The sequence below is a fragment of the Musca domestica genome, unplaced genomic scaffold (genome assembly GCF_030504385.1).
Source record: "Musca domestica strain aabys unplaced genomic scaffold, Musca_domestica.polishedcontigs.V.1.1 1, whole genome shotgun sequence".
Lineage (NCBI taxonomy): Eukaryota > Metazoa > Arthropoda > Insecta > Diptera > Muscidae > Musca > Musca domestica.
In genome coordinates, this window is record NW_026712114.1 from 49,838,676 (window position 1) to 49,971,374 (window position 132,699).

A 132,699-nucleotide genomic window follows, 5' to 3' on the forward strand; every position below is an offset into this window, starting at 1 on the left:
TGTGTTAAAACTACAGAGTATGTGAGCGTATTATTTATGACTCTCTGTCGCACTTGGTTCATGCGATGGACTGACAAATATCGGACCAAAACAAATTCTCGGCTTTTATAACTGGACTATGTAGATGGGGTTTGGATTTGGGCTTGTGTTTGTGTCTTTGGAGCTAGCAAGTGTGTGAAAATTATGCCCATTGGAATGTACACATATGGGGGAACTGAATACAAATGGTGGTGGGTGCTGTCCCTTGGAGCTCCTCAATGTCCAACAAAGTACCGTAAACCAACAACTACTACTCATGTATGAAAGAGTAAATATTTGATCAACAACCACTGCATTCTGTAAGCATGTGTGTGTGTGTGAATTTCTTAGGCTGTCGTTAGCAGATTTACGACTTCGTTTGACTTGAGCGAGCAGTAAGCAGTAGTATTCGGCTTGGCAGCTGATTCGTCATATGCAGAGGGATCATGATGACTGGGTGCGATCATTGTCGTAGTATGTAGTTTGTTGTATTAACGAACTTGTTGTTCATCGGGTCGTGTGTTTTGTTGTTCGTGTGCGTGCGCCTGTTTTTGCCCGCAGGGGAGCAATGTTAATTTGTCATCAAGATCAGTGAAATTAGTTTCCATTGGGGTCTGTCGTGCGCGCAACATTTTTAAGCTCAACTAGCGGAGAGAGTGTGATTTAATGCAAATACCTACCGTTAAACGAGATTTTCATATCTTGCACAAAAAAAAAGTACTAAAAGTGAACTACCGACGGCTTGGAGAAAAAAAATTATAATTATTTTAAATCATATGAAACAAACTTTTCACAAAAAGTCAAAACATATCAAAAAATAAAAAAAATAATATCTGAAAAAAGTGTTGTGAGCTTTTGAACAAAAAATATTTTTTTTTAATGTTAATATAAATTTTGTGCATCTGTTTTATTTGGCTTCTTCTTTGTGGCATATTTTTTGCTGAATATCATGGCAACGGATACGAATTCCGTGGAAACAAATAAAAATCCTGTGGAACGTGTCAAACCTGTGGAAACATTGGTTTTGGCAAATATTGCCCTAAAAGCTGAACAGAAACGTTTAAGCGGTGAAAATGTGGTCGGTCGCAAGGAAGATGAACGAATCACCAGTGCCGTTATGAAAGTTTTAGAAGGATACGATTGGAATTTGGTTCAAGCATCGGCCAAGTAAGTCTTGTTTTTGTTGTTGATGTTTTCCTCTTCAATTTACTTCAGCCAAAACTAACCGTAATGGGTGGATGTTGTTTTTATTTTTCTTTTTGTTGTTTTTGCTCTTGTGAAAATGGACTCTTAAGTGTTCTTGGCCAAAAAAAAAAAAAAAAAAAAACAAAAAGTAAAAGAAAAATATGTCTGTGTCCTGGCACATTCAAAGAATGAAAGTGAAAAGAATAAAAACAAATAAATTGCATGCTTTTTGCAATTTGTTTTAATTTTTTCTTCCTTAAAGTACACAAATTATAATAATGGACTTTAAATTGAATACGTATGCCAAAGAGCCATTAATGATGATGTTTCGTATTATTTGAAAAAACCAGAAGATGTTTTTAAATTATTTAAAGCCGTTTAATTTTAGCCATTGATGGATTTACATATAAAATCGGGTGAAGCAAAATATCTTGGATTTTAAAGAAGTGATGGTTTATTTGTTCACTATGAAATAACTGAAATCGTTATTATAGTTATATTGGGCTATACCAGAACTCGAAGCCTTGTATTGCAGGCTAATCTTTGTGAAATGTGGTAAACACTTAAAGAAAACCTAAAAGTTGGTAGATATCTTTCTAAGTAAAAACGACGACAAGTTCGGCTGGGTTATTTGTTGTGACAAACACATACCCAAAAATAATGACAACTGAATATCCTATGCAATATTAGTAAGCAAAACATTATGAGTTATTCGTAAAGAGATCATAAGGCAAAATACATAACTAACTTATATCAAACCAAGTTATGAGTACCCGACGGCCCAGAATGAGCACGTCCAACTACAAAAAATATGGTCGCTGACTAGCGAATCTCCGCTCCAGCAAACATAAAAAATAACAAGACAATACGAGAAGTACGCCGACATACATTCAAGTTCTTAAACAATTAAAATTATTTGTAAAAGCGGCTGAGTGCATAGAACGCCCAACCAACAATCATAAGATTGCCATGTCATCGAAAAAAAAACAAAACAAAAATACAAGTTAAAAAGCAGTGAGTTCGTCCGGGCCGAACTTTGAATACCCTCGACCATTTGGAACGAATTTGGAAATTTTCAAAAAATAAAATCCGTTAAAAATTCTTTAGAATATAAAAAATACCGAATATAGCCGTTATATTGGAGTCTATACGACGTGGACCTACGTAGGCATTGTTTATTATAAGCCATTACCATATTCAAATTCAAAACTTGAAATAAACGGTGAATAATGTAGCTAAAATCATGAAAATACCGTATATAGGGAGGTACCGCTATATCGGACCTATAGGAAGACCTGGACCTGCAAAGACAATTTTCTGTCACAGACTGTAGTTCCCATTACGAACTCTTAATACGTAATTTGAAACTACTCTGGTGAATAATGACGCTAAAATCATCAAAATACCGAATATTGGGAGGTGCCATTATAGGGGGGCTATACGAAGACGTGGACCTGCGCAGACAATTTTCTGTCATAAGCTGTAGTATCCATTACGCTCTTCAAATGCCAAATTTGAAACAATTCCGGTGAATAATGTCGCTAAAATCATCAAAATACCGAATATCGGGAGGTACCGTGGGGGCTATATGAAAACGTGGACCTACATGACCCATTTACGAATTTAACCTGCCTACTGGTAAAATAAATATGTGTGCAAATTTATAGTCTTCTATCTCAATTCGTTCGAAAGATAGCGTGATTACAATCGGACATCGCTATATCGACTTAGAATTTTACGCTGATCAAGGAGTTACAAACGGAATGACAAAGTTAATATACCCTCCATAGTATGGTGGAGGGTATAAAATGAAGTGTGGCAAAGTTAAACGCAAATTAAATACGTTTGTTCTAAAGATGGAACTCATCGAAATAATCATTTAATACCTATTAAAGCATCCGATTTAGCCATGTCCCTCCATCGGTTGTAAACACTGAAGACTCAAAGCGACTAATGATAGGAAGCTAAAAAGCAGAAAAGTATCAAAGCTGGTTAAAGTTTTGGTATAGTCCCCACATATCGGTACCGCTTTTTTATAAAAATGTCGGAAGTAGCAATACATTTTAGAATAAGTTTAGATTTGTTCGAATTGGTCACCGAATGTTGCTCTGCGGTATTTTGGCCCATTTCCGTCGAAGCGAGTGCTTGAGGTGATCGACACTTTTTTAGTGCCAACCTTGCTTTCCAAAATACTCCAGACACAATAATCCAACCGATTGGTATTCGGTCATTGGTGGTCATTGTGCTCTGTAAATGAAGTGAAGGAACCTCATTTTTTAAGCTTTCTTGGGTGGCGCGTGTTGAGTGCGATGGTGCTGAGTCCTATTGGAGTGTCCAAGGTCTGCGGCCAAAATGTTTGTGTGCCCAAGACTTTAATACACCCTCCAGAATATTCTAGCGATAATATTCGGCATTTTTTCTGATGCCGCTGTCGATTAGTATGAGCGGAGAGCGACCATCGGCTGTTATGGCGGCCCACTCCAGCACCATGGCCGGCGCTTGAGTTCTGGTGGCCCATCGAATGTGCACATTTTCAGCTGACTTCTTTGGCAAGTAAACACGATCATTTTGTTTGTTTACAAACTGCTGGACAACGAATGTTTTCTCATCTGAGACGGAGAAAACCAAATTCGGCAGTTCACCACTTTCTGCTAAGCGTAGCAACTCTTTAGCTCTTTTGAGTCTATTTTCTTTCTGTTGCGATGTAAGTTCTTGCTCTTTTTGGAATTGCAATGGCTTTACCCCGAGCTTAGTTTTAATATTTGTCGAATGTAATATTGCGATATGTCCAGCTCACGAGTCATTTTTCGGCTACGTCGACGCGGATTTCCTTCAAGTCGCTTCTTTACTTTTCGAACCATTTCTGCTGACGTTGCTGTTTTCTTCCGTCTACTTCCTTGACGTCGGGCTTCGCTACCAGTATTACGGTAATAAGACACACAAGATTTATTCACATTTAAATTCACTGGAGCCACTTGTGGTTTTCCAGCCAAATATAAGGAAATCACACTATCATACTTGAATTCCATCACGAATAACTTTTTTTCTAGAAAATTCTCACCAAAATGCTTTTGTACACTTGTAAAGAATATAATGAGCTATCATTGAAATAATTTAAGCTGCTGTGGGACAAGTGGCTTAGAAATCACAGCAGTCTGAAGTTGGTTGCAGTTTTTTCATCTCACCCTGTATTATCCAATTTGGTCCAATACTTCGACCAATTGATACCTTTTCTCACACTTAAACCGACTTCGACTTGGAATTTCTCCTACAGATATTCATTAGAAGATCACAACGTATTAGTTGTTAATTATGCTATAAATTATTGAGAAAAGGGTATCGTATTACCCGCCTTAAATTCTGTTTCATATTCGAATAATTTCTCCGCATGAATTTCCTGTATAACACAACCAACACACCATTGCCAAACTACAATAATGTACTCAAATGTAAGATTGGGTTATATCCTACCTGACCAGCAAGTGTTGAAAATCCATCCACAAACAGTCACACTCACACACAAATATGCACTTGCCTACCTCAAATTCGGAATCGGTAGGAGCTGTGTAACCAGAGGATCTTTCACATTTGAATGGACGTGGAAGAGTACAGACAATTATATTTTTTGGTTAAGTTTGTTTTACTGTGTGCTCCTGCCACTGCAGGGGAATGTATGTAGCAAGGTATGCCATAAATTGAACCACAAGGAGGATTCGTAAAATAACAATGTACTGGCAACATACACCATTAAGCAGTGACGTTGTGACCAGGAAGACCATATTCGTTGTCAAATGTATGTTTTGTATTGGAATATATTCCTTGTTATTGGCAATGAAGCGAGTATTGGCATTTCAAATAAGTTTGGAAAGTGTTCCCAATAAAATTGGCTTCAATATGACCTTATATTTTCCGAATACACATGATTTTATTTTAGTACAGACATTAGAAAAAAGTGTTGTTAAATAAGAAAAATTAGTAAAATGGAAACGTCCATCATGTTTTTGTCTGTCCTATTAAATCAATATAGTTTTCTTTATCCGAATCCGACTGTTTTTTTTTTGGTATTGAAATGAGGTGGTTGTCTAGGGTTTGTATCTCATATCCTGTCGCAAAACATGTCACATTTATGCACGTATGAGACAAACGCCAAAGAATTTACATCTACCGGGGCCTATATTTCTGCACGTACGGCAATATCAATTTACACTTGTCCATGATACAATTTGGGAGGTTGTACGAGACAGTATAGTGAACATACAGAAAAAATCTAAATAACTTGATTTGGGGCAAAATGTACACAGGGAATGGATATTTACCCAGCATACAGACACAAATATGTTTCAAAATTTGGTTGTAAGAGGTGGAAGTCGACTATACCAAGATCCTATCCTTGTGTATGGGTTGCTGTCGCATGTTATGTTGATCGAGTGATTACAAGGAACTTTTATGGCAATTTCCTAGTTTCAATCACCTCTGTATAGGCAAACGCCTCAAAGTGAATGCTAATTTTACACTAAAGTAGACAAATAACTCCATTTTAATTTTTGTTCAAAAAATTCCGTAATAAAATAATGGGTATATTAAGTACATTTTGGTACCAGTAATAACCAATATAAAGCAATAACATATCAAAAAAAAAAAAAAAAAAACTGCCGTTAAATATTGAATTTATATTTACCTTATTATTTTTATACGCTCCACCAAAAAAAGTATGGAGGGTATATTAAGTTCGTCATTCCGTTTGTAACTCATCGAAATGATCATTTTAGACCGAACAAAGTATATATATTCTTGATCAGCGTAAAATTCTAAGACGATTTAGCCCTGTCCGTCCGTCTGTCCGTCTGTTGTAATCACGCTACAGTCTAAACGAATTAAGATAGGAAGCTAAAACTTTGCACAGATCTCTCTTTTGTTTGCAGGCAGGTCAAGTTCGAAGATGGACTATATCGGTCTACGATATCGTATAGCCGCCATATAACGGTACCCCCGATATTCGGTATTTTGATGATTTTAGCCACATTTTTCAATGGAATTGACTGAAAATCCACACAAGTAGTTCCTTATGGGTACTTTATACCTCGGCAGAGAATTATCAAAATAGGTCCACAATATCGTATAGCCCCCATATAACGGTACCCCCACGGTATTCGGTATTTTGATGATTTTAGCCACATTTTTCAATGGAATTGTCTGAAATTCCAGAAAAGGAGTCCCTTGTGGACATTTTACCCCCTCAAAAAGAATTGTCTATATAGGTCCACGATATCGTATATCCCCCATACAACGGTACCCCCACGTTATTCGGTATTTGTATGATTTTACCCACATTTTTCAATGGAATTGTCTGGAAATCCACACAAGGAGTTCCTTGTGGGTACTTTATACCTCGGCAGAGAATTATCTATATAAGTCCACCATATCGTATAGCGCCCATATAACGGTACCCCCGATATTTGGTATTTTGATGATTTTATCCACATTTTTCAATGGAATTGTCTGAAATTCCACAAAAGGAGTCCCTTGTGGGCATTTTACCCCTTCAAAAAGAATTGTCTATATATGTCCGCGATATCGTATATCCCCCATATAACTGTACCCCCGATATTCGGTATTTTGATGATGTTAGCCACACTTTTCAATGGAATTGTCTTAAACAAGTAGTTCCTTGTGAGTACTTCACCCCCTGAGAGAGAATTGTCTATACAGGTCCACGATATCGTATATCCCCTATATAACGGTACCCCCCGATATTCCGTATTTTTATGATTTTACCCACATTTTTCATCGGAATTGTCTGAAAATCCACACAAGGAGTTCATTCTGGGTTCTTTACACCTCGGCAGAGAATTATCTATATAGGTCCACGATATCGTATAGTCCTCATATAACGTTACACCCGATATTCGGTATTTTGATGTTTTTAGTCATATTTTTCAACGGACAGAGAATTCTCAATATATGTTCACGATAACGTATAGCTCCCATATAACGATACCCCGCGATATTCGGTATTTTGAAAATCCACACAAGGAGTTCCTTGTGAGTACTTTACACGCAGATTGTCTTTATAGGTCCACAATATCGTATCGGCACCTTCCTATATTAGATATTTTAAAGATTTTAAAAGAATTTTTAATGGGTTTTATGTTTTTTGAATTTTTTCTAATTCGTTCCAAATGGTGGAGGGTATTCAAAGTTCGGCCCGGCCGAACTTACTGCTTTTTTACTTGTTTTTATTTTTTATACCCTCCACCATAGTATAGGTATAGCCCCTATATAAGATATTTTTATGATTTTTGCTCCATTTTCCAACGAAAGATTATTCCAAATGATGAAGCGCATTTATAGTTTTGCCTGGCGGAGCTTAGCTGCGTTTTTATTTGTTTTTGTCTTTTCCTGATGGTACTCGTCCGCTAGGTACTCAGGTATTTCTACCAACATTAATTGTTATATGTAGTTCTTTACTTTCACTGGAGAACGAGCTTGCTCTTATTTGAGTTACATTAAAACATAGAATTCGCTCGTTAGAATATACTCCCAGGAGTGCTCCCAATTGAATTCGAATTCAGAGCACCTCTCTCTTCTTGAACAATGGTCCGATCTATATCATATCCAAGTCTGAATGGAATCGGATGTTAATTTCGCGTTTTATGAGCTTCATGGGTATTCAAAATTGTATTCTTTGTGGGGGAGGAACCAGATGGAGTGGACCGATCCATCTTCACAGAAGATCTTGTGTTAGTAGAAATAATGAGATGTGTGAAATATGAAGAGAACCGGATGCTTGTTTCGGATTTTAGTGTATCGATATTATTCGTTTTCTCACCTGACCTAGCAAAGATTTTGGTCTTTTGTGGGGGATGTAACAAAAGAAGTGGACGATATTGCCCATTTCCGAATTCGATATTAGGTTGATAAAAATATTAGGCTGTAATAAATTTGGACCAAAACGGATACTCCTTTCGCAAGTTATCGTGCGCACCAGCAAACCAGGCAGACAGACGAACGGATGGAAATCGCTAGATCGACTCCAAATGTCCTGAAACGGATTTGGTTTAAAGAGACCTAGGATTAAAAATGTTATTATTTGGATGAGGCACGTTTTGGCAGTATAAAATGATATATACCCTCTACAGCCATAAGGCTGAGGGTATAATTAGTAGGAGCTATATATTTTTCATACCCTCCACCATAGTATGAAGGGTATATTAAGTTTGTCATTTCGTTTGAAATATACATTTTAGACCGCACAAAGTATACATATTCTTGATCAGTTGATTTAGCGATGTCCGTCCGTCTGTGGAAATCACTCTAGCTTCCGAACGAAATGAAGTAGGTTGATAAAATGTTACTCAAAAGTATATTTTGTCTGCAGGACTTTTGGTATTGAAAATGGGCCATGTAGGCTCACGTTTTGGTATAGCCCCCATATAATGGTACCTCCCTATTTTCGTTATTTTGGTTATTAAAGCGACGTTATTCACCGGAAATGTTTAAGCGACATTATTAACCGGATTGTTTCAAATTTGGTATTTGAAGTTTGTAATGGATACAACAGCTTCTGACAGTACCCCCGATATTCGGTATTTTGATGACTTTAGCGAAATCATTTACCGGAATTGTTTCCAATTTTGTATTTGAAGTTCGTAATGGATACTAGAGTCTATGACAGGAAATTGTATGTACAGGTGCACGTTTTGGTATAGCCCCCATTTAATGGTCCTCCCTATATAATTTGTAATTTTCAAGTTGGCCAAAAGTTGTGGCAAAACGACTTTTTAGAAAATATATTCCAAAGACAAAAGCATTCCTCATTGAGTCATATTATCACTTACCGAAGAAATTAAAATCGGGATATTGCTGTTAAATTAACATAATTCTTAGTTCTACGGTTTTAGCATCAAAGAAAGTTCCCGTATCACTACTTTATATTTTCTGATTAATATTTTTTTTAGAAAGTTTAAAAAAAAATTATTATAGTGGTACTTTTAATAAAACAACGAGAGGGCAGTTGTAGAAATTGTTGCCAAAGGATGAAATGCCCTATAAAAACATTTTTCATTCGACTATAATCGTTTGCATTATAGTCTGCAAATCGGATAAAACATTTTCCTTTAAAGTATTAATCCATTCGCTCTCCTCTGTAAAAGTCACGAGCAGACCTTATTGATTTCCTTCTTCCGTACACGTCCCACTTAGATGCCGTTCACTAAAATATGCACAAAAGTTGCTAACCAACAAGTGTTGTTCCAGTCTAAACAAAATGTTTTAAACCATACGTGTTCCGTTTTATTGCCTAAACTCCAACATGGACCGGTCATGATGTTGCATGTTTATAAATATACACGCATACGTGACCAATGTAGTAGTGCAAGGAGTTGTAATACAATTTTGTCAGCATATTCATACGTTTTAGCATCAAGGGACATGTTTTGTGGCTGACTGTGGTAAACACACATGCCTCGACATACTCACACTGGCACAATCGATGTTGTTGAGTGTCCATTTTGTAAGGTCCTGCCACCTGAACCATATGTGATATGTGTTTCTGACATTCGTGCGGCTTGTGGTGTTTTTTCCTTGCAGGTATGTACATACGTATAAACATACATGCATGTGTGTGTATGAATGTGAATTTAAAAGCCACAGAAAAGAGTTTGCTGTAAAGTCATTTGGAAGATATGCTTGCAGTGTGTAGATTTCTCCCCTCTATAAGCGTATGTATGTATGTTCGCATTTATAAATGTTATTGTATGCGTGGTGGACCATGGAGCCATACCTAATATATATCGAATTGTTTTTCTCTCTCTCTGCAGGTGCATACGTTTTATGCTATGTACACACAATGTACATGGACTATTGCATTTGTATTTGTTATGTGGTATGGTGGCTTGAAGATTTCAAAAGTAATCACTTGTTTGAAATGGTATGGGTATGCCATGTGTACATCGGCATATACATATACATATATATTATGGTTTATATGAGCTATTTCAGACTCTAAGTAGTACAAGCTGTGTATATTTTTGAGGCCATCGGTCTTACAAATAATTGATGATGTAACAATCTTGTAAGTAAAGTGGAGGTAATTTGATTAAATATACGATTATACAGGGCGAGATAAAAAACCTGCCACCAACTTCAGACTGCTGCCACTCGTCTGACAGCCGTTAAAATTATTTCAGTATCAGCTCATTATATTGCTTACAAAAGCATTTTGGTGAGAATTTTGCAGAAAAAAAAAAAGTTATTCGTGATCGAATCTAAGCTTGATAGTATGATTTATTTATATTTGGCTGGAGAACCACAAGTGGTCATCGTTAGAGCGCTCCAGCATTTAAACGTTACCGTGATACTGGCAGCGTAGTCCGACGACAAAGAAGTGGACGGAAGAAAACATCAACATCAGCAGAAATGGTTCGAAAAGTAAAGAAGCGACTTGATCGAAAACCGCATGACAGTGGCCGAAAAACGGCTCGTGAGCTAAAGATATTCCATTCGGCAAATATTGAAATTCCAAAATGTGCAAGAACTCACACCGCAACGGAAAGAAAATAAACTCAAAAGAGTTAAAGAGTTGCTTCGCTTGACCGAAAGTGGTGAATTGCTGAATTTGTTTTTCTCCGATGAGAAAACATTCGTTGTCAAGCAGTTTGTAAACAAACCAAATGATCGTGTTAACTTGCCAAAAGGTCAGGTAAAAATGTGCATCTTCGGTTGGCCACCAGAACTCAATCGCCGGCCATGGTGATGGTGTGGGCCGCCATAACAGCCGATGATCGCTTTCCGCTCGTATTAGTATTAGTTCGTATCAGAATAAATGCCGAATATTATGGCGAAAATATTCTGGAGGATGTATTAAAGCCTTGGGCACACAAACATTTTGGCCGGAGACCTTGGACATTTTAACAGGACTCAGCACCATCGCACTCAGCACGCGCCACCCAAGATTGGTTATAAAAAGAGGTTCCTCGCTTCATTTCCAGCGCACAATGGCCATCATAATCTGCGGATACCAATCCGTTGGACTATTGTGTCTGGAATATTTTGGATAGAAAGTTTGGCACTAAAAAATACCAAAGTGTCGATTAACTCAAGCAAGCGCTTCGCCGGGAATGGGCAAAATACCGCACATGCGTAATATGCACTCCACAAAAATAATTTTTGGTACCGGACATCCGATGCAGCTCGAAAATACCTCTGCCAAATTTTATCGATATCGGTTCAAATTTTATATAGCTTCGATATACATCTTCATCCGATTTTACGGATATTTTCCACGTAATATCAGGCCAAATTGGATAAATTTTTTCATATTCAACCGATTTTTTATTTAGCGAAACTCGGTCCAGTATAGCTATTGGCCCAATTAAAATTTTTTAATATAATTCTTATTGAAGTCATATCATGCACTATACAGCAATTGGTACTAGAGCCACAAAAGCGTCCTTCAAATTTGTTGAAAATCGATGAAGAGTTGGCTATAGTTCCCAAATTATGACTACTCTAAAATCATGATACGCATTCAAATAAGGTTCATAGTTGGTATGATCTGTTTCACATAAATTCCCAATTAAAATTTATTTGTTACGATAGCTCTATTAAATACGCTTAGTGGTGTAGGGTTATAATACCTTAGTCAGCCTCACCCGACTATTGTTCTTTCCTCACTGGTTATTTGGCCAAACATATGTTAATTAAAATTTCATCATATTTTTTTTTTCTTAAAATTATGTACATTTTTATTCCCGACTTGCAGTTCAATTCTGTGTAGAATTCAATCAGACCAAATATGGGCACATATTGTAGTTACTCAAGCAACTAAAGACTTTTGCCTTCCTATTAAATTATACCTAACTTTGTCATGACTTTAAGACGACAAAACCATCGAAAGACAACCGGCAACCACGATACAGGCAACAAAAACAACAACAACAAGACAATCCCACGGCGGCCGGTTCTATGTACCGGATTGACTCGGAGGCACATCTCTCCGACCAGGGGCCGCCAACCCAGCAAATACATGTTCGTGTTCGTCCATTTTTCTGATGTGGGAGCAACATTACCCGGAATGTTTGCTCCGTATTCTCTTGGTCCGAGCCGGGATCGAGACCAACCCCGGACCATGGTTCTGCTCCGTTTGTCGTAATCGCATCCACCACAGATCGGTTTCGGTGAGATGCAACGGATGCATGGAGTGGGTGCATTTCCGGAATTGTTCCGGCCTAAACCGGATACAGGAGTATAGCGATAGGGACTACATTGCTTCCTGCTGCGTCAATGTAGACCCCAGTGAGTCTTCATCTTCGGCGTCCTCATCGTCGTCGCAATATGAGACTCCCCCGCAATCTCCTCAACAGCAATCTACGCAGCAGCTGACGCCACACATTGCTGTTCAAGTTCCGGACAATGCATCATTTCTCCAATTTAATTGTGATGGTCTCAGAGGTAAGATCAACGAAATTGTAAGCTTTATGAGTCGGAAGAACATCAAGGTCGCAGCGATCCAGGAGACGAAGCTGAGTACCACCTGCAGGCTTCAAAGTTGTGATGGATACAACGTACTGAGGAAGGATCGCTCCAGAGGTGGAGGTGGAGGATTAGCGTTCCTATTGCACCACTCTGTCCAGTACAGACCTATCTCGCCTGAGCTTGACTCTAGTGACCCGTACATGGAATGTATGGGGGTAGCGGTCAAGTGTGGAACCGCCGAGGTAGAGGTGCTCAACGTGTACATTCCGCCGTTAAATAGCTGTGCCCCACGTTATATGCCTAATATCAGTTCACTACTGGTAGGCAATAACCGTCTGGTGCTAGGGGATTTCAATGCCCATCATGAATTATGGCATTCCGTCCTAGGTAATGACCAGAGAGGCATGGCGCTGGCTGAGCAAATCGATAGCTCCACGTTTTGCACAGTGAATGAGGACGCGCCCACCAGAATAAGGGGAGACTGCCACAGTTCTCCGGACATATCCATCGTGTCCCCAGGTCTGACGAATGACGTAACTTGGCAATCAGTCATTTCTCTAGGCTCAGACCACCTCCCCATTATTATCGCCATCAATAGACCACCCGACTTCATCGACTCTGAACGCCGCACTTTCCTTAACCACGGGAAAGCTAATTGGCAAGAATTCAGAGAGTATACCAATCGCCGCTTCAGAGAACTGCCCAACCCATCTGATGTTCAGGTAGCAGATAGGTGTTTCCGGGACATCATCAAAGCTGCAGCCGCTCGCTATATACCTGCTGGTCGAATACCTGAAATAAGACCAAATTTCCCAGCAGAGGCAGCGGGATTAGCAAACGAGCGAGATGAGCTTCGCCGTACTAACCCTAATAACCCCAGAGTCAGGGAACTTACTCTGGAGGTAAACAGGTTAGTAGGCGAGCATAAGCGGAAAAAGTGGCTAGAACATCTGAAGCATTGCAACATCGGTACCGGAACGAGTAAATTGTGGGCAACGGTTAAGTCGCTTTCGAACCCTGGAAAAAAGGACGATCGGACATCTGTCTCATTTAACGGCGTAGAAGTGACAGATCCGAAGAGGTGCGCGTGTTATTTTAACCGGCAGTTTGTAGAGCACCCCGAGAGTGACAGGGCGAAGAGAAGGATACTACGCCGTGTACGATCCCTTCCAGCCGAGGAGGTACCACCACAATTTACGTTGGCAGATGTTGCACAGGTCATCAGAAGCGCAAAGTCATCCAAAGCGCTTGGTCCTGACGGAATCTCAATGGTGATGTTGAAGCAACTGGATGAACCAGGAGTTGAGTATCTGACAAAGCTTCTCAATCTGTCGTTAGCCACCCTAGTAGTTCCCGATGCCTGGAAAATGGGCAGGGTGGTCCCGCTACTGAAGCCAGGCAAGGATGCCAGCAAAAGTGATTCATACAGGCCGATATCACTTTTGTCACCAGTAGCAAAGACGCTTGAGGCTTTACTCCTCCCCAGCATAAGAGAGTGTTTCCCAGTAGCCGATCATCAACACGGATTCCGAAAATTGCATAGCACAACAACAGCTTTACACGCCATTTCCACACATGTCAGTAGAGGTCTCAACCAGAACAGGCCGTGCGATAGAACAGTTATGGTGGCACTTGATTTATCAAAAGCCTTTGATACAGTCAATCACGCCACACTGTTTGAGGACATTGAACGCACCACCCTCCGGCCAAGTTTGAAACGTTGGATAGTAAACTACATGTGTGGACGCCAGTCGTACGTGGAATTCAGAAACAAGAAGTCGAGCATCCGTAGAGTTAAACAGGGAGTTCCCCAAGGTGGGGTGATATCTCCGGAACTGTTTAACCTCTACCTTTCTGAAATTCCACGCCCTCCAGACGGCATAGAGATTATTACGTACGCAGATGATTGTACGCTCGTGGCGTCCGGACCCATTATTGATGACATTTGCGATCGGTTGAACGCTTACCTGGTTGATCTTACCGCCTTTTTCACTGCGAGGAATATGAAGATATCCGCCACTAAGTCGACGGCCACACTTTTCACCACATGGACTGCGGAGATGGGGCTATCCTTGAATGTGCAGGTCGATGGTGCTATTATTCCGACCACCAACTACCCCAAGGTATTAGGGGTCACATTCGATAGCCTCTTTAAGTCGTCCGCGCATACCACAGCTATCTGCGACAAGATTAGAAGTAGGAACAAGGTCCTCAAGTCTCTGGCCGGCAGTACTTGGGGAGCTGATAAGGAGACCTTGTTGACCTCTTACAACGCGATAGGCCGGTCTGTGGTAAACTATGCGGCTCCAGTGTGGTCCGCTAACGTCAGTGCTACGCAGTGGAAAAATGTTCAGTCCTGCCAGAATGCCGCCCTTAGAACCGCAACAGGGTGCCTTCTCATGACACCCGTCGATCACCTACATGAGGAGGCGAAGGTCTTACCGGTGCGACAGCATAACAAAATGCTGTCAATGCAATACCTGCTTGGGTGTTATAGACAAAGCCATCCAAATCACCATCTTGTGGATAGGCAACCTCCGCCCAGGCAGGTTAGGAAAGACCTTCATGATCTAGAGAGAGAGGTACAGAGGTATAAGAGAGAGCCTCTAGATCAACAGGCCTATCAAGCGGGACTGAATAGTATTCACTCTAATGCGGTCTCAGAAGCCATTGAAGGATATAGAGTGAATACTGTGCTAGGAGACCATCCCCCTCCCGTCGCAGCTGAAGAACGAGAGCTGCCCCGACAAACCCGAGTAGTCTTGGCTCAATTACGATCCGGATGGTGCAGCCGCCTAAATTCCTACTGGGCCCGGATCAACGGCGAAGTGCAGAACATCTGCCCAGCATGTGGCACAGGCCCACATGACACGCCGCATTTATTTCGCTGCCCAGCCAAGCCTACTCACCTAACTCCAGTCTCGTTATGGACTCAACCCATACAGGTTGCATCCTTTTTGAGACTGGACTTAGAGGCAGAACCGGATTGAACTGAGTCAGAAAATGGAAACCAAACGAACACATATGTATGAGCTGCTACAACAACAACAACAAGAACGGAATGATGTTAAATTCTTGAGTTCAGCTCTTAAGAGGGTAATTCTATTATCACTTAAATAGTTGTAGTGCACTTTGAACTCTGTTTGTACATCGGAAAGAAACCGCAGGATATAATGTAGCTGCAGATGCAGCTGCAATGCTCACTACCCATAACTGATAAGGATTATATTTGATTCAACATGTACTATAAAAGGAATGGAGGAGGGTGGTTGTGTAGTTCTCACTTTGTATGCTCTTAATGGAGGAATGTTGAGTTTATTAGATTGAAAATATTCCTCCAGCGTTTGGTGGGGGCGATGTGGGCAAGGAGGTTGAAGGTCGGTCGAAAACTACAACATCTAAACTTCTAAGTGCATTTGTACGACTTTAAAGGAATGCAGTTAAGAGAATAATTCTAAGAAACTTAGTAGCTCTTAAAATTCCAAAGATTGTATGTTATCTCTGAGCAGTTTGAAATTTTCAAAATCTGTGCCAGGGGGGATATGAAGTTAACTTGAGATTTGCAGATGTAGTTTTTGGTTCACTAATTGTTTTTTTGTTGAATTGAAAGAAGATTTAGTATTTTTGGAAGGTTTTTTGTTTAAATTATAACCACAAGTTTTTATTTGATGTGCCTTGGTACAAATGTGGTAGAGAGAAATATTGCAATGTACATAATATATATAGGCAATTTGGGGGTTTCTAACACAGTGTAACAAATTTGAGATCATTGTATGGGGTGGAAAGTTTAATTTTATTTATTTAAAACACAAAAGAAAAATGTCATCATATGTCAAGTTCCGTGTATGGTGTAGTGAATGTTTCGATTGTCACGGTGTTTGGGGTTTTTGTAGCTTATTTCCCAGGTAACGTTTTTACATTTTAGTTCTAAGAAACTTAGTAGTGAGGAATCTTTTTGAAAATTTTTTGAAAATTTTGGTACTTGTTTCCTAATCGCTGATTGATTTTGGTATCTCAATTTAGAGAGAGCTTTGAGAACCCACTAGAGAAAAGTATTTCTACATGTCTTGTTGGATTTTAAGTGCTGTCAATTGAGGCTTATAACAACATAACAACTATATAACTAAAAGTAACGGATTCCGAGGAGTCTTAAAGAGGAGAACTTTCCCCCTTTATTTAGGTCACTGTGCGATGTCAACTTTAAATTTACCGATACACGTGTTTTATGTGTTAAGCTTTACTTTCACAATCTGCTGGAGTTTACCTGTTATTATTAAAAAGAAGTAAGAAAAGGCTATAGTAATGCGGGGCCGACCATGTGATACCCTAGTACACTACAATATGTTAGAAGCCCCCTTGTGTCCAAATTCATTTTGGAAGATTTCGATTTTGAGATAATGTCATAGAGCCCTACCCAGATGTTACCCTTATTTACGCTCTCCGTCGTGTTGTTATACATTCGAAAAAAAAATCACAAAAGTCGTGGTCCATTCTACAGCTAAATATAATCCAACGGTCATCCGAAATGCTCGACTTCTTCCCTGTCCCCAAATCTCTCCTATGTAGAGCGACTGCAAAATCAGGAAAATGTTTTTTTGTCCATTTGAACCCCAGATTTACATCTCCATAAGAGTAGGCTTTAATTCAGACCATAGCGCTACCTCATGCAAAATAATTGCTACCGATAATTGCTACATGTATATATAGTGTTGGGGTGTAGAAAAACTTAAAAAAATGTACAATTTAAAATTGAAAGTCAAATTGAAAAAATCGAATGCGGTAAAAAATTTGACAAATTTTGAAAAAAATGTAACAAAAATATTGACTCTTTTAATGGCATATTTTTACCCGATATGAGATTGTAAAAAGAGGAGAGATAAAAAAGCTGCAACAAAGTCAAACGCCATATTTTTCACTTTTCTTTTAAATTTTATTGAATGAAAGCAAAAAATATCGGAAATAGCACCAAATTTTAGAGTAAGCTTAGACTTGTTCGAATTGGTCATCTTTGGCACGAATTATGGCCTTCAAACGGCCAATAAAACCGTCACACGCTGCCCGAATGTTGCTCTGCGGTATTTTGGCCCATTCCCGGCGAAGCGCTTGCTTGAGGTGATCGACACTTTGGTATTTTTTAGTGCCAACCTTGCATTCCAAAATACTTTAGACGCAATAGTCCAACGGTGGTATCCGGAGATTTTGGTGGTCATTGTGCGCTGGAAATGAAACGAGGAACTTCATTTTGTAACCATTTTGGGTGCAATGGTGATGAGTCCTGTTTGAATGTCCAAGGTCTGCTGCCAAAATGTTTGCGTGCCTAAGGCTTAAATACATCGTCTAGAATATTTTCGCTATAATATTCGGCATTTATTCCGATGCTACTGTTGATTAATACGAGCGGAGAGCGACCATCGGCTGTTATGGCGGCCCACATCATCAATATGGCCGGCGCTTGAGTTCTGGTGGCCTACCGAAGGTGCACATTTCCAGCTAACCTCTTTGGCAAGTAATCACGATCATTTTGTTTGTTTACAAACTGCTGGACAACGAATGTTTTCTCATCGGGGAAACCCAAATTCGGCAGTTCACCACTTTCGGCCAAGCGAAGCAACACTTTTGCTCTTTTGAGTCTATTTTCTTTCTGTTGCGGTGTTAGTTCTTGTACTTTTTGGAATTTCAATGGCTTTACCCTGAGCTCATTTTTCAATTTTTGCCAAATGGAATATTGCGATATATTCAGCTCACAAGCCATTTTTCGGCCACTGCGACGCGGGTTTCGATCAAGTCGCTTCCTTACTTTTCGAACCATTTTTGCTGATGTTGCTGTTTTCTTCCGTTCACTTCCTTGACGTATCACGGCAACAAGCGATTTACGAGACACAAAAAAATTATTCACAGTTAAATGCTGAAGTGCTCTAACGATAGCCACTTTTGGTTTTCAGCCAAATATAAAGAAATCACACTATCACCCTTTAATTCCATCACGAATACCTTTTTTTCTGGAAAATTCTCAGCAAAATGCTTTTGTACGCTTGTAAACAATATAATGAGCTGTCGATGGAATATTTTTAACAGCTGTCGGACAAGTGGCTAAGAAATGACAGCAGTCTGACCTTTAAACCCGTATTTTGCTATATATGCGATATCTTGGATATGAGCATCAATGTAACGGGCAGAAGTGACATTTTCGTGTATTTGTGATTTCATCAGGATTGAACAGACGGACGGACGGACATACATAGCTAGATCGACTCATCTCGGAGAGAAGACCCATACATAGTTTCCTATGTCGCGGACCAATATTTCAAGGTGTTACATAATTTTTGGCCCAATCAAACTTATAATACCCCCCAACACATGGTGTTGTAGGGTACAAAAATTGAATCGAAACCTCTAACCCAAAAAATATACGAAATATGTTGTGATAACAAATTGACTCTTCTATCGACCGCAATTCTGTTTTGTACATATTTATCTCGTTTTTTTACGAAATGCAGGTTTTTGTAGCATAAATCCCTTTGGCAAACTAAAAAATTTAAATATTTAATCCTATTAATTTAAACAACAACACACAAAGGGATAACCAAATACGCCATTAAAAAAAATACGCCATTAAAATTCTGCTATGTTTCGCAACAGATTTAAACAAGTTACCGAACAATTCATTCCAATCGTTAGCAATTGAATCGGAAAGCCATTCAATTCAGTCACAGGCAGGTAGCCATTAAACACTCCAGAGTAAGAGATGCACAAAAAACTCTCTCGCTCGACACACTCATGCACAATGCATGTACACATCAATTAATTACACATATTCACAAATGGATGACAACACGATGAAGAAGAAAACAAAAAAACGACGAAGCGAAACGAAACGAACTGTTGTCAATGCCAGGTTCACGGAAAACGACACTTTTGCAACAAATACTCACTCACACACAGCTGCACAACATGCCGTAAAAGCTATGGACACCATTTTCTATGACAAAAGAGGAAACGGAAATAAAATGCCAAAGGCAATCTACTACCATTCACTTAGGGAATCGGTTGAGCGAAATCGTGGTACCACGTCAATAATTCATACACAGACATGTTTTGAACAAAACTTTCACTGGTGAATGGGGGAAAATGAAGGCGTTGGGGTTGGGGTCTATGTGAACTTTACCCATATCGCAAGTTTCCAGTACATCGAACACAACAGCTATCAATCAATAAAGTTTCGCTACAACAGCCATTGTACCGGCGATAGATTCATGAGCATACAAAACAAATATTATGCCACCTAAGAATGGCAATGACAAGCGTCTAACAAGGATTCACTTGGGTATTAGTTCCACAACAGTTTCGTATTCTCATATGCAAATGCCACCCGGAGCAACTGTTCATGAAAAATAAAAGTTCATTTGTTATTTGTCGATTTTTATGGAAGAAAATAGCCAGGAGGAGTTATGAAACACAGTTTACTATTAAAGGGAAATTATAAAAAAGCAGGATATTGGTGGATGAATAGGTGGTAATCATGATAGGTAAAAAAAATTGTGACAACATAAAATGTGGGCTGAAAAAACCCGACCACAGGGAGGCGGTCTTTAAGGAAAAACCTTTAGACTGTTTAAAAAAGGTTACCACTATACGAGTGGAGCTGAAGGAGGTCCTTACCGACCTGAGCTGAAGTGAATCTTTCGAGAAGATCTGAAGGGAGTATTTTCTAAAGTACTGAGGAACGTCTTTAAAGATGAGCAAAGCGGAGTCGTTAAGTCGAACAAAAGTAAGTATTTATAGATGTAATGAGTTGGGTATTTATAGACAAATTGAACGGAATCTCTAAAGATGAACCAAAGTCAAGGCGTGTTCTATATCACTGACGTCAAAGGGTCTTCCTTAGAGAGAAGATGAAGTGAAATAAACTTACTTTACAGAACAGCAGAAATCAAGTAGACTTCTAGTCCAGCGAATGTTAAAGTCTTATTTATTGAGGACTAAAATTAGGGGAGCAAAAGTGTGGGTGTCATCTTCAAAGACAAAATAACGTAAGGGATTATTTTTTACAGATCTAAAGTTGGGAGTATTCTTAAGAGAGTATTCCTTATGGAAAAAACTGAAGTCAAAGAGTCTTCTCGGTAAAAGAGCTAATGTTAAGGCGCCGTCTTTATAAAAGAGTTAAAGTTTGAGGAAATTTCTTTATTGAGAATTCTTCTCTATTTGAGAGATAAAGTCTAATATTTTTCTCCAGTAGGACCTGAATTTCAAGTAGTCTTCGCTTTTGAGAAGCGGAATGCAAGGAGTATTTTCAATATAAAATCTGAGGTCAGAGAGCTTTCACCATAAAGAAGCCAAAGTAAGGCTTCTGCTTTATAGACGAGCAAAAGTCATAGCCAGGCTGACATCATAGAATCGTCTTTATAAACGAGCTGAAGTTCAGGGAGTCTTCTTAATAGACGACAGAAGACAGATACTCTTCTTCATAGACGATCAAAAGTCAGGGAGTCCCCACTATGGAATAAATAAAGTTCCAGGATCCTTCTCTATAGAAGATCAGAAGTTTATTTTTCAAGTCTTCTCTAGACGAGCTGAAACTAAGGACTGTTCACAGTTCGATTCGAGGTTCAGGGAGTATTCTTTACAGACAACTTGAATTTGAGGAAATCTTCCCATAGACGAGCTGAATTCTGGTAGTCTTTTTACAAGACGAGCTTCTTCATTGAGAAGCTAAAGTTAAGTAAGTCTTCCCTGTTATAGAGCTTTAGATCGGTAACAATTTATAAAGATGAGGTATAATTCAGGAAGTTTTATCTATAGAAAAGCTGTGGTTTTCTATAGAAGAGCAGGAGATCAGGAAGAGATCAATAGAAGAGCTAATGTTCATGAAGTCTTATCTATAGAAGAGCTGTGGTTTAGGAAGTCTTCTCTATAAAAGAGCTGACGTTACAGGATGTCTTCTTTATTGAGAAACTGATATTCAGGAACTCAGGACGAGCTTCTTCATTGAGAAGCTAAAGTTAAGTAAGTCTTCTCTGTTGGAGAGCTTTAGATCGGTAACAATTTATAAGAATGTCTTTTCTATAGTAACAGAGTGGCTTCCCTATTGAGAAGCTTAAATAGAGGAAGTCTTCTCTTTTGGAGAGCTGAAGATAAAAGAGTATTTCGGTGAGTCTTCTCTATAGTAAACATGTAGTTCTCTACAGAAGATCAGGAGATCAATAAGTCTTTCAATAGAAGAGCTAATGTTCATGAAGTCTTATCTATACAATACCTGTAATTTTGGAAGAGCTATGGAAGAGTTGAAGCTACAGCAGTCTTCCCTATTAATTAACTGGAATTTTGGGGGTTTTCTCTGAAAAAAATCTAATTTCCTTGTTTAGAATAATATATATAAGTCCTTATATATGATCTAGAGGCAGTACTTTAAGGAGAGTTTCAGGAAATCGTAATAAAGTTTTTAAGTCTTCATTATCGTCTCTAAGTGAAACTTTTTAGAGAAGCTGATGGCAGTAAAGACTATCCGAGGTTGTCTTCGTAGATATATAGTGATGGGCTGGGCTATGTATTGACGTTAGTTTTCATTTTTAATACTTTTCACATCCCGACTTCATCTCCTTCGAAGGGTTGATTGAAAGAAATTCTCATCTCTCTTCGAAACCAAGCAAAATCAACACACATTGTAAATTTTGTCAGAGAGGATAATAAACTGCTGTTTACAGTAATTTGTCATTTAGAACATTGCATCACATTGCTGACTTTATAGCAGATAATCACATCCTAAACATGTTATTAAGTCAACACTTCGCATAAAATAAAAGATGACAAAAAAAAAAAAACGCAGCAATCAGATGTCTTTTTTTAAGGAGCCGTTGTTGTTCTTGTTCTTTTTTCTTGCTGCTGTTATTTACAGGAAATTATATTATTGAGATATGTGTAGCATCTGGCACATTTGGTGTTTAATTTATTTTTGTTTAAATAACTGTGGGGTGTAGCAGCAGTAAATAAAGACCGCATGGGAAAAATGTTTAATCAAAGTTGTAATGTTGAAAGGCAACTGGTGTTTAATCAAAATTATAAATAAGGAATGTGTTTACCCAAGAATTTTAAAGATTTTATGTGCATGGATTATTTAGCGGGATGGTAACGAAACACGACAAAGCAATTAGGCAAAATTGGAAAGAGAACATTGTCTTGATTTGTAATTTGAAAACATAAATTATTTTATTATAGTTACTGCTGAAATTTTGAATAATATTTAAGATCACTGAAATGCGAGGTGGTTGGTATTAAGGATATATTCAAAATATTGGAACAATATGAAAGAAAACGATACCATGTTTAAACAAGTAAGCAAAGGCTATGGCGGACCATGTGATACCCTACAACACTACAATATATTGAAAAGCCCCTTTTTTCCAAATCTAATTTGGAAGATTTTGTTTTCGATATGATGTCATAGAGCGTTTCCAGAATATTTACGCACTCCGTCGTATTGTTAGGTATTCAAAACAATTTCATACGAAAGTTATGGTCCATTTGACAGCTAAATACAAACGCCATAATTTTTACGTTTTTTTTTTTTTTAATTTTATCGAATGAAAGCACAAAGTGTCGGAAATAGCATCAAATCTTAAAATAAGTTTAGATTTGTTCGAATTGGACACCTTTGGCACGAATTATGGCCTCCAAACGACCAATGAAACCGTCACAAGCTGCCTGAATGTTGCTCTGCGGTATTTTGGCGCATTCCCTCCGAAGCGCTTGCTTGAGGTGATCGACACTTCGGTATTTTTTAGAGCCAACCTTGCTTTCCAAAATACTCCAGACACAATAGTCCAACGGATTGGTATACGGAGATTTTGGTGGCAATTGTGTGCTGGAAATGAAGCGAGGAACCTCATGCTGAGTGCGATGGTGCTGAGTCCTGTTGGAATGTCTAAGATCTGTGGCCAAAATGTTTGCGTGCCCTAGGCTTCAATACACCCTCCAGAATATTTTCGCGATAATATTCGGCAGTTATTTTGATACCACGCTCGATTAATACGAGCGGAGAGCGACCATCGGCTGTTATGGCGGCCAACACCATCACCATGGCCGGCGCTTGAGTTCTGGCGGCCAACCGAAGATGCACATTTTCAGCTGACCTGATTGGCAAATAAACACGATCATTTTGTTTGTTTACAAACTGCTGGATAACGAATGTATTCTCATCGGAGAAAACCAAATTCGGCAGTTCATCACTTTCGGCCAAGCGAAGCAACACTTTTGGTCTTTTGACTCTATTTTCTTTCTGTTGCGGTGTAAGTTCTTGCACTTTTTGGAATTTCAATGGCTTTACCTCGAGCTCATTTTTCAATATTTGCCGAATGGAATATTGCGATATGTTCAGCTAACGAGCCATTTTTCGGCCATTGCGACGTGGGTTTCGATTTAGTCGCTTCTTTACTTTTCGAACCATTTCTGCTGATATTGCTGTTTTCTTCCGCCCACTTCCTTGAAGTCGGAGTTCTTGCACTCTTTGAAATTTCAATGGCTTTACCCCGAGCTCATTTGTCAATATTTTCCGAATGGAATATTGCGATATGTTCAGCTTACGAGCCATTTTTCGGCCACTGCGACGCGGGTTTCGAACCATTTCTATTGATGTGGCTGTTTTCTTCCGTCCACTTCCTTGACGGGCTACGCTTTCAGTATCACGGTATCGAGCGATGGCACGAGGCACAAAAAATTTATACACTTTTGGTTTTCCAGCCAAATATAAGGAAATCACACTGTCATGCTTGAATTACATCACGAATAACTTTTTTCCTGGAAAATTCTCACAAAATTTCTTTTGTACGCTTGTAAACAATATAATGAGCTGTCACTGAAATAATTTTAGCAGCTGTCGGACTAGTAGCTTAGAAATGACAGCAGTCTGAAGTTGGTTGCAGTTTTTTCATCTCACCCTATAAAGTTTTACAGTTGGAAATTTCGAATAATTGTAAGATCTCTCAATTACGAGAGTTGGGATTAAGGATATTTTCAAAATATTGGAACGATATGAAGGAAACAGGAGCATGTTTAAAATATTGGAAAAGAAATGTAACTCATTCTTTAAGGTTTCCCAAAACGTCATTTGGATATAGAATCATTTGAATGAATGACTCTACAGTAGGTCGAATCCTTTTGCAGATAAACATAACTTTGCTAAGTGGTTAACTTTTGTAGGCTTTGATTTTTTTTCACGGGCCAAGACCTGCAAAATTCTAACCGATCCACCATTATTATTCTTATAGTTAGAATTACGTGACGTTTATTATCACATTTTAATATTTTTTTTTCTATTCCACCACAGCTTTGTGCACAAAACTCCTGTCCCCAACAAAATGACGTTCTCTTATTTGAAATTTGAATACAAATTTCAATTTAAAATTCGTAGCATATAAATTCTGTTTAAACATTCAATTACGTTTTATGTTTTCCTCTCGTTCTTTTTTTCAATTATAACGGAAACTGGAAATCCCTCCTGAGGTTACTTCCACTTCCTTCCGCTTTAAACATTTCATAGTTATTTTCGACCCGATGAAGGTGTCGTTTTAATATCATTTTACTCTCTCTCTCTCTCTATCTATCTCCCCACGGATAAGCGTAATCCCATGATAGAGACACGACGATAAAAAAGAAAAGCAATGACACAACAAAAGCCAAACACTTCAATGGAAGAAAGAAAGAAATCTCGTAGCATTTCAAACATTTGCATTCATTCTCTGGTTCTTTATTTAACTTTTTGTTTGAGACGGCAGTGACATTCAACCTCCTTTTTTGGCCAACATTTCCGACTGTTTGCTTGGTTTAAATGAATACAAAACACAACTAAAACATCGTTGCTGGGTGGGATGGGGTGGAAAGCAATTGTTTGAGATTGCAAAGGTTTTGAGCTTGGTTTCGGTGTGTGTGTGTGAAAGAGCCATTTTGCTGACTGTCGTTCTTTTGGTTTTTTCTGCTGTGCTCTGCTCTGCCATCAAATGGTGTGAAGTGAAAAATATGTGCCGGCCTGGTATGCTGCTGGTACTTCTCGGCTGATGAGTGCCTGGCATGGCATTCTAGACAAACGAGCACAACGACAATCTTGACTCTTGTCAGCAAATAAGAATAGCAACAACTACCAAGTGTCATCCACAAAAGAGAAGAAAATGTAACTTTTATGGGCGTTTCAATGGCTCGCTTGTACGTGTGCGTGTCTGTATGAATGTGTTGGTGTGCAAATCCCTTCCTCTATGATTTTTGGACTATTACAACTATTTGCGCTTTTATTTAAGATTTTGCCTTGTTAGTATTTCAAATATTTAACATATTTATGCGAAAATAAAAAATCTCCCACAAATATTGAGCTTTTTTATATGGCTTTAAATGCTTGAATTGATACCAATAAGCTCCATTGGTAGCAAAAGATTCGTGGAGGAGTGGAACTGTGAAAAAAGTACACACAAACATATGGACAGACCACACAGACAATTGGTTATTGCCATGACGACTTTGTAACAGTTTTTAGGGATGGCCATAGCAGAATAATATTAAGAGAATCTCTTAAGATAAATTGAAGACTACAGCTTTAAAAAATAAGTTAAAGCCAGGGAGTTCAGAGAGCTTGAGGAAGGCTAATAGCCTTTCTTAAACAGGAAGTCTGTTTTTAGATGAACTGGAGGTGGAGAGTCTTTTTTTAGACGAGATGAAAACGAGTAGCAGAGAGCCTTTTTTCACAGGCAGGAAGTCATTTTTAACCGGGTTGAAGGTACGAAGTCTTGTTTAAGACGAGTTGAATATAGGGAGCACAGGGTGAGATGAAAAAAACTGCAACCAACTTCAGACTGCTGTCATTTCTGAGCCACTCGTCCGACAGCTGTTAAAAGTATTCCAGTGACAGTTGTTTATAAGCGTACAAAATCATTTTGGTGAGAATTTTCCAGAAAAAAAGTTATTTGTGATGGAATTTAAGCGTGATAGTGTGATTTCTTTATATTTGGCTGGAAAACCACAAGTGGCTATCGTTAGAGCACTCCAGCATTTAAATGTGAATAAATCTTTTGCGTCTCGTTACCGTGATACTGGTAACGTAGCCCGACGTCAAGGAAATTGATGGAAGAAACCAGCAACATCAGCGACTTGAAGCGACCGAAAAATGGCTCATGAGCTGAACATATCGCAACATTCCATTCGACAAATATTAAAAAATTAGCTCAGGATAAAGCCTTTGAAATTCCAAAAAGTGCAAGAATTTACACCGCAACAGAAAGAAAAATAGACTCAAAAGAGCTAAAGAGTTTCTTCCTTTGGCCGAAAGTGGTGAACTGCCGAATTTGGTTTTCTCCGATGAGAAAACATTCCTTGTCCAGGAGTTTGTAAACAAACAAAATTATCGTGTTTACCTGCCAAAGAGGTCAGCTGAAAATGTGCACCTTCAGTTGGCCAGAACTCATACTCAAATAATAATCGACCGTGGCATCAGAATAAATGCCGAATATTATCGCGAAAATATTCTGGAGGGTGTATTAAAGTTTTGAACACGCAAACATTTTTGCCGCAGACCTTGGACATTCCAACAGGACTCAGCACCATCGCACACAGCACGCGCCACAAAAGAATGGTTGCAAAAAGAGGTTCGTCGCTTCATTTCCAGCGCACAAGGGCCACCAGAATCTCCGGATACCAATCCGTTGGAATATTGTGTCTGCAGTATGTTGGAAAGCAAGGTTGGCACTAAAAATTACCAAAGTGTCGATCATCTCATGCAAGCACTTCGCCGGGAGTGGGCCAAAATACCGCAGAGCAAAATTCGGGCAGCGAGTGACGGTTTCATTGCCCGTTTGAAGACCATAATTGCCAAAGGTGACCAATTCGAACAAATATAAACTTATTCTAAAATTTGATGCTATTTCCGACATTTGTTGCTTTCATTGAATAAAATTAAAAAAAAAATAAAAATTATGGCGTTTGACTTTGTTGTTTGTTTTTTTATCTCACCTTGTTTTTGTTTACATGAGCTGAAATCGGAAACTCTTTTATAGACGACCTGAAGGCACAGACTCCTTTTTAGACGAGTTGAAAGCAGTGAGTATTTTAGACGAATGAATCTTTTTCTTGGACGTCTGTCTTCAGCACGAGCTAAAAATGAGATGATCTAAAGACGAGTTGATAGCGGGAAGTCTTTTTAGACAAACTAAAGGCAGGAATTATTTTGGGATAAGCTGAGTGGATGGAGTATTTTTTAGGTGAGTAGAAGATATGTAGATGAGTGTTGTTATATCAGGAAGTTTTCTAAGATTAGGAAGTCTTTATATTGATCAAGACGAAGTAGAGGAGATTTTCTAAACGAGCTGAAATCTCACTACATTTACTTCCTATATAAAAGTCACCGCCCTTTATTTGCGGCCCTCGGCTCATGTAGTAAAATTTCATATCGCTCTTCTATAAAAATCCCCTTCCGCTTGCCTATAGAGCAGCGGTGCTCAAGAAGAAATATCTCTTTTCAGTCAAATTTCTCTTTGCTTATTTAAATCAAGAAAAAAACAGTGTTAAGTCATTATTTATAAAAATATTTTTTATCCATTTGCTTTATAAATTATTTTGGCAAACATTCGTGTTTAAAAACAATTAAATGGAACCGTAAAATATAAAGAAAAACATAATTTTAATTTTCTCTTAAATTATCTCTTTTTTCTCTTCAACCGTGTTCTAGAACATGAACAGAAAAAAGAGATAATTTAAGAGAAAATTAAAATTCTGTTTTTCTTTATATTTTACAATTCAATTTAATTATTTTTAACATGAATGTTTGCCTAAATAATTTATAAAGCAAATGGATAAAAAATATTTGTATAAATAATGACCTAACCCTTTTTTGTTCTTGATTTAAATAAGCAAAGAGAAATTTGACTGAAAAGAGATATTTCTTTTTGAGCACCCCTGCTATAGAGACTCTCGCTAAGTGTCGTATATAGAGACTCTCTCTAAGGGTCGTCTATAAAGACTCTCCCTTTGGATCGTCTATAGGGACTCTCCCTTTGGATCGCCTATAAAGACTCTCCCTTTAGATCATCTATAAAAGCTCTCCCTTCGGATCTCTAGGACTATATTTGACTTGTCTGCAAAGAATCCCTTAGCTCCTACTTTGAAGACTCTCTTCGGCTCGTCTATACATATTTCATTCAGCTTGTCTGTAAATACTACCTTCATATCAAAGATAAATACTTTTCTGAGCTCATTAATCGACATTTTATTAAATTCCTAGAAGAATCTCAGATAATAATATTGGTCATTAAGAATTCTGTTTTTCCCTCTCGATCTGTCTTCATTTGACATCCCTGAAACAACCTCCCCCCACCATAAATTTTATACGTGAATGCTACATAGAATTTTCATTTCAATACTGAGAAATACAAGCAATGGCATTTCGAGAACTCTGGGCTTTATGCTATGCGACACTGTGGTTTTCCAACCAAAGACTGAGTTAATTGTGTGAATTATTTACGCACTGCAGTGAATACAAAATGAAATGATGGCAGACTGGCTGGCTTGTTAGTCGGTTGGTCGGATGGTGTTTTTGCTGACCCCAAAAACTCCCAGACTTGGGTCGTTCGATATTTGTTAGATTCAATATTTATACAAGAAAGACACATACACGCAAATACGATGGCAAACAACCAAAAATCACAAATTGTGCTAATTGGCGCTTACCACAACACATGGGCGTAAAATTGTGGGAGATGGTTGGAAAAATTCGTCAGTCAGGGAAGGATGAGAAATGGAAGCGGTTAAAGTGGTAAACATTAGTCATCAGGCTTTGATCTTCTAATTAGTATGGATTGCTAATTGCGTTACGATAGATGCCAAAGTAAAACTTTATTGGTGAAAAGCCACGTCAAATAATTGTAATTAGCACAATGGCTAACTGGCGAATCAACAAAAACAGTTGACAAAAGAATAGTACGTTTAAAAAAGCCACAACTTGGGTAAATATATTTTAAAACAAATTTTGGTAATGGTTACTTTTTCTCGAAAACGAAAAATCAAGAAATAAATGTTGTTTTAATTGTTTGTCAAAAAATTAACTTTATCATAGTTTGTTTTTCAACTAGACAAGACAAAAAACCTCGGCAGGATTTAGCAACTTTGTCAACCTTGGCTTAGGCCACAAATTTAAATTGAATTATCCGGCCACCCTGGAATGCGGTAAAGGAAATCTCTCAGTTTAGAAGTTATTCTTGCTTTGGGGTTGGCGTTTTTATTTGCCCAAGATTGTGCTAAACCACATAATTGCTAAAAGGATTTGCAAAAGGTCGTTATTACAAGGATTGAGTGTTGGGTAAGTGGCTTTCAGTGGCTCATAAAATGCATAAAGCAGAATATTTTGTGTGTTCTTTTGTCAAAAAAGAGTGAGGAGTTTAGACAATCATTTTCAAATCATAGGGGGTGAGAAAGGTTATGCCAATGGCTCTGTGGACTCTTCAAACTTTATAAAGATATTCACACTATGATTCTGTTATTTCTATTTCTAAAGCTTTTTTGGAAAAAAATTCATTGGAATTTTTGTTTTAATAAACATATAAAACTTTAAGTTTTGGAATATATTGCAAATCCTTTCAGCGTACAGTGTTTTAAATATTGACTACCATAACTAGATATAGATAGATATAGATAGATTCATGTAAGAATCCATAACTGTACTCACAGAGTCCTTTAAAAATATATGATTAATAGAAAAATAAATTTTAGAAAAAATATTATCACAAAAATCCACGTTTATAGATAAAACATTTTATAAATAATTATAAAATAATATTTTTTCGAAAATCCACGTTTATGGGTCTGTTGGTCTTACAAAAAATATTTTGTTGGCCTGTTGGTCTTAGAAAAAATATTTTTAAACCAATGATGAATGTCTTAAAGTGGGGCGGGGTCGTCTTTATGAAACCCTAGACCACTTTTCATATTTAGTAGAGCTTCACTTCACTAAAATTGCCAACGCATTTGTGTCTTACAACTCGGGCTTATATTAACAATTTGGTGCGCCATAACATGGAATCAGATAAAGATATGTATGTGAGCTATATCTAAATCTTAACCAATCTCGATAAAAGTTGGCAAAGGTTTTTCTGAACTGAATTTTATATATATTTTACTGAATATCTTTGTTACGGAGTGGATATTAAAGCTAGGTAGAGCAAATATAACAAATCGGATTAACAATATACAGGGTGAGATGAAAAAACTGCAACCAATTTCAGACTGCTGTCATATCGAAGTCACTCGTCCGACAGCTGTTAAAATTATCCCTGTCACAGCTCATTATATTGTTTACAAGCGTACGTAAAAAATTATTCGTGATGGAATTTAAGCGTGATTTCTTTATATTTGGCTGGATAACCACAAGTGGCTTTCGTTAGAGCACTCCAGCATTTAAATGCAAATAAATTTTTTGTGTCTCGTACCATCGCTCGTTACCGTGATACATACTCCGCAACAGAAAGAAATTAGACTCAAAAGAGCTAAAGAGTTGCTTCGCTTGGCCGAAAGTGGTGAACTGCCGAATTTGGTTTTCTCCGATGAGAAAACATTCGATGTCCAGCAGTTTGTAAACAAACAAAATAATCGTGTATACTTGCTAAAGAGGTCAGCTGCAAATGTGCACCTTCGGTTGGCCACCAGAACTCAAGCGCCGGCCATGGTGATGGTGTGGGCGCCATAAAAGCCGATGGTCGCTCTCCGCTCATAGTTATCGACCGTGGCATCAGAATGAATTACGAATATTATCGCGAAAATATTCTAGAGGGTGTATTAAAGCCTTGGGTACGCAAACATTTTGTCCGCAGAACTTGGACACTCCAACAGGACTCACCACTCAAGAATGGTCACAAAATGTGGTTCCTCGCTCATTTCCAGCGCACAATGGCCACCAAAATTTTCGGATACCAATCAGTTGGACTATTGTGTCTGGAGTATTTTGGATAGCAAGGTTGGCATTAAAAAATACCAATGTGACGAGCACCTCGAGCAAGAGCTTCGTCGAAATGGGCCAAAATATCGCAGAGCAACAATCGGGCAGCGTGTGACGGTTTCAGTGGCCGTTTGAAGGCCACAATTCGTGTCAAAGGTGACAAATTCAAATAAATCTAAACTTATTCTAAAATTTGATGCTATTTCCGACATTTTTTTTAATTCAATAACATTTAAGTCTTTGACTTCGTTGCAGTTTTTTCATCTTACCCTGTATATTTTACCTATTTAGTTATACATCCAATATATTAGCCTTCAATGCATTTGGGGTTCGGCCGGAAATATGGAAATTTTCGTATTTTTGATATAAAAGACATGGTTTATTTTACCCGCTAAATATTGTTCTATGTCCATTCATATTTGTAGGCTTCTGTCCATCCCTAAACTCAAACTCCATGCTAAATTCAGCATCAATTGGTTTATAATTGTGGCCTGTAGAGGAACAGCAAAATCAGGAAATTTTTCTATTTTTGGTCCATTTCAAGCCCTAAACATTTTGCAATCTTCTCCAAAAACAATAGGTTTCTATTCTGACCATAATCCCACCTCCATTTTCAATTTCGTGAGGTTTGGGCCTTAATTGCGACCTGTAGCGTGATTAAAAATTAACATGGACAGACGGATATACATAGCTAGATATAGTCAGCTCCGCGAGATAGGATGATCCATATATAGTTTTCTATATCTATATAATATTTCGAGGTGTTACATAATTTTTGGCCCAATCACACTTACAATACCCCCAACACAGTAAAGAAAGGACGAAAGTCATGCGGGACCGTCTAAATGATACTCTACACCACTATGCTTATCAAGTAGTATAATATGGGGAGTTTATGTGAAGTAGATCATACCGACTATGCTCGTTGTTGAATGTGTATTCTGGCTTTAAATTTAGGCTTATTATTACGACGGCCCTAGAAGAATTATGACTCAAAAACTATTTCTTAAACTTCTTGGTTATGTAAAAATATTTTCGAAAAATAAGTGTTTAAGCTTTTTACATTATTCTCCTATTTTTCACCTTTTAAAAAATATTTGTCTTCAACTTCAGTTACATATATGCACACATATCTACATCCTTTTGAAACTTAAACTTGCCAACAAACAGCCACTTCACATTACTGTCATTTAAGAGAAACTTTTTTTTTTTGAACAAATTTTCCTTCTTTACTCTTTCTCAGATTACAACATTACCAGTCGTACTGACTGTCCATAGAAAAACTTTAAAAAGTAAAACATCAAATAACAACAAATTATATTTGAAAAGTTTTATATTTTTTGTGTAGAAAATATTTTTGTCGTTCTACAAAAAAAATCGAAACCTATGTTGTCATAACGACACTATAATTACTTGGTTTGATAATGCCACAATTTTAATCCATGGTTTGGGAGACAAAAAGAGAAAAAGTTTACAAAACAAGATATTATTTATTTGTTGAGAATTTGTTGTAATTAAAAGTTTTTTTACAAAATGTCTGTTCATTTTCAAAAAAAATATAATTTTGTATTTATTGTTATTGCAACATTTACCGGGTGAGTTAAAAAATTTCAACAAAGTCAAAAGCCATTATTTTTAAATTTTTTTAATTTTATTTAATGAAAGTAAAAAAATTTGGAAATATCATCAAATTAAGAATAAGTTTAGATTTATTCGAATTGGTCACCTTTGGCACGAATAATGGCCTTTAAACGGCCAATGAAAGCGTCACACGCTGCCCGAATGTTGCTCTGCGATATTTTGGCCCATTCCCGGTGAAGCGCTTGCTTGAGGTGATCGACACTTTGGGATTTTTTAGTGCCAAACTTGCTTTCCAAAATACTCCAGAAACAATAGTTCAACGGATTGGTATCCGAAGAATTTGGTGGCCATTGTGCACTGAAATTGAAGCAAGGAACCTCATTTTGTAACTATTTTTGGGTATCGCGTGCTGAGTGCGATGGTGCTGAGTCTTGTTGGAATGTCCAATGTTTTCTCATCGGAGAAAACCAAATTCGACAGTTCACCACTTTCGGCCAAGCGAAGCAACTCTTAAGCTCTTTTTTTTTCAATATATGCCGAATGGAATATTGCGATATGTTCAGCTCACGAGCCACTGTGACGCGGGTTTCGATCAAGTCGCTTATTTACTTTTCGAACCATGTCTGCTGATGTTGCTGTTTTCTTCTACTTCCTTGACGTCGGGCTATGTTAACGAGCGATGGTACGAGACACAAAAGATTTATTCACATTTAAATGTTGGAGTGCTCTTACGATAGCTACTTGTAGGTTTCCAGCCAAAAATAAAGAAATCACACAATCACGCTTGAATTCCATCACGAATAACTTTATTTCTGGAAAATTATCACTAAAATGCTTTTGTACGCTTGTAAACAGCAGCTGTCGGACGAGTGGCGAGTGGCAGTCTGAAGTTGGTTGCAGTTTTTCATCTCACCCTGTATAATGAAAACAAGTAAAAAAACATTAATTTCGGCCGGGCCAAACTTTTAATACCCTCCACCTTAGGGTAAAGTAAACATTAGAGGAAATGTGGCAAAAACCATTAAAATACCCAATATCGGCAGGTACCGTTATATTGGGGATACACCAAATCGTGGACCTACACATACAATGTTTCGCCAAAGGAGCTAGAACCCATTATGACCTACAAATACCAATTTTCAGACAAATCCGTTAAAAAATGTGGCAAAAATCATCAAATTACCGAATATCGGGAGGTACCGTTATATGGGGGATATACCGAAACGTGGACCTATAATTACAATGACTCGCCACACGAACTAGGACACATTATGATGTACAACTACCAATTTTCAGAGAATGTTGGGAGGTACCGTTATATGGGGACTATATCAAAACGTGGACCTATACATGTAATGTTTCGCCACCGGAGCTGGAACCCATTATGACCAACGAATACCAATTTATAGACAAATCCGTGAAAAAATGTGGCAAAAAAAAAAAAAATAAAAATATCAGGAGGTACCTTTATATAGGGGGATTACCAAAACGTGAACCCATACATGCAATGTTTTGCCACACGCACAGGGACCCGTTATGACCTACAAATACCAATTTTCAGACAAATCTGTGAAAAAATGTGGTATAAATCGTCAAAATACCGAATATCGGGAGGTACCGTTATATGGGGACTGTACCAGAAACGTGGACCGATATATCTCATTTTCAATACCAACCATCCTAGACACAATACAAATTGCTCTGCTAAATTTTGGCGCTCTACGTCAAATAATGTGGGCTGTATCGTGATTTCAACAGACAGACAGACGGACATAGTTAAATCGAATTAGAATTTTATGCTGATTATGAATATATATACTTTATGGGGTCTATGACGAATATTCAAGGATGTTACAAACGTAATGACAAAGGTGAAGGTTATAATAACTTAGTATTTCAGGGCATGAAATTAACGTATTTGGAGTATTACATTTGTGGAGTCAAACATGTACAAATTAAACGGTCTAGTGGGGAAAGCGTAATTTGTCCACCTCCGAATTTACTGCCACGTTGACTTGTTCCCACATCAATTGCCACTACTCTAATTAAAAAAATTATAATTGCTTTAAAAATTCCCACATCGTTAAGTGGTTGCCACTAATAGAGTGTTGACTAAATAAATGGGTTTTTGATTATTTAATTTTCTAATTTAAACCATAATTGTATGACTTAATAAAAGTCAAATTGTAATACCTTTATACATATTTACAATATATTGTATAAATATGAAGCTTTTCATAGACAAATATTTATATTCACATGATAACACAATATTAGTATTATGTGTGTGTAATACCAAACAGTAGAAGAGGCAGCACAACTACCATCAGCCGTACTCGATACGTAATGGATCTATTAGTATATCTCGACTAATATCCAAGATAAATATGTACAATAGTCTATGTGAACATGTATGTATGTGTACTCCCCCCCACCCAGATGTCTGTGCACAAGCAAAGACAAGAAAAAGTGTCTCCTGTTGTTTGATCTCTAAAAGTTTCTATTGTTGTTGCATTTGACCTTTTGCCAGTTTTAAAATAGAAAAATGAACCTTAAGAGCTCAATGGACTATTATTAGATTTATTGAATTAACTAAATTGTAATTTATTTGACTTTATTGACTATATGGTGAACAGGGAAAAAAAGGAAAGAAAAAAGTTTGTAAGTATTTATATCGAAAGAATTTATTTATCTTGAATTTAAAAGTAATTCAATTTGAGTCTATGAAAAGGCTTAGAAAATGCTGTAAACATGGTCGATATGGGTTTTGTATTGTTGTGAAAAGTCGCAATGCAGTACAAAATTTAGATGGAGTTCAAGTGGAGTAAAAATAACAAGTAACAAAGCTGTAAGTTCGGCCGGGCCGAACTTTTAATACCCTCCACCATTTGGTACAAATTTGGCAATTTCCAAAAAAATAAAATCCGTTAAAAATTCTGTTAAAATATTAAAAATACCGAATGCCTATACGACGACGTGGACCTACATAGGCAACTTTTGTCATAAGTTATCACAAGTTATCAATGCGGAACTTGAAGAAAAATGTGTTTATAATGTAGCTAAAATCATCAAAATACCGAATATAGGGGGTACCGTTATATGGGGGCTATACGAAGACGTGGACCTGCACAGACAATTTTCTGGCATGGGCTGAAGTATCCATTACGAACTTCAAATGCGAAAATCATAAAAATACCGAATATCGGGAGGTACCGTTATATGGGCGCTATATGATAACTTGGACCTACATGGCCCATTTACGAACTTAACCTGCCTACTGGCAAAATATACATGTCTGCAAAAATTTAGCCTTCTATCTCAATTTAATCGAAAGATAGCGTGATTACAACAGACAGGCAGACAGTCGTGCAGATAGGTATTCAGAACAATTTCACACAAATTTTGTGATCCATTTTACCCGTTAAATATAATTCAAGGGTCGTCCGAAATGCTACACTTCTGCGCTTTCCTAAACCCTAACCTCATGCAAAATTCCGTGTCGATTGGTTTTTAATTGTGACCTGTAGAGCACTGCAATCAGGAAATCGGGAAAGTTTTAGTTTTTGATCCATTTGAACCCCTAAATATAGATCTAGAAAAACAATAGACTTTAATTCTGGCCCCATGCAAAATTACTTGAGAACAGGATGATAGTTGCGACTTGAATAAAATACTCCCAAAAAATAGTGTTGTAAGGTGAAAAAATATTACTAAACGTAAAATTTAATATTGTAAGTCTAATATAAAAAAAATTCCATGCGATAAAAAATATGACAAAAAATAAAAAAATATTAAAAAATATTCACTTTTTTATTTTACATTTTCAGGCGATTTTATCTATGAAACCAACGAAAAAACTAAAATCTTTGTTTGTCCTTGCAAAAATATTTCTTGGTATATTAACCTAAAAAATATTTTTAGAATTCACGATTGAGGTTATGTTGGCCCATGACTGTTTAAACTATATAAGCCGTAATCTTTTTTTTTCTTTTGCCATTCGTGTTTCAATCCCATGTCATTTCCTATACTTTGCCAAAAAAAATATCGGCTTTCGTGGTTTAAGATTATTGATGTTTTTATACCCTACACCACAAGGTGGTCAGGGTATTATGTCTTTGTGCATTTGTTTGTAACAGGCAAAAGGAAACGAGATAGACCCATAGTTCCTTTTGATGATCTGCATAGAATCACATTCTGAGTCGATTTATGCATGTCCGTCCGTTCGTCTGTCCGTCTGTCCATGTATTTTTGTAAACAAAGTACAGTTCGCATATAGTGCCCAATCCAGATGAAATTTTGCGCAAATCATTTGTTTGGCCCAAGGACGAACCCTATTGAAATTGGAGATAATCGGTCAAAATTTAGATATAGCTCCCATATATATCTTCGTCCGATTTGCCTTTTATTGTGCACCAAACGTGTAATATCAGCGCGAATTGTATGGAATTTAGCACTTACGACTGAATTGAGTCTAGAAGCTAGTATGTCAAATTTGGTGAAGATCGGTTCAGATATAGCTATAGCTCCCATATATATTGTTCATCCGATTTGTTATAATTACATTTGGTAAATTTTATCGAGATCGGTTCAGATTTGTTATAGCTCCCATATATAACTTCGTCCGATTTACCTTTTATTGTACACCAAACTTCTAATATTTGCCCAAATTGGATGAAATTTAGCACTTACGACTGAATTGAGTCTTGAAGCTAGTATGTCAAATTTGGTGAAGATCGGTTCAGATATAGCTATAGCTCCCATATATACTGTTCATCCCACTTGTTACCCACAGCCGTAATATGCACTCCGTAACAACGATATTCAAGGAAATATATCAAATACAGCTCAGAAATATCTTTGCCAAATTTTATCGAGATCGGTTCCGATTTGGATATAGCTCCCATATATATCTTTATCCGATTTCAAATTAATTGTGCACCAAATGGGTAATACAAGTCCGAATTTAAAAGATACAAATGCTTCGGCATATTTAGCCCTTTGAACTTTAAATTATAATCATAGCGTGTATGATTGCATTCTCCCATAAAAACTTTTAATTGTTATGCGCAGCTCTACTAAATTAGCAAAGTGGTGTAGGGTATCATAAAGTCGGCCCCGTCCGACTTTAAGACTTTCTTTACTGGTTTAAACAATATTTGTTTGGCCCTATTGAAATTGGTGAGAATCGGTTTAAATATAGATATAGCTCCCATATATATCTTTATCCGATTTTAAGTTTATTGTACACTCAATGGCCAATATCAGTCCAAATGTCCTGAATTTTGACACATCCGACGGAATTCAGTCTAGAAGAAAATACATCAAATATGGTGAAAATCGATTTAGATATAGCTATAGCTCCTATATACATGTTGCATCCTATTTAGGGTTTTAAGTCCCTCACAAGCGTAATATGCACTTCACAACAATGATCTTTGGTACCAGATGTCAGATACAGCTCAGAAATTAGTACCTAAAAGTATGTCAAGATCGGTTTATATTTGGACATATGTCTTTATCCGATGTCAGATTTATTATGCAAAAATATCAGTTCAAATGGAATGCATTTTGGCAATTCCGACTGAATTCATCCCAGAAACAAGTACCTAAAATTTGGCGAAAATCGGTTCAGATATAATTAGAGCTCCCCTATATATGTTTCATCCGATTTGGGGTTTTAAGCCCCTCACATGCGTAATATACACTCCAGAAGAATGATATTTGGACCGGGTAGATACTGCTCAAAAATACCTCTGTTAAGTTTTATTGCTTTAATGGCTGATATCAGCTCAAATGAACTGCATTTTGGCAATTTCGACTGAATTCATCCTAGAAGCAAGTAGTATAAATCTTGATGAAAATAGGTTCAGATATTGCTATAGCTCTCATATATATGTTCCATGCACTCCATATATCCTTGTTTGATATCGGGCATTAGATACAGCTCGAGATAGGTTCAGATTTTTATATACCTTCGATATACACCTTCATCCGATTTAAGGTTATTGTCCACTATATGTACAATATAAGCCCAAATTGGATAGATTATTTCATATTCAACAGAACTATTTGTTGAAACTCGGTCCTGTATATCTATTGTTCCAATAAATATTTTTTGATATAATACCCATGGAAGGCATATTATGCACTATTCACTAATGTTATTTGGTACTTTGTACCTGTTGTACCAAATAACATTGGTGAATGGCGCATAATATCCCTTCAATGGGGATTATATCAAAAAATATTTCTTGGAACAATAGATATACCGGACCGAGTTTCACTAAATAGTTCTGTTGAATATGAAATAATTCGTTGGAAATCTATTCAGAGTTGGATATAGTTCCCAAATTGTGACTACTCTAATGCTATGATTCGCTTTCAAATAAGGTTCATAGTTGGTATGATTAACTCTGGTGTAGGGTATCATATAGTCGGCCCAGTCCAACTTTTGGCTTTTCTTTACTGGTTTTTATTTATTTTCAATTAATACATTTACCTAGACCATAGGGCCATGGACGGTTCCAAAAATTTCTATATATGACTACTCTAAAACTATTCTGTTTGTGCTGAATATCTTCAGGACTATATCTCTTTTGGTTCTTCAAAAAAATATTATAATTCCTATGGTCTTTGAGGAACATGTTAACTTTTGAGATTGTTGTGCTGATAACCTTTGAACTTTCTTTAAAAAAAAATGTGAGTGGACGTTTTTAAATATCTGCAATTATAGCAGTCTTGAGCTTCTTAAGAAGTTTCCTTAAAAAAATGCAGATCTGTTGGTCCTTTAAATGTTGGGAAAATAAATCGCGATCTTTTCAAAAATATTTTTAAAGATTAACAAGTAACGATCTGTTGATGTTTGAACCATAAATTGATTTTTTTACTTTAGAAACACATTTAAACATACACACACTCACACAAATTCAATGCAATGATTTAGTTTTGCTGGTTCTTAAATAACTTCCAATTTTGTCCTTAAAAAATCGCAAAAAAAAAAACAAAATAGTTGGGAGATTCCGTTTCAATGTTTTGGCAACCTGTAATTTCTTACACCACATACACGCACATACTTCATTTTCACTCTATGAAATTAATTTATTGGATTAACAGGCTCTATATTACACCAAAAGTTATGTGATATTCTTTTGGGGTAATATAGTAAAACTTGTTTTTTTTTTCTCCCGTCACAAATTCCATGATTCTACGAAAATATATATTGGTGGCGGCAAGTTTTGCCATGAATATCAAAAAAGCAACAACGAATTTGATTCGTTTAACTTTGTCTGACTTGTTTGGGAGAGGGGATTTTCCGACGTAGAGTGGGTGGAGGTCGTCAAAATTGATTAGGCGCAACAGTTGAAAATGAAGGCAAATCAGTGAATAAATAGATAGAGAGCAATATTGTGATAAGCATGTCGGAATGTGTCAAGAAAATGTATTAAGTTTTCTTAGTACATTGTTGGTTGTTGTGTATGCGAGCGTGTGGGTTTCACAACAATATGGCGCCTGTCACAAACAGTTTATCATCAGTCATCCCTCGGAATGGAAAATGAACAGCAAATACAGAATATTGAAAATTTTTCTGTGGCTCTCAAGTAGGCGTTGGAATAACTGAAAATGATATTATCGTAGATTCTCCAATTTCTAATTCATATCTGTCGGGTGGGGGTGAAACTTTTGCCACCCTTAAGAAGCAGAAAATTATATTGAAAACTTATATCTCGTACATCAGGGACATCATTACAATAAAATGAGCACATTGTAAAGTTTGGTTTTCAGTTCTACTTACGAGTATTTACTGTGAATGAATTTGCTGGAAAGTTTTTTTCTTTGTTTGGTGTCAAGAAAAACTATGTAAATAAGTATATTACATTACACATGGCTAGTCATTTAATTTGCGATTTATCACAAAGTTAGAAGTTCACCAGAAGTTTGGTCTGCTGAATAACAAATATTATATCGTGCATCACTACTAGGAGGGGCATTTGGGCTTAGTTATTAAAAGGTCAGACATAGTCAAATTAATTAAAACAACAAATAATGGTATTTATTTCGACAGGACCGCTTGTTCACCGTGCAAATATTAAAATTATGGTAAAATGGTTTGTTTGGATTTGAGCCATATGGCAACACTTGCAAATATGTGGTATAGTTTTCCGAAATAGAATAGGACCTTCATAAAATCCATATTTGAGGGTTCCCTTTTGTAGGGGACTTTTTCAAGACCCTTATCTGTATTAAACAATTTTCAAAATGTGACATATTTGAATACCCTCCACAACTTGGAACAAATCTGGAAATTAAAAAAAAAAATCTGCAAAAAATTCTTTTAAAATCTTAAAAATACCTAATGCAGCCGTTTTATTAGGCTCTATACGACTTTTGTCATAAGCCATTGGAATATTCAAATGCCAAATGTGCCTAAAATCATTAAAACGCCGAATATCGGGAGGTATCGTTATATGGAGACTATACGAAGTCGTGGGTCTGCTCAGATAATAATCTGTCTTAGGCTGTAGTATTTATTACGAACTTCAATCACCAAATTTGAAACAATTCCGGTGAATAATGTCGCTAAAATCACCAAAATACCGAAAAAAGGAGGTACCATTATATGGGGGCTATACCAAAACGTGGACCTACATGAACCATTTTCAACATCAAAAGTCCTGCATATATAATACACGTTTGAGTAAAACATTATCAACCTACTTCATTTCGTTCGGAAGCTAGAGTGATTTCCACTATAGAAGATTTCAGTAAAATACCCCAAGGCTTTCTATCGGGAGGGGGGGAGACTTCAAGGCCTTTAATTGGGAGAAGAAACCCTCAAGGTCTTTAAGGCTTTCTACTGAGAGAAGAAGACTATCTGGAGAAAAAGACCTTAAGGTTCTCTATCGGAAGAAGGTCTTCTTTGGGAAGTTAAAGACCTCAAGATCTTCTATAGGCAGTAAGACTTCAAGGTTTTCTATAGGCAGTGGAAGACCCCAAGATCGTTTGTAGGCAGTAGAAGACCCCAAGGTCTTTTGTAGGCAGTAGAAGACCTCAAGGTCTTCCATAGGCAGTAAAAGACCTCAAGGTCTTCTATAGGCAGTAGAAGACCTCAAGGTCTTCTGTAGACAGTAGAAAACCTCAAAGACTTCTATAGGCAGTAGAAGACTTCAAGCCAAACGCCATAATTTTTACATTTTTTTTAAATTTTATTGAATGAAAACAAAAAATGTGGGAAATAGCATCAAATTTTCAAATAAGTTTAGATTTGTTCGAATTGGTCACCTTTGGCACGAATTATGGCCTTCAAACGGCCTATGAAACTGTCACATGCTGTCCGAATGTTGCTCTGCGCTAGCTTGAGGTGATTGACACTTTAGTATTTCTTAGTGCCAACCTTGCTTTCCAAAATACTCCATACACAAAAGTCCAGCGGATTGGTATCCGGAGATTTTGGCGGTCATTGTGAGCTAGAAAAAATAAAGCGAGAAACCCCATTTTGTAACCATTTTTGGGTGGCGTGTGCTGAGTGCGATGGTGCTGAGTCCTGTTGGAATGTCCAAGATCTGCGGCCAAAATGTTTGCGCGCCACAGGCTTTAATACACCCACCAGAATATTTTCGCGATAATATTTGGTATTTATTCTGATGCTACGGTCGATTAATACGAGCGGACAGCGACCATCGACAGTTACGGCCGGCGCTTGAGTTCTGGTGCTCAACCGAAGATGCACATTTTCAGATGATCTCTTTGGCATGTAAAGACGATCATTTCGTTTGTTTACAAAATGTTTTGTCATCGGAGAAAACCAGATTTGGCAGTTCACCACTTTCGGCCAAGCGATACAACTCTTTAGCTCTTTTGAGTCTATTTTCTTCATGTAGCGGTGGAAATTCTTGCACTTTTTGGAAATGGCTTTAACCCGAGCTCAGTTTTCAATATTTGCCGAATGAAATATTGCGATATATTCAGTTCAGGTGCCATTTTTTCGGACACTTCGACGCGGTTTTCCATCAAGTCGCTTCCATACTTTTCGAACCATTTCTGCTAATGTTGCTGTTTTCTTCCGTTCACTTCCTTGACGTCGGGCTATGCTACCAGTATCACGGTAACAAGCGATGGTACGAGACACAAAAGATTTATTCACATTTAAATGCTGGAGTGCTCTAACGATAGCGACTTGTGGTTTTCTAGCCAAATATAAAGAAATCCATCCATGAATTCCATCGCAAATACCTTTTTTTCATTAAAATTCTCACCAAATTGCTTTTGTACGCTTGTAAAGAATATAATGAGCTGTCACTGGAATAATTTTAACAGCTGTCGGACGAGTGGCTTAGAAATGACAACAGTCTGAATTTAGTTGCACTTTTTCCATCTCACCCTGCATTTTCGATAGGCCATCTAATTTGATTTAATAACACTGTAGAACATTTTTTTAAATTTTTTTCTGAAGAAGGAAAACGTAGAGTTAGTGTGAATTTTTGGGTCTCAATAGAAAAAGAATTATAAAAAATTCAATCAAAATATTTTTTTAAGAAGTTGCATAAAACTGGTGCATTATTTCCGATCTATGTACATAAAAATTCTAGGGAACATCAGCTGAAAACACTTTGAGGCATCCGAAATCCTCTTTTCTTAGAATAGAAAAAAAAAAAAATACTTTAAGATTTTATTCCAAACACAGCTTTTCATTTATTTCGTAAACACATCCTCTGCACGCCCATGCAAACAGGATAAGATAATTCAAGGAGACATAAAGACAGGCGACATGCTACGAACTTCTTGACATACCACCTTTGTACATGCACACAAGCTGGTGTTTCCCAAATTAAATCATATTCTAACAAATTGAAAAGGAGCAGTTACTGAACATGACTTTAACATGTTGTTCGTGGTGGTGGTGGTAGCTACAGCAGGTTTGCGTCTCTTCCGGCTGTTGTTCTTATCTTCCCATCCAAAATGCAAACACCGAACGCAACGGAATGTGGTTGAACATAACTTTGTTTCAAATCGGTTTAGGTGCAATCTCAACAAGTCACACACGCATTTTGTGTTTTACTTCCTTCTGACGATCTCTGCTCGCTTTGCTCCTTATCTGCATTTAGAATTCCAGTAGCTATAAATGCGTGGGAAAATTTAGGTTTGTCTAAAGTAACAGCTACTGTTGCAACCGTCAGACAAACACTGAACCGAACCGAGGTTATTGTCAGTAAGACTTACCAGAAGCAGTTGGTTTACACTTAACATTGCATTGATGTTAGTATGTACATATGTAATACTATATGTGTTTAATTATTGTAAATATGTTTGCATATTTGTTTTATGTGTGGCTGCCTGAGTATGTGCATTGGTGTGAGTGTGGTAAAAAGTAATGTGTCAAATGCCAATGTAAACATCTCCGGTTTTGTTTTACACATGACTGCATTCTTACGGTATAAATATGTAGTCAACCAGCCACCCTATGTCACCTGGAATTGTGGTTAGTCCATAGTTTAACTTCGTGTAAAAGCATTTGTTATTCTTTGGTTGTTGGTGTAGTTGTTGTGGTCTTTCTTGTGTTTAGATTTTATATTTTGATTTTCTTTTTTTTTGCCGTTGCTGTTTAAACAAGCCAGTCCCTGTATAAATTTGTCTGTGCAATATTTGCCCAAATCAAATATTTACAATGTAAACGAGATATTAATTATGAATCAGATTTCGGTAGGGTGGTCTACATCACGCCTTTGAATGTGGGTGAATGATTTTTTTTTAAAATAAAGGGCCAATAGAAGATTATAAAATATTGGTTTGTGGTTTTAAATATAATACTTTGAGCCTTAATAATTATTTTTCGAGATTATAATTTAATGCTAATAATTTAATAATTTAATAGCAATTTTTAAAAGAAGTTGTTGTCTTCCTGAATTGATGCGATTACTAAACTTGGATAGGAGATCTGAATGAATTCTTATTCAAAATAACTCCTCCAAAATTTGAAATAATTATGAGGAAAATCTAGCACATTATGAAAGTAGAGCTAACAAGTAAAAAAGCTGTAAGTTCGGCTGGGCCGAACTTTGAATACCCTCCACCATTTGGAATGAATTTGGCAATTTTCAAAAACAATAAAATCCGTTAAAAATTCTGTTAAATCTTGAAAACTCTTAAAAACTCTATACGACGACGTGAACCTGCGTAGGTAACTTTTTTCATAAACCATTGCAGTATTGAAATGAGAAACTTGAAGAAAGTTAATAATATAGCTAAAATCATCAAAATACCGAATATCTGGAGGTACCGTTATATAGGGGCTCTACGAAGGACCTGGACCTGCACAGACAATTTTCTGCCATATGCTGTAGTATCCATTACGAACTTCAAATACCAAATTTAAAACAATGTCGCTAAAATCATCAAAATACCGAATGGGGGGTACACTAAGACGTGGACCTGAATAGACAACTTTCGCTCATATGTTATAGTACCCATTTCTAACTTTAAATACGAAATTTGATGCAATTCCCGTGAATAATGTCGCGAAAACCCTTGAAATACCGAATATCTCAGACAATATAGACAATTATCTTCCAGGGGGTAAAGTACTCAGAGGGAACTCCTTGTGTGGATTGCCAGACTATTCCATTGAAAAATGTGGTTAAAATCAGCAAAATACCGAATATCGGTGGGTACCGTTATATGGAGGCTATACGATATCGTGGACAGATATAACCCATCTTCGAACTTGACCTGTTTGCTGACAAAAGACAGATGTGTGCAAAATTTTAGCTTCCTATCCTAATTCGTTTTGACTGTAGCGTGAAATACCGAATATCGGTGGGTACCGTTATATGGAGGTTATACGATATCGTGGACAGATATAACCCATCTTGGAACTTGACCTGTTTGCCGACCTGTTTGTGTGCAAAATTTTAGCTTCCTATCCTAATTCGTTTTGACTGTAGCGTGATTACAACAGACGAATCGTCTTAGAGTTATACGCTGATCAATAATATATATACTTTGTTGGGTCTAAAATTAGTATTTCGATGAGTAACAAACGGAATGACGAACTTAATATATCCTCCATACTATGTATGGTGGAGGGAAAAAATCCGAATATCTTGAGTTACTGTTGTATGAGGTTATACGAAAAAGTGGACCTTCACATCCAGAGATTCCGGTGAAAAGAAAATACGGGATATCTGGTATTATATGGGGACTATTTTAAAACATGGACCTATATAGAAAGTTCTACTCAAGGATATTGCCTATATGCTGGAAACACAAACTGCCAAAAAACCATAAATGTGCCGGTACAGTTATATTGGAGCTATGAACCTATTACAAACTCAAAACACCAAGTTTAAGATAATTCTGTTGAAAAATTTGGCTAAAATCATAAAAATACCGAATATAGGGAGGTGCCGTTGTATTGAGGCGTGTATCTGTACCAGACATTTTCTGTCATAGGAAGTAGTACTCATTACGAACTTCATATAAAATATTTGAAATAATTCTATTGAAAGGCGTGACCTAAATCATCAAAAAACCACAATATGATAGTACAGTTATATGGGGACTATACCAAAACTTGGATCTATATAGACCAAGGATATTTCCTACATACATGGAATACAAACTGCCAATTTATAGGGAATTCGGGCTAAAATTCTAACTAAAACTACCAAAAGACCATAAATCTGGCGGTAAAATTATAGAAGGCTATACCGAAACATTAACCTATATAGCCCTCTTTCAATACCAAAAGTTTTGCACCATATATGAGTAACATTTTATCAATCTACTCCATTTCGTTCGAAACCTAGAGTGACTTTCACAGACAGACGCTGATCAAGGGTCTTAAATGTATATTTTTCGATGACAAACTTCAAAAATTTCTTTTAAATATTCCCGATTACTGCCCTCTGAAACATTCCTATTATTTCACAGTTGCGACAGGTCATTCAAAATTTTTAATAAGAATCCATAATAACTGTCTCTTGCAAGAAATATACCCAAAACACCAACAAATACCGATCGGAAACTTCATCCAAATATATTCGAAAGACTCACTATTACTGTCCTCTTTAAATATAACCAAAACAATATTTAATCAACATACATCAGCAGATCTATTTTGACTAGAGTCCATTAGAAATAACTTTTATGTCTCCAATCTGTTGTTTTACCAAATGCATTATGATGTCTACACAAACACCATTATATGTTCTAATGTACGTGGGTATATATTTCTTCAAAAAACATATAAATATACATATTTATATCAAATCACATTTAATATTAAATAAACTCTAACAGTCACGTTTTTGTGAATAAGTCATAACATCTGTGCAAATGCTACAATGTTATCTCTTTGGCCGTATATTAAAAAAATACTGAACACGAGTATCATCACCAGAATCATCCGGCACACGCACACGAACACTCACTCACTCACTCACTCACTAACTCATATGTATGTATACTCCGTCATAGCCATGCGATAATATCCTTTCAAATTTAATGGTATTTTAGGCTAGTCTTATGCATGAAATGTTTAACCTAAATAAACATAACCACAGCCAAAGTAAAAATGTATCCCTGTTTATGGCATAGATTTTACACAAAATCCTCACGAGAAGAGCTTAAAATGAAAGCTATTGTGATTTGTTGAAATATATACGATGTATTCGTATGTATCGCTGCACTCTCAGTCTATGATGGGATTTTCTGGCTGTCTGTGTGGATTAAGGAAACATATGTAGGTTAATTTTTTTATGTTTTTAAAAGGGGTACGCTTTTAAGGACGCTGAAAGGGATCATTGTTAGAGACAATTACTAAAAATAAAAAAAAATATATATTATTTCAATTCATAAATATTTTAATGTATGGGAAATATAAATATGAAAATGTAGGTTATGAGAAGAAGAGTTATAATGTACATTAAAATTAAACAATGTAGAGAAATAGTTATTTGGTTAATTTTACTTTTAATCGAGTACAAGGTAGTAACAATTATAATTTTGAGGTAGTGAAATAAAAATATGACACCCTTTTTATAACCTCCACCATACATAGATATCGTATATCCCCCATATAACGGCACCTCCCGATATTCGGTATTTTTATGATTTAAGCCACATTTTTTAATGGAATTATTTCAAAATCCACACAAGGAGTTTCTTCTGAGTACTTAACCCCCTGGAAGAGAATTGACTATATAGGTCCCCGGTATCGCATAGCCCCTATATAATGGTACCCCCCGATATTCGGTATTTTGATGATTTTTGCGACATTTTTGTCAGGAATTGTTTCAAATTTCGTATTAAAAGTTTGAAGCTCGTAATGAGTACTACAATCTAAAAAGAAAATTTTTCTATGCAGGTCCACGTCTTCGTATAGCCCACATATAACGGTACCTGCCTTTATTCCGTATTTTTATGATATTAGCAAAATTATTCAACGAAATTGAAAATTATTCAAGAAATAGTTATTTGGTTAATGTTACTTTTAATCGAGCAAAAGGTAGTAACAATTATAATTTTACGGTAGTGACATAAAAATATGACACTCTTTTTATAACCTCCACCATACATAAATATCGTATATCCCCCATATAACGGCACATCCCGATATTCGGTATTTTCATGATTTAAGCCACATTTTTCAATGGAATTAGCCACATTTTTAAATGGAAGAGAATTGACTATATAGGTCCCCGGTACCCTATATAATGGTACCCCCCGATATTCGGTATTTTGATGATTTTAGCGACATTTTTATCAGGAATTGTTTCAAATTTCGTATTAAAAATTTGAAGCTCGTAATGAGTACTACAATCTATAAAAACAAACTTTTCTATGCAAGTCCACGTCTTCGTATAGCCCACAGATAATGGTACCTCCACTTATTCCGTATTTTTATGATATTAGCAAAATTTTTCAACGAAATTGTTTCAATTTTCGTATTTGAAGTTCGGAATCGGTACTACAGTCCACGTCTTCGTATAGCTCCCCATATAACGGGTTTCTTTAAAGTGGTATTTTTCGACGGATTTTTTTAAACTTTTAAGATTTTTCAAAATGGTGGAGGGTATTAAAGTTCGGCCCGGCCGGACTTAACATCTTTTTCAGTTCTTTCATTTCTAAATTGCATTTGGGCATATAAATGGATTGAACATTTATTTAATTATTATAGTCTATTTCAGTCTGTTGAGATGAAAAAACTGCAACCAACTTCAGACTGCTGTCATTTCTAAGCTACTCGTTTGACAGCTGTTAAAATTATTCCAGTGACAGTTCATTATATTGTTTACAAACGTTCAAAGGCATTTTGGTGAGAATTTTCCACAAAAACAGTTATTCGTGATGGAATTCAAGCGTGATAGTGTGATTTCTTTATATTTGGCTGGTAAACTACAAGTGGCTATCGGTAGAGCACTCCAGCAGTTAAATGTTTATAATTTTTTTGTGTCTCGTACCATCGCTCGTTACCGTGCTATTGGTAGCGTAGCCCGACGTCAAGGAAATGTACGGAAGAAAACAGCAACACCAGCAGAAATGGTTCGAAAAGTAAAGAAGCGACTTGATCGAAACCCGCGTCGCAGTCGCCGAAAAATGGCTCGTAAGCTGAACATATCGCAATATTCCATTCGGAAAATATTGACAAATGAGCTCGGGGTAAAGCCATTGAAGTTCCAAAAAGTGCAAGAATTTACACCACAACCAAAAGAAAATAGACTCAAAAGGGCTAAAGAGTTGCTTCGCTTGGTCGAAAGTGGTGAACTGCCGATTTGGTTTTCTCCGATGAAAAAACATTCGCTGTCCAGCAGTTTGTGAACAAACAAAGTGATCGTGTTCAGTTAGCCCCCATAACTCAAGCGCCGGCCATGGTGATGGTGTGGCCGCCATAACAGCCGATGGTCGCTCCCCGCTCGCATTAATCCACCGTGGCATCAGAATAGATGCCGAATATTATCGCAAAAATATTCTGTAGGGTGTATTAAAGCCTTGGACACCCAAACATTTTGACTGCAGACCTTGGACATTCCAGCAGGACTCAGCACCATCGTACTCAGCACGCGCCACCCAAGAATGGTTACAAAATGCGGTTCCTCGCTTCATTTCCAGCGCACAATGGCCATCAAAACCTCCGGAAACCAATCCGTTAGACTATTGTGTCTGGAGTATTTTGGAAAGCAAGGTTGGCACTAAAACTACCAAAGTGTCGATCACCTCAAGCAAGCGCTTCGCCTGGAATGGGTCAAAATACCGCAGAGCAATATTCGGGCTGCGTGTGACGGTTTCATTGGCCATTTGAAGGCCATAATTCGTGCCAAAGGTAACCAATTCGAGCAAATCTAAAATTATTCTAAAATTTTTTGCTTTCATTCAATCAAATTTAAAAAAAGAATTGTAACAATTATGACGTTTGACTTTGTTGCAGTTTTTTTATCTCACCCTGTAATTTTTTACCTTTTTATACCCTACACCACAAGGTGGTCAGGGTATTATGTCTTTGTGCATTTGTTTGTAACAGGCAAAAGGAAACGAGATAGACCTATAGTTCCTTTTGATGATCTGCATAGAATCACATTCTGAGTCGATTTATGCATGTCCGTCCGACCGTCCGTCCGTCCGTCCATCCGTCTGTCCATGTATTTTTGTAAACAAAGTACAGTTCGCATTTATTGTCCTATCCAGATGAAATTTTGCACAAATCATTTGTTTGGCCCAAGGACGAACCCTATTGAAATTGGAGATAATCGGTCAAAATTTAGATTAGCTCCCATATATATCTTCGTCCGATTTGCCTTTTATTGTGCACCAAACGTGTAATATCAGTCCGAATAGTATGGAATTTTGGACGTACGATCAGATTGGACCTGAAAATAAGTATACCAAATTTGATCGAAATCGGTTCAGATATAGCTATAGCTCCTATATATATTGTTCATCCGGTTTGTTATTTTTGTCCTCCGCAGCCGTAATATGTACTCTGGAACAACAATATATGGGGAAATATATCAAATACAGCTTATAAATGCCTTTGCTAAATTTTATCGAGATCGGTTCAGATTTGAATATAGCTCCCATATATATCTTTATCCGATTTCAAATTAATTTAGTTCTTTGAACTTTAAATTATAATTATAATCATATCGTGTATGATTGAATTTTCCCATAAAAACTTTTAATTGTTATGCGCAGCTTTACTAAATTAGCGAAATGGTGTAGGGTATCATAAAGTCGGCCCCGCCCGACTTTAAGTCTTTCTTTACTGGTTAATGTTATACTTGCAACAAAGAGAATGGTGACGAGAAAAGCAAATCAAAGTATTGACCATTATAAAGTTGGCTAAAATCATCATAATGTCAAATATCTGGCTATATCTGGCTATAAGAACACGGATCTGTATAGGTATTTTTCTGCCATAATAGGTGTTTCCTAATACGAACTGCAAATATCCAATTTTTACAATTTCGCCAGAAATATTCAAAAATTTACGAGTTAAATTACACTTTTGCAAAATTGTATAAACATACTTAATTTCTTCGAAATATAGACTGATTTACACAGACGAACTGATGAACGGAACAAGCTAAATCAACAAAGAATTTAATTCCAAGTATATTTGTGGGCGTAAAATGTATAATTAGAGGCGGAAAAACTTAGTATACCATCCATATTATGGTGGAAGGTATAAAAAGTGATTGTCCGGTTAAGGCTGTATATGTTTTCGAGTAAAGGAACGAGTTTCTAGTCCTATAACTCTTCCACGTAAAGCAACAGTACTTGTGAATAATCCGAAAGAATTTACCCCACTAATTTTTTAATTACATTCCTTTTTTGTTGTGCCATGCAAATCACATCCCAAATATTCGCAAATTAAAGAACGTTTGGGGTGTTCTTTCATTACATATTTGTCATTCCGCTTTGTCATTTGTAATTACTTTTTTTTCCTTGGGTCTTCTCTGATTTGAATATTTTTTGTTGGCGTCATTGCTGTGTTGTTGTCGTTTGCGCTGATATCACTTTACAACAAGACCACTTAAAGATATCAGTTTAATAAGATTTTGTGCAACTCATTTAATTTTTAACAACAACAGCGCTAATTACCACAAGAAAGAGCCAGCATTACAAGCATCCACAAAACGATGGAGGCGGATGCTGTCGGCTGCGATGACGATTACGATGATGATGATGACGATTTCGCAATCATTGTGTCGTTTTTTGCGTATTCGAATGAAATAAAGTGAAATGAAATGAAAATAACATTAAACTGTGGAATATATCACATTGGCGTTTTGTGATTAGGATGATATGAAGCGTGCAGAAAACTCATTGCCGTTCGAATGCCAGAAATACTTGAGCATGTACACACAGATACAAAAAATGTTTAAGTTATCACAGTGGAGGTGGAAAGTATAGCACATGTTGTATGGAAACCAAAAAAGATGTTGAATTATTTCTTCATCATTTGCAGACACGGCAGATAAATGCCTTAAATTAAATCCCTTGTCATCAACATGGCCTGTGCTTGAGTTCGGGTGGCCAACCGAAGGTGCACATTTGCAGCTGACCTCTTTGACAAGTAATCACGATCATTTTGTTTGTTTACCATCTGCTGGACAACGAATGTTTTTTCATCGGAGAAAACTAAATTCGGCAGTTCAACGCTTTCGGCCAAGCGAAGCAACTATTTAACTCTTTTGAGTCTATTTTCTTTCTGTTTCGGTGTAAGTTCTTGCACTTTTTGGAGATTCAATGGCTTTACCTCGAGATCATTTGTCAATATCTTCCGAATGGAATGTTGCGATATGTTCAGCTCACGAGCCATTTTTCGGCCACTGGGACGCGGGTTTCGATGAAGTCGCTTCTTTACTTTTCGAACCATTTCTGATGATGTTGCTGTTTTCTTCCGTCCACTTCCTTGACGTCGGTATACGCTACCAATATAACGGTAACGAGCGATGCTACGTGACACAAAAGATTTATTCAAATTTTAATACTGGAGTACTCTACCGATAGCCAGTTGTGGTTTTCCAGACGAATATAAATCACACTATCACGATTGAATTCCTTCACGAATAACTTTATTTCTGGAAAGTTCTCACCAAAATGCTTGTGTACGCCTGTAAACAATATAATGAGCTGTCACTGAAAAAATTTTAACAGCTGTCGGACGAGTGGCCTAGAAATGACAGCAGTCTGAAGTTGATTGCAGTTTTTTCATCCCACCCTGTATCTATAGATAGAAGATCTTTTTCAGGTCTTCTATACAGAAAGAATACCTTTTACAGCTAATACAGGTCTGTAGACAGAAGATATTTTCACCTTGTAGAGAATCATCTCGGATAATGATGCAGTTCCTCTTTCGATTCCAGCATCTCCAAAGTGATCCAATAAACCTTAAAAAAGAAAAAGAAGAGTTTTTCCCTTTTGAAGATAAGTCAGCTATATTTTTGGTTTACCAATGGTCAATATCCCAGTAAACAATTTTTGTACTTTTTGTGCATCCCAGAAATTCCAGTTTGTTTGATAGTTCTATTATAATGTTGTACCTGTTGCTACTTTTCGTGCATTTAAAATACAAATTTCTAAACAATCCGCCTAAAAACTCCCAAGTGTTGTGCTCAAAAAATGTAAGTTCTAATTTCTACTAATCGTTCAATAACAAAGTTTTACATATTTTTACTTTTCAATACTTTTTGTACCAAGAAAGTACGAACTTAAAGAAATCCTACTGTATCTTTTCTCTTAAAAAAAGTTGGTCATCATGCAACACCTCCTAACGATGGGTCAACCATTGATTGATTGAACCTTGTAGTACCTTTCGATCTTTTGAAATAGGAAGTTTTGCAGCATTCTAGGTATCCACACGAAGTGCAACCTCTAGTTTTAAATCCAATGGAGCAACATTCTCTAGCTCCAATGGATCGTTGAATATCAATTTTGTTTCTTACTGCATCTTTTGTTATTTTTCGGCCCTTAAAGTACAAATTTCTAAACAATCCGCCTTATCTAGCTCGATTAATAACAATGTCTTTCCTGTTTGTACCTTTTAGTAGCCTTTGTTAATGAACAAATCTCGAAACACCCGCCTTTTCTTACCCAAGAGAACAAAGATGTACAAGTTTACATTTCCTAGTAATTTTCGTCCACCAAAGAGTTCAGAAAATACGAAGTTCAGAAAATACCGCCGCATCCTTCGTCACATACCATCATACCATTTGACCACCATTCAAAATTGCAATTTCTCCTTTTTTTCGATCGGTCAATAACGAGTTTGAGTATTATTGTACTTTTCGAATCTTGAAAATTCATAATCCATTCTGCTACATTATTTCCCACAACTGTGTGCAAATTATAATTCCAAAGACACTTCACTCAAGATATACTTCAAAATATTCGTATGGACATTTAAATTTGTATTCATATTTTTTCCTTCTTCTTTTTGTAAAAGCAACATCAGATTCTACTCCAAATAAAATGAGATATTGGATGTGGAAGGGAAGAGAAGCAGAAGTGGAACTGAATGTTGCCGGGTGGATGATGCACTTTACTTGTCACATGTCAGTCACACTCTCACAGTTTTCTGTAACCGCGACAACAACCGTACCGAGCATCATTTCGCTGTGATTTGAAGAGTCATCTCTCAAAGTTTATTCCGCACTTGTAAAAGGGACTATGGGAAAGTACATGCACGGGTGAGTGTGGGTGTGTGCACGTTGGCTATTTAAACATGCATGTCTAAATAACGAAAATTGCACTTAACAAAAAATCTAGTTGGACATGTGTGACATTTAAGTGACTGACCCAAGGGGTTATCATCAAGTATGAGAATGTATCTACCGGGAATGATCGTTGGGAATTAGATAATTAGGAAATTCTTGGGATATTTAATACTCTTACAATAAGATGGAATATATTTTAATTTGATCGTTCCATTTGCTATATTGTGAAACATATGAAGATACATGCACATAATGTTAAAACACATTTATGTATTGATTATCGGATTGAAAACATGGCTAAGCAGTCAAAGTAATTAAAATGAGATTGTACCGATTCAGAATGGTCATAACATTACATAACCTATAAAATATATTTTTAATGGAATCTTAGACCAATCTTAAGGAATTAACTCCGATTTTTAACTCGACTCTATTGATATTAATCAACATATATCTTAAGTTTTGCCAACTGTATGGGGTATAAAGGTTCGTCATGGTCGAACTTATTTCTCTTTTGTTATTAATTTATTAAGATTTTGCTATGACACAATGCAAGCCAAATAGTTTTTATTTTTAATTCTTACGAACACGTGAAATAAATAAAGCATTTACTAGTCACACGAAGAGTCCATATCAACTGTTGGCCACGTGTGTTGATAGTTTTGTAATAGTCTTTTTTTAACGTTAAATTACTCAACATTGTGTTGAATGAATTCCAAAAAGATGTCAGAGGACAGATTCTTATAATAAGCCCTAATATAATAAATAAAATAAGAAATACCGCTAGAGACAGCAAACTCTATGATGAGAGATTCATATGAAATCGAGACTTGTACGATATAAGATATAGTCCGACTTGGAACCAATTTAACTAAAATGGTGGCTAATCTAATGGGATGCAATAAAATTTGATTTGCGATTTTTAAATCTTTTGACATTTGATATTCCAAAAGTGGTAAATAATCATGAGAATAATTTTTAGAGAACTTTAAGAACTGTGTCGGTTTTTTTTTTGTTTGGGAATCCGTAGATATTGTGTTATTGCAAATAGTTACGATTAATCCCATAATTGTAATTATACCCTCCACCTTGGAGAGGAGGGTAATTAACTTTGTCTTTCCGTTTGTAACATCCATAAATATTCGTCGTACACCCTATAGAGTATATATATTCATATTCAGCATAAAATTCGATTTAACGATGCTGGTCTGTCTGTCTGTTGAAATCACGATGCAGCCCACATTATTAGACGTAGAGCGTCAAAATTTAGCAGAACAATTTTTTTTGTGTCTGGAATGGTTGGTATTGAAAATGAGATATATCGGTCCGCGTTTTGGTATAGCCCCCATATAACGGTACCTCCCGATATTCGGTATTTTGATGATTTTTGCCACATTTTTGCACGGATTTATCTAAAAATTGGTCTTTGTAAGTCATAATGGGTTCTAGCTCGTGTGGCGAAACATTGTATAGGACCACGTGTTGGTGTAGCCACCATATAACGGTATCTCCAGGTATTCGGTATTTTGATGATTTTTGCACATTTTTAACGGATTTGTCCATAAATTGGACAGAATTTGTATTGTGTCTACAATGGTTGGTATTGAAAATTAGATATATCGGTCCACGTTTTGGTATAGCCCCCATATAACGGTACCTCCCCATATTCGGTATTTTGACGATTTTTGCCACATGTTTCCACGAATTTGTCTAAAAATTGGTGGCAGAACATTGAATATTTAGTTCCACGTTTTCCTATAGCGCATATATAACGATACCCTAATCACATATTTTGATAATCCTAATCACATAACGGTTTAAAATTTGGTCTTTAAGAAGATTTGATAGATGACAATCCTTGAAGTGTAAAATTGTCCATAGAGGTTCCTGGTTTGGTATGGCCTCATATAACGGCATCGCTAGTTTTATGGTTTTTTGATAAGTATAACTGCATATATCTTAACCGATTTTCACCAAATTTGATACACTTTCTTCCAGGATGAATTCGTTCGTATGTTCCAAAATTCGTTCAATTTATCCAAATCTGATCTGATGATTCCGATAAAATTTGACAAAGGTATTTTTGAGCTATAGTTGATATATTTCCCGAATATCGTTGTCACAGAGCACAGCATTTTACAGATGTGTAGGTCAAAAATAACAAATTAGATTAATACATACATTAGCACGAATTATGAACTTCAAACGGCCGTTTGAAACCATCACACGCTGACCGAATGTTGATCTGCGGTATTTTGGACTATTCCCGGCAAAGCGCTTGTATGAGGTGATCGACACTATGGTATTTTTTAGTGCCAACCTTGCTTTGCAAAATACTACAGACACAATAGTCCAAAGGATTGGTTTTCGGAGATTTTGGTGGCCATTGTGAGCTTGAAATGAAGCGAGGAACCTCATTTTTTAACCATTCTTGGTTGGCGTGTGCTGAGTGCGATGGTGCTGAGTTGGAATGTCCAAGGTCTGCGGCCAAAATGTTTGCGTGCCCAAGGCTTTAATACACCCTCCAGAAAATTTTCGCGCTAATGTTCGGCATTTATTCTGATGCCACGGTCGATTAATACGAGTGGAGAGCGACCATCGGCTGTTACGACCCCATTACCATGGCCGGCACGTGAGTTCTGGTGGCCAACCGAAGGTGCACATTTTCAGCTGACCTCTTTGTTTGTTTTCGAACTGCTGGACAACGAATGTTTTCTCAATGGAGGAAACCAAATTCGGCAACTCACCACTTTTGACCAAGCGAAGCAACTCTTTAGTTCTTTTAAGTTTATTTTCTTTCTGTTGCATTATAAGTTCTTCCACTTTTTGGAATTTCAATGGCTTTACCTCGAGCTCATTTTCCAATATTTGCCGAATGGAATATTGCGATATGTTCAGCTCACGAGTCATTTTTCGTCCACTGCGACGCGGGTTTCGATGAAGTCGCTTCTTTACTTTTCGAACCGTTTCTGCTGATGTTGCTGTTTTCTTCCGTCCACTTCCTTGACGTCGGCTACTCTACCAGAATCACGGTAATAGCGATGGTACGAGACACAAAAGATTTATTCACATTTAAATGCTGGAGTGCTCTAACGATAGCCAGTTGTGGTTTTCCAGACGAATATAAAGAAATCACACTATCACGCTTGAATTCCATCACGAATAACTTTTTTTCTGGAAAATTCTTACCAAAATGTTTTTGTACGCTTGTAATCAATATAATGATCTGTCATTGGAATATTTTTAACAGTTGTCGGACGGGTGGCTTGGAAATGATAGAAGTCTGAAGTTGGTTGCAGTTTTTCCATCTCACTCTGTATAGAAGCTATATCTAAATATTGACCGATTATTTCCAATTTCGATAGAGTTCGTCCTCAGATAATCGTGCCAAATGTTATCTAGATGGGGCTGTAGACCCACTGTACTTTGTTCACAAAAATATGTGGACAGACGGAGAGACATGCATAAATCGACTCAGAATGTGATTCTATGCAGATCACCAAAGGAGCTATGTGTCTATCTATATTTCTTCTATGTTACAAACAAATGCACACAGACATAAAATCCTGACCACTGTGTGTTGCAGGGTATAAAAACCCATAAAAATATGCAATGCTACTAAAATTTAGCGACCTTTTATAACAGATCGCTAAATTTTAGTAGCATTGCATATTTTAAAACCTATTATCAATATTTTTTAACCTATTTATCAATAATTTACATTTTTGGGTTCCCAAAATATATTATATGTCGATCTATTATGTGTGTTCTTCCACCCACAGTTTTAGGTGAATAAATGAATTAGGTCGTTCAAAAATATTATTTTGACCTAATTTCGTAGTCTTTCTATATAACACAATTAAAGACTCCTCGACGCAAAATGTGTCTTATATTATGGAAGATGATCGGATAAATAATAAAATTGATCAAAACTTTTGTATGAACTTTGAATAGTTTCTGCTTCAATACTTTCTTTGAGTGTATTAATAGAAATAATACTCGTCCTGCAAATGCAAAACTCTGTAATTAATGTAATTAAAAGCAATAAGAATCAAGCAGCAGCGAAGAAGATGTATAAACCAAATGACCAAGCAAAATAAGAGAAGAAATTTATGGCATTTTTTTTTGTTCTTCGTTTTACTTTAAAATAACACAGCAAATGTCATAACATTTGTACAATTTATGCACGGAAAATATGCAAGACGTACACGGGACAAACCAACATACTTATGTGTCATGTCATCTTTCCACGTCCCCGTCCACGTCCAAGTCCACTTAGTCCAACTGGCAAAGGGGGTGGGATTGCATGTGTTTTCCCATATTGACAGGCGGACAAACGAACCATGCCGACTGAAGAACTCGGTAATATTTCGTTAAACGGGATGCTGTGGTTACGTCGTCTATGACGACAACGAAAACGACGACGACGACGACAACATCGATGACCGTTGTTGTTTTTTTTCCTGCTTTCTGTTTTTATTTTGTTTCTTACTTATCTCTGTAATTTTATCGTTTAATAAACAAAAAATCAACATTATGAAATGTAATGGAGGATTGAGCAGACAATTTATTTGTAAATGGTTGGACGGTTGTTGGTTTGTTTTCCCCTTGCTTTCTTCATTTGTGACAGAATAAATTAAATGTGATTTTAACTTCATGCCTTCTGTGCAGTTCGCCAGTCAATCCTGCAGCTCGTGAGTGGGTGAAATTAAGTAGGGACGGATATATTGATTTAATGATAGAATTACGGAAATTGAAATCTTGATATTAACTGTTTTCCATTGCAAACAATTAAAAGCATCCAATTACTACATGTAAAGGAGAGTAAACAAGATTCTGGACTTAAGTTTTATTATTTTCAAGATGTAAAAATTCAAAAATATTAAAACGATTGAGGCCTAGCGGTGTACTGGTCTAGGGAAAACAAACAAAGAGTTTACGCGAGAAGAATTTTAATGATGCAGACATTTAGTGAAGGAATGTTGAAGAATGGATCAGATATTAATTTTAATAATTTGGTCATCAACATTTGAAATCTATACGGGGTGAGATAAAAACCAGTAAAAAAAGTCCTAAAGTCGGGCGGGGCCGACTTTATGATACCCTACACCACTTTGCTAATTTATTAGAGCTCCACATAACAATTAACGGTTTTTATGATATGATTATAATTATAATTTTAAAGTTCAAAGGACTAAATATGCCGCAGCATTTGTATCTTTTATATTGGGACTTGTATTGCCCATTTGGTGCGAAATTAATTTGAAATCAGATAAAAATATATATGGGAGCTATATATAAATCTGAACTGATCACGATAAAATGTGGCAAACATATTTCTGAGCTGTATTTGATGTATTTCCCTGAATATCGTTGTTACGGAGTGCATATTACGGCTGTGGGTAACAAATACTACAAATCGGATGAACAATATATATGGGAGCTATAGCTATATCTGAACTGACTGAAACAAATGCACGAAGACATAATACCTTTACCACTCTGTGGTGTAGGGTATAAAAAACTGCAACAAAGTCAAACGCCGTCACCACAGAGTGTGTAGGTCTTTGTGCATTTGCTTGTAACATGGAGAAGGAAGCGAGATAGACCCATAGTTACTTTTGAGGATCTCCATAGAATCACTTTCTGAGCTGATTTTTGCATGTCAGTTCGTCTGTCCGTCTGTCCATGTATTCTTGTGAACAAAATGCAGGTCGCATTTATTATCCGATTGAGATGAAATTTTCCAAACAACATTTGTTTGGCCCAAGGACGAACAATATTGAATTTGGAGATAATCGGTAAAAATTTAGATATAGCTCCCATATATATCTTCGTCCGATTTGCCTTTTATTGTGCACCAAACGTTTAATATTAGCCCGAAATGCATGGAATTTTGCACATACAACCAAATTAGGCCTCAAAATAAGTATGCCAAATTTGATCGAAAACCTATTTTTAATTTTTGTCCTCCGCAGCCATAATATGCACTCTGTAATAACAATATTTGGGGAAATATATCAAATGCAGCTCAGAAATACCTTTGCTAAATTTTATCAAGATCTGTTCAAATTTGGATATAGCTCCCATATATATCTTTATCCGATTCCAAATTAATTGTGTACCAAATGGGCAATACAAGTCCGAATTTAAGAGATACAAATGCTTCGGCATATTTAGTCCTTTGAACTTTAAATTATAATTATAATCATAGCGTGTATGATTGAATTCTCCCATAAAAACTTTTAATTGTTATGCGCAGCTCTACTAAATTAGCAAAGTGGTGTAGGGTATCATAAAGTCGGCCCGCCCGACTTTAGGACTTTCTTTACTGGTTTAAATTTTATTGAATGAAAGCAAAAAATGTAGGAAATTGCATCAAATTTGACACTCTTCAAACGGCTAATGGAACCGTCACACGTTGTCCGAATGTTGCTCTGCGGTGTTTTGACCCATTCACGGCGAAGTGCTTGCTTGAGGTGATCGACACTTGATGAAGCGTGAAGGTGATGAAGCGAGGATCTTTATTTTGTAACCATTCTTGGGTGGCGCGTGCTGAGTGCGATGGTGCTGAGTCCTGTTGGAATTTCCATGGTCTTCGGCCAAAATGTTTGCGTGCCCAAGGCTTTAATACACCCTCCAGAATATTTTTGCGATAATATTCGGCATTTATTCTGGTGCCACGATCGATAAATATGAGCGACCATCGGCTGTTATGGCGGCCTACACCATCACCATGGCAGGCGCTTGAGTAAACACGATAATTTTGTTTGTTTGCAAACTGTTGGACAACGAATGTTTTCTCATCGGAGAAAACCAAATACGGCAGTTCACCACTTTCGACCAAGCGAAGCAAGTCTTTAGCTCTTTTGAGTCTATTTTCTTTCATTCAAATTCAGTTCAGAATTTCAATGGCTTTGTCCTGAGCTCATTTTTCAATATTTGCCGAATGGGATATTGCGATATGTTCAGCTCACGAGCCATTTTTCGGCCACTGCGACGCGGTTTACGATCAAGTCGCTTTTTTACTTTTCGAACCATTTCTGCTGATGTTGTTGTTTTCTTCCGTCCACTTCCTTGACGTTGGGCTACGCCACCAGTATCACGGTAACGAGCGATAGTACGAGACACAAACGATTTATTCACAATTAAATGCTGGAGTGCTTTAACGATAGCCACTTGTGGTTTTCCAGCCATATATAAAGAAATCACACTATCACGCTTGAATTCCATCCCCAATAACTTTTTTTCTGGAAAATTCTCACCAAAATGCTTTTGTACGCCTGTAAACAATATAATGAGTTGTCACTGGAATAATTTTAACAGCTGTCGGACGAGTGGCTTAGAAATGACAGCAGTCTGAAGTTTGTTGCACTTTTTTCATCTCACCCTGCATATAGTTAATTTTAAGGAAGAACACCGCAAAGTTGAACTCTGTTTCCTCATTACCAAATAATAGGTAAACTCGACATTGGGTATACTTTGTGAAGAGATCGTATGTACCCACTGAGAAACTATAACAACAAAGTTATTTGTTTTTTTCTTCTTTATATTGGAGAAATAGACCTAGACCTATAGACCTACACTGGAAGCTAGGAAGGATTCTATCTCTTGAGAAATCGAAATGTCGAATCACAGATAATGGGGCGAGTAGACTTGGCTGGCTTTAGTCTGTCTTCCCTTTCTGTATCTTTATTGGTCGGGATCTACAAATATTCTGTTCTTTGGTCTAAATGGTATGGTGAGAGGATTTAAAATATATCTGTATTTAAGCAAAAGTATAATACCCTCTCTACAAAGTATTGAAACTAAGTAAATAATACATTTATATACAAGTATTGCAAATTCCCATGCCGTTTACAGCTTTTGTGTTTTTTTTCTTTTCTCTTTTCATTTGCACTTCATAAAATGCGTTTATTTAAGAACTTGTTCAATTTTATGTGACCATAAAGTTGAACAAGTCGCCGCTGTGCACCAGTCGTACGCGTAACAGTAGAATGCGAAACAACAACGAACAGACACCAGGGTGTAAAATTCATTTCCGTTGAAAACAACAAGAACTACAACAACAACAAGTGATTGACTGTCAAACAATTTTCTATTTAAACTTGTTCTCCTTCTCTGCCTCCATCTATCTCCTCTTGCAATCATCGTATTAATAAAAACGCCTTGGGTATTAAATTTTTTTTTAAATCAAGGATTTTTTGTTGTTAACTTGAACTGAACAACGCGCCGAGCAACGAAATTCTAATATTTGTTTTTTGTTTTTTGCTTTTGCTCTAACATCAAAAACATAACTGAAAAACCATAACAATTTTCCTAAAGTCAGCCACCGAGCAACCTATAAACCAAGAGTGGCATAACCGTATTAGCAAACCGTAAAGCCGCTACTTCATACATGCATGTCGGCGGCATGCCAGTCAGCCATCCACTCCATCGTCCGTCGCCGTGGAGGTAACAGAAGTTTTGAACAAGTAACGAGATGTGGTATAAAAAGTTAGAACTCTGTATAAATTATTCGTAGCATTATAAAAACGTTAAAAAGTTTTGCAGAAAACCACGCAAAACACACCAACATCACGACCACCACAAGCACAAACAAGAACACATCGTGTGTAGTAGGGGGTGTGATGTGCGTATGTATTTTAAATATTTAGATGTATGCATTTTGAAATGTTGTAAGGAGTTCCAGGAGGTGGGACATCTTGGAGGAGCACCAATTTAACATTGTATATATTGTAAAAGCTAATGTTTTTTTCTTTTTCGGATAACATTTTCTGTACGAAAACCTTATACAAAAAAAAAAAAAAAAAAAAAAAAAAAAAAAAACAATTTTAAAAACATAATCCGGATAACTTTTTTTATACGAAATTGGCATCAGGAAAACATTTTCTATACGAAAACATTATCCGAATAATATTTTCTCTACGAAATCGTTATCCGGATAACATTTTTTGTACGAAATCGTTATCCGGATAACATTTTCCATATGAAAACATTATCCGGATAAAATTTTCTATAACAAAACATTACCCGGAAAACATTTTTTTATACGAAAACATTATCCGAATAATATTTTCTGTATGATAACATTATCCGGATAAAGTTTTCTATACAAAACCATTCTCCGGATAACATTTTCTATACGAAATCGTTATCCGGATAATATTTTCTACACGAAACCATTACCCGGGTAATATTTCCTATACGAAACCGTTACCCGGATAACATTTTCTATATCAAATCGTTATCCGGATAGCATTTTCTACATGAAATCGTTATCCGGATAACATTTTCCATATGAAAACATTATCCGGATAAACTTTTCTATAACAAAACATTATCCGGAAAACATTTTTTATATGAAAACATTATCCGAATAATATTTTCTATATGAAAACATTACACGGATAAAGTTTTCTATACAAAACCATTCTCCGGATAACATTTTCTATACGAAATCGTTATCCGGATAATATTTTCTACACGAAACCATTACCCGGATAATATTTCCTATACGAAATCGTTACCCGGATAACATTTTCTATACATTAAGCGGATAACATTTTCTACACGAAGACATTATCCGGATAAAATGTTCTATACGAAGACATTATCCGGATAACATTTTCTATACGAAAACATTGTCCGGATAACATTTTCTATACGAAAACATTATCCGAATAACATTTTTTAAACGGAAAAATTATCAGGATAACCTTTACTATACGAAGACATTATCCGGATAAAATGTTCTATAGGAAGACATTATCCGGATAAAATGTTCTATACGAAGACATTATCCGGATAAAATGTTCTATACGAAGACATTATCCGTATAACATTTTCTATACGAAGACATTATCCGGATAACATTTTCTATACGAAGACATTATCCGGATAACATTTTCTATACGAACACATTATCCGGATAACACTTGCTATACGAAACATTATCCGGATAACAATTGCTATACGAAAACATTATCCGGATAACATTTTCTATACGAAAACATTATCCGGATTAAATTTTCTACACTAAAACATTAGCCGGATTAAATTTTCTACACGAAAATATAATCCGGATAACATTTTCTATACGAAAACATTATTCGGATAATATTTTCTACACAAAAACAATATCCGGATAACATTTTCCAAACGGAAACATTATCCGGATAAAATTTTCTATACGAAGACAATATTCGGATAACATTTTCTATACGAAAACATTATCCGGATAACATTTTCTATACGAAAACATTATCCGGATAACATTTTCTATACGAAAACATTATCCGGATTAAATTTTCTACACTAAAACATTAGCCGGATTAAATTTTCTACACGAAAATATAATCCGGATAACATTTTCTATACGAAAACATTATCCGGATAATATTTTCTACACAAAAACAATATCCGGATAAAATTTTCTATACGAAGACAATATTCGGATAACATTTTCTATACGAAAACATTATCCGGATAACATTTTCTATAAATAATTAATTTCGTTTTTATAAAAACTTTTATCATTCGATGTGCATTTTTATGTTACTTCATCGATTATAATTACGAACAAAAATGCTAAAAAGCTATTTTGAAAAAAGCTCAACTTTTTAAAACTACTCTTAAAATGAAAACAAATTAACAACCGTTAATGGAAACTTTTTAATGGCACACTAATCTTTCGAAGTGTTATTAGTACCTTCAATGCAGCGACTTACTTTAAAGGCCAAAAGAACAAGGGGCAAGAGGAAAATAATAACAATCACTGGACAAGTAAATGCAAAAAAATCCTAGGTAAACTGTTTACAAAACTTCTGTCAACATTCTGGCCAAGGCACATTGAGTGTGGCCATTAGTATGCGGCAGCAGTAGGGCCATTGCTTGTTTACTTAAAATTTAAATAATTTGTCTCGAAAAGCTAGGCAAATTTTCAAAGAATAAAGTAGCGTAAGAAACAATAAAAACCCAAATGTTGTGTTTTTTGTTTTGTCTTCTTGAACACTTGTCTGCAGTAACATTTTGTTTTAAATTTTCTTCGTTTTTTTTGCATTTTTCCAGGCAACCTTCGGATCGTAAGAAGGAGCACATCAAACGTCCAATGAACGCATTTATGGTTTGGGCCCAGGCGGCTAGACGTGTTATGTCTCAACAACATCCACATTTGCAAAATTCCGAATTAAGCAAATCTCTGGGAAAATTATGGAAGTAAGTAAAAAACGTAGCTACACACACACAAAAATTTCCACACAAACACTCTGCCATATGCATGTAATAATCATAATCATTAATGACAAGTGGTCCCACTTGAACAATCTCAAATAATTATTATTATCCACATGTAAATCGGTCTAATATATAAGGAAAATTGGCAGCCACATTGTAATTCAGAAATCGTTTTTTGTCATCGTCAATTTCTAAAATATTCATGAAAGTCGAAAGTAAAAATATGAAAACTAAGGCAGATTAATACTAGGATTAATACAAAAACATTATCCGGATAACATTTTCTATACAAAAACATTATCCGGATAACATTTTTCTATACGAGAACATTATCCGGATAACATTTTCTTTACGAAAACATTATCCTGAAGGCAAGAGCGTATGCCTATGATATAGAGTACTGGAAGGAATTAAGTGGCACAACATAGTAATTCAGCGATTGATTTGAGATGGATAGTCAATCATATAGCGGAATTTACACTAGATTATGTACAAAAAATACAAAATAGTACAATATTGCAATTGGGTATTGGAATGGAGTTTCAGGTTTGAAATTGTGCATTAGGTTGATTCCTGGCGAAAAGTGTTTAAAAAAGACTAGATTGGAAATCAAGTGTGAATACTTAATAGGATACGAATAGTATTTAATGGTAACATTTTTATCGATAACTAGTCAACATTTTTCCCTTTTGTATGAGGGTAATTTCTGGATGAGAGAGCGCCATAAAGAAAACAAGTAAATAAGAAGAAGAACTAACATTTAATTGAAAATCGTTATATGGGGGATATACGTAAACGTGAAACTGCATACGACAATTTTGACATAGGCCTTAGTACCTATTACGAACTTTAAATACGAAATTTTAAATAATTCCGCTGAATAATGTCGCTAAAGTCATCAAAATACCTAATAGGGAGGTACCGTTGTATAGGGGCTATACGAAGACGTGGACCTGCATACGAAAATTTGTGCATTGATTGTAGTACCCTTTAAGACCTTCCAATACGAAATTTGAAATAATTTCGGTAAATAATGTCGCTAAAATCATGAAAATACCGAATATCGGGAGGCACCGTTATATGGTGGCTATATGAAGACGAGGACCTGCATACAAAAATTTTTGTCATAGGCTGTAGTACCTATTACGAATTTCAAATACGATATTTAAAAGATAGCGTGATTGCAACAGGCAGACGGACATTGTTTGATCTTAGAATTTTACGCTGATCCAGAATATATATTTTATAGGGTCAATTATGAATATTTCGGGAGTTACAAACGGAGTGACAAAGCCCTCCATAGAACGGTGGAGGGTATGAAAATTATACAACATTGTTATCCTTTATTCGAATGTTGCTCTGCGGTATTTTGACCCATTCCCGGCAAAGCGCTTGCTTGAGGTGATCGACACTTTGGTATTTTTAGTGCCAACCTTGCTTTTCACAATACTCCAGACACATTAGTCTAACGGATTGGTATCCGGAGATTTTGGTGGCCATTGTGCACTGGAAATGAAGCGAGGAAACTCATGTTGTAACCATTCTTGGGTGGCGCGTGCTGAGAGCGAAGGTGCTGAGTTCTGTTTGAATTTTCAAGGTCTGCGGCCAAAATGTCTGCGTGTCCAAGGCTTTAATACAATCTCCAAAATATTTTCGCGGTATTATTCGGTATTTATTTTGATGCCACGGTCGATTTATACGAGCGGACAGCGACTATCAGCTGTTATGGCGGCATACACCATCACCATGGCCGGGGCTTGAGTTCTGGTGGTCAACCGAAGGTGTACATTTTCAGCTGACCTCTTTGGCAAGTAAAGACGATCGTTTTGTTTATTTACAAACTGCTGGACAACGATTTTTTTCTCATCGGCAGTTAACCACGTTCGGCCAAGCGAAGCAACTCTTTAGCTGTTTGAGTCTACTTTCTTTCTGTTGCGGTGAAAGTTCTGCACTTCTTGGAATTTCAATAGCTTTACCCGGAGCTCATTTTTCAATATTTGCCGAATGGAATATTGTGATATGTTCAGCGCACGAGCCATTTTTCGGCCACTGCCACGCGGTTTTCGATCAAGTCGCTTCTTTACTTTTCGAACCATTTCTGCTGACGTTGCTGTTTTCTTCCGATCACTTCCTTGACGTCGGGCTACGGTTCCCGTATCACGATAACGAGCGATGGTACGAGACACAAAAGATTTACTCACGTTTAAATGCTGGAGTGCTCTTACGACAGTTACTTGTGGTTTTCCTGTCAAAAATATAAAGAAATCACACTATCACGCTTGAATTCCATAACGAATAACTTTTTTGCTGGAAAATTCTCACCAAAATGCTTTTGTACGCTTGTAAACAATATAATGAGCTGTCACTGAAATAATTTTAACATCTGTCGGACTAGTGGCTTAGAAATGACAGCAGTCTGAAGTTAGTTGCAGTTTTTACATCTAACCCTGTATATTCATAATCAGCACAAAATTCTAAGTCGATTTGACGATGTCCATCTGTTTGTTTGTCCGTCTGTTGAAATCACGATACACATTATTTGACGTAGAGCTTACAAATTTAACAGAACAATTTGTATTGTGTCTAGGATGGTTTTTTATACCCTACACCACAAGGTGGTCAGGGTATTATGTCTTTGTGCATTTGTTTGTAACAGGTAAAAGGAAACGAGATAGACCCATAGTTTCTTTTGATGATATGCATAGAATCACATTCTGAGTCGAATTATGAATGTCCGTCCGTCCGTCCGTCTGTCCATGTATTTTTGTAAACAAAGTACAGCTCGCATTTATTGTCCTATCCAGATGAAATTTTGCACAAATCATTTGTTTGAACCAAGGACAAACCCTATTGAAATTGGAGAAAATCGGTCAAAATTTAGATATAGCTCCCATATATATCTTCGTCCGATTTGCCTTTTATTGTGCACCAAACGTGTAATATCAGTCCGAATTGTATGAAATTTTGCACGTACTATCAGATTGGACCTGAAAAAAGTATGCCAAATTTGATCGAAATCGGTTCAGATATAGCTATAGCTCCCATATATATTGTTCATCCGATTTGCCATTTTTGTCCTCCGCAGCCGTAATATGCACCCTGTAACAACAATATTTGGGGAAATATATCAAATACAGCCCAGAAATACATTTGCTAAATTTTATCGAGATCGGTTCAGATTTGGATATAGCTCTCATATATAACTTCGTCCGATTTATCTTTGATTGTGCAACAAACGTCTAATATTTGGCCAAATTGGATGAAATTTGGCACTAACGACTGAATTGAGTCTAGAAGCTAGTATGTCAAATTTGGTAAAAATCGGTTCAGATATAGCTATAGCTCCCATATATACTGTTCATCCGATTTCTCATATTCGTTACCCACAGCCGTAATATGCACTCCAACGAGTGCATACCCACGATATTCAGGGAAATATATCAAATACAGCTCAGAAATATCTTTGCCAAATTTTATCGAGATCGGTTCCGATTTGGATATAGCTCCCATGTATATTTTTATCCGATTTTATCAAATTAATTGTGCACCAAATGGGCAATACAAATGCTTCGGCATGTTAAGTTTTTTGAACTTTAAATTATAATCATAGCGTGTATGATTGAATTCTCCCATAAAAACTTTAAATTGTTATGCGCAGCTCTACTAAATTAGCAAAGTGGTGTAGGGTATCATAAAGTCGGCCCGGCCGACTTTAAGACTTTCTTTACTGTTTTTTTTTTTTTTTTATTGAAAATGAGATATATCGGTCCACGTTTTGGAATAGTCGCCAAATAACGGTACCTCCTGATATTCGTTATTTTGATGATTTTCGTCCCATGTTTAAAAATTGGTATTTGCAGGATTTGGACTTGTCTAAAAATTGGTATTTGTAGTTCATAATGGGTTCTAGCTCCGGTGGCGATATATTGTGTATATAGGTTCACGTTTTGATATAGCCCCCATATAACGATACCCCTCGATATTAGGTGTTTTATGATTGGTATTTGTAGGTCATAATGGGTGGCGAAACATTGTAAGTATAGGTCTACGTTTTTGTTGCAAAATGATTTGGCTTAATCCCTTTATCGTTGTTTTTATAGAAACAACGTTTGTTTATTATTGGAGAAAAATGTTTTCTATACCCACAGGGCCGGCCGAACTTCATGTTTTTTACTTGTTATTTATTTTACTTTGTATTCTTGTGAAAAGCATTATAACGCAGTATTGATATTCAACTGAAACCGATAATAAACAACTGCATTACTAGTTAATATTCCATCGGAATTAATTTAAAAATCTTATTCTCTGAACTAAAACCTCGTATCATAATTTTTAATTAATTTTCCTCCGGCTTTTGATGTTAAAAATCGCACAAGCAAAAAAACCGAATACAAATAATTATTTGTTTTGTTCGCATTATAATAGATCAGTTGTTTTATTTGATTTCATTTTTTTCCTCTCTTTAGCCTTTGTTAATTTAAATATATTGAATAAAAATAAGTGCAAACAAATTTGTATAAAAAAACACAGAATGCTAGAAAAATTTCATGGTTCATTTGTAGTTTCGCATTGATAAGGGAAAGACAATTTCATGATTAATGCCTCTCTGTACACAGACGGAATCAACGGAATTGTCATGGATGGATGATTATTTATTTTTTTTTTTTTTTTTGGTTGTTTCACTGATAAGCATTTTGTATTATTCTGATTAAATTCTTGGTTATGTTAGACTCAGCAGCGGGTGTAAACCTCAAATGAATTTGAATAGCATTTATATGGAATAGGTGGGTGTTTAAAGAAGCATTGAACTTTCAGGGCTAAAGTACAGAATTATTGCCAAATTATTAAGATTTTTATTTTTTTTGAAATGAACTGTGCTAAGAAACGTTGAGTTTCCAAGGAGTGGTATAAGCAACCTTATATGGATTTTAGATTTATTTAGAATTTTATTTAGTCGTATTGAACCTAAAGAACGCACATACTTTATTTCAGCGAACACAAATCTGTGCTTAGCTCAAATACATCATGCTAATAAAAACTCGTGAGCATTTGAATTCACCTTTTCATGGAAATTGTCATAGAAAATATTCTTCAAATTGGTAATATTTTTAAAGGGGATATTAGTAATTCTTCATTCGTAGCGTTGAACTAATTCCACAAAATTTGAAAAGTGAAAACTGTTGCCAGCAAGTTTTTTTATAAGTAATTTTTTTTTACATAAAAATATTAGCCGTTCTAAGTTCAATGACATTGACAGTAGATGTCAAAGATTGTTATATCAACTTTGAGAAATCGTAAATGAATTACTTGCAATTTTGAATTTATTATTGACATTTTCGAGTGGACATATTAATAAAACTGATTGATATATTAATATATCATATTTAAGAACTAGGCCAATGACAATAAATCATAAACAGCGATATATGTGCTATAGACCGAAATATTATGTAGTAATGATATTCGACAGTGCCAACTTCAATGCCATTTCTGATTCCTAGAACCTTATCACTTAAGGTCTACGAAGAGTTACACTGATGCTAGAAGGGCATCGCCATATTTAAATGAGTGAAAGTTTTAGTTGCCTAATCCTACACCACTTTGAATATTTTGTTTGGTTAATACCCGTAACCAATAATATTTCACCAGGTAAATGTGACATTGAATGGACAAGTGCTCTGTTCACCTGCTGACCACTAACAGATGCCTTATTTGAAAGTAAAGAAAGTTTTTCGGCCCCGCCCGACTTTATGATACCCTACACCACTTTGCTAATTTAGTAGAGCTCCGCATAAAAATTAAAATTTTTTATGGGAGAATTCAATCATACACGCTATGACTATAATTATAATTTAAAGTTCAAAGGACTAAATATGCCGAAGCATTTGCATCTTTTAAATTCGGACTTGTATTGCCCATTTGGTGCACAATTAATTTGAAATCGGATAAAAATATATATGGGAGCTATATCCAAATCGGAACCGATCTCGATAAAATTTGGCAAATATATTTCTGAGCTGCATTTGATATATTTCCCTGAATATCGTTGTTACGGAGTGCATATTACGGCTGTGGGTAACAAATATAACAAATCGGATGAACAGTATTTATGGGAGCTATAGCTATATCCGAACCGATCTTCACCAAATTTGGCGTACTAGCTTCTAGACTCAATTCGGTCGTAAGTGCCAAATTTCATCCCATTTGGGCAAATATTAATCGTTTGATGCACAATCAAAGGTAAATCGGACGAAGTTATATATGGGAGCTATATCCTAATCTGAACCGATCTCGATAAAATTTATCAAATGTATTACTAAGCTGTATTTGATATTTTCCCCCAAATATTGTTGTTACAAACTGCATATTACGGTTGCGGATGACAAAAATAACAAATCGGATGAACAATATATATGGGATCTATTGCTATATCTGAACTGATTTCGATTTGAAATACTTATTTTCAGGTCCAATCTGATCGTACGTGCAAAATTTCATACTATTCGGACTGATATTACACGTTTGGTGCACAATTAAAAGCAAATCGGACGAAGATGTATATGGGAGCTATATCTAAATTTTGACCGATTATCTCCAATTTCAATAGGGTTCGTCCTTGGGCCAAACAAATGATTTTTGCAAAATTTCATCTGGATAGGGCAATAAATGCGAACTGTACTTTGTTTACAAAAATACATGGACAGACGGACGGACGGACAGACAGACGGACAGACGGACGGACATGCATAAATCGACTCAGAATGTAATTCTATGCAGATCATCAAAAGGAACTATGGGTCTATCTCGTTTATTTTTGCCTGTTACAAACAAATGCAGAAAGACATAATACCCTGACCACCTTGTGGTGTAGGGTATAATTAAAACTTCATAGTACGAAAGAAGTGAGATTTCAGAAATTAGAGAAAAAAACGAAGGGCTTTTTACATGTTAACAACTCAAAAACCAGCTAAGTTCGGCCGGGCCGAACTTTTTATACCGTTTATCATTAGGAAGAAACTTGAACGTACAAAATCATTTTAGTGAGAATTTTCCACAAAAAAAGTTATTCGTGATGGAATTCAAGCGTGATTGTGTGATTTCTTTATATTAGGTTGGAGCACTCCAGCATTTAAATGCGAATAAATTTTTTGTGTCTTCTACCATCGCTCGGTACCGTGATACTGGTAGCGTAGCCCGACATCACGGAAGTGGACAGAAGAAAACAGCAACATCAGCAGAAATGGTTCAAAAAGTAAAAAAGGGACTGGATCGAAACTCTCGTCGCAGTGGCCGAAAAATGGCTCGTGAGCTGAACATATCGTAATGTTCCATTCGGCAAATATTGAAAAATGAGCTCGGGGTAAAGCCTTCAGTTGACCATCAGAAACCAAGCGCCGGCCATGGTGATTGTGTGAGCCGCCATAACAGCAGATGGCCGCTCTTCGCTCGTATTAATCTACCATGGCATCAGAATAAATGCCGAATATTATAGCGAAAATATTCTGGAGGGTGTATTAAAGCTTTGGGCTCGCAAACACTTTGGCCGCAGACCTTGGACATTCCAACAGGTCTCGCGCCACCCAATAATGGTTACAAATTGAGGTTCCTCGCTTCATTTTCAGCGCACAATGGCCACGAAAATCTCTGGATACCAATCCGTTTGACTATTATGTCTGGAGTATTTTAGAAAGGAAGGTTGGCACCAAAGCGCTTTGCCGGGAATGGTCCAAAGTACCGTGAGCAACATTCGGGCAGCGTGTGATGGTTTCACTGGCCGTTTGAAGGCCATAATTCGCCAAAGGTGACCAATTCGAACAAATCTACATTTATTGTAAAACTGGATGCTATATCCGACATTTTTGCTTTCATTCAATAAAATTAAAAAAATGTTAAAATTATGGCGTTTAACTTTGTTGCAGTTTTTTTTATCTCACCTTGTAAAAAGATGTATCGGTTTTCACATTTTTCGTCTATCCAAAAAAAAAAAAACAATATTTTTTGAATACAAAACTGTAGAACCTAAGATGTTTTTTTTTATAAAAAAATGCAATATGGTTGAGTATCCGTCTCTTCTTGAGAAACATATTTTTATGATACCTTACATACATTAAGTTTTCTACAAAATTCTTTTTCTTTCGTACAATTTTTGTGTACTTATTTTATCAACTTTTTAGTTTGTGTTTTTCTCTTTTCATTGTAAATTCTCTTTGGTTTCTCTTACTACTTTAAAAGCTACAAATTATTAATATTCTGTATTTTTTCCACCTCCTCTTTTTTTCTTCCTTTAGAAATCTTAAAGACTCTGACAAGCAACCATTTATGGATGTGGCAGAAAAATTACGCAAAACCCATAAGCAGGATCATCCGGACTATAAATATCAGCCACGAAGGAAAAAAGGACGTAGCCTTACGTCCAGTGCAGTGCAATGCAACAGCGATGGCCTAAAAACGGAAGCATCTGTTACGGCAATGATAAATGGTGCTTCGGTCATACCCAACAACAGCAACAAGAGCCACACCAATAGCTCTACAGGAATAACAACAACAACAGAAACACAAACCAAATCAAATACAAATGGTCAGAACAGAAAACTGTCGACGGCAGCAGCAACCAACAGTCATTTGTCAGCAAAAACCATGGCAACAGCTGGAAGTCGGGTGAATGGCAACAAAGCCAATGGCAAACAACAAAGGAACCGTGAACAAATACAACAACAGCAGCAGCAACAGCAGATACTGCCACTGAATGGAAAATCTTCATCATTTGCCATGGATATTAATGAAACGTTAAAGAATTCCTGTAAAAATGTGTCATTGTTGACTCAAGGTCGTCTTTTGGGATCCAGTGGGGCAGATGAAAGTTCAGCAGATTTTCTATTTAGTCGTTATGATTACACTAAATCTTTGGATTCACCTGGTTCAACGAGTAGTTCATTGCTGTCGTGTGCCACCACACCCAATGATTCGCAACCCCTGACTCCACCAGCCACTCCATACTGCAATCAGCTGCAACGTTTCACTGGCCAACATCAGCAACAACGCCAGCCATCGAGAAATTTATTGCAGCAACAGGTTAGCGATGTTGCCGCTGGTGGTCTAAGTGAATATCAGCTACTTAACATTGAAGGACGTGAATTTATATCCTTGGATGAATATAACTATAATGCAGCAGGAGTGCCGGCAGCCAATAATGGAGGTGGTGCTCCTCTAGCAATAAATGTCGATATTCATGATGGAAATCATCAATATTCCTCCTCCCCCTCCTCCTATGCTCTGCAATTTTATGGCAATCAACAACAACAGCAGCAGCAACAAGAACAGAATAACCACCAACATAATTCTATGGAATTTCAAAATTATGGACATCTTGGTAGTTCAGCTGGCTATACATCGGTGTATCGCCACACAAATTGTGCTTCATCTCCTACGATGCACACCATTGAACCTTTAAATTATTTCAACATATCCACGCCACCGCCAGCCACAACAGCTCACTCTCCTCTACGTGCAACAACCACATCGCCCTTCGCCAAGACCCCCACTCACAGTGTGGGAATGCCCAAGATGATGGCGGCCACCACCACAACTGCTACTCTGAATGGACATGTACACCAGTATATGGCGCCATTTGTTGTTGCAACGGATATAACGTCGGAAGTTGCTGTTGGCAATGCCAACACTAATGAAGATGTTGAAACCAGCATTGAACAATATTTTATGGATCAAATAATGCCCATCGAGGCGGCTACAGCCACCAACATCAATGGCACAATGCAACAATCCAGCACCCCCTCCTCCGCTTCCCTTACGTCTGCCACAACGAACAAGACACCAACATCTGGAATTTCTTTGAATAATTCTGCAAAATCTCTCATGTATGCGGCAAAAATTTCACACTCCGATACACATGTGCTCGAGGAACATGCAATAGCTGCCAAAAAGTTATGTCTACCACCGACACCATCATCGAGCAATTCGGCCACATCCTGTTCATCATCTTCGCTGTCGCCAAACAAGTTTTCACCTACATCACCCACAGCCACTACTGTGGCAGATAATATGAATTGTTATTATATGTCAGCCCAGATGCAAGGTACAGCGGGAGCCTTAAGCTCACCTATGGGAGCAGGAACAATAACCACAGATGCACATGTCGACACAGCAATGGGACATTCTGTTAATGAAACTGATTTCCCCAACCTCTATGGCCACCATGGAAATGTGCAACACAGTCATCAACACCAGCACCAGCAACAACAACACCAACTCGAACACCATCTTTCGTCCCACACCATGTCAAGTCTTTCAGTCAGCCATCACCATCTCCAGCAACATCATCAACAAGACCAACAGCAGCAGCAACAACAGCACCTCCATCATCATCAACAGCAGCTCTTGCAGTGGAATGCTACTTATAATGTATAAAAAAAAGACATAACATTTAATTAGTTCTTAACAATATTTACTTAGCTTGGCTAATGAAATGACAAAAACAACTCTATGGTATACTATAGGCAAGGATAATAGCCCATATTTTTTGTTCTTAGCGATAGACAGACAGTATTTTTAAGCCTATCCGATAATTGGATTGTCCTATTACCGTATGCAATTTAAGTGGTGGCTTTTAAAACACATTGCTTCTTTTTTATTGCAATAAAGCAATAATTAAATATTTTCGTATTATTAATTTTATATAAACAATATAGTTGGAATGAAATAAAATAAAAAATTATACAAATTAATAAAACATGATTTGAATTGAAAAAAAAAAAAAAAACAGTAAAGAAAGTCTTAAAGTCGGGCGGGGCCGACTTTATGATACCCTACACCACTTTGCTAATTTAGTAGAGCTCCGCATAACAATTAAAAGTTTTTTTATGGGAGAATTCAATCATACACGCTATGATTATAATTATAGTTTAAAGTTCAAAGGACTAAATATGCCGAAGCATTTGCATCTTTTAAATTCGGACTTATATTGCCCATTTGGTGCACAATTAATTTGAAATCAGATAAAGATATATATGGGAGCTATATCCAAATCGGAACTGATCTCGATAAAATTTGGCTAAGATATTTGATATATTTCCCTGAATATCGTTGTTACGGAGTACATATTACGGCTGTGGGTAAAAAATATAACAAATCGGAGGAACAGTATACATGGGGGCTATAGCTATATCTGAACCGATTTCGATCAAAGTTGGCATACTTATTTTCGTATGTGCAAAATTCCATACTATTCGGGCTGATATTACACGTTTGGTGCACAATAAAAGGCAAATCGGACGAAGATATATATGGGAGCAATATCTAAATTTTACTGATTATCTCCAATTTCAATAGGGTTCGTCCTTGGGTCAAACAAATGATTTGTGCAAAATTTCATCTGGATAGGGCAATAAATGCGAACTGTACTTTGTTTACAAAAATACATGGACAGACGGACGGACGGACCGACATGCATAAATCGACTCAGAATGTGATTCTATGCAGATCATCAAAAAGAACTATGGGTCTATCTCGTTTCCTTTTGCCTGTTACAAACAAATGCACAAAGACATAATACCCTGACCACCTGTGGTTTGGGTATAACAAGTAAAACAACGTTAAGCCCGACCGGGTCGAACTCCAGTTATGTCCAGGTTTTCGTACAGAAATGGTAATAGATTCCACGTTTTCCCATAGTCACCAAATAACGGGTCCTTAAATTATTTAGCATTTCGAAGATTTAAGCCACATTTTTCAAAAGGCAGTGTTTCAAATTGTATGGTAGATACTAACCACTGTAGCAAACAATTGACTACATAATTTCACGTTTTCCTATAGCCCCCATGTACAGTGGTCGAGGTCCCCCCCATGCACAGTGGTCGAGGTCGTATGGGAACAGCGGCCAAAAATACTTTCAGTGCAGATATCAATATGAATCTTTGGTTATGGTACATTGAGGGGATAAAAATAAAAAATGTGACAAAATGGATATGGTCGAGACATGTTTTGGCATGGTTCCCTTACAACGTACCTCCCGAATAAGGGTTATTTGCCCAATTTTCGTCACATTTCTACACTAGATTTTACGTTGTAAAGAGGTAAAAAATAGTCTTACTAAAAATTATTTGAAACGGCCCGCCTTCAGGTAGAGTCCCCCTGTAAAGGTACCTCCAAAAATAGAAGTATTTTTATAAAAAACAATTCCAAATTTGATTATATTTTTGTAAACAAAATAGACAATATTTTTGTAAACAAAAAAAAAATTCAATATATAATTAAATCAAAGTTACTAATGGGTATATATATATATATATATATATATATATATATATATATATATATATATATATATATATATATATATATATATATATAAATTTCAGTGTTATTCAACTAAATCAAATGAAGATTTTAATAATATATATATTTTATTGCTTGGTAACGTTCGCTGTCCCGTTATAAAAGGTCAGAGCTCAGAAGAAGACTGTTAATAATATCTGTGTTTGTTGAAACACGAGAATTTTTTCGGGTATGATTTAGTCGAAACTTTTTTATATCTTTTTGCCAGACTTCGCGGCCTCCCTATAATTCTCCAATCGATACAATGACATATTTTATAATATCGGGAGCATGTATAACATTTTATGAACTGTGGATAGTGTCATGGATATCTATTTGTTAACTCTTTAGCAGTTTCCAGTGTAAAGTTCTTACATTTTTCGACATTAAAATGGCATCCTTGTAATAATATTGAACACCTCTCATTTACATCTTTATCAATCCAAACAACAAAAACATATTCTATGTCATTAGCACCATAGAATTGACAAATCTGACAAAATCTGAAAGTTAAATTAGCACTTCAATAATCTTAGGACCATTACTAATGGCGCGAGAAAAGTCACATTGGAGGATTCAGGGGGGAAAAGAATTAAAACTAAAAGAAAGAAAAGAATTAAAATTAAAAAATTAAAACTGAAATCCATTTTTTTTTCTTCAAAATTAATCTTAGAACACTCAGAACACTCACATCGTCTATATTATACCCAAATATTAAACACACAAATTACTGCACTAAAAATAAGTCAATACCTTGCTTTTCAATAATTATACCAAGATTTGTCATTTTAAAATGTATTTAATTTTGTAATACAGACCTATTTTTACTCCACTTTTTCACTGATCACACTGAAAAAAGCAACTAACTACATTTTCTCTTTTTTGGTGCTATTCTAGAAGTGGGCCGTTAGAATGAAGCCAAGATTATTATGTTTTCTAAAAAGCGTTCACGAGTTCATGTGTACACATTTGATAATTAATATCTGATTTTCATATTTTTAATTTTGGCCAATGACAGCGACCACCGTGCCATGTAACGGCAATCCCTATATTCAGCATTCTTATGATTTTAATCACTATTGTTAAAACTCTATGTTTGTCTTTGTTTAAAATGCTATATATGGAATTCACATGTGCTGACGAAAAATTGTCTATATAGGTGGACTCTTTTCTATATCTCCCATTTTAATATAAGCTATTTTTCCTCTTTAATAAATAGATCACAAAACGTAGACAAAAATCCCGAAAGGTAGATATTTAAGGAGTTATGGCCATTTTAAAAAATGTTTTTTCCCTTTAATAAACTGATCACAAAACAGAGTTAAAAACCCCGAAATGTCAATATCTAAGGAGTTAAGGTCATTTTAAAATATGCTATATTTCCTCTTTAATAAACTGATCACAAAACAGGCCTTTTTAGTATATGCTATTTTTTCCTCTTTAACAAGCTGATCACAAAATATAGTCGAAAAGTCAATATTTATGGAGTTATGGCCATTTTAAAGTATGCAATTATTCCTATTTAGTAAATAGATTACAAAACATATCTAAAAGCCACAAAATGTCAATATTTAAAGAGGTATGACCCGTTTAAAATATTCTATTTTCCTCTTTAATAAACTGATCACCAAAAATAGCTGAAAATCCCGAAATGTCAATATTCAAGGAGCTATGGCCGTTTTAAAATCTTGCATTTTTTCCTCTTTCAAAAGGTGATCATAAATTATAGGTAAAAACCACGAAATGTCAATATTTAAAGAGATATGGCATCTTTTACTGGTCACCAAACATATCTAAAAACGCCGAAATGTCAATATTTAGGGAGTTATGGTCATTTTAAAATAAGTTTTTTATAGCCTGCACCATTCTATGGAGGATTTATTAACTTTGTCATTTAATATTTATAATAGACCCTACAAAATGGATATATTCTGGACCAATGTAAAATTCTAAGACGATCTAGCGATGTCCGTCTGTCTGTACGAAGGCTTTACCAGTAGACAGGTTTAGTTCGTAAATTGACCATGTCGGACCACGTTTTCGTATGGCCTCCATAGAACGGTACCCCCGATATTCGGAATCGGAATTGTAACAAATTTCGTATTTGTAGTTTGTTAAGGGGTACAGCCTATGACAAAAAAATTCGTATGTAGGTTCACGTTTTCGTATATCCCCCAAATAAAGATATTCGTCCCGATATACGGTATTTTGATAATTTTAGCGACATTATTCACCGGAATTGTTTCAAATTTGGTATTTGAAGTTCGTAATGGGTATTACAGCCTATGACAAAATTTCGTAAGCAGGTCCACGACTTCAAGTTTTTGAAAAATTTGGAAAGTTCCTTCCAAATGTTTGGCCCGGCCGAACTTACCTGCTTTTTTACTTGTTCTTTATATAAATAGATCACAAAACATGGCTTAAAATGCCTAAATATCCATATTTAAACAATTTTGGTAATTTTGAAATATGCAAGTTTGCTTTTTAATAAAATTGGTATTAAAACAGTGTGATTTTAGTACCAAAGAATTTTCAAGGAATATTAAAAAATAATCTTTTCAATTAAATGACTAATTATACCCTACACCACATAGTGGTAAGGTTATTATGTCTTTGTGCATTTGTTTGTAACAGGCAAAAGGAAACGAAATAAACCCATAGTTACTTTCTGAGTTTATTTATGCATGTCAGTCCGTCTGTCCGTCCGTCCGTACGTCTGTCCATGTATTCTTGTGAACAAAATGCAGGTCGCATTTATTATCCGATTGAGATGGAATTTTCCAAACAACATTTGTTTGGCCCAAGGACGAATCCTATTGAAATTTGAGATAATCGGTAAAAATTTAGATATAGCTCCCATATATATCTTCGTCCGATTTGCCTTTTATTGTGCACCAAACGTGTAATATCAGCCCGAATAGTATGGAATTTTGCACATACAACCAAAATAGGCATGAAAATAAGTATGCCAAATTTGATCGAAATCGCTTCAGATATAGCTATAGCTCCCATATATATTTTTTATCCGATTTGTTATACTTGTCCTCCGCAGGCATAATATGCACCCTGTAACAACAATATTTGAGGAAATATATCAAATATAGCTCAGAAATACCTTCGCTAAATTTTATCGAGATTTGGATATAGCTCCCCTATATATCTTCGTCCGATTTGCCTTTTATTGTGCATCAAACGTGTAATATCAGCCCGAATAGTATGGAATTTTGCACTTACGACCGAATTGAGTCTAGAAGATAGTAAGCCAAATTTGGTGAAGATCGGTTCAGATATAGCTATAGCTCCCATATATATTGTTCATTCGATTTGTTGTATTTGTTACCCACAACCGTAATATGCACTCCGTAACAACGATATTCAGGGAATTATATCAAATACAGCTCAGAAATATGTTTGCCAGATTTTATAGAAATCGGATCAGATTTGGATATAGCTCCCATATATATCTTTATCTGATTTCAAATTAATTGTGCACCAAATGGGCAATACAAGTCCGAATTTAAAAGATACAAATGCTTCGGCATATTTAGTCCTTTGAACTTTAAATTATAATCAAAGCGTGTATGATGAATTCTCCCATAAAAACTTTTAATTGTTATGTGGAACTCTACTAAATTAGCAAAGTGGTGTAGGGTATCATGAAGTCGGCCCTGTCCGACTTTAGGACTTTCTTTACTGGTAAGAATTTGCAAAAGTATAATTGTTCCGTATTGGAAATGTTACAAGCGGATTCAAAAAAAAAAAGACTTATCATCAACTGAACAAAAAACAAGTTTGTTTTTGTAATGTGGCAAACTTTTAAGACAACCTTGTGTTTTTATAGACGACATAAGGAAACAAAAACAGCTTTATTTATCTGTATCTTATACAGGTTACTTTGTACATTTTGCAAAATAACACAAAAACTTCACAGTGTATATGTTTGAAAAATCGTCATGTCAACCAAGGTCGTCTAATTTAAATTTCGTTGATGTAGATGCACACCTGCCGTTACGTACCTACTAAGAAGATTTCAAACAAACTTCTTAACATAAAAAGTAATAATAACTCACAAATTCCTTTGGCTTAGAGCAATTTGAGCAAAAACCACCATAATTTCCGTTTCGAATGTGACTTTTATGTGAAATTTGTATTTGAATGTCACCCTTGAATCACGCTGATATTAGCATACATACATACATACATATGTATTTAACATTTATATTTCCAGCCACGTACTGTTTAGCATTTAAAGCTATCAACTTGTTTCTAAGTGCTCAATAAAAACGCAATGCCAAATGTGTATGAATGAAAACACGATGAAGTATAAAAATATAATGTTGTCATATTGTCTACTGTGTGATGAGAATGTGTGTGCGTCGTCATAAACAAACACATTTCCACCAAGGAAAATGAATTTAAAAGCACCCTTAAGCTCTGGGTCACCCAGAATATAATGGGAATAAATTAAATTGTGAATTCAAAATCATATTAGATGCAATAAAAATAACAATGTTATAATAAGTATAGGCAAGAGTCCTGCGGATATTCTATATCAAAATATTTTACAGTCAAAGGTTATGCAAAATGCAATGTAAATAAATTTAATAGCCATCCGAAGGGGGTTATAAACTCAAGGCAGTCTATAAATATAAACCAGTAAAGAAAGCCTTAAAGTCGGACGGGGCCGACTTTATGATACCCTACACCACTTTGCTAATTTAGTGGAGCTCCGCATAACAATTTAAAGTTTTTATGGGAGAATTCAATCATACACGCTATGAGTACAATTATAATTTAAAGTTCAAAGGACTAAATATGCCGAAGCATTTGTATATTTTAAATTCGGACTTGTATTGCCCATTTGGTGCAAAATTAATTTGAAATCGGATTAAAAATATATATGGGAGCTATATCCACATCGGAACCGCTGTCGATAAAATTAGGCAAAAATATTTCTGAGCTTTATTTGATATATTTCCCTGAATATCGTTGTTACGGAGTGCATATTACGGCTATGGGTAACAAATATAACAAATCGGATGAACAATATATATGGAAGCTATAGCTATATCTGAACCGATCTTCACCAAATTTGGCATACTACCTTCTAGACTCAATTCGGTCGTAAGTGCCAAATTCCATCCCATTTGGACAAATATTAAACGTTTGGTGCACAATAAAAGGTAAATCGGACGAAGTTATATATGGGAGCTATATTCAAATCTGAACCGATCTCGATAAAATTTAGCAAATGTATTTCTGAGCTGTATTTGATATATTTCCACAAATATTGTTGTTACAGAGTGCATATTACGGCTGCGGAGGACAAAAATAACAAATCGGATTAACAATATATATGGGAGCTATAGCTATATCTGAACCGATTTGCAAAATTCCATTCTATTCGGACTGATATTACACGTTTGGTTCACAAAAAAATGCAAATCGGACGAAAATATATATGGGAGCTATGTCTAAATTTTGACCGATTATCTCTAATTTTAATAGGGTTCGTCCTTGGGCCAAACAAATCACTTGTGCAAAATTTTATCTGGATAGTGCAATAAATGCGAACTGTACTTTGTTTACAAAAATAAATGGACAGACGGACGGACGGACGGCATGCATAAATCGACTCAGAATGTGATTCTATGCAGATCATCAAAAGGAACTATGGGTCTATCTCGTTTCCTTTTGCCTGTTACAAACAAATGCACAAAGACATAATACCCTGACCACCTTGAAAAGGAGTATGGTGTTTTTATCCATACCATCTGAACAGGCGAGCTGAAGCACAGAGTTTTTATCCAGACGATCTAAAGCAGGAAGCCGCGCTGAAACAGGAAGTTTTTATCTAAACGAGTTAAAGCACAGAGTCTTTTACCAGACGAGCCTTTTTCAATGCAAGCTGAGGCAGAGTGTTTTTACCCAGATAAGCTGAAATACAGAGTTTTTATCTAGATAAATGCATCAGTGAGTCTTTACAGGGTGAAATAAAAAAATGCAACAAATTCAAAGGCCATAATTTTTACATTTCTTTTTAAATTTTATTGAATGAAAGCAAAAAATGTCGGGAATAGCATCAAATTTAAGAATAAGTTTAGATTTGTTCAAATTGGTTACCCTTGACACAAATTATGGCCTTCAAACGGCCAATGAAACCGTCACACGTAGCCCGAATGTTGCTCTGCGGTATTTTGGCCAATTTCCGGCGAAGCGCTTGCTTGAGGTGATCGACACTTAGTAACTTTTTAATGACAACATTGCTTGCCAAAATACTCCAGACACAATAGTCCAACGGATTGGTATCCGGAGATTTTGGTGGCCATTGTGCGCTGGAATGTCCAAGGTGTGCGGTCAAAATGTTTGGGTGCCCAAGGCTTTAATGCACCCTCCAGAATACTTTCGCGATAATATTCGACATTTATTCTGATGCCACGGTCGATTAATACGAGCGGAGAGCAACTATCGGCTGTTATGGCAGCCCACACCATCAACATGGCCGGCGCTTTAGTTCTGGTCGCCAACCGAAGGTGCCCATTTTTCAGCTGACTTCTTTGGCAAGTAAACACGGCCATTTTGTTTGTTTACAAACTGCTGGCCAACAAATGATTTCTCATTGGAGAAAACCAAATTCGGCAGTTCACCACTTTCGGCTAAGCGAAGCAACTCTTTAGCTCTTTTGAGCCTATTTTCTTTCTGTTGAGGTGTAAGTACTTGCACTTTTTGGAATTTCATTGGCTTAACCCCATTTTCATTTTCCAATTTTTGCCGAATGGAATATTGCGACATTCCTCACGAGCCTTCTTTACTTTTCGAACCATTTCTGCTGATGTTGCTGTTTTCTTCCGCCCACTTCCTTGGAGTCGGGCTACGCTACCAGTATCACGGTAGCGAGCGACGGTACGATGCACAAAAGATTTATTCACATTTAAATGCTGGAGTGCTCTAACGATAGCCACTTGTGGTTTCCAGCCAAATATAAAGAAATCACAATATCAAGCTTGAATTCTATCACGGATAACTGTTTTTCTGGAAAATTCTCTCCAAAATGCTTTTTGTGCGATTGTAAACAATGTAATGTGCTGTCACTGGAATAATTTTAACAGTGGCTTTGAAATTACAGCAGTCTGAAGTTTTTTTTCCAATTTTTTCATCTCACCCCGTAGTGTATATTTATACTTCTCTTAAATTTTGTTCAGATCAATAAAGGTTCTGATATTAATGAACATTTGCTTTTTAATGTGTCCATTCGTGTCACATCCTTTGTCAACTTGTCATTTCATATCCTCCATGATTTTTCCGATAAAAGTAGACAGCTCTTCATCGAAAAAAGCTTCCACAATTCATATACACTGAATTTAAATTAAATTTGTTTCATTTACATTTCATTTAAAGCAAAACCCCAACCACTGCGGATGTTGGTTTACAAACACCCCTTCCAACTTCTGACACACAGCGCCATCCGCAAAATGTAATAAAAAACTTTTATATTTAACACAATTTTAGATGTTTCGGGGTTTATTTTTTTAAAGCAATTTGGTTTTTGTTTTGTCTCTTGCATACTTTTTTTTGTTTCTGTGACACTGATACAATATGTCTCGGTTGTTTGTGTGTGTTTTTTTTTTGTGTTTTTCATTGGACGGGACAGGGTATTGGGCGGAGTTATTACAATCAGCACCATTACTACTAGGAACACCTTAAATATTCATCACTTCATGTCTCTGGACAACAATTTGGTTAGGATTTCATGCTGCTGCTGATATGGGTGATGATGTTGTAGCTGTCTCCCCCAACCGAATTGAATCCAAGTGATTTGGTTTGAGAGAGTTCAAAGTGTCGTCAAAAGTGGTAACAGCAACTTTCGTTTATTGTTCATTTGGCAGTAGTTGTTCAAAAAACACTTTGTTATTGCTTTTTGTTGGGGACGTGTCGTGTTATTCATTTGGGAGCATTGTTACGAAGTAAAACAAATTATCTCCAGAATTGGATTTCTTTACCTTACATAAATTACTGGGCTGTTTTAGAATCAAATTTTTGCTCAATCTACTGCAGAATGTTTGGCATTGGGGAAGTGGGGAGAAAAACTTTTTGGCCGTTTCAAGCCTAAAGATGTGCGTTGTTTGTTCATGGTGGGGGACATTTTTTTGCAGGGGTTTAAGGAATGCACTACGAATGAAAGCGATTTTCGAGATATTTTGAATTTAAAATTTAATTGGAATATAAGCTAACACTGCTAGGATGTATTCTCACCAATCTATATGTATAGGAGAGAAGTGAAATAACTGACTGATTGACTGACGCCTAGACGAAGCTGTAATCTTGAAATTTTGCACAGGCCTGTAGGCTTAAACTTGAAATTCGGTATAAGAATCAGGTTTGGAAAGTAATTTTGATACATGAAGATGGCTTTGGAAATGTGTACTAACTGTACGAACTGTGCTAAATGGAACTAAATTTCAACTGTTTGATTTAGTGTGAACGGGGGACGACGACATTTTGTATTTGGGTCCATGTTGGTGGTAAGTTTGTAAAAAAGAGGTGGTTTCGGAAATGTAATCAAAAATTTTGAAATTTGTTTGAAATCTGAAATTTCATAAATTTAAGGGTAGATGTACATTTGTAGCCTGGACTTATGTAGTTAGTTTCGCAAATGTATACTATAATTGTACAAAATAGTACTAAATTTGGTATTGGGTGAAAGGATCGAGGTATAATCATGAACTTTTGTATAGATTTCAATGTTTGTGACTTTGGTTAAGATATGGGTGGGTTTTGGAAATGTGTACTATAATTGTTCGAAAAGTACTAAATATTGCTAAATTTGATATTGAGTGAATGTATAGAGCTGGAATCGCGACATTTTATATTAAAGTTTGCTTGGTATCTGGGCTTGAGATATGTGGGCGGTTTTGGAAAAGACAAAGTTGAAATCCTCAAATTTAATATTGATGTCAGTGTTAGTTCCGGTGGTTGGCGAAGGAGCTGGTTTTGGATATGCGTTCTATAATATAAAAGTAAATGGTACTGAATTTGGTACTGTGCTAATTAATGAGCTGAAATTCTTGAATTTGATATGGTATTGAGGTGTCTGAGATTGATTTTTTTGAAAATTCGTACTTTGACTGTACGAAAATAACTAAATTTGGTGAAGCAATAGAGCTTAAATCCTGAAATTTGATATGGTGTCTGTATTTGAGAGAAATAGGTGGTTTTGGAAATTCGTACTATGAACGTAGAATAGTGCAAAAAGTCTACAAAATGTGCTTTTGGCTGATGTATGGATTGCAGATGGAATTCTGAAATTATGTATCGAAGTCACTGTTTGTGTTTAGGGAGGAGAGAAGGAGGTTGTTTTGGACATAATTATACGAAAACAAGTAAAAAAACATTAAGTTCGGCCGGGCCGAACTTTTAATACCCTCCACCTTAGGGTAATGGAAACATTAGAACCAATTATGACCCACAAATACCAATTTTTAGACAAATCCATAAAAAAATGTGGCAAAAATAATCAAAATACTGAATATCGTGAGGTACCGTTATATGGGGACTATACCAAAACGTGGACCGATATATTTCATTTTCAATACCAACCATCCTAGATACAATACAAATTATTCTGCAAAATTTTTACGCTCTACGTTAAATAATGTGGCCTGTATCGTGATCTCAACAGACAGACGAATATTTAGACATGTTACAAACGGAATGACAAAGTTTCCAAGGTGGAGGGTATAAAAATATTGTAGTAACTTTGGGATTGTGTCTTAGGATAAAGCTGAAATTCTGAAATTTGATATGAAGGCGACTGCTGGAATATACTTTTACTATACGATGCTCACGAATTTTTGCATGGGGGTCAGAATTTTAGCCTATTGTTTTTAAGGATGTACATTTAGGGGTTCAAATGGACCAACAAATTAAAATCTGATTGCAGTCGCACTACAGGTCACAATTAAAAACCAATAGACACGAAATTCTGTATGAGAAGAGAGTTAAGTACAGCGAAAAGTCTAGCATTTTGGATGACCATTGGATTATATTTTGCTGTAAAATGGACGACAACTTTCGTGTGAAAGTGTTTTGAACTAACAACACGATGGAGTGCGTAAATATTCTGGAAATGCCCCCGGTCAAAAATCTATGAAATCACATCAAAAACAAAATCCTAATCTGAACTGATCTTGACAAATTTTTAAAAACTTATTTCTGAGCTGTGTCTGATATCAGATACCAAAGATTATTGTTGTGGCGCGCATATTACGCATGTAAATGACTAGAAAACCCCAAATCGGATGAAACATATATATGGGAGCTATAGCTATATCGGAACCTATTTTTACAAAAATTTGAAGTACTTGCTTCTGACCTGATTTTTTTCGGAAGTGCCACAATTTAGTCCATGTGGACTGATATTAGCCATTTGGTGCGCAATAAACCTGAAATCGGGTAAAGATATACGGGAGCTATATCTATTTGTACTGATATTAGACATTTGGTGCACAGTTAACCCTAAATCGGTTGAAGATATATATGGGAGCTATATCCAAATCTGAACCGATCTTGAAAAAAATTGGCAGAGGTATTTCTGGGCTGTATCTGATATCTCTAAGCAAATATTATTCTTGTAGAGTGTTTATTACGAATGTGAGGGACTTAAACAACAAATCGAATGAAACATATATACGGGAATAAAGCGATATTCGACAAATTTTATGTACTTCCTTCTAGACTGAATTTGATCGGATGTGCCAAAATTCAGGCCATTTGGACTGATTGGCTATTTAGTGCACAATTAACTCCAAATCGGTTGAAGATATATAGTCATAGTTCACAAGAATACTTATAATTCAACTAGAAAGTGATTCTATGAAGGTCCTAGGGCATAAAAATGTCGTAGCCACATTATACAATCGATAACATCTCCCATCTCCCAAAAAATACCAAATTAATTTTTAATTTTGTATTTTCTAATTTTTTCTCAACATTAACTTCTTGAATAAAAGTTTATGTTCATTATTCCCATTTTACATAAATGATTTCACATTACTTTCTCATTTGTTGATAACGTTAAACATTGATTGCAAAATTTAAAAATGTGACATTAAAATGTTATCTAAACATTTTGTTACATCTCAAAATACTTATTTCCACAATAATGTGCCACTTACAACGGCAATAATTCAAAACCAATGTCACCAAAATAAATACAAAAGAAGAAAAATATAAATTGTTTACGCTTCTTCTTAAAATACACTTTGGCTGGCGTATGATTAACTTTTCGTCTCCTTCGTCGGACCAACTCTCAAGCATTGTTCGTTTGTTGTTCTGAAGTATGGTTACTGGGAAAATAAATGAATTCAATTTGTCTAGGACTATATAAATACGATAACAAAACAAAATCAATTCTTCGGAGGACACACACTTTAAAAGTCATGCATTTGTCATTTTTATTTCATAAAAAAAAGAGGAGAAACAAAAAAAACCGTTCATCCTCTTTCACAGTCTATGCGTTTTCAACTTCATCTTCTTCAGGACATTACAGTTAACAAATTGTATTCCATTTAATTCCAGATTGACATAGGCAAACAATGGTGCTTAAATAATTTTCCACTTCATTGCTAACAAATTACATTGAAGACGGCGCAGTCTTGACCCTAAATCTTCTTATAAAATGTCTTGAGAGATTTTTAAAAAGTTAATAATTTTCTTCTGAAGTTAATTTTATATGTTTTTCATTTTTCCATTAAAGTATCACACATGCATGTGTGAGTTCTCCAGCTAACGTAGCCATAGTAGAAACTAAAAATTATCTTTGCGAAACAGGCGATAATAATTTTATTAAATGACTTAATTTATCCCCAGACATGTAAACAAATGGTATGAATGAACACACGTGTAATTTTTCTTTTAAGAACAAAACCCAAATCAAGAACCTGCCATCATACGGCGCCACCTGTACAAACAACTATTTAAAAAGGCAAGATATTATAAATATGTGGGTTTCCCTTACTTCCCTCATTTTGTGGTCTAACGCAATTGAGATATATAGATGTGTAGGTTTTGAAATAGATATGTTACGGTGGGTGTACATGTGTACCTAACTTCACATGAATTAGGATAAATTATCCCAAATGTTTATTGTTATTGCCACACATCAATAAAATTGATGATAAACATTTATTAGACGGTTGAAAATTATATCTTAGCACGGCAGTTAGTGTTGAAGTTGTAACCGACAGAAAGATAATCATCAGATACAACTTCGGTGGATGCATAAAGTTCAAGGGAATTAAAAAAACGAGTGGTTGGCTCTCTGTTACTACCAAAAACTATGGAGAATATTCAAAGCCATGAGAAGAATACAGACATACATCTCTTCTCTCAAAAGTTCTTATTATCGTGTTGACTACCAACACGTGAACATGCCAGGAACAACTGACCATGAGAAAAGCATGAACATGCCAAATTCAGTCCGCATACACGAAGGGCTTGTTTTTCGGATTTATTAATTTCGTAGCAAATGCCAAGCGTAGAGGAAACTACAATCTTTTGAAGTTGAGTGGCATTTCAGTTGCAATTAGGGAATTCGAGGCAGCCACATTCTTTGCCGTAATAATCGTATTCTCAATTAAATTGTTGTGTGTTTTTTTTAAGTGTTAGCATTATACCATTACAAAGGCGTTGTCATTCATGTCAAATTTCATTGCAATCAAATAAACGAAATCGGTCGAAAATATATATAGAAAATATATCCAATATATGAGATTTATTACCGATTTCTAATTTATGTATATGGGAGCTATACCCTCAATCTCAACCGGTTTCAATTGTAATTTGGCAATTTTTTTTTGGTACCAAATTTCGTCTCTTTGTCTGAATTTCATTAGAATGGGACATACATATCGCATTGGATGCATCAAACATGTAAAATCAACCGAAAACATATATAGGACCTATATCCAACTCTAAACCGATTTGAATATAACTTGAGATATTTATTTTTGTATCAAATTAAGTCACTCATGCCAAATTTCATTGCAATCGGACATACATATGAATTTGGTGTATCAAATAAATGAAATCGGTCGAAAATATATATAGAAGCTATATCCAAACCTGAACCGATTTCAAAATAGTTTGGCAAATTTATTTTCTGATAAAAACCCGTCACTGATTCCAAATATTATTAAAATAGAATATGCATATCGCGTTGGGTGCATCAAATATGTAAAAATTGGCCGAAAATATATGTGGGTACTATATCCAAATTCTAACCGATTTGGCAAATTAATTTTTGTTCCAAATTCGGTTACGAACTTAAAATTTGGATACTGTTTCTGTCATCGATTATTAGAAATGTGCATATAAAATCTTTATTTTAGGGAGGTACCTCCGATTGATACCGTTTTAAGTGGAAATTCAAAAACGTATATAGCCTATGTTACTTTCAGGCGATGTTGTAGTATACTTGGAACTTTTGGGGGAAATCTGTGCATCGGGTTTCGTGTCCATAAATTACAAACAAACAAACTAACATTTTCTTGTTTTATTTATTGAATAAACGCAAAAAATGTCGGAAATACCATCAAATTTTAGAATAAGTTTAGATTTCTTCGAATTGGTCATCTTTGGTACGATTTAGGGTCTTCACCGTCACACGCTGCCCGAATGTTGCTTTGCAGTATTTTAGCCCATTCCCGGCGAAGCGCTTGCATGAGGTGATCGACACTTTGCTATTTGTTAGTGCCAACCTTGTTTTCCAAACTACTTCAGACACAATAGTCCAACGGATTGGTATCCACAGATTTTGGAGGCCATTGTGCGCTGGCAATGAAGCGAGAAATCTCATTTTGTAATCATTCTTGGGTGGCGCGTACTGACTGCGATGGTGCTGAGTCCTGTTGGAATGTCCAAGGTCTGCGACCAAAATGTTTGCGTGCCTAAGGTTTTAATACACCCTCCAGAATGTTTTCGCGATTATATTCGGCATTTATTCTGATGCCATGGTCGATTAATACGAGCGAAGGGCGACCATCGGCTGTTATGGCGACCCACACCATCACCATGGACGGCGCTTGAGTTCTGGTGGCCAACCGAAGGTGCCCATTTTTCAGCTGACTTCTTTGGCAAGAAAACGCGACATTTTGTTTGTTTACAAACTGCTGGACAACGAATGTTTTCTCATCGGAGAAAACCAAATTCGGCAGTTCACCACTTTCTGCCAAGCGAAGCAACTCTTTAGCTCTTTTGAGTCTATTTTCTTTCTGTTGCGGTGTAAGTTCTTGCACTTTTTGAAATTTCAATGGCTTTAACCTGAGCTCATTTTTCATTTTTTGCCGAATGGAATATTGCGATATGTTCAGCTCACGTGACATTTTTCGGCCACTGCGACGCGGGTTTTGATCAAGTCGCTTCTTTACTTTTCGAACCATTTTTGCTGATGTTCCTGATTTCTTCCGTCCACTTCGTTGACGTTGGGCCACGCTACCAGTATCAAGGTAACGAGCGATGGTACGAGACACAAAAGATTTATTCACATTTAAATGCTGGAGTGCTTTAACGATAGCCACTTGTTGTTTTCCAGCCATATATAAAGAAATCACACTATTACGCTTGAATTCCATTACGAATACCTTTTTTTCTGGAAAATTCTCACCAAAATGCTTTGTACTCTTGTAACCAATATAATGAGTTGTAACTGGAATATATTAACAGGTGTCGGACGAGTGGCTTAGAAATGACAGCAGTCTGAAGTTGGTTGCAGTTTTTTAATCTCACCCACATATATAAATGGCAACCTCCTAATTTGACGATATATAATTTAAATTTCAGACCAATCGAACTTACTTTCTGGTTTTCCTTTCCATTATTTATAATTCTATTCCTATATTTCCCATAATTTAGCTAGAAATAAAGAGTAATTTTTTGTTAATGTTATTCAAAGGTTTTATGTGTGCAAAAATATGTTTAAATGTCAAAAATAACTTACAGCCTAAAATTAATTTTATTCATTTGCCATGAAAACAACAAAAAGTAAATTTATAATGGGTGTTATTATGGATACATTGACATTTAAATTAAAAAAGGAACAACTCACAGCAAATAAAGTCAATTACCAAATGGTTTTAAATTTTTGCAATTTGACTTGTTTTTAGTGTTTCATTCAACAGTCATTCACCGTCTGAACAAAAAATTGTTGGTATTTAAAAACAAAAGAGAGATGCAGAAATTAAAACACATTTACGATGCTCTATACTCGTATGTATATCCTTTTTGTAGCTCTTTCACTGCACGCTGGCTCCATTTGTTTGTTCATTAAAATAAAAATAAAAAGGAACACTTGTTCTGTGCAATACAGAGAGACCTCTCACATTTTTTCAGGTATTCAAGGGAGTATTAAATATATTTTTATAAAGGAGGAAATTTTGTTTCCCGAAAGAAATTATAACAAACTTTTCAGGACAATTGTTGACCCTTTAAGTTCTACATATTTAACAGAGTAATTTTGTGCCCGGTTCCACTGTTCACACCTACCCAAGGAGTCTTTTCACAGATTGACAAAGCTCTGCCATGCTGCGTCAGGTATATTCACGAGTAAATAAATTAAGATAAATTGGTGCCCAGTAATAAAGAGAAAGTGGAAATCTTTAACAAAAGAATAATGTGCTTCCATAAAGAAGGGGTTGCACATTCATCGCTCATACCTGGCTATCGTCTTCATAATGTTCCAAAACCAATGACAACAACAACGACCATGATGATTGTTACAAATATTATTACAAAGTCTAAGACCATTTTTAATTTTCTTTGAAAATAATTTAAATGGTAGAGTGCTAATGTAAATATTTAATTAGGACCATGGTCCATTAATAAATATTAACTGTCTTTGTAAGCGAAATTGTTTTGTATAGATAAATGTTTGTGTTTCTTCTTTGGAAGCTGAGTGACTTCTGGGGAAATTGAACTAATGTGACTTTTATTTAGTATTTAATTAAGGAGAGTAATTTTTACTTAATAACATGTAATTATATTAAATAAATATATTTCACAATAGATTAAAATATAAGGTGCGAGAGAATAAGAGAATTCCACATTATAAATATATATCAGTTAGAGATTTCAGGACCCGTTAGTTCCCACTTTTTAGAAAAGCTATGACCTTATTTTTATACCCTACAACACTATGTGTTGGGGGTATTATAAGTTTGATTGGGCCAAAAATTATGTAACACCTCGAAATATTGGTTTCCCACATGGGAAAGTATATATGGATCTTCCTAGCTCGCCGAGCTGAGTCGATCTAGCTATGTATGTCCGTCCGTCCGTCTGTCCATGTTAATTTGTAATCACTCTACAGGTCGCAATTATGGCCCGATCTTCACGAAATTTAGAATGGAGGTGGGGTTAAGGTCAGAATAGAACCCTATTTCTTTTGGAGATGATCGCATAATATTTAGGGGTCGAAATGGACCAAAAACTGAAAAATTACTTGATTTTACGGTTGCTCTACAGGTCGCAATTATGGACCAATCGACGGAAAATAGCATGGGGCTAGAACTTCGGGCTGGTCATCGGGTAATATTTAGTGGGTGAAAAAGACTATACATTTGTGTTAAATAAAAGTCAAATTTCCATTAAACCGCGAATATTTTTAGTCCAGGCGAAATCATAAATAGATGAACAGGTCAATTCTGACCGTTACGTACCGATAGTAAATATATCGGATATATATAGCGAAATATATACAAAGGAAAGGAATGTTAGATGGAATGCTTATATCTCAAGAATGGTTCGACCGATTTTGACAAATTTTGCCAATTCAGAACGCGCTCTTGACATAAAAATATAAACTCTAAAAAAAATCGCATAAAAATAAGTCAAAAATATAGATTTTGTAGTATTTTGTGACATTTTTTATTTTTTCATATTTTTTATCGCATGCGATTTTTTCATTTTGACTTATAATATTAAGGTATACATTTTGTAATATTTTTCCACCTTACAACACAGGTTTGGGATATTATATACAGACTGCAATTATCGTCTGATCCTCACGAAAAGGGTAGGGTTAGGCTCAGAAGGGCTAGGCATATTGTTTTCAAAGATGTCCGCAATATATTTAGGGGTTGAAATGGACCAATAAGTAAAATGTTCCTGATTTTGCAGCCGTTATAAAGGTCACATATAGAAACGAATGGACACGAAATCTCGCATGGAGTTAGAGTTTAGGACAGCGGGTAGAATGAACCACTACTTTTGTCTGAAAAATACCCATTACTTACAGGCGAACTTCTGCCTTTTTTTTGCTGATTTCGTTAACGAATATAGCCAAATATCCTAGACAAGCAAATCATATAGATGAGTCTAAATTTGGAGACACATAGGGGCCTCTTGCTTTTGGAGATGATCGCACAATATTCAAAAACAGGGAAAATTTCCTGATCACATAATTGAAGCCAATCGACACGCCTGAGAAGAAAGTTAGGGACAGGGAAGAAGTCTAGCATTATGTATGGCCATTGGATTATATTTAGCTGTAAAATGGACCACTACAACTAACAGCACGACGAAGTTCGTAAATATTGGTTAAATGTCCCTGGTCAAAATGCTAGTAATATCTGGGCAGTGCTCCGTGACATAATTTCAAACGCGAAATCTTCCAAAATGGATTTGGACATAAGGGGGCTTCTAACAAATTGTAGTGTTGTAGGGTATAACATAGTCGGCCCGCACGACTATAGCCTTTGCTTACTTGTTTAACATTTCTTCCGGTCGGTAAAGCTTTTTTGAAATAATTCATATGGTGTAAAAACGTAGATTTTTTAGAGTTATCAAAACGACCATATATAAACGTCTAATTAATCCATTAAGAAAAGTACAACAATCAATAACCACCAACACAATGCTTATTTATTAGCAAGGTATTAGAAAAACACCCTTATTTGCAGGCTGCATAATACCTTATTTTCAACTATGGAGTTATATCTAAATTTTGAACCATTTGATTGACACGTTACAAACAAATGTAACAAAGACAAAATACTCTTTACCATATTATAACCTAGGATACAATAAAATATTGCAATCGAAGTGCTAGCAGGGGCGTTATAGGCGTTATAGTAATATTCCCAAATAAAATTTTAGTTTAAACAACTTCTTCTTCTGGAACCTATATTATCTAAAACAAGCGAAAGAGAAGATTTTAGCTTCCTTTCTTAAATCGTTCTGCCACTAGCGTAATTAAAACAGATGACGGACGGACAGGCTTTAATCGTCTTAGAATTTTACGCTGATCAAGAATATATATACTTTGCTAAGTCTAAATTTATTATTTCGATGAGTTACAAACGGAATGACGAAGTTACAACAATTTAGACAAGATCCACTGTCAATTGAAAAGTAATTGGATTTCTTAAAAAATGCTTTAAAAATCTAAAGATTGATTATTTTAAAGGGAGTCATGCTCATCAGTGCGGTGCTGATGTCTCATCGCTATGGTCATGCAAAACGTTTATTTCGGTTTTGGCCCAAAGAGACAAAACCGTGCTATTAGGAAGTAAAAAACACATTTGAAAATACAGATTGCTCTTTATCACCGATATCTTACAATAAACGTTAACGACATAATCATCAAATTGCGGTAAAAAATGAACTTGTAATATCAAGAAGCATTTGTGATTCCCCGGGAAGATAATGTTGACGTTTGAAATGAAATTTTGGTATATTTTACACAAAATTTTTGGTATATTTTACCCGTTAAATAATATCTGATCCACATCAGAAATGGTAGTCTTCTTTCCTGTCCTCAGTTCTTAAACTTACGCATAGACCGGTACATAACTCTGGACTGTAGGGTGACTAAAGTCTCTTTATATTTTCGGAGTATAGGTTGCTATTATGAGTCTAGTCGTGGCTGCATCTAAAATTTCGATGAAAACAAGTTAAAAAGTATCAGTCGGTTTACCAACAGATGTATACCCTACACCTATGTCAGTTTATTAAAATATGTTTTGACTTACCCTACAAGGTGAGATGACAAAACTGCAACAAACTTCAGACTTCTGTCATATCTAAGCCACTCGTCCGACAGTTAAAATTATTCCAGTGACAGCTCATTATATTTTTTACAAGCGTAAAAAAGCATTTCGTTGAGAGTTTTCCAGAAAAAAAGTTATTCGTTATGGAATTCAAGCGTGATAGTGTGATTTCTTTATATTTGGCTGGAAAACCACAAGTGGCTATCGTTAGAGCACTCCTGCATTTAAATGTGAATAAATCCTTTGTGTCTCGTACCATCGCTCGTTACCGTGGTACTGGTAGCGTAGCTCGACGTCAAGGAAGTGGACGGAAGAAAATAGCAACATCAACAGAAATGGTTCGAAAAGTATGGAAGCGACTTGATCGAAACCCGCGTCGCAGTGGCCGAAGAATGGCTCGTAGCTGAACATATCGCAATATTCCATTCGGCAAATATTGAAAAATGAGTTCGGGTTAAAGCCATTGAAATTTCAAAAAGTACAAGAACTTACACCACAACAGAAAGAAAATAGACTCAAAAGAGCTAAAGAGTTGCTTCGCTTGGCAGAAAGTGGTGAACTGCCGAATTTGGTTTTCTCCGATGAGAAAACATTCGTTGTCCAGCAGTTTGTAAACAAACAAAATGGTCCCGTTTACTTGCCCTTCGGTTGGCCACCAGAACTCAAGCGCCGGCCATGGTGATGGTGTGGGTCGCCATAACAGCCCATGGTCGCTCTTCGCTCGCATTAATCGACCATGGCATCAGAAGAAATGCTGAATATAGCAAAATCTCCGAAAAAAATCTCTCTTCGTGGTACTATTGTGTCTGGAGTATTTTAGAAAGCAAGGTTAGCACTAAGAAATACCAAAGTGTCGATCACCTCAAGCAAGCGCTTCACCGGAATGGGACAAAATACCGCAGAGCATCATTCGGGCAGCGTGTAACGGTTTCATTGGCCGTTTGAAGGTCACAATTCGTGCCAAAGGTGACCAATTTGAAGAAATCTAAACTTATTCTAAAATTTGGCTATTTCCGACATTTTTGCTTTCATTCAATAAAATTAAAAAAAGGTGTAAAAATTATGACGTTTGACTTTGTTGCAGTTTTTTTTTTATCTCACCCGTATACCTGAAGTCGGCAGACATGTTGTGAAGGACAATGATTGGTCCAAATCGTGTAATCCCTTCGATTATTATGCGGCACTTTAGCCGGATGTCTTCCATACAAACGTTTGCTCACATTCCGTTATGTCGACGAGTCACATAGTGTCCGTACCGTCTTTAGGCGTAAAGCGAACAATATAAAACTTATATAAACCAGCTATAGAATAAGACAAGAGCTTCCATACAGCTTGTACATTGTATTCTTGGGGTAATAAAGGCAACTACGCAAAATATTGATACTATATAAATAAAATTTAAACTCATCCTATTTTAGTCGAATATCTCGAAAAACTGAAAACCTTGGATAATATTGAAATCCTCTCTCTGAAAAATAACTATGTTAGACACGGTATTAAATTTAAGTCTTTTAACCTAATACTTTAAATGAGCAACTCAGTATTTTTTATGTTTCGCCAATGCTGCGAAAGCAAATCTAAGGCAGGGAAAACATCAACCCTTTTCAATGTCAGAATTAGCCTAATAATTGTTTTTCATTCTGGGTAAATATGTTGCCTAATTTTCCAACTGAATTGAAAGGAAAAATAAATTATTCATTTGACCACTTTACTTTGCCTTTTCACTAATTGTTGTCATGACACTTTCATTCTAATTTTAAATTTGTTCTTTTTGTTAATTTTGTTCATCAACAAAACGTAACGTTCCTCAAACAAATACCCATTTTTGTCGTTTCGCATGAGCTGCTTCATTTAGTTCGGTCCAGCAGAAAAAGCAAAAGCAGAGGAGAACACAACACACAAACAAATAACTAAATATTTATAAATGCTCAAGTAATGCTTCAGTCAAAGGCGGAAGTAATAAATGACAAATGTTCGCCCCAACTCACTTTTCCACCGTTTTTTTTTGTTAATTTGCTTTTTTTTTGTAATGAGGACAAATTCTATATTTTACGAGCAAATGAATTCTACAAAGTTCTTCCTCAATTTCATTTTTTTCTCAATTAAAAAGAGGATTCCTTTACTTTGAAATATGACGATGAATGCCAAGAGCATTAACTTCGAATTCAATGAAAGTTTCGACATCCTTAGCTCGAGTAGCGACTTCCCTTAAAGCATGAAACGGCAAAAAGCTTTTTGCTTAAATTCAAAATTGTTGAGCTCATCCACCGGGGGTAAGTTAATACCACCGGATGATGGTAGAATCGAGATAAGAAAAGTTTATGACTAAAACAGACGAAGAAGCAGAAGAAGTTTTCAAGATAAATTGTTAATCATTTCCAGATTGTTTATGTACAATGTGACACAACAACAAGAAAGATTGTTGGAAAATTCTTCGTTTTACACTGGAAGAAACTAAGTGGAGGTATTTAAGATACCTGCTTTTCAGGAGGACCAAGTGTTTACCTTTTTGTTATACCTAACTTACCTTGGTATTGTTTCAAAAGTTTGTAACACACCGAAAGACTCATGGTAATAGAGTGGCTTGATTTTCGACAGGAAATTTTAATAAAAATGAACAATATTATATTGACCCACTGTATTTTTATAAAATCTCACGGTTAGAAATATTTCTGATATCGCTTCTGGAATTTTTGAGGAATATAATGAATATTTTTGCTATATGTAGATCTGAAAGGTTTCGACTGAAATCAAAAATAGAAATCATTTCATAAATATAATTTTAAATTTAAGGATGGAATGTTATCTCTATCATAGATCTGAAATTACGATTTTCGTGAAAATTGTGTTTTTTCTAAGCGAAATCACGAGACAATAAAATAAACTTTATAGCCTCGTAGCAGCCCTCTGCCGTGCTAATAGGAATTCAACTCAAAATTTGAAAATGCTATAGATTCTATATCTGACTATACAGGGTGAGATAAAAAGAACTTCAACAAAACCAAATGCCATAATTTTTACACTTTTTAAATTTTATTGAATGAAAGCAAAAAATATCGGAAATAAAATCAAATTTTAGAATAAGTTTAGATTTTTTTGAATTGGTCACATTTGGCACGAATTATGCGCTTCAAACGGCTAATGAATGTTGTTCTGCGGTGTTTTGGCCCATTTCCGGCGAAACGCTTGCTAAAGGTGATTGACACTTTGGCATTCTTTGGTGCCAACCTTGCTTTCCAAAATATTCCAGACACTATAGTCCAACGGATTGATATCCGGAGATTTTGGTGGCCATTGTGCGCTGGAAATGAAGCGAGAACCTCATTTTGTAATCATTCTTGGGTGGCGCGTGCTGAGTGCGATGGTGCCTGTCCTGTGGGAATGTCCAAGGTCTGCGGCCATAATGTTTGCCTGCCCAAGGCTTTAATACACCCTTCAGAATATTTTTGAGATAATATTCGGCATTTATTATGATGCTACGGTCGATTAATACGAGCGGAGAGCGACCATGGGCTGTTATGGTGGCCCACATCATCACCATGGCCGGCGCTTGAGTTCTTGAGTGGCCAAGCGATGGAACGAGACACAAAGAATTTGTTCACATTTAAATGCTGGAATGCTCTAACGATAGCCACTTGTGGTCTTCCAGCGGAATATAAAGAAATCACTCTATCACGCTTGAATTCCATCACGAATAAATTTTTTTCTGCAAAATTATCACCACAATGCTTTTGTGCTCTTGTAAATAATATAATGAGCTGTCACTGGAATGTCGGACGAGTGACTTAGAAATGACAGCAGTCTGAAGTTGGTTGGAGTTTATTCATGTCATCCTGTATGTGTCAATGAAATCAACATCAATGTAAAGTTCAGGAGTGTCCTTTTTATGTAAATGTGATTTCGGCAGGCAACGACTTTTAGAATTTAAAACAGTCGTTTATTGGTATCCAGAAAATCTAAGAAAATCGCGGAAAAATATATCTGTAAATGAGTCTTTTATTCCATTTTTTTTTTTCAATTTTTGTCTTATTTTGTATCGCATGCTATTTTTTCAATTTGACAAACAATTTTGAATTGAAAATTTTCTAAATTTTTACACCTTTCAACACTACACTTTGAGAGTATTATATGTATGTCGCAATTATCGTCCTATCCTCACGAAATGGGATGGGGTAGCGTTAGGGTCAGAATTAAAGCCTATTGTTATTAAGATGTACATTTGGGGTTTCAAATGGAAGAAAACAATTTAAAATTTTCTAATTCTGTATTTGCTCTATAGACCACAATTGAAAACTAATCGCCACGGAATTTCGCATCAGGATAGAGTTAAGAACAGGGAAAAAAGTCTAGCATTTTGGATGACTATTGGATTATATTTAACTATAAAATGGACCACAACTTTCGTGTGAAATTCTTTTGAATACAACACGATGGAGTGCGTAAATAGTGGCCAAATTATCCGGGTCAAAAACCTAAGAGTAACATCTGGGCAAGAGCCCTGACATTATTTCAAAAACGAAATCTTCAAAGGAGACTTCAAACATATTGTAGTTTTGTAGAGTATCACGTGGTCGGTCCGGCACGACTTTAGCCTTTGATTATTTGTTAATACTCAAAATGAACAATTTGTTCAATTTTACAAAATGTTTTAATCAAATTTTCATACACAGTACTATACAAGGTTGTCCATATTCGACGGACCCATAGCAACGCCATAACTTTTAACAGAGATGTCACATCGCTTAATGACATACCGCGTTTGAAGCGTCAGTCCAAGCAGATTTTTATCATGATTTTTACCACGCGAGCGCTCTGAAATAGTTGAAATTTACATTCTACAGAAGAAGTCAATTGTGAAAAAAAAAAAAATGTGAGAAGTGCGCCTTCTAAAAACACCATTAAGCGTTTATACGAAAAATTTTCGACTGGTAAGGCTCTTTCTAATCCGAAGAGGCCATATAAAAGTCGACCAAGGCGATCGGCCGAGAACATCGCTGCCGTACGAGCCAGTGTTGAGAGGTCCACAAGAACATCCCAAAAACGCCGTTCTCAGCAGTTGGGCATGGCTCGGTCCACTTTACAACGGTCCAAGTTGCCTGCGGACAAGCCTCGTCGATTGGAATGGGCCCAAAAAAACATTGGTCCGTCGAATATGGGCAACCCTGAATTATGAAAGTACCAAGAAGTCTTTAAAATCTTTCATATTGAAGTCTACCAAGGAGGACATTAATAAAACTATTGAATAATGGACCCACACATAATTTTAATGTCCAAAACTATTTCAGCGTCTCTATATCCAATCTCCAGAGACCAATAGTGACGTCATATCAAATTTCAAAATTCAACAGTAAATTAAGTGCCACTTAGTACTTTTCGAGGAATTATGGTACGAATATGAAAAGATACTGCACTATATCATATACTCCGAAAACCCTTCCCAAACCTTCAACATACGCAGGTATCGTCATGTGCAATTGTGGGTAATGACATTGTGCAACAGCCCATTTTGGAGTTGGGAAATTCTAAGTGGATAATAACTGGTTAGTAGATAAAAACCCCAAAAGGGATTTGGGTTCTTAGGCCAAACTTAACCATACATAAAGGGCCTCAAATATATAAGGGTATACGCTTTAATATATTTAATATATTAATATATTAGCCTTTATAAAAATAATAAGCATAGGCATTTGCAAAATCACTTCAATATTTTAACTATCAACAGTGACATCTATATCAAATTTCAGGATTTTAGCCTTGTTCTTTCACCCAGTACTGAATTTTGTATTTTTCGTATAGTTTTGGTACACATTTGCAAATCACCTCCCTTCCACATACCAACGAAGGTCACAATATAATATATTCCAGCCCAATTTCTCCACCCAGTATTTAGTAATTTAGTACCAATTCGTACCCATTTCCAAAACATCGCCAAACCTCATACACATCAGTAATCGAAATATCAAAATTCAGAATTTTATCTCTATACCGTCATCCAATACCAAATATAGTACTATTTAGTACTTTTCGAACAATTATAGTACACATTTTCAAAACCACCTTCATACCAAATTTCACAGTTTAAGCTCTATCCATACCAAATGGTACTATTTCAAAAGTTTGGTACCGTTTAATAACTTTCCGTTACCTTAATTTGGGACATATATTTTTGGCACTTCATTGGTGACCCTTATTCTAAATTTCAGAATTCAATTTTTGGTATTTTAGTACTTTTTGTAGAAGTAATTCAAAATTTTAAGTTTGTTGAAAGTTGGATATATGATTGTAGTTATTTAAACAGTTTTGTGGGGAATTACAAGAAGGAGTGAACATATGTTAAATTTAACAGCTTTAATTTCTAAGCTTATTGCAAATTTTTGAAATCTCAATCTCGATATGTTTTTTAAACTGGATGTGCTCAGAGATAGACAGATGATCTACTTAAATGATTTTAGATTGATTCACGTTTGATTTTGGCCACCGTCTGTTCATATTTCCCACAAAATCATATATTAATAGCTCCAGTTGTTTAAACTTCTGTACAGGAGTAGATGTGTATGGTATCACAAAGTCGGCTGGGTCCAACAAAAACAAAATTTTAATGTGTTTTTTCATTATCCTTAATACAATTTATTATGAGGTATTTCAATTGCACAGAACAATGCGAAGATTTTATGACCATGTTAACATCATTTTTGTGAACATACTTCCTCAAAAGACGTTTTATTATTTTCTTAAGTGTATTTGGGTTTCTCAAACAAGATAAAAAAAATAGCTTAAAAGCAAAAACGCAAACAGAAATATTTGCAAGACAAAAAAAAACTGTTAAGATTAGAATAATAAATATATTTTGTCTGAAATGTGTTGTTCAAGGACAATTTTAGCTTTGTCACAATGTGCCGTGGGAAGATCATTTTGTATTTTAGTGAGCGTTACCTTGCAACTTGCAGTTACAATCTACCACAAAGTCCAAAAATAAAAGAACCACTCAGGTATTATGTTTGGATTAATTTTAAGAGAGAAGACCACTAAATTTTTCACAGTCACAATGATTTGGCTAAATAACATCAAAATTTGTAAACGTCTAACAATCGAAAATTAGAGCACGAACGTTGATATATGGAATGATCCAATATCTTGGAATTCGTTTATTCTAGTCAAAAGGGCTTCAGATCTAATGGAACTTTACCTTAAAATCACATAATCGGCCTTGTCCGATTATAGAATTTGTATACTTTTGGTTAGTGCCTAGATGTTTTAAAACTATCAGGCTTAATCCCAATTTTTTCAGGCTTTTCCCAATCATTTCGTTTGTAACGTTCTTAAATATTCGTCGTATACCATAAAGCATATACAGAGTTGCCACTATTCGACGGACCCATGGGCCCATTCCAATCGACGAGGCTTGTCCGCAGGCAACATTCTTTGCGTCAATTGAATTTTGTACGGGAACAAATGCAAATCAATGCGAATAATCCGTTGTAAAGTGGACCGAGCCATGGCCAACTGCTGAGAACGGCGTTTTTGGGATGTTCTTGGGGACCTTTCAACACTGGCTCGTACGGAAGCGATATTCTCGGCCGATCGCCTTGGTCAACTTTTATATGGCCGAAAATTTTTGGTATAAACGCTTAATGGTGTTCTTAGAAGGCGCACTTCTCACATTTTTTAATGTTTAATGAAAACGTTGAGTTTTCACAATTGACTTCTTCTGTTGAATGTAAATTTCAACTATTTCAGAGCGCTCGCGTGGCATGTATTGGTTCATGGTACAAATCTGCTTGGAATGACGCTTCAAACGCGGTATGTCATTAAGCGATGTGACATCTCTGTCAAAAGTTATGGCGTTGCCAATATGGGCAACCCTGTATACTCATGTTCAGCATAAAATTCTAAGTCGATATAACTATGTCCGCCTGTCTGCTGAGAAAGAATTTTGCAGAACAATTTGTATTGTGTTCAGCATAAAATTCTAAGTCGATATAGCTCTGTCCGCCTGTCTGCTGAGAAAGTATTTTGCAGAACAATTTGTATTGTGTTTAGGATAGTTGGTATTGAAAATAAGATATATCGGTCAACGTTTTGGTTTAGCCGCCTTATAACGATATTCGGTATTTTGATAATTTTCGCCACTATTTTCGACGGATTTGTTTAAATATTGGTATTTGTAGGTGATAATGGGTTCTAGCTCCGGTGGCGAAATATTGTATGTATAGGATTCACGTTTTTGTATAGCCACCATATAACGGTACCTCCCGATATTCGGTATTTTGATAATTTTAGCCACTTTTTTCCACGAATGCGTGTAAAAATTTGTATTTGTAGGTCATAATGGATTATAGCTGCGGTGGCGAAACATTGTATATAGATCCACGTTTTTTTATAGCCCCCATATAGCGGTACCTCCCGATATTTGGTATTTTGATGATTTTCGCCATTTGTGTGGGGAAATTCCAAATTCTAGTTAATAGATAAAAATCCCAAAAATTCGGGTTCTCTGGCCAAAGGGCCTCAAATATATGAGGGTATACCCCTACAACAAGTATTTTTTATATTTTAGCCACATTTTTATACCCTACACCACAAGGTGGTCAGTGTATTATGTCTTTGTACATTTGTTTGTAACAGGCAAAAGGAAACGAGATAGACCCATAGTTCCTTTTGATGATCTGCATAGAATCACATTCTGAGCCGATTTACGCACGTCCGTCTGTCCGTCCGTCCGTCTGTCTGTCTGTCTGTCCGTCTGTTCATGTATTTTTGTAAACAAAGTACAGTTCACATTTATTGCCCTATCCACATGAAATTTTGCACAGATCATTTGTTTGGCCCAAGGACGAACCCTATTGAAATTGGATAATCGGTCAAAATTTAGATATAGCTCCCATATATATCTTCGTCCGATTTGCCTTTTATTGTGCACCAAACGTGTAATACCAGCCCGAAAATTTGATCGAAATCGGTTCAGATATAGCTATAGCTCCCATATATATTGTTCATCCGATTTGTTATTTTTGTCCTCCGCAGCCGTAATATGCACTCTTTAACAACAATATTTGGGGAAATATATCAAATACAGTTCAGAAATACATTTGCTTAATTTTATCGAGATCGGTTCAGATTTGGATACAGTTCCCATATATAACTTCGTCGTCTAGAAGCTAGTATGTCAATTTTGGTGAAGATCGGTTCAGATATAGCAACAGTTCCCATATATACTGTTCATCTGATTTGTTATATTTGTTACCCACAGCCGTAATATGCACTCCGTAACAACGATATTTTGGGAAATATATCAAATACAGCTCAGAAATATTCTTTGCCAAATTTTATCAAGATCGGTTCAGATTTGGATATAGCTCCCATATATATCAAATGGGCAATACAAGTCCGAATTTAAAAGATACAAATGCTTCGGCATATTTAGTCCTTTGAACTTTAAATTATAATTATAATCATAGCGTGTATGATTGAATTCTCCCATAAAAACTTTTAATTGTTATGTGGACCTCTACTAAATTAGAAAAGTGGTGTGGGGTATCATAAAGTCGGTCCCGTCCGACTTTAAGACTTTCTTTACTGGTTTAAACTAATTTCGGCAAAGTTTTAGTAACTTGATGTTTCAGAATGAAGAAAACATCCTTTCTAAAATGTATAAGTCTAGGCCACGTTTTGGTATAACCCTCATATGAATTGATTTGGCTAAAATGTATATTTAGGCTAATTTTCTTGCAGAAAAAAATTCAACATAGGTACATATTTTGGCATATATGGTCACATATAATATACCTACGTTAAATTAAGTGAATCGAATTAGATTTACATAAAGATCCTAGATATTATTTCCAAAGTTAAACCACTTTAAAGCTCCAATATGCATTCTATAACGATCATAGTTTGTATGATTTAGATCACACAAATTTCCTAAATATACCTTTAATTGTTACTTCCTGTTGGGGGTTTTCCCTTTTGTTACAAATTACTTTATACCCATAGTGTAAAAAAGAAATACACGTTGACTAAAACAATCATATTCAGAACACTACATATTTTAGCACTAACTAAAATACAGTTTAAATACATATGTTACTAATATATATAGAAACTATTTTTGGATGCACTGTAGATCTAATTCATTTGCAAGGTATCAAATGAATTTGTAACTGGCTCTATGTCAAGTACACCTCTACAAAGCATTGAAAAAAAGTTACTCCCCGTTGCCACCAGACAATGAATATTTTTCACACATCTTCATTGCTATGTTTGTCGTATAATTTATTTTTTTCTGTAAAATTTTCTCCAAAATGCTTTTGTACGCTTGTAAACAATGTAATGAGCTGCCACTGGAATAATTTTAACAGCTGTCGGACGAGTGGCTTAGAAACGACAGCAGTCCGAAGTTGGTTGCAGCTTTTTCATCTTACCCTGTTAGTACACATTTTCAAAACCACCTTCATGCATTAAACTTACTTTTCAACCATGATTTTTACACAAAATTTCACAGTTTTAGCTCTATCCATACCAAATTATACCTTTTTTAGAAATTTGGTACCGTTTAAGATCTTTTCGTATCCTTAATTTGGTACATCTATCTTGCACTTCATCGGTAACTCCTATTTCAAATTTCAGAATTCAATTCAATTCGTACCCTTTTAGTAGTAAGTACACAATAAGGGTACAAGCATTGCTAAAAAAGTAACTGGCCCGTTACCACCAGACATTAAATATTTTTCACACCTTCATGTTTGTCGTATAATCTATTTCCATGCCAGTGAAATAACATCACACATACGCAACACTCTACCATATGGACGGCTATCCAACAACTAAATAATAAAATATCGACAGGTACACATTTTCAAGGTTTCAAAGGAAATCGACAGAGAGAACATAATGTTAATAACAGTTATGAATTAAGAGAACAATTATAAGTTATTTTACTCTTTCGCGCTCTTAAAATACAAGTCACTTGTTTAAATGTTAACAAACACATGTATATCTACTCTTTTTAGGTCTTCATTGAGTTATCTGTGCTCTTACGATGTTGCTAACATTATCTCACAGAAGTTTGTGTGATAATAATATCCCTGAACATATACCCAAATAAACTATGTGTTTATCTAAATTGTGTACTGACTATGCCAATGCCCAGAGAACATTACTTACATTAATGTACAAGAGAGTATAGTTAATAATACAATTTAAAAAACATTTTAGTGCCAGTGATGGAAAATCCAAAAATAATTTTTAATCTTTATAAAATTTGGTATCGCTTAGGAATTTTGTAAAATTTTATTTTATACAAAATATCCTTGTTTTAAAGAAAAACCAGTAAAGAAAGCCCTAAAGTCGGGCGGGGCCGATTTTATGATACCCTACACCACTTTGCTAATTTAGTTGAGCTCCACTTAATAATTAAAAGTTTTTATGGGAGAATTCAATCATACACGCTATGATTATAATTATAATTTAAAATTCTAAGGACTAAATATGCCAAAGCATTTGTATCTTTTAAATTCGGACTTGTATTGCCCATTTGGTGCAAAATTAATTTGAAATCAGATAAAGATATATATGGGAACTATATCCAAATCTGAACCGATCTCGATAAAATTTGGCAAAGATATTTTTGAGCTGTATTTGATATATTTCCCTGAATATCGTTGTTACGGAGTGCATATTACGGCTGTAGGTAACAAATACAAAAAATCGGATGAACAATATATATGGGAGCTATAGCTATATCTGAACCGATCTTCACGACCATTTGTTAAGATTTTCTTGCTTTATTAATGCGAATGTCGTTACGTAGACAAAGTAAGCGGTCCAATAGCCAATATGTAGTTGAGTGAAAGGTTAAAAGTGAAGCCAATAGCCAAGCTGCAGACTAGGGGACAGAAGTAGCACGACTAAAGTTACACACGGTGACTTTATCGGGAGAAATTAATTAACCCATAAAAGCACTGGCAGTACAGATTTAGTTTGGATTTTCTCGGAGTATCTCTTAAAACTATTTTCTCTAATTAAACAAAAGCTTAGTGTTACAAATGTAATTTCTTTTAGTTCTATTTTTTCCGCCATTTTCTTTCTCGTTGCTGATTAAAAACAACTGCAAAATCAATAGCTGATAATGGGAAAATAAGGTTGGTGTTGGCAAGAGTGTCAGTAAGTAATTAAAACATTTGTTTGCAGATTAAAGGAAAATTGTAGAAGAAAATGGGAGAAAAACCTGAAGCTATTAGAAAAGTTCTTGATTCCATTGTCTTTTGTGATTGGTTTAGCGTTTTTTTCTTTTTTAATTTTGAACTATTCAAGTAGTTATCTGCAAGAACCAAATTTTTTCGTGAGTTTTTTTTATTAATGCTGGGAGTAAAAAAAAAGTTCAAATGATGAATGCTTTCCACTCGAACATGATGACATAGATTAATTAGGAAGATAAGTAAGCATTGTTATTGATGAATGCAATTATATTTAGTTTGGAAACTAAATAAGTTGATACTGTAAGTAATTCAGTATAATTCAGTCAATTCGTGGAATAAATGCACGGTTTCACGCAGCCAATACCATTGGAATATATAATAAACCTTTATAGCACCTATTTGAACATGGACTACCAACATGCAAAAGACATAACGCTCATTTACACAAAGAGTGTAATACTTTAATAAAAACAAGTTAAAAATAATCAGTAGGTTTAGCAGATAGATGCATAACCTTAGCCAATGTTCGATTATTTAAATATATATATTTTTTTTGACTTGTGTTTAGTTGAGAAGGAAAGAACAACTTTTACGTTCGGATGTAGTCTCGATTCTGATTTTATTTCAGTATTTTTATACCCTCCACCATACATATAAGTTCGTCATTCCGTTTGTAACTCATCGAAATAATAATTTTAGACCCAACAAAGTATATATATTCTTGATCAGCGTAAAATTCTAAGACGATTTAGCTCTATCCGTCCGTCTGTCCGTCTCTTGTAATCACGCTACAGTCAAAACGAATAAAGATAGGAAGCTAAAATTTTGCACAGATCTGTCTTTTGTCTGCAGGCAGGTCAAGTTCGAAGATGGACTATATCGGTCCACGATATCGTATAGCTCCCATATAACGGTACACCTCGATATTCGGTATTTTGATGATTTTAGCCACATTTTTCAACTGAATTGTCTGAAATTCTAGACAAGGAGTTCCTTGTGGGTATTTTACCGCCTGCAAGATTATTGTCTATATAGGTCCACGATATCGTATAGCCCCCATATAATGGTACCCCCGATATTCGGTATTTTGATAATTTTAGCCACAATTTTCAACAGAGTTGTCTGAAGTTCTACAAAAGAGGTTCTTTGTGAGCACTTTAACCCCTGAAAGTATTTGTCTATATAGGTTCACGATATCGAATAGCCCCCATATAACGGTACCCCCCCCCCCCCATTTTCGGTATTTTGGTGATTTTAGCCACATTTTTCAATGGAATTGTCTGAAATTCCCCACAAGGAACTCCTTGTGGGTATTTTACCCCCTGTAAGATAAATGTCTATAATGGTCCACGATATAGTATAGCTCCCATATAACGGTACCCCCGATAATCGCTATTTTGATGATTTTAACCACATTTCTCAATGGAATTGTCTGAAACTCCACACAAGAAGTTCATTGTGAGTACTTTCCAGACGTAGATTTGTCTATTGTATATCACCCCAATATATCGGCACTCACGATATTCGATATTTTTACGATTTTAACAGAATTTTTAATGGATTTCATTTTTTTTTGAAAATTGCCTAATTCGTTTCAAATGGTGGAGGGTATTCAAAGTTCGGCCCGGCCGAACTTACTGCTTTTTTACTTGTTATATCTTAATAGCTACTTGCACTACTCTAAATAAGCATACTTCAATTATAATAATGCATCTTATCAATGCACACAAAGGGATGTTTTCTCTACGCAGGAGGTGGCATTTCTTTCTGCTACCTAGTGACTGCATTGCTATATTGGTGTATGGACATTTTCAAATTCTGTATTATCTGTGCACTCACAAAGATTTAATTGCCTTTCGGATTTTTCCATAATTTATAATGCATTGCCACTTGTCGTATATTACGTAAGCACTTATCTATACACATAAACATGAACACTTTTCCTAAAAATACACCTTACCTTTAAACATAAACATTTATCAGCAACATACAATATTCCAAGATCTGCGGCTTGCGGCTCTAGAATATTTTCGCGATAATATTCGGCATTTATCGACCGTGGTATTAGACACTGTCGATTAATACGAGCGGAGAGCGACCATCGACTGTTATGGCGGCCCACACCATCACCATGGCCGGCGCTTGAGTTCTGGTGGCCTACCGAAGGCGCACATTTTCAGCTGCCCTTTTTGTGGCAAGTAAAGGCTACCATTTTGTTTGCTTACAAACTGCTGGACAACGAATGTTTTCGAGAGAATTCGACAGTTCACCACTTTCGGCCAAGCAAAGCAACTCTTTAGCTATTTGAGTCTATTTTCTTTCTGTTGCGGTATTAGTTCTTGCACTTTTTGGAATTTCAATGGCTTTACCCCGAGCTCATTTTTCAATATTTGCGAATGGAATATTGCGACATGTTCAGCTAGACTAGAAATTCCGGGTGAATTGGTGTAAATTTTTGTAAATTTTGTGATCAGGAAAATTTTTCTTTTCTGAATATTTTACGATCATCTGCAAGAGGCCCCACTGTATCTCCAAATGTAGAGTCATCTATATGATTTGCTTGTTTCCGATACATGGCTATATCCATCAACGAAATCAGTATAAAAAACCAGAAGTTAGTTATACCCTACAACACTATGTGTTGGGGGTATTATAAGTTTGATTGGGCCAAAAATTATGTAACACCACGAAATATTGATTTCCCATATAGGAAAGTATATATGGATCTTCCTAGCTCGCCGAGCTGAGTCGATCTAGCTATGTATGTCCGTCCGTCCGTCTGTCCGTCTGTCCATGTTAATTTGTAATCACTCTACAGGTCGCAATTATGGCCCGATCTTCACGAAATTTAGAATGGAGGTGGGTCTAGGGTCAGAATAGAAGCCTATTTCTTTTGGAGATGATCGCCAAATGTTTAGGGGTTGAAATGGACCAAATACTGAAAAAATGTCGGATTTTGCAGTAGCTATACAGGTCGCAATTATAGACCAATCGACACGGAATTTCGCATGTAGCTAGAGTTTAGGGCGGGGAAGAAGCCTACCAATTTGGGTGGTCATCGGATAATATTTAGCGGGTAAAATAGGCAATATCTTTTTTTTTTTGAAAAAATTCAAAATTTTTCATAAAACGCGAATATTTTAAATCCCGGCGAAATCACAAAGCCATGACAAGGTTACTTCTGATCTTTACATTGATGTTAAGATCCAAAAAATCGAATATATAGCAAATATATGCGATATATATGTCTATCAAAGAAGATATTCTTGAAAGATCTCATATATGTCGAGAACGGCTGAACTGATTTCGACAGTTCTCATTAATTCAGAATGGCCTCTTGGCAGGAAAGGAAAAACGTATAAAAAACGCATACAAATATCTCTCTAAAGATGAAAATATTGATTTTGTAATATTTTCTCATATTTTTTCCATTTTGTCATATTTTTGGCATATTTTCATTTTGAATTAAACATTTGGTAATATTTCTACAGCTAACAAAACTAAGTAGTTAGGATATCAGGATATCATATACAGATCGTAATTATGGCCCGATCCTTACGAAATTTTGCATGGGGATAAGATGAGGGTCAGAATAGAAGCCTACTCTTTTTGGAGATGATCGCCATATATTCAGGGGTTGAAATGGACCAAAAAACTGCAAAATTGTCAGCAGGTCGTAATTATCGCCCGATCTTCACGCACATTTGAATGGGGGTTACCGGACATTGCAAAAGCCAAGCAGTTTTGGATGGTCATCCAAAAATATTAAATGTGTAAAGGAGTTTGCCAACTTTTGTAGACAAAATACGAAAATGTCCATTCCAGTGACTTTTTGGAGAATTCACAAATACAGGAAAGACGCACTTCTGACAATTTCGTTAACACTGATTTCGTTGAAGAATATAGTCAAATGTCTGTATCTCATATAGATGCGTTTCAGTCAAAAACCAATAATAAATGTTAATCTTTTGCCACTTCTGAGAGATTATAGGTCTTTGGGAAATATTGGTTCCAGATCTAGGAAGACCATTTACGTGCAACATCTACCAATAAATTGGAAATGAGCAAATTAGTTTAAGTTGCTATTATTCGAAAATTAGAGAACGAAACCTGATGGTTTTCTTTAATTATTTGTCACAATATCTTGTGGAATACTTTCGAGTATCTCGCCTATATAAACTGTATCGTTTATTATAGTGTTGTAGGGTATTCAACGGTCGGCCCCGCTCGACTGTAGCCTTTGCTTACTTGTTTTTTTTTGATTTTGCCTGTAAGTTATTTTCAACGTTTCGGTAGAATGGAGAATAGTGGTGTAGGGTGTCATATAGTCGACCTCGTCTGACTTTTGAGCTTTCTTTACTGGTTTTTATAGATTCAGTATTGTTCTCCATTATTTAAAATCCCTAGATGTGAAATTTATTAATGGGTACTTTTATATAAATTTAGAGCTAAATATTAAGAAATTGAAAAGTTTACGTTCATAATACATAATCCAGCTAATTGAGGTATATTTATTTAGAATGGATTGTAATGTTTTTAAAATATTTGGTTCTATAAAAGGTAATCCCTTAGTGTTCCACCCTACTACCTTTGCGAAGGATTTAAGGTAAGTATTGAAAATTAATGTTATGTGAGTTGGAATGAGTTTTGTATTTCTTAAAAATAAAAATGACTTGGTTTGTGCTTCAGTCATCTTCGAGGAAAACTAAATTTACCAGAAGTAGAACAGTTGTTTCAAACTCTTCAATAAGTTTTTTGTTTGTGTATAGGTTTTCATTGAAACAATTCAATTTTCAACCCATACATCCACAGAAAAGCTTTCGGGAATTGCTCAAGGAAATTATAAAGTCATTGTTGTACCTGGAAAATTCAATTATTTCTGAATTACATCTCCATATATTCAAACAACAAGTATCTCCTACTCTTGTAACTAGTAATTCAAAATTAATTTGTTATTTAATTCACCCAAAATCATGTACAATTACAATTCTAACGCACACATACACACATATATGGTATACACATAGAATTTTCAATAAATAAGCCTTTAATTTACATTTTACTATGTTGATTCCGGGAAAATTGTTAAGTGCTAATGTTATTACTAATTTATATTGCAAAAGGGCATTAAGTGCACTTAGTGTTGTTGTTATGTGCGGGTACGGCAAATGCATTTCCCAACACTTTTATGTTCGACTGTGTTCACCCAACTCGGAATTAATATTCCATAACTCGGTGCTTTTTGTATGTTGGTGGTCAACCAGTAAATTGTTGTTCAATGGACATTGAATTACTGGTGTTGCTGTTGTTAGTTTTGCTTTTTGAAGTTTGTGTGGAAAGTTTTATTTAAATGAAATTAGTTTTCCTGGCAGTATGCTTTTAACGTTGTCGAGATGTTCATTTTCAAATTTTTATTTTTACTTATATATTTTTCGTTTACAAACAAATTTGACAAGGTATGGCATATAGTTGAAACAGTAAATAATAACCCTTTTGTTGTTTAACGAGAATAAAGATTTAGGTTAGAACAGAAATTTTCACGTCTATGCGATTTCTCCGGAAAATGACTTTCAGTATTAAGACTATTTGTGATTGAATGGAATTTTTGTTATTTAACAGACAAAGGCTTTGGTCCACTAAATATTATGCGAAGACCATTTAATACAGGGTGAGATGAAAAAACTCCAACCAATTTCAGACTGCTGTCATTTCTAAGCCACTCGTCGGACAGCTGTTAAAATTATTCCCGTGACAACTCATTGTATTGTTTACAAGCGTACAAAAGCATTATGGTGAGAATTTTCCAGAAACAAAAAGTTATTCGTGATGGAATTCAAGCGTGATAGTGTGATTTCTTTACATTTGGCTGGAAAACCAAAAGTGGCGATCGTTAGAGCACTCCAGCATTTAAATGTGAATAAATCTTTTAAGAGTCGTACCATCGCTCGTTACCGTGACACTGGTGCGTAGCACGACGCAAAGAAAGTTGACGGAAGAAAACGGCAACATCAGCACAAATGGTTCGAAAAGTAAAGAAGCGACTTGATCGAAACCCGCGTCGCAGTGGCCGAAAAATTGATCGTGAGCTGAACATATCGCAATATTTAGTGTTTACTTGCCAAAGAGGTCAGACGAAAATGTGCACCTTCGGTTGGCCACCAGAACTCAAGCGCCGGCCATGGTGATGGTGTGGGCCGCCATAACAGCCGATTGTCGCTCTCCGCTCGTATTAAACGACCGTAACATCAGAATAAATGCCGAATATTATAGCGAAGGTATTCTGGAGGGTGTATTAAAACCTTGGGCACGCAAACATTTTGGCTGCAGACCTCGGATATTCCATAGCATTCAGCACGCGCCACCCAAGAATGGTTACAAAATGAGGTTCCTCGCTTCATTTCCACCGCACAATCGCCACCAAAGTCTCCGGATACCGGAGAGTTAAATGTCGTTTACTCTTTACGCACCAGTCAAATCGCTTTATGACAAAGTTCTTTTAAACAATTTATTAAAAAACAAGTAAGCAAAGGCTATAGTCGTGCGGGGCCGACTATGTGATACCCTACAACACCACAATATGATAGAATACCCCTTATGTCCAAATCCATTTTGGGAGATTTCGTTTTTGAAATTAGCTGTTAGTTGTTGTCGTCCATTTACAGCTGAATATAATCCAATGGTCATCCAAATTGTTTGACTCTTTTCATGTCCTTAAATCTCTTCTCAGGCGTCTCAGGCGTCGATTGGCTTCAATTGAGTGATCAGGAACATTTTTCTGTTTTTGGTTCATTTAAAACCCTAAATATTTTGCGATCATCTCCAAAAGCAAGAGGCCCCTCTGTATCTCCAAATCTAGACTAATCTATATGATTTTCTTGTCTACGATATTTGGCTATATTCGTCGACGAAATCAGCATAAAAAAGACAGAAGTTCGCCTTTTGTGTATTACGAATATCGCCTGTAAGTAATGTTGGTATTTTTTCACACAAAAGTAGTGGTCCATTCTAACTCTAACTTCATGCGAGATTTCGTGTCTTTTGGTTTCTATTTGTGACCGTTATAACGGCTGCAAAATCAAGAATATTTTTAATTGTTGGTCCATTCAACCTCTAAATATATTGCAGACATCTTTGAAATCGATAGACCTAGTCCTTCTAAGCCTAATCGGACGATAATTGCAATCTGTATATAATAACCTCAACCTGTGTTGTAAAGTGCAAAAATATTACAAAATATACACTTCAATATTATAAGTCAAATTGAAAAAATCGCATGCGATAAAAAATATGAAAAAATAAAAAAATGTCACAAAATACAACAAAATCTGTAATAACATCGTTATTGGAAATTTTTCATGCGATTTTTTTAGATCTTATACTTTTATGCCAAAAGGGCATTCTAAATTTACAAAATTTGTCAAAATCGCTCCAGCCATTCTGGAGACATAAGCATTATAGCTAACATCCCCTTCCTTTGTATATATATATTGTATATATTTCGCTATATATATCCGATATTTTTACTATCGGCATCAGTCAGAATTGACCTGTTCGTCTATTTGTGATTTCGCCGGCATTAAAAATATTCGTGGTTTAATGGAAAATTTGACTTTTATTTATCACAAATGCTATGGTCTATTTCAACCACTAAATATTACCCGATGACCATCAAAATTGGAAGGTTTCTGCCCAGCCCAAAGCTCTAGCCCCATGCTTCGATTGGTCTATAATTGTGACCTGTAGAGCAACTGCAAAATCAGGATTTTTTTCAGTTTTTGGTCCATTTCAACCCCTAAATATTATGCGATCATCTTCAAAAGAAATAGGGTTCTATTCTGACCCTAACCCCACCTACATATCAAATTTCGTGAAGCTCGGTTCATAATTGCGACCTGTAGAGTGATTACAAATTAACATGGAAATTTGTGAACACGGACGGACGGACATACATAGCTAGATCGACTCAGCTCGGCGAGATAGGAAGATCCATATATACTTTCCTATGTGGGAAATCAATATTTCGAGGTGTTACATAAATTCTGGACCAATCAAACTTATAATACCCCATTCGCTCCAAATGTATTTCTCCGAAAGAATCACCTGCAGGAACCACAATTCTCGCCTATTCAACATTTTTTACGATTTTTATCTATTTTTTTTGCTGTTGAAATGATAAACCCGTATTTTTTGCTTCCAGGAAGTCGGAGGGGAAAACACTCAATACGCCTTCAGGAGTTCTCGGTAGATATTCTTTTTCAAAATGGTTGTATTCACATTTTCAAAGAAACACAATGCGCCAGTGTTGTTTTTTCATTCATGACATTGAAATGTTCACAAATTTCCTTGTTACCTATATGTCAACCCACATTTTACGTACACATATGTACATGTATATTGACAAGGATAACAATCGCAACACAATAATGGATTGTCATAAAAGGCTTGTCATGAAAAAAGTGAAATCGATAGAATCATATTAAAGTATCCTGAGAATTTTGCCTTTGACATATGTCTTTCATCGAATTAAATTAAAAATGGAAAAATTATATTAAATTTAATCAATAAAAAATGCATAATAGATTTAATACATTTATTGTTAAGAAGCTTTGAGATGTAAATAATATTATGTGTATAAAATGTATGCAGCTATACAAAAAAGAAAATACGTTTTTTTTGGATAACGACTATGGCTAGACTTGTGAAATTTAAAGTACATGCTTCTAGGCTGAAGTCCGTCGACTGTGCCAAAATACGAATGTTACACATATGGCGTGAACAAAAACTGATATTAGACGAAGATATACATTGGAGCTTTACTTAAATTTGGACCGATTCTCACCAATTTTATTAATGTTCGTCTCGAAACCTAAGAAATAATTTGTTCAACTTTTCATCTCAATCAGACAAATGCGAGGTGTTCTTTGGTTACAAAATGACAGACGGACATGAAAAAAACGACTTAGAATGTGAATCTATGAAGGTCATCAAAATTAACTATGGGTCTATTTCGTTTACTTCTGCATGTTACAAACATATGCACAAAGATATAATACAATAAGTAAAAAAGCTGAAAGTTCGGCCGGCCTGAACTTTGAATACCCTCCACCATTTGAAATGAATTTGGCAATTTTCAAAACAAAAAAAAAAAAAAAAAACTCCTTAAACATTCTGTTAAAATCTTAAAAATACCGAATGTAGCCGTATGTATGCAGGACCACGTGATACCAAAACGTGGACCTGCAAGGACATTTTTCTGTCATAGACTGTAGTATCCATTACGAACTACCAAATTTGAAACAATTCCGGTGAATAATGTCACTAAAATCATCAAAATACCGAATATCGGGAGATACCATTATATGGGGTCTATACGAAGACGTGGACCTGCACAGACAATTTTCTGTCTTAGACTGTTGTATTCATTACGATTCACATTCTGAGTCGATTTATGCATGTCCGTCCGTCTGTCCATGTATTTTTGTGAACAAAGTACAGTTCGCATTTATTACCCGATCCAGATAAAATTTTGCACAAATCATTTGTTTGGCCCAAGGACGAACCCTATTGCAATTGGAGAAATTCCGTAAAAATTTAGATATAGCTCCCATATATATCTTCGTCCGATTTGCTTTTTATTGTGCACCAAACGTGTAATATCAGGGCGAATGGTATGGAATTTTGCACATACAACCAGATTAGGCCTGAAAATAAGTATGCCAAATTTGATCGAAATCGGTTCAGATATAGCTATAGCTCCCATATATATTGTTCATCCGATTTGTTATTTTTGTCCTCCACAGCCGAATATATACTCTGTAACAACAATATTTGGGGAAATATATCAAATATAGCTCAGAAATACCTTTGCTAAATTTTATCGAGATCGGTTCAGATTTGGATATATCTCCGATATATAACTTCGTCCGATTTACCTTTTATTGTGCACCAAACGTTTAATACAGGGTTGTCCATATTCGACGGACCCATCTGGCAACGCCATAACTTTTGACAGAGATGTCACATCGCTTAATGATATACCGCGTTTGAAACGTCAATACAAGCAGATTTTTACCATGAACCAATACACGCCACACGAGCGCTCTGAAATTTAAATTCAACAGAAGAAGTCAATTGTGAAAACTCAACGTGCTTTTAAAACATTAAAAAATGTGAGAAGTGCGCCTTCTAATAACACCATTAAGCGCTTATACGAACAATTTTCGACTGGTAAGGCTCTTTCTAATCCGAAGAGGCCATATAAAAGTCGACCAAGTCGATCGGCCGAGAATATCGCTGCCGTACGAGCCAGTGTTGAGAGGTCCCCAAGAACATCCCAAAAACGCCGTTCTCAGCAGTTGGGCATGGCTCGGTCCACTTTACAATGGATTATTCGCATTGATTTGCATTTGTTCCCGTACAAAATTCAATTGACGCAAAGAACGTCGCCTGAGGACAAGCCTCATCGATTGGAATGAGCCCAAAGGGCCCAAAGGTCCGTCGAATATGGGCAACCCTGTATTTGCCCAAATGGGATGAAATTCGGCACTTATGACCGAATTGAGTCTAGAAGCAAGTAAGTCAAATTTGGTGAAGATCGGTTCAGATATAGCTAAAGCTCCCATATATATTGTTCATCCGATTTGTTATATTTGTTACCCACAGCCGTAATATGCACTCCGTAACAACGATATTCAGGGAAATATATGAAATATAGATCAGAAATATCGTTGCCAAATTTTATCAAGATCGGTTAATATTTGGATATTGCTCCCATATATATCAAATGGGCAATACAAGTCCAAATTTAAAAGATACAAATGCTTCGGCATAATATTTAGTCTTTTGAACTATAAATTATAAATATAATCATAGCGTGTAAAAACTTTTAATTGTTATGTGGAGCTCTACTTAATTAGCAAAGTGGTGTACGGTATCATAAAGTCGGCCCCGCCCGACTTTAAGACTTTCTTTACTGGTTTTCAAATGAAATTTTTTAAAAAATACTTCATTAATACATCCATTAAGAATATGACATATTAAGTACGTGAGAATTATATGCTATTTTAATTAATCAGCTAATTAATTAAAAATTTACACTTTATATTCCGCATTAACATTTACACTTTATATTACGCACATTTTTGAGAAATTCAATTAATTAACGTAGATTCATATTTTCACTTCATAGCACATTGTGAACTAGTAATGCGTTACTGAGAAATGAAATAAATGGAATATAATCCAATCCATTGTTTATCCTCCAAACGATAATCTGCTCACGTTCAAGTTCACAAAAGGGGGGTAACAGCTGAACACAATGTCCTTTTGACACGACTAAACGCTTACGGACCACCGACAATTGTTTCAACTTAACTAATTGAGCCGATATTCTCTTTCACATGAACAACAACAACTTTCCATAGGGAAGGAGAGAAAAAAAAGAAGAAGATTGACATGAATCAGACAAAGAATCGCAATGCAGGAAGTATATACGTACGTACATGGTGAAACATTCTTTGGATTATCCTTCGCCGTACTTTTAACGTCCATTTCATTTGGGGGCAATTCCTTTGTTTTGTTATGCTCTTGTGAAAATTCTCAGTTAATGGTGTTTCTACTTAAGCTAAATACATTGTCATTTAATGACCAATTCAGTTTTGTTTGATCGAAGTACAATAGTGGAGGCTGTAGTGCAATGAATGTTAAAGGTATCCAATTAGGGTATTCATCGCACGCTTAAATGATTTTGAAATATGTGGCAAGGCAAAGAACTTAGTTCTGTGCGACCATTGTGTTCAATAATTAACTACAAAGCTGTTTGAAAATGTCAGATGTGTTGCTAATGAAAAATTTATAGGTAACCAAACTATTTTTTTTTTTTGAAAATGCTGAAAAGGAAGGAAAACCCCAGTAGATTATAAAGGTAGAGCTAACAACGTCTATCGGTGCAAAGCATTCTAAATAGAGGAGAGTGTTTCATCCTTTCCAACATTTCTTGAGATGTTCGAATTGCTTGAAATCCTTTAATTGTAGATACACAGATACCCGCAATTAGGGATTATATGCCATAGTGAATCAGTATTAAAAGGAATATTTTACTTTAACCTAATTTAGGGCTCATTTGGTAAAATAATGCTAGAGATAACATTATATGGCCCATAAACGAGGTGCAACATATATCATTTTAATATCAATCGTCCTAGGAATAATGTAACATTTTGTCCTTAATTTCAAAGATACATCTCTATCGCGATTTAAAATAACGGCAGGAGAGGCACACGGACGTAATCTGAAGACAAATCTGACCTAGAATATATACTTAACGGGATCTGCAAAGCAAATTTGGAGATGTTACAAAATAATACAAAGTACAGGGTGAGATGAAAAAACTGCAACCAACTTCAGACTGCTGTCATTTCTAAGCCACTCGTCCGACAGCTTTTAAAATTATTCCAGTGACAGCTCATTCCAGAAAAAAAGTTATTTGTGATGGAATTCAAGCTGATACTGTGATTTCTTTTTATTCAGCTGGAAAACCACAAGTGGCTATCGTTAGAGCACTTCAGCATTTAAATGTGAATAAATCTTATGTGTCTCGTACCATCGCTCATTACCGTGATACTGGTAGCGTAGCCCGACGTCAAGGAAGTGGACGGACGAAAACAGCAACATCAGCAGAAATGGTTCGAAAAGTAAAAAAGCGACCTGATCGAAACCCGCGTCGCAGTGACCGAAGAATGACTCGTAGCTGAACATATCGTAATATTCCATTCGGCAAATATTGAAAAATAACCTCGGGGTAAAGCCATTGAAATTCCAAAAAGTGCAAGAACTTACAACGCAACAGAAAGAAAATAGGCTCAAAAGAGCTAAAGAGTTGATCCGCTTGGCCGAAAATGGTGAACTGCCGAATTTGGTTCTCTCCGATGGGAAAACATTCGTTGTCCAGCAGTAAAACAAAATGATCGTGTTTACTTCCGAAGAGGTCAGAGGAAAAATAGCATACTTTAAAATGGTCATAACTCCTTAAATATTGACATTTCGTGGTCTTTAACTATAATTTGTGATCACTTTTTGAAAGAGGAAAAATAGCATACTTTAAAATGGTCATAACTCCTTAAATATTGACATTTCGGGGTTTTTAGCTATAATTTGTGATCAGTTTTTAAAAGAGGAAAAATAGCATACTTTAAAATGGTCATAACTCCTTAAATATTGATATTTCGGGGTTTTTAGCTATAATTTGTGATCACTTTTTGAAAGAGGAAAAATAGCATACTTTAAAATGGTCATAACTCCTTAAATATTGACATTTCGGGGTTTTTAGCTATAATTTGTGATCACTTTTTGAAAGAGGAAAAATAACATACTTTAAAATGGTCATAACTCCTTAAATATTGACATTTCGATGTTTTTAGTTATAATTTGTGATCATTTTTTGAAAGAGGAAAAATAGCATACTTTAAAATGGTCATAACTCCTTAAATATTGACATTTCGGGGTTTTTAGCTATAATTTGTGATCACTTTTTGAAAGAGGAAAAATAGCATACTTTAAAATGGCCATAACTCCTTAAATATTGACATTTCGGGGTTTTTAGCTATAATTTGTGATCACTTTTTGAAAGAGGAAAAATAGCATACTTTAAAATGGCCATAACTCCTTAAATATTGACATTTCGGGGTTTTTAGCTATAATTTGTGATCACTTTTTGAAAGAGGAATAATAGCATACTTTAAAATGGCCATAACTCCTTAAATATTGACATTACGAGGTTTCTAGCTATAATTTGTGATCACTTTTTGAAAGAGGAAAAATAGCATACTTTAAAATGGTCATAACTCCTTAAATATTGACATTTCGGGGTTTTTAGCTATAATTTGTGATCACTTTTTGAAAGAGGAAAATAGCATACTTTAAAATGGCCATAACTCCTTAAATATTGACATTTCGGAGTTTCTAGCTATAATTTGTGATCACTTTTCGAAAGAGGAAAAACAGCATACTTTAAAGTGGTCATAACTCCTTAAATATTGACATTTCGGGGTTTTTAGCTATAATTTGTGATCACTTTTTGAAAGAGGAAAAACAGCGTACTTTAAAATGGTCATAACTCCTTAAATATTGACATTTCGGGGTTTTTAGCTATAATTTGTGATCACTTTTTGAAAGAGGAAAAATAGCATACTTTAAAATGGTCATAACTCCTTAAATATTGACATTTCGGGGTTTTTAGCTATAATTTGTGATCACTTTTTTAAAGAGGAAAAATAGCATACTTTAAAACGGCCATAAATCCTTAAGTATTGACATTTCGGGGTTTTTAGCTATAATTTGTGATCACTTTTTGAAAGAGGAAAAATAGCATACTTTAAAATGGTCATAACTCCTTAAATATTGACATTTCGGGGTTTTTAGCTATAATTTGTGATCACTTTTTGAAAGAGGAAAAATAGCATACTTTAAAATGGTCATAACTCCTTAAATATTGACATTTCGGGGTTTTTAGCTATAATTTGTGATCACTTTTTGAAAGAGGAAAAATAGCATACTTTAAAATGGCAATAACTCCTTAAATATTGACATTTCGGGGTTTTTAGCTATAATTTGTGATCACTTTTTGAAAGAGGAAAAATAGCATACTTTAAAATGGTCATAACTCCATAAATATTGACATTTCGGGGTTTTTAGCTATAATTTGTGATCACTTTTTGAAAGTGGAAAAATAGCATACTTTAAAATGGCCATAACTCCTTAAGTATTGATATTTCGGGGTTTTTAGCTATAATTTGTGATCACTTTTTGAAAGAGGAAAAATAGCATACTTTAAAATGGTCATAACTCCTTAAATATTGACATTTCGGGGTTTTTAGCTATAATTTGTGATCACTTTTTGAAAGAGGAAAAATAGCATACTTTAAAATAGCCATAACTCCTTAAGTATTGACATTTCGGGGTTTTTAGCTATAATTTGTGATCACTTTTTGAAAGAGGAAAAATAGCATACTTTAAAATGGCCATAACTCCTTAAATATTGACATTTCGGGGTTTCTAGCTATAATTTGTGATAACTTTTCGAAAGAGAAAAAAAAGCATACTTTAAAATGGCCATAACTCCTTAAATATTGACATTTCGGGGTTTTTAGCTATAATTTGTGATCACTTTTTGAAAGAGGAAAAATAGCATACTTTAAAATGGCCATAACTCCTTAAATATTGACATTTCGGGGTTTCTAGCTATAATTTGTGATAACTTTTCGAAAGAGAAAAAAAAGCATACTTTAAAATGGCCATAACTCCTTAAATATTGACATTTCGGGGTTTTTAGCTATAATTTGTGATCACTTTTTGAAAGAGGAAAAACAGCATACTTTAAAATGGTCATAACTCCTTAAATATTAACATTTCGGGGTTTTTAGCTATAATTTGTGATCACTTTTTGAAAGAGGAAAAATATCATACTTTTAAATGGCCATAACTCCTTAAATATTGACATTTCGGGGGTTTTAGCTATAATTTGTGATCACTTTTTGAAAGAGGAAAAATAGCATACTTTAAAACGGCCATAACTCCTTAAATACTGACATTTCGGGGTTTTTAGCTATACTTTGTGATCACTTTTTGAAAGAGTAAAAATAGCATACTTTAAAATGGTCATAACTCCTTAAATATTGACATTTCGGGGTTTTTAGCTATAATTTGTGATCACTTTTTGAAAGAGGAAAAATAGCATACTTTAAAATGGCCATAACTCCTTAAATATTGACATTTCGAGGTTTTTAGCTATAATTTGTGACCACTTCTTTAAAGAGGAAAAATAGCATACTTTAAAATGGTCATAACTCCTTAAATATTGACATTTCGGGGTTTTTAGCTATAATTTGTGATCACTTTTTTAAAGAGGAAAAATAGCATACTTTAAAATGGCCATAACTCCTTAAGTATTGACATTTCGGGGTTTTTAGCTATAATTTGTGATCACTTTTTGAAAGAGGAAAAATAGCATACTTTAAAATGGCCATAACTCCTTAAATATTGACATTTCGAGGTTTTTACCTATAGTTTCTGATCACTTTTTTAAAGAGGAAAAATAGCATACTTTAAAATGGTCATAACTCCTTAAATATTGACATTTCGGGGTTTTTAGCTATAATTTGTGATCACTTTTTGAAAGAGGAAAAATAGCATACTTTAAAATGGTCATAACTCCTTAAATATTGACATTTCGGGGTTTTTAGCTATAATTTGTGATCACTTTTTGAAAGAGGAAAAATAGCATACTTTAAAATGGTCATAACTCCTTAAATATTGACATTTCGGGGTTTTTAGCTATAATTTGTGATCACTTTTTGAAAGAGGAAAAATAGCATACTTTAAAATGGTCATAACTCCTTAAATATTGACATTTCGGGGTTTTTAGCTATAATTTGTGATCACTTTTTGAAAGAGGAAAAATAGCATACTTTAAAATGGTCATAACTCCTTAAATATTGACATTTCGGGGTTTTTAGCTATAATTTGTGATCACTTTTTGAAAGAGGAAAAATAGCATACTTTAAAATGGTCATAACTCCTTAAATATTGACATTTCGGGGTTTTTAGCTATAATTTGTGATCACTTTTTGAAAGAGGAAAAATATCATACTTTAAAATGGCCATAACTCCTTAAATATTGACATTTCGAGGTTTTTAGCTATAATTTGTGATCACTTTTTTAAAGAGGAAAAATAGCATACTTTAAAATGGCCATAACTCCCTAAGTATTGACATTTCGGGGTTTTTAGCTATAATTTGTGATCACTTTTTGAAAGAGGAAAAATAGCATACTTTAAAACGGCCATAACTCCTTAAATATTGACATTTCGGGGTTTTTAGCTATAATTTGTGATCACTTTTTGAAAGAGGAAAAATAGCATACTTTAAAATGGTCATAACTCCTTAAATATTGACATTTCGGGGTTTCTAGCTATAATTTGTGATAACTTTTCGAAAGAGAAAAAAAAGCATACTTTAAAATGGCCATAACTCCTTAAATATTGACATTTCGGGGTTTTTAGCTATAATTTGTGATCACTTTTTGAAAGAGGAAAAACAGCATACTTTAAAATGGTCATAACTCCTTAAATATTAACATTTCGGGGTTTTTAGCTATAATTTGTGATCACTTTTTGAAAGAGGGAAAATATCATACTTTAAAATGGCCATAACTCCTTAAATATTGACATTTCGGGGGTTTTAGCTATAATTTGTGATCACTTTTTGAAAGAGGAAAAATAGCATACTTTAAAACGGCCATAACTCCTTAAATATTGACATTTCGGGGTTTTTAGCTATACTTTGTGATCACTTTTTGAAAGAGTAAAAATAGCATACTTTAAAATGGTCATAACTCCTTAAATATTGACATTTCGGCGTTTTTAGCTATAATTTGTGATCACTTTTTGAAAGAGGAAAAATAGCATACTTTAAAATGGTCATAACTCCTTAAATATTGACATGTCGAGGTTTTTAGCTATAATTTGTGACCACTTCTTTAAAGAGGAAAAATAGCATACTTTAAAATGGTCATAACTCCTTAAATATTGACATTTCGGGGTTTTTAGCTATAATTTGTGATCACTTTTTTAAAGAGGAAAAATAGCATACTTTAAAATGGCCATAACTCCTTAAGTATTGACATTTCGGGGTTTTTAGCTATAATTTGTGATCACTTTTTGAAAGAGGAAAAATAGCATACTTTAAAATGGCCATAACTCCTTAAATATTGACATTTCGAGGTTTTTAGCTATAGTTTCTGATCACTTTTTTAAAGAGGAAAAATTGCATACTTTAAAATGGTCATAACTCCTTAAATATTGACATTTCGGGGTTTTTAGCTATAATTTGTGATCACTTTTTGAAAGAGGAAAAATAGCATACTTTAAAATGGTCATAACTCCTTAAATATTGACATTTCGGGGTTTTTAGCTATAATTTGTGATCACTTTTTGAAAGAGGAAAAATAGCATACTTTAAAATGGTCATAACTCCTTAAATATTGACATTTCGGGGTTTTTAGCTATAATTTGTGATCACTTTTTGAAAGAGGAAAAATAGCATACTTTAAAATGGTCATAACTCCTTAAATATTGACATTTCGGGGTTTTTAGCTATAATTTGTGATCACTTTTTGAAAGAGGAAAAATAGCATACTTTAAAATGGTCATAACTCCTTAAATATTGACATTTCGGGGTTTTTAGCTATAATTTGTGATCACTTTTTGAAAGAGGAAAAATAGCATACTTTAAAATGGTCATAACTCCTTAAATATTGACATTTCGGGGTTTTTAGCTATAATTTGTGATCACTTTTTGAAAGAGGAAAATATCATACTTTAAAATGGCCATAACTCCTTAAATATTGACATTTCGAGGTTTTTAGCTATAATTTGTGATCACTTTTTTAAAGAGGAAAAATAGCATACTTTAAAATGGCCATAACTCCCTAAGTATTGACATTTCGGGGTTTTTAGCGATAATTTGTGATCACTTTTTGAAAGAGGAAAAATAGCATACTTTAAAATGGCCATAACTCCTTAAATATTGACATTTCGGGGTTTTTAGCTATAATTTGTGATCACTTTTTGAAAGAGGGAAAATAGCATACTTTAAAATGGTCATAACTCCTTAAATATTGACATTTCGGGGTTTTTAGCTATAATTTGTGATCACTTTTTGAAAGAGGAAAAATAGCATACTTTAAAATGGTCATAACTCCTTAAATATTGACATTTCGGGGTTTTTAGCTATAATTTGTGATCACTTTTTGAAAGAGGAAAAATAGCATACTTTAAAATGGTCATAACTCCTTAAATATTGACATTTCGGGGTTTTTAGCTATAATTTGTGATCACTTTTTGAAAGAGGAAAAATAGCATACTTTAAAATGGTCATAACTCCTTAAATATTGACATTTCGGGGTTTTTAGCTATAATTTGTGATCACTTTTGAAAGAGGAAAAATATCATACTTTAAAATGGTCATAACTCCTTAAATATTGACATTTCGGGGTTTTTAGCTATAATTTGTGATCACTTTTTGAAAGGGGAAAAATAGCATACTTTAAAATGGCCATAACTCCTTAAATATTGTCATTTCGGGTTTTTAGCTATAATTTGTGATCACTTTTTGAAAGAGGAAAAATAGCATACTTTAAAATGGCCATAACTCCTTAAATATTGACATTTCGGGGTTTCTAGCTATAATTTGTGATCACTTTTTTAAAGAGGAAAAATAGCATACTTTAAAATGGTCATAACTCCTTAAATATTGACATTTCGGGGTTTTTAGCTATAATTTGTGATCACTTTTTGAAAGAGGAAAAATAGCATACTTTAAAATGGCCATAACTCCTTAAATATTGACATTAAGGGGTTTTTAGCTATAATTTGTGATCACTTTTTGAAAGAGGAAAAATAGCATACTTTAAAATGGCCATAACTCCTCAAATATTGACATTTCGAGGTTTTTAGCTATAATTTGTGATCACTTTTTGAAGAGGAAAAATAGCATACTTTAAAACGGCCATAACTCCTTAAGTATTGACATTTCGGGGTTTTTAGCTATAATTTGTGATCACTTTTTGAAAGAGGAAAATAGCATACTTTAAAATGGTCATAACTCCTTAAATATTGACATTTCGGGGTTTTTAGCTATAATTTGTGATCACTTTTTGAAAGAGGAAAAATAGCATACTTTAAAATGGCCATAACTCCTTAAATATTGACATTTCGAGGTTTTTAGCTATAATTTGTGATCACTTTTTGAAAGAGGAAAAATAGCATACTTTAAAACGGCCATAACTCCTTAAGTATTGACATTACGGGGTTTTTAGCTATAATTTGTGATCACTTTTTGAAAGAGGAAAAATAGCATACTTTAAAATGGTCATAACTCCTTAAATATTGACATTTCGGGGTTTTTAGCTATAATTTGTGATCACTTTTTGAAAGAGGAAAAATAGCATACTTTAAAATGGCCATAACTCCTTAAATATTGACATTAGGGGTTTTTAGCTATAATTTGTGATCACTTTTTGAAAGAGGAAAAATAGCATACTTTAAAATGGCCATAACTCCTCAAATATTGACATTTCGAGGTTTTTAGCTATAATTTGTGATCACTTTTTGAAAGAGGAAAAATAGCATACTTTAAAATGGCCATAACTCCTTAAGTATTGACATTTCGGGGTTTTTAGCTATAATTTGTGATCACTTTTTGAAAGAGGAAAAATAGCATACTTTAAAATGGCCATAACTCCTTAAGTATTGACATTTCGGGGTTTTTAGCTATAATTTGTGATCACTTTTTGAAAGAGGAAAAATAGCATACTTTAAAATGGCCATAACTCCTTAAATATTGACATTTCGGGGTTTTTAGCTATACTTTGTGATCACTTTTTGAAAGAGGAAAAATAGCATACTTTAAAATGGTCATAACTCCTTAAATATTGACATTTCAGCGGTTTTTAGCTATAATTTGTGATCACTTTTTGAAAGAGGAAAAATAGCATACTTTAAAATGGTCATAACTCCTTAAATATTGACATTCCGGGGTTTTAGCTATAATTTGTGATCACTTTTTGAAAGAGGAAAAATAGCATACTTTAAAACTGGCCATAACTCCTTAAATATTGACATTTCGGGGTTTTTAGCTATACTTTGTGATCACTTTTTGAAAGAGGAAAAATAGCATACTTTAAAATGGTCATAACTCCTTAAATATTGACATTTCGGGGTTTTTAGCTATAATTTGTGATCACTTTTTGAAAGAGGAAAAATAGCATACTTTAAAATGGCCATAACTCCTTAAATATTGACATTAGGGGTTTTTAGCTATAATTTGTGATCACTTTTTGAAAGAGGAAAAATAGCATACTTTAAAATGGCCATAACTCCTCAATTATTGACATTTCGAGGTTTTTAGCTATAATTTGTGATCACTTTTTGAAGAGGAAAAATAGCATACTTTAAAACTGGCCATAACTCCTTAAGTATTGACATTTCGGGGTTTTTAGCTATAATTTGTGATCACTTTTTGAAAGAGGAAAAATAGCATACTTTAAAATGGTCATAACTCCTTAAATATTGACATTTCGGGGTTTTTAGCTATAATTTGTGATCACTTTTTGAAAGAGGAAAAATAGCATACTTTAAAATGGTCATAACTCCTTAAATATTGACATTTCGGGGTTTTTAGCTATAATTTGTGATCACTTTTTTAAAGAGGAAAAATAGCATACTTTAAAATGGTCATAACTCCTTAAATATTGACATTTCGGGGTTTTTAGCTATAATTTGTGATCACTTTTTGAAAGAGGAAAAATAGCATACTTTAAAATGGTCATAACTCCTTAAATATTGACATTTCGGGGTTTTTAGCTATAATTTGTGATCACTTTTTAAAGAGGAAAAATAGCATACTTTAAAATGGTCATAACTCCATAAATATTGACATTTCGGGGTTTTTAGCTATAATTTGTGATCACTTTTTGAAAGAGGAAAAATAGCATACTTTAAAATGGTCATAACTCCTTAAGTATTGACATTTCGGGGTTTTTAGCTATAATTTGTGATCACTTTTTGAAAGAGGAAAAATAGCATACTTTAAAATGGCAATAACTCCTTAAATATTGACATTTCGGGGTTTTTAGCTATAATTTGTGATCACTTTTTGAAAGAGGAAAAATAGCATACTTTAAAATGGCCATAACTCCTTAAATATTGACATTTCGGGGTTTTTAGCTATAATTTGTGATCACTTTTTAAAGAGGAAAAATAGCATACTTTAAAATGGTCATAACTCCTTAAATATTGACATTTCGGGGTTTTTAGCTATAATTTGTGATCACTTTTTGAAAGAGGAAAAATAGCATACTTTAAAATGGTCATAACTCCTTAAATATTGACATTTCGGGGTTTTTAGCTATAATTTGTGATCACTTTTTGAAAGAGGAAAAATAGCATACTTTAAAATGGCATAACTCCTTAAATATTGACATTTCGGGGTTTTTAGCTATAATTTGTGATCACTTTTTGAAAGAGGAAAAATAGCATACTTTAAAATGGTCATAACTCCTTAAATATTGACATTTCGGGGTTTTTAGCTATAATTTGTGATCACTTTTTGAAAGAGGAAAAATAGCATACTTTAAAATGGCCATAACTCCTTAAGTATTGACATTTCGGGGTTTTTAGCTATAATTTGTGATCACTTTTTGAAAGAGGAAAAATAGCATACTTTAAAATGGTCATAACTCCTTAAATATTGACATTTCGGGGTTTTTAGCTATAATTTGTGATCACTTTTTGAAAGAGGAAAAATAGCATACTTTAAAATGGCCATAACTCCTTAAATATTGACATTTCGGGGTTTTTAGCTATAATTTGTGATCACTTTTTGAAAGAGGAAAAATAGCATACTTTAAAATGGTCATAACTCCTTAAATATTGACATTTCGGGGTTTTTAGCTATAATTTGTGATCACTTTTTGAAAGAGGAAAAATAGCATACTTTAAAATGGACATAACTCCTTAAATATTGACATTTCGGGGTTTTTAGCTATAATTTGTGATCACTTTTTGAAAGAGGAAAAATAGCATACTTTAAAATGGCCATAACTCCTTAAATATTGACATTTCGGGGTTTTAGCTATAATTTGTGATCACTTTTGAAAGAGGAAAAATAGCATACTTTAAAATGGTCATAACTCCTTAAATATTGACATTTCGGGGTTTTTAGCTATAATTTGTGATCACTTTTTGAAAGAGGAAAAATAGCATACTTTAAAATGGTCATAACTCCTTAAATATTGACATTTCGGGGTTTTTAGCTATAATTTGTGATCACTTTTTGAAAGAGGGAAAATAGCATACTTTAAAATGGTCATAACTCCTTAAGTATTGACATTTCGGGGTTTTTAGCTA

The 132,699-nt window shown here is 35.5% G+C and overlaps 1 protein-coding gene across 1 annotated transcript; it reads left to right on the top strand.

The window, feature by feature from the left end:
* Positions 1-536: 536 nt before the first annotated feature.
* On the top strand, positions 537-76,869 carry LOC101900714 (alpha-protein kinase 1). Its single transcript, XM_005179549.4, has 3 exons — positions 537-1,185; positions 66,001-66,147; positions 74,454-76,869. The coding sequence occupies exons 1-3, from the start codon at positions 968-970 to the stop codon at positions 76,588-76,590; spliced, it is 2,502 nt and encodes an 833-aa protein (XP_005179606.3). The 5' UTR covers positions 537-967; the 3' UTR covers positions 76,591-76,869.
* The last annotated feature ends 55,830 nt before the right edge of the window (positions 76,870-132,699 follow it).

What these genes read in the sequence shown, in the direction of transcription:
- LOC101900714 (XM_005179549.4), top strand. Translation starts at nt 968, where the DNA reads ATGGCAACGGATACGAATTCCGTGGAAACAAATAAAAATCCTGTGGAA. An exon ending in TTGGTTCAAGCATCGGCCAA is followed by an intron (nt 1,186 to 66,000) that starts GTAAGTCTTGTT and finishes GCATTTTTCCAG; the next exon opens with GCAACCTTCGGATCGTAAGA. An exon ending in TCTCTGGGAAAATTATGGAA is followed by an intron (nt 66,148 to 74,453) that starts GTAAGTAAAAAA and finishes TTCTTCCTTTAG; the next exon opens with AAATCTTAAAGACTCTGACA.